Source organism: Podarcis tiliguerta (genome assembly GCF_965153285.1).
Source record: "Podarcis tiliguerta genome assembly, chromosome: 9".
Lineage (NCBI taxonomy): Eukaryota > Metazoa > Chordata > Lepidosauria > Squamata > Lacertidae > Podarcis > Podarcis tiliguerta.
Window position 1 is genome coordinate 76654062 of NC_139542.1, and position 140958 is coordinate 76795019.

The following is a 140958-nucleotide window of genomic DNA, read 5'->3' on the forward strand; positions in this document are numbered from 1 at the left end:
CCATGTCTTCGCCGACCTCGTTCTCCTCTGCTTCCATCTCCGTGCCGCCATGCTCGAACCCAACGTCCTCCCCCATCACGTCCATGTCCCTCTCACCCTCGTTCCCCTCTGGGTCCGTTGCCTGCCAAGGGCCCCTCAGCCACCTCTCCTCTCCTCGATTGTCCCACCAAAACGAGCGGTCTGAGGCAAACCCCGAGGGCGAGCCCTCCGGTGAACGTGTGTCTAATGGTGGTTCTTCGTCCGAGGTGAATCCCTGGAACGTGCTGGTAGAAAGCGTGGGTGTGAAAAGCCAGTCGTCGAAATACTCGGCTGGCATGGGCCTGTGTGGGAACAAGGCATGAAACTCCTCTTTGAGGAGAGGCTCGTCCAGGGCATAGTCCGGCACCCAACTGTTGGCGCTGGCCGGGGTACCTTCCCTTGCGAGAAAATATTCTACTCCCTCTTCCCCCCATCTCGAGTCCAAAATCTCTGTGACCTGGTTGATGGGTTCCCTTCTTGGCGACTCCCTCCTTGGGGGGATCTCCTTATACTGGTCTGGTGCCGTGCCCTGCGCCTGAAATCGGTGAGGTGCTTTGTAGGGCGTGAGCACCGACCTATGGAATACTGGGTGCATTCTGGATCCTTCCGGAAGTGTCAACCGGAAGGCCACCGGATTGATCTGTGCCTCAACTAGGTAAGGTCCTAGCTGCTTATGTCCGAGTTTCTTCTTAGCTAAGGATCTGGTCGGCACTGCGTGGGCCGCTAACCACACCCAGTCTCCCACCTGTATGTCTTCACCAACCCGTCTGTGCTTGTCAGCCTGCAGTTTGTATGCGTGCTTTGCCAGCTCTAACTGCCTCCTAAGCTGCTCGTGGACTTCCTGCAATTCCGCCGCCAAGACTTCCGCTGCCTGTGGCTCCCCCTCCCCCAGTCTCTCTAACCCCGGGAAGGTTCTGGGATGCCTCCCGTTGTTGGCGAAGAACGGCGTCACCCCTGTGGACACGTGCTTCGTGTTGTTGTAAGCGAACTCAGCGAGCGGCAGGTAGTCCACCCATGTCGTCGGTTGTTGATTTGCGTAGCATCTCAGGTACTGCTGCATGACGGCGTTGACGCGTTCCGCTTGTCCATTGGTCTGCGGGTGTCTCGCCGACGCTAGGTTGATCTTGACGTTCAGGAAACCCATCAGCTTCTGCCAGAAGCTCGAAATGAACTGGCGCCCCCTGTCGGACAAGATAGACCGTGGCAGTCCATGCACTCTGAAGACGTGGTCTATGAACAGTTTGGCGGTCTGTTCCGCCGTGGCGACCTTCGCGCACGGAATGAAGTGGGCCATTTTAGTGAACATGTCCACCACCACTAGCACTGCCGTTTTACCCCTTGAGCTGGGTAAATCCGTGACAAAGTCCAGGGCCACCCTCTCCCACGGTTCGCTCGGAGTCTGCAGCGGTTCGAGCAGTCCCGCCGGAGGTTTGTGGACTGACTTGGCCCTTTGGCAGGTGTCGCACCTCGAGACGTACTCCGCGACTTCCCCCCGCATCTTGGGCCACCAAAAATCTCTGGCAACGAGTTCTGCCGTCTTCTCCTTGCCAAAGTGCCCGGCGGTGGGTGCGTCGTGTAACTGCTGCAGTACTTTCGCCCGGAGGTCGTCTCCCGGTACGTAGAGGGCCCCTCTGCGGATGAGCAATCCGTCTCGTACTTGGAACTCGTCGTCCTTCACCGTGCCCTTGTGCACCTCCTCCATCTTGGCTTGTGCAAAGGGGTCCCTCTGCAGTGCTCGACGGACCGCCTCCAAGTCCACGGTTGCTGCAGCGCACGCCCACGCTTTCGGAGCGAAAATGTGCTTGGCCGCTGCTGGTGCCGCCTCTTCGAGGTATTGCGGCTTCCTGGACAGTGCATCCGCCATGATGTTGTTGTCGCCTGGGATGTATTCTATCCTGAAGTCGAAATCCGCGAAAAATTCCGCCCATCTGATGTGCCGCTGGTTTAGGAATCTTGCCGTGCGCCAGTACTCCAGGTTCTTATGATCCGTGCGGACCTGCACGGTGTGCTTGGCCCCGACGAGGAAGTGTCGCCACGCCTTGAATGCTGCATGAATGGCCAGCAACTCCCTGTCCCAGATGGTGTAGTTTTGCTCCGACTTGCTGAGCTTCCTAGAGTAGAAGGCACACGGTCTCCAGTCCCCATGCGGGTCCTCCTGCAACAGTACGGCGCCCACGGCTCTGTCTGAGGCGTCTGTTTCAACCCTCATCGGTTTGCTGGGATTCACATGCAGTAGCTGCCCTTCGGACGAGAAGAGACGCTTAAGGTTCTGAAAGGACTGCTCCGCTTGCTCCGTCCAGATGAACTTCTTCTTCTTAGAGCTGAGCGTGTCAGTAATGGCCGCCGTCTGCATCGCGAACCCCTTGATGAACTTGCGGTAAAAGTTGGCGAACCCCACAAACCGCTGGACCTCCTTCCGATTGCGCGGGCTCTTCCAGTCCAACACTGCGCGAACCTTGGCGCTGTCCATGGCAAGCCCCTTGTCCGACAGCTTGTAGCCCAGGAAATCCACCTCCGTCCTGTCGAACTGGCACTTCTCCAGCTTGGCATACAGCCGATGCTCCTGCAGTCTCTGCAGAACTTCCTTGACGTCACCTTCGTGGGCCTCCTCAGATTCTGAGAATATCAGGATGTCGTCCAAGAAGCAGACGCATGTCTTGTAGAGGAGACCCGCCAGGACGTGATGCATGAAAGCTTGAAAACAGTGGGCGCCATTTTGTAAACCGAAGGGCATAACTCTGTATTCATATGTGCCCAGGGGCGTGAACATGGCAGTCTTCCACTCGTCTCCTTCCCGTATGCGAATCAGGTTGTACGCCCCTCGCAGATCCAACTTTGTAAAAACGCGTCCTTTCCTCGCCGTCGCCAGCAGGTCATCTATCTTGGGCATGGGAAAGGCCGCGGGCTTGGTTCTGGAATTTAAAATTCTGAAGTCTACCACAAGTCTTTTTTGGGGCGTGTCCCTCTTCTTCACAAAGAATACAGGACTGCCCCCCGCTGCCTTCGACTCCCGGATGAAACCGCGCTTCAAGTTGAGGTCTATGAACTCCTTGAGCTCCTGCAGCTCATCCTCAGACATGGAATACAGTTTCCCGGCTGGCAGCGTCGCTCCTGGCAGGAGGTCAATCTTGCAGTCATAGGGCCTGTGGGGGGGCAGCTTGTCCGCTTCCTTCTCGCAGAAAACCTCCAAAAACGCTGCATACTTGCGAGGCACTGCTTGCAGCGTGCCTAATTGTAGCTGCGGGTCGTCCCCTCCGTCTTCCGGGCTAGGAAGGATGCAATGTTCCGCGCAATAGGAGGAGCCGAAGGTCAGTTGGCGTTGGTACCACGCCAATGCTGGGCTGTGCCTGTGCAGCCAACTCATGCCGAGGACTACAGGCGTGTCCGACAGGTGTGTGACATTAAAGCTGATGACTTCTCGGTGATTTCCAATCCGCATCACCATTGGTTGCGTTTGTTGCACCACCTGCCCCCCTAACAAGTCTCTGCCATCCACCGTGACAACGTTCAGGGGCAGCGTGGCTGGTAGCAGTGGTATATTGTGCTGCTGAATGAATTCCAGTCCTATAAAGTCAGCGTTGCTGCCGGAGTCAATGGTGATCGGCACCTCCAGAGTGCGTCCATTGGGCAGTTGGAGAGACGCTGTAAGCTGCACCACTGGTTTGGGTGGGAGGGGGTCTGTGGGTTGCAAAAGTGCTGGGGATTGTTTCATTGACTTGTCTGACTGGACCCCAGTGCCTCTTCCTCCAGCCAGACTCCGTCGTTTAACTGTTGCTGCGTTTTCAATTGAGCTGCTTCAGCGACTGTTGCGGAGGCTGTAGTGTGCTTGTGGAGCCTCTGGGGACACTCTTTCGCCATGTGTTGAGCACTGTCGCAGATGTAGCACTTCCTGTTCCCTCTAGGAGGCTTCGTTTTGGCTGCTCCCGGTGTTAGGGCTCTGTTAGCTGACTGAGCCCTGGCACCTCCTATCTCCATCGGCTCTTCTCCCCCTCCCTGCGAGGGTGTGGAGTGCGCACGCGCTGCTTCTCTGGGAAAGAAGGGAGGTGCTCTGGCTGGTGCCCTTCCCCAACGCCCTTCTTCCCTGTTGCAAGGACGTTCTTCCAGATGCACCCCGATCTCCAGAGCCCTCTGGACTACCTGCTGGGTGCTCCTTGGTCTCTCCCCTCTTCCAATCTCCGCTTTTACATCTGCATTCAACCCCTCCCAAAAGAGGTCTCTGACTGGCGCAGAATCTTTTTCCCACCCCAGGGCATGAACCAGTCCGAAAAATCGAGTATGGTACTGCCGCACGCTGGCTTTGCCTTGTTTAAGTCCATGTATGTCCCTCCTGGCAATATCGACGTCTACCTTTGATAAAAAGCATGAGTCCATTGCTTTAATAAAAGCCTTCGCATCTTGGAGCGCTGGATCATTGTCCCTCCATAGATTCCGCAGCCACGTTTTGGCTTCCCCATGCAAATGGGACAAGATAAATCCCACTCTCTCTCTCTCATCTCTAAAGTCTTTGTCAAGTAAATCCAGCGCAAACAGCAGGTCTGCTCTGAAGTTGGGGTACTGCTGCAAACTCCCGTCGAAATGCGATACAAGGCTTCCTCCCCTTCTCCCCAAACCTATGCCTTCTGCCTTGGCTCCCGTTTGCCCCTCTTTGGAAAGCACGTCCAACCTGGCCTGGAGATCCCGGCAGGAGGTAACCATCTCCTCCTCTCTCTTCCTGGATGCAATTACCTCAGTGCTGAGTTGTGTCACCGCTTCTTGCAGGGCTTTTATCTTCTCTTCCGTCGTCATCTTGCCTGAGTTTTGTGAGCTCTGTAAGCACCCCTCCTCTGTCCTCGCTGCGCCGACTCACGTGGCGAGGTTCTTGGTGCCAAAACTTTAAAATTAGGAGACAGAGCTTACTGTCAGGGCTGGCTCCGGGTCCCAGCTCACCAAGGACCAACGCTAGCCGATAGTACAGTATCAAAGTCTTTATTGAAGAATAGTCTCCATTTACAAGTCTCAGCGTCCCAGCCCTACGTCTGGACTTTAGACCGGCGAAGCTCTGTCTGGATCTCCACCCCCCGTGCACCAGTTCAAGACTCTAATCTTACTCCACCTCTTCCTTCTTTCTCTCTTCCTCTGGGTCTTACTACCCCCCGGGGTCTCATTCCTCCTGGACTCTTCCGACGCGGAGCTAGACCCCTCTGACTCCTCCCCCTCTCTTCGGCGGGCTTTAGGACCTGGCTCCTTACCCGGGCTGCCCACCTTGCCGCCCTCCTGTACATTTGAACTTGGCGCGCGCGCGCGTTTTACTTTCCGGATGACCGTTTCCTCGCTCCCTGACGAGGGTGTGGCCACTCCTGCCTCACGTTCTCCCTCTGCCTGCGCGCTCCCTGATCCCGATGCCTTAGACTCCTCCCCCCTACTGCACTCTGGGGGGGACGCTGGTCCGGATTTCCAGCTGCTACTCTCTGAGTCCCCTTCTTCCCGAGGTGTCCCCCTGGGCACTCCCCTTGCCCTGACCATGGGGGCCCCTTTCTGTGAATCCTCCGAGTCACTGGAGAGACTCAGAGATCTTGGACTACTGTCGCCGCTGACATTTCCTTCCGACTCCTCCCCCTCGCTCTCTGTTTCTTCCCTCTCCAGTGACTCTGCTCCTGAACCCCTGACAATAATAATTCCCAAATATTTTACTTTTTTCACCACTGTCAAACCTGTCTCATTCTGAAACCTTTCTTTCTCAATTTCTGTTAAATTTTTTGTCAAAACCTTAGTTTTTGTTTTGTTTAATTTAAAACCTGCCAATCGACCAAACTCTTGAATCAGTTCTAAAACTCTTTTCACACTAGATTCTGGCTCCTGTAATGTCAAAACCAAATCATCTGCAAATGCTCTTAATATTATATTGTATTACTTAGTTGGATACAACCCAAAAACCCATTCTCTACACTGACCATTCAGACTATTCACCCAGTCCCACTTTATTAAAAAAGCTCAGTGGTGTTAGACTTACCATAGCAGCATTTGGTCAATATGTGCTGTCCATCACTGAATTTGTTCTGTAACAGTGTGTGAAACTGACATATCCCTAAGCAACTTGGTCCCAAAGTACCTTGAGACCCCAAAGTACTTACTTTCCAACTTGACCACCAAGATCTGTTGATGGGGCACTTCTGTTGGTCTCCTCACCCCAATGAACCCTGAGGTTTAGCTGGACGTCATTAGGGATTGAGCCTTTGGTGTGGCAGCCACTGCCCTGTGGAACTCCCTGCCACCAAGAGCCATCCCTCCCTTCAGACATCTTTTGAAAACTTTAATGTTTAGAGAAGCCTTTGTAACATGAATCTTATTTCATAGTATTGTAGAGTTGGAAGGGACCCCTAGGGTCATCTAGTTCAATCTCCTGCAATGCAGGAATCTCAACTCTGTTAACTAATTAGTATTTATTGGCATTTTAATGATGTTTTCATGCTGATTTTATTCTCATATATAATAATACACTTATACAGTACATATATATGTGCAGGTTGTAAGAAAATAAATTAACAGCTCATATCAGAATAATCAAAAGCAGTCAATTATTTGGGCTGATTGTACAAAAAGGAAATGTCACTATTACATGGGGCAAACCAGCAGTGTACTATATAGTTACTTGTTATAGTTACTGTTTTGGAATAGTCTACAATAATACATTATGATCTTTCCTGTGGTTTAAAACTGTGGCTTTTATTTTAGCAGTATGAGTGATGGTATGTAGAACTCTGGCAGAAATTAATCAGGAACAGTTGAAAGCCACACTTACTTGCAATATGAGACCAATAATTCAAAGGATTCCTATGCAGGGAGATGGAGGTGGAAAGCAGGATATGGTGGCAAAAAGTTGAGCCTTTGTTTACTAGCAGGAAGAGATTGCATGCAGTGCCCTCATGTAGCTACCGTAGTCTGGCTGACAGATGTCATTGGATAGGCTGGATACCATTTCCTGAGTTCACCATTTCCTAACCATTGAAAAAGTCTTGATTTTTTTCCTCTACCAATTATATATTGAGCTGTTGCAGCTGCTGAGAAGTTGGTTGGTAGCGCCAAGTGCCAACAAGATTCTGTGCCATGGGAAGCCTCCCTCCAGTCAGTGCACCATGTCTGCAGTGGGGCCCTCATCAGCCAAGAATGGGTGTTGTCCTCAGCTCAGTGCAGCAGAAGGTGGGTATAAGCCTGCTTCACACCCTTTGCACACAATCTGTCTCCCACAGGGAATAAAGTCCATTCTCTGCTGTTGGCTGCTCTGTTCTCATTTGAAATAGGAGGGCAACTTGTGCATTTGACTGCCTGCCTACAAGAATCCTTGAGGGTGAGCAAGGAATCTTTCAACCCAGGCTGAGGCAGAAAAACTCTAGGGAGAACACTATTGACCCACCTGCTCTTCTTCCAGCAGCCCAGACCACATGGAGGTCTGGCTTGGCCTACAAGTCCCTGAGACTCCTCCTAAGGACAAGCAACAGGTCATTGCTGCTGCCAAGCTGGTCCCTCATAAGCAGTTCAACAACTACACACTGGACTATGACATCATGCTCATCAAGCTTGCACAACCAGCTGTCCTGGGTGAGCTAGTGCAGCCCATCAGTTTGCCCAGCCAATGTGCCATAGCTGGGACCCAGTGCCTGGCTTCAGAATGGATCAGCAGCAACTGTGAGTACAGAGTGGGTGGTGCTGAGAGACTAACCAGGACCAGCAACAACTGTGACAGACTGGAGCAGGGGGCTGCTGGAAGATGCCCCTCTTCGTGGCCGTGGGGGATTATGGTGGGGACACGCAATGGGGCACTGAAGTTCCTTAGTGATGCATGGGATAAATGACACTATGTAAAAAAGGGAGGGGTAGATGAACGGCAAATGGTGGGAGGGAGGCACCAACAATTCATTGTACTATGATAGATTCATGGCAGGTGGCAGTGCCCCCTTGAAGCAGAAAGAGCTCAAGGAGAGAGGGATGAGGCCTGAGCATAAGAGTCTCCCTCCTGCCTTGCCCCAGGCAGCTGCTCAGGATCAACATATTTTGGGCTTACAGCTGATGGAATAGACAACCTTCTGCAGTGCTCCTACCTTCCAGTCACATCTGATGCCACGTGCAACAATGTCTACCCAGGATGGTTCACTGACAGGATGCTTTGTGCTGGACAGCTGGACAGCAGCCAAGATGCCTGCAAGGTGAGGCATCACTGGGAAGTCCAGTGATGGGGGGGGGGGAGCAGACTAGCAGAGGCATACCTTGACTCCTTCTTTGGAGGTCTTTAAGCAGAGGCTTGACAACCATATGTCAGGAGTGCTCTGATGGTGTTTCCTGCTTGGCAGGGGGTTGGACTCGATGGCCCTTGTGGTCTCTTCCAACTCTATGATTCTATGATTCTATGATTCTATGATTCTATGATTCTATGACTCCCTTCTGATCTTGGCCAGAAGCTGTATCAGTACATCTGAAGCTGGGAGAGACCATGGACCAGAAACTTTAAAGGTTTGCTTTTTGTCACCTTTCATGCTCTGCCTGTGATTTCCTCCATGACCATCAGGACTGCTCTTCTTCCTCTCTCACTCCCTCTCTTCCTGCAGCTCTCACCTGCTGTCTCTATTTCTTCTATCCAAGCGCCACTTGGCGCTCCACTCACAGTTCCAATAGCACCACTGGCCAACCTGGGAGATGGTCCTGCAGGGCTGATGAGATGGGTGCCTAGAGGAGCCTGCATGCCTTGCCTGGCCTCCCAGATGGGCATGTGTGCTCCTAGCGACTTCAAGCCATGGGTGAGAGGTGTGGTTTTGGTGGCCCCCTGCGCCTACACTTTTTGGTGGGAGGTAAGGTCATATAGGTGTCCCTGATTTTGAGTTCAGTAACATGGTCTAATTATGTGCATCCACACACACCATAGATGAATGCTTCCCTTCAGACTAGAGCTGTCTCCAACCAATTCACTCACAAGCACAAGCATGCTCCGTAGGCAGGCTAGTAGCTACTGGCCAGACATTAACCAGAACTAAACAACAAAGCATAATACAGTGGTGCCCCGCAAGACGAATGCCTCGCAAGACGGAAAACCCGCTAGACGAAAGGGTTTTCCGTTTTGGAGGTGCTTCGCAAAACGAATTTGCTATGGGCTTGCTTCGCAAGACGAAAATGTCTTGCGATTCCTGGGGTTTTTTTCCCCTCCCCCCCTTTTCCCCAAGCCCCTAAGCCGCTTAACAGCTGTTCGCTAAGCCGCTTAACAGCTGATCTAAGCCGCTTATCAGCTGATCTAAAACGCTAATAGCCTTTTAGCAGCTAATCCGCTAATCCCTTAAGCCTTTAATAGCTGCTAATAGCCTTTTAGCAGCTAATCCGCTAATCCCTTAAGCTTTTAATAGCCTTTAATAGCCGCTAAACCGCTAATAGCGCTAATAGCTAGGCTATTCCTCCGCAGCTTTCTAAATGTGTTGCGTGTGGGGATGCTTGTTTTTCTTCTTTTTATTATGCATTTTGGGTTTTTTATATTGCAGTTTTAGGTGGTAAACCGCCCTGAGATTTGTGGATGAAGATAATAATAATAATGGGGAAAGATGAAAGCCAGGCATAGCTTGCTTCAGGAAGACTTCATCACAGGCCATAACAGAGAACAGCCTTTGTCAACCTGGTGCCCTCCAGATGTTTTGGACTATCCGTCCAAAGCCCATCAGTCTCAACCAGCACAACTGTATGGTGCGAGGAACAGTAGTCCTGCCCTATTCCATGACAGGGACTCAGAGAAATAAGAGGGGCTGAAGACCTATAGGGAGTGGGGAATGGGGCAATCCGTCGTCCAGGAATGGCCCTACTGCAGCTAGCGAACCAGACAAAGCTGGTAAAAGGCACTGCTAGCTCCCTGACACTTTCCATTAGCTCTTGCTAACATTGGATGAATTTGCAAGTCACAAGAAATAGTTGATGCAAATGAGCCACAGTTTCTCTCTGGCACGCATTCTTCCCCCACCTCCTTTCCTCCCCCGATTTTTCCTTCTGGTTTTCCCTTGGCAACCCTTTCCTGTTTTGTGGGGCCAGTGGGGCCTCTTGCAGTAGGACCCCCTCCTAAAGTGGCTCTCTGCTATCAGCCTAGCTTCCTTCCGGGCTTGGGACTCTCCACAGCCAGTTATTTCCTCCCAGCCTAACCTGCCTGCAGGGTCGTTGTGATGACAAAATGTGGGAGAAGTTAATGACGTGCCCCATCTTGGGCTCCTCAGAGCAAAGGTGGGATATCAATGTAATGAACAAAAATGCTCCAGGGCTACTTTTTTATTGCATTTTTATCCCACCTTTTCCTCCAAGGAGCCCAAGGTGGTTCTCTCCCTCCTCATTCAATCCCCACAACAGCCCTGTGAGATAGACCAGGCTGACAGGCACTGACTGACCCCCCACCCCATGGCCGTGGGGATTCAAACTCTGGTCTCCCAAGGGGCAAATTGTACAGGGAATGCGTACAATGGAATTTTATGAAAGCAAAACAGTACAGTTTAATAATTTTAAAAGGTGATCAAAATCCATATAAGAGACTGTCTGTCCTCAAAGAGTACTATTTACATGGACACCCTAAAAGCTGAGTAGAATCATAGAATCATAGAGTTGGAAGAGACCACAAGGGTCATCGAGTCCAACCCCCTGCCAAGCAGGAAACACCATCAGAGCACTCCTGACATATGGTTGTCAAGCCTCTGCTTAAAGACCTCCAAAGAAGGAGACTCCACCACACTCCTTGGCAGCAAATTCCACTGTCGAACAGCTCTTACTGTCAGGAAGTTCTTCCTAATGTTTAGGTGGAATCTTCTTTCTTGTAGTTTGTATCCATTGCTCCGTGTCCGCTTCTCTGGAGCAGCAGAAAACAACCTTTCTCCCTCCTCTATGTGACATCCTTTTATATATTTGAACATGGCTATCATATCACCCCTTAACCTCCTCTTCTCCAGGCTAAACATGCCCAGCTCCCTTAGCCGATCCTCATAAGGCATTGTTTCCAGGCCTTTGACCATTTTGGTTGCCCTCCTCTGTACACGTTCTAGTTTGTCAGTGTCCTTCTTGAACTGTGGTGCCCAGAACTGGACACAGTACTCCAGGTGAGGTCTGACCAGAGCAGAATACAGTGGCACTATAACTTCCCTTGATCTAGATGCTATACTCCTATTGATGCAGCCCAGAATTGCATTGGCTTTTTTAGCTGCCGCGTCACACTGTTGGCTCATGTTAAGTTTGTGGTCAACCAAGACTCCTAGATCCTTTTCACATGTACTGCTCTCAAGCCAGGTGTCACCCATCTTGTATTTGTGCCTCTCATTTTTTTTGCCCAAGTGCAATACTTTACATTTCTCCCTGTTAAAATTCATCTTGTTTGTTTTGGCCCAGTTCTCTAATCTGTCAAGGTCATTTTGAAGTGTGATCCTGTCTTCTGGGGTGTTAGCCACCCCTCCCAGTTTGGTGTCATCTGCAAATTTGATCAGGATGCCCTTGAGTCCATCATCCAAGTCGTTGATAAAGATGTTGAATAAGACCGGGATAAAGATGTTGAGAGTCTCTCTGAACAGAGGTCTGTTGTGTACCCCAATATTATCTATAAATATAGAAAAGTCTTGGAAAACTGCTTATAATGAGTACTATTTTAGGAAGACTAAGGACAGATCGTGAAGTTGAGGCTCCAAGACTATGGCCACCTCCTGAGAAGAGAAGACTCCCTGGAAAAGACCCTGATGTTGGGGAAGATGGAGGGCACAAGGAGAAGGGGACGACAGAGGACGAGATGGTGGGACAGTGTTCTTGAAGCTGCCAGCATGAGTTTGACCAAACTGCGGGATGCAGTGGAAGGCAGGAGTGCCTGGCGTGCTCTGGTCCAGGGGGTCACAAAGAGGCGGACACCACTAAACAACAACAACAGCAGCAAACTAGCAGCTGGAACCTTGTCAGGAGATAGGAGGCAGATATTACCTTGGAAGGCAAGAGCTTGCTAATGAAGGGGAGTTAAAATAGCTCAAGGAAGACACAGAGCAACAAGAGAATAAATGCCTTAAAAAGAAGCTTGTAAGATTTAAGATTGCTCGGAAGAGACCAAAAGGACAGAATGTACCCCCAAAGCTAATAGGGAGACGCCAACACTGAAAGAAGAGAACAGTAAGTGACTGCTCTTTAGGAAATCCTTGCGACCTAGGCAACATTCACCCAGGAAGCGAGAAAACTGGCCAACTCCGGAGAATGGAAAACCCTTTGAAGATAAGAAATTGGTGCTGTAGAATTCTATCCTGCATCATAAATGATGTCAGAGCAGCAGTTTCATTGCTCCTACGTCATGAGGGGCTTGCCTTTCGAAATGGGTCCAAGGTCTGGCCTGAAGTGCATACATCGCTTTAGTCTCTCGAGATTGGAGACTAGTTGCAACTAATCAAGGGCGACTTTCCCTCAAATCCTTGGTCATTTTGATTGGCTAAGAAGCTCTTGCTTCAATTCCATCTTCCCCTAGACCTCTGGGAGATTGGCAGCCGATGGAAGCTGTCGCGCAGTGGTTGTCGTGCAGCGGTGAATTAATCAAGGCAGAGTCTTCTTTAGAAACAGAATGAGACTTGACTTGAGAAAATAAACTTGCTCCTAAACAGCACAGCCAAAGAGCATACACAGAGTGCTCAGAGCGGCTCCTTACAGATTAACTGCGGTCCTGGAGCCACTCTGCCTTAGTTTACACAGCAGCAGCAGCAGCAGCACAATTCCACAGACTCCTCCTGGCTGAGACACCCTCAGGCCCACAGAGCACCTGGCGACTATTTCGAGGGATGTTTAAAACAGAAATTTGAATGTTGTTTTTCTCCTGTCCTTGTTTATCTCCTGTCTGGCAGGTTACTTGATTGGATTGCCTGAGGAGCCTGGCCAGTCTTTCGTAATGATAAATACTTAGTTCCCTATTCAAACGCAGACATACCCTTACAGACAGGATTTGTGAAGGAAAAGACAATGGGGAGGCTTTTCCATTTTCCTTTGCCTTGCAGAGAAAACATTTGGTCAGTTTGGGACAGTTTGGGAATCAAAATGGTTCCAGGTCAGTCTTCCTGTGCTGATCTATGTACGTGCTTGGTTGGTACACTTATGAACATTTAACATATATCTAATACCTCAAAATTCCTATCACAGGGAGGAGTCCCAGCATTTGACTGCTAACAGTTAGGCTGGAAAGATTTGTGCAGGCCTTGCCAGGCCTTCTAGGCCTTCCTGCTTCTACTGAGCAGAAGCTTGGTCTCAGGACAGGGGTGTCATGGACTGTCTGGATGCAGAGAATTGGGGGGAGGCCCAAGCTGAGGAACCCCCAGGGGAAGAAGGCTCTTTGAAACAAAGAAAAGCCCTCAACGACTAGGACCCAAGTGATTCCACCTCCCTCACGGAGAATCTCTGGTGGTTCCCAGCACCCCTGAGTTTCATCTAGTCTTCACTAGGGATGTACCCTTTAGTGTGACAAGCCAAGCCCTGTGGAACTCCCTGCTACTAGACGTTTGCGGGCACACGCGCTAAACCCTGTCTGTGGTGCCTACCCCTTTTCCCAAATGATAAGACAAGAGACCAGAGTATGGGTTCAAATTGGCCACAACTTGATTGAGCTTGAGAAGTGGGGAACTTGGCGCAGGCCTTGGCAGGCAACCCTCTCAGCCCACCTGGCTGAGGATATGCAGGCAGTTGAGACCGAGTGAGAGGGGACTGCAAAACGCAAACTTACACAGCATGCTGTGATAGGAATTTTATGATATTAGATATATGGTAATGTTCATAACTGCACATACATAGATTAACACAGGAAGACCAACCTGGAACCATTTTGATTCCTAAACTGACCAAATCCTTTCTCTGCAAGGTTAAACTGGAAAAGCCTCCCCATTGTCTCTTTCCTCACAAATCTTGTCTCAAGGATATGTCTGTTTGAATAAGGTGTGAGCCTGTGACCTGGCCCAGGAAATAAGTATTTTACCACTACAAAAGAATGGCCAGGCACCCCAGGCAATCCAATCAAGTAACTTGCCAGACAGGAGATAAACTGTGAGAGGAGAAAAACAACATTTAAATTTCTGTGATGTAGGTGGGATGTATCTGAGGGGTGGTCTTAGGTTACACCCCTTCTGTGATGTATGCATAATGTTTCTGGGGGTGGTCTTGATCTAGAGAATGGGAATTTCAAAAGTCTTTATAAGCCGTTGCACAGCAATTTTGGGGGTCCTCTTCCTCTCCTGCGTGTGAGGGGAGCACCCTGTTGCAACAGATCAATAAAAATCAAGCTTACTAGCTGCTTTGCTTCTCAATATTCTCTGGTTGGCCTCTGTTATTTTCTCCTACCAATAGGGAACCTATGTAAGGACTCTATATGGGCTCTTGGATACCCCATAAGGGAAAAGGGCATATTTTTATTTACAACAGATTACAACAATGCCCTTCCACTGACCTTGCCTGGGGAGTTTGACCTACATGCTGCCGCTCTAGGGCCAGGGACTCCCGGTTTTGCCCTTCAATGGGCCCTGCAAGCATGACTGCATCCCCCCCAACTTGATGTTAGACTAAAGGCTACCTTGCCAAGGCCTAGAACTGCCACTCAAGGCCCTAAGGGGCCTCACCGCCAAGTCCCACAACCGAGGACCAATCAAACCCCGCAATCTATCCAGTCCCCGAGGGCTCGTCACAAGTCGTGGAGCCAGAAGTCATTGCCCAGTGGGGTCAGGTGCACCCCGTCCCCCCGGAATAGGTCAACTCTATCTGCTGTGATGGTGCGATGTGGGATAGAGAACCCACCAATTTGGCGCATGGTGTTGGTCATGGCCCTGCTAATTTTACTCACCGCGTAATTGAGGCGAGAGGGATTGGAAGCCCCCCTCCAATGAAGACGGGGTAGGAGATTGGACCAGCCAATGGTCATTGATGGGTACAAGGCATGCAGGCTTTTTAAATCTGCCCTTGCAGCAAGGCAAGGGCAAGGGCAATGCCTTTTTGCTCCACTAGATCATTCTCCCCCGCATGTATAATCAAGACCATTGGAGGGCCATGGGTCACTGCGGCACTACGCAGCATGGGCATCAAGCTCCGCCAACGCATGCCCCGCTGGGCCATCCAACAAAAGCGTACCTTGGGGTGGATGTTAAGGTTATGGCCACGATTTTGAGACTGTGCATAATCCGCTGCCCAATGGACAATGCTGTGGCCTATAACCCAGACCTTCATGGTGGGCAAACCTGTAAGACAATTAAATTGCAAGTGATAAGGAGGAGGAGCCGGGACGAATGTGACTTTTGTAGGCTGTTGAGCGCCAGCGCCCCAGTGTCTTGATGTGTGTGGGGTCCCAACCCTGTATCGCCGCTGAAGTGTCAGCCCCGATACGGAACGAGTGCCCGGAATATTCCTGGGGACTAACACCGCAAGCAGATAAGGCTTTGCGTAAGAACAGCAAAAGAGGCTTGAGCCCAGGAGTCAGCCTCTTTTGGCCTTAGGCCTGCCGTCCATTGTCCTCCCTGGCCGAGGGCGGGTCAAAGGCCATCTCAAGCAGGTGGGTGGCACCCACCCAGGTGAGCCTTGCTCGGTGCCGCAAACCCTGCCCACCTGTGGGGAAGGGAGGGCGGATATTGTCAAGGAGCAGCCCTCCCTTCCTTCAGAGATCTTTGGAAAGCTTTGTTGGTTTGCTTAAACAGGCATCATGATTTTAACCAATGAGTATTGCTTGATAGGGGACGCGGGTGGCGCTGTGGGTAAAAGCCTCAGCGCCTAGGGCTTGCTGATCGAAAGGTCGGCGGTTTGAATCCCCGCGGCGGGGTGCGCTCCCGTTGTTCGGTCCCAGCGCTTGCCAACCTAGCAGTTCGAAAGCACTCCCGGGTGCAAGTAGATAAATAGGGACCGCTTACTAGCGGGAAGGTAAATGGCTTTTCCGTGTGCGGCTCTGGCTCGCCAGAGCAGCGATGTCACGCTGGCCACGTGACCCAGAAGTGTCTCCGGACAGCGCTGGCCCTTGGCCTCTTGAGTGAGATGGGCGCACAACCCTAGAGTCTGTCAAGACTGGCCCGTACGGGCAGGGGTACCTTTACCTTTTATTGCTTGATATTCATTGACATTTTCATGGATCTTTTGTTGATTCTCCCTTCTTCATTTTCCCACTTGCTATATTGCTACAAAGGGACGCGGGTGGCGCTGTGGGTTAAACCACAGAGCCTAGGACTTGCCGATCAGAAGGTCAGCTTCACCTGGATACCCTGATTCCCCTCCTCTGCTACCATTCTACATTAAGAACACAAGAAGAGGCTGCTGGATCAGGCCCATGGAAGATGCCCTCAGAATACTGCTGCCCTTCGATAGAGGGGATCTGGATTTCCAGGTGAAGCTTGGCAGAACTGAATGGAGCATTTCCTAAAACCTTGCCCCAGCCTTTTGCCTCGCAGCCATGCTCAGCTCCATGCCCCTCTGTCTATGGAGCGCAACCTTCTTCCACTTCAAGCAGGCCTTATGGTTGCTTAAGAACAGAAGAAAAGGCTGTGCTGGGTCAGGCCAATGGCCCATCTAGTCCAGCCTCCTGTTCTCACAGTGACCAACTGGATGGCTGTTGAAAACCAGCAAGCAGCACCTGAGCGCATGAGCCCTCTCCGCTCCTGAGGTTTCCAGCAACTGGGATTCAGAAGCATGGAGGCAGAGCAAAGCATTTCGCATGCGCAGAGGTATTTCTCTGCTTGCGCATGTGAGGAAACGCTTGTTTAGGGTGGTCCGCCAGAAACAAAAGGATCTCCTTGTGCTCAGGTCAGGAGCAAATGCAAGGAGCAGGTGTGGCAACAAGAGAGCACTCAACAAAATGTTGTTGTTGTTGTTGTTTAGTCGTGTCCGACTCTTCGTGACCCCATGGACCAGAGCACACCAGGCACTCCTGTCTTCCACTGTCTCCCGCAGTTTGGTCAGACTCATGTTTGTAGCTTCGAGAACACTATCCAACCATCTCGTCCTCTGTCGTCCCCTTCTCCTTGTGCCCTTCATCTTTCCCAACATCAGGGTCTTTTCCAGGGAGTCTTCTCTTCTCATGAGGTGGCCAAAGTCTTGGAGCCTCAGCTTCACAATATGTCCTTCCAGTGAGCACTCAGGGCTGATTTCCTTCAGAATGGAGAGGTTTGATCTTCTTGCAGTCCATGGGACTCTCAAGAGTCTCCTCCAGCACCATAATTCAAAAGCATCAATTCTTTGGCAATCCGCCTTCTTTATGGTCCAGCTCTCACTTCCATACATCACTACAGCGAAAACCATGGCTTTAACGATTCGGACCTTTGTTGGCAAGGTGATGTCTCTGCTTTTTACGATGCTGTCTAGGTTTGCCATCGCCTTTCTCCCAAGGAGCAGGCGTCTTTTAATTTCATGACTACTGTCACCATCTGCAGTGATCATGGAGCCCAAGAAAGTAAAATCTCTCACTGCCTCCATTTCTTTCCCTTCTATTTGCCAGGAGGTGATGGGCCCAGTGGCCATGATCTTCGTTTTTTTGATGTTGAGCTTCAGACCATATTTTGCACTCTCCTCTTTCACCCTCATTAAAAGGTTAATTCCGGCTTGGAATTCATCCAGCCCAGCCTTTCGCATGATGAATTCTGCATATAAGTTGAATAAGCAAGGAGACAATATACAGCCTTGCCGTACACCTTTCCCAATTTTGAACCAATCAGTTGTTCCATATCCAGTTCTAACTGTAGCTTCTTGTCCCACATAGAGATTTCTCAGGAGACAGATGAGGTGATCAGGCACTCACATTTCTTTAAGAACTTGTCATAGTTTGCTGTGGTCGACACAGTCAAAGGCTTTTGCATAGTCAATGAAGCAAAAGTAGATGCCTTTCTGGAACTCTCTAGCTTTCTCCATAATCCAGCGCATGTTTGCAATTTGGTCTCTGGTTCCTCTGCCTCTTCTAAATCCAGCTTGCACTTCTGGGAGTTCTCAGTCCATATACTGCTTGAGCCTTCCTTGTAGAATTTTAAGCATAACCTTGCTAGCGTGTGAAATGAGTGCAATTGTGCAGTAGTTAGAGCATTCTTTGGCACTGCCCTTCTTTGGGATTGGGATGTAGACTGATCTTCTCCAATCCTCTGGCCACTGCTGAGTTTTCCAAACTTGCTGGCATATTGAGTGTAGCACCTTAGCAGCAGCATCTTTTAAAATTTTAAGTAGTTCAGCTGGAATACCATCACTTCCACTGGCTTTGTTATTTGCAGTGCTTTCTAAGGCCCATTTGACTTCACTCTCCAGGATGTCTGGCTCAAGGTCAGCAACCACACTACCTGGGGTGTACGAGCCATCCATATCTTTCTGGTATAATTCCTCTGTGTATTCTTGCCACCTCTTCTTGATGTCTTCTGCTTCTGTTAGGTCCTTCCACTTTTGTCCTTTATTATGGTAATCTTTGTATGAAATGTCCCTTTCATATCTCCAATTTTCTTGAACAGATCTCTGGTTCTTCCTATTCTGTTGTTTTCCTCTATTTCTTTGCACTACTCATTTAAGAAGGCCTTCTTGTCTCTCCTTGCTATTTTTTGGAAATCTGCATTCAATTTCCTGTATCTTTCACTATCTCCCTTGCATTTTGCTTGCCTTCTCTCCTCCGCTATTTGTAAGGCCTCGTTGGACAGCCACTTTGCTTTCTTGCATTTCCTTTTCATTGGGATGGTTTTCGTTGCTGCCTCCTGTATAATGTTGCGAGCCTCCACCCATAGCTCTTCAGGCACTCTGTCCACCAAATCTAAATCCTTAAACCTGTTCCTCACTTCCACTGTGTATTCATAAGGGATTTGACTTAGATTGTATCTTACTGGCCCAGTGGTTTTTCCTACTTTCTTCAGTTTAAGCTTGAATTTTGCTATAAGAAGCTGATGATCTGAGCCACAGTCCGCTCCAGGTCTTGTTTTTGCTGACTGTATAGAGCTTCTCCATCTTTGGCTGCAGAGAATATAATCAATCTGATTTCAATGCTGCCCATCTGGTGATGTCCATTTTTGAGATTGCACCCCAATACAGCTTTTGCCACTCTTTTGTTGACTATGAGGGCCACTCCATTTCTTTTATGGGATTCTTCCCCACAGTAGTAGATAAGATGGTCATATGAACTGAATTCGCCCATTCCCGTCCATTTTAGTTCACTGATGCCCAGGATGTCAATATTTATTCTTGCCATCTCATTTTTGGCCACATCCAACTTACCCAGGTTCATGGTTCTTACATTCCAGGTTCCTATGCAATATTTTTCTTTACAGCATTGAACTTTCCTTTCACTTCCAGGCATATCCGCAACTGAGCGTCCTTTCGGCTATGGCCCAGCCGCTTCATCAGCTCTGGATCTACTTGTACTTGTCCTCCGCTCTTCCCCAGTAGCATGTTAGATGCCTTCCTACCTGAGGGGCTCATCTTCCAGCGTCATAACTTTTATATGCCTGTTGTCTTTGTCCATGGAGTGGCTTGCCGATTCCTCCTCCAGGTGGATCACGTTTGGTCAAAACTCTCCACTATGACCTGTCCATCTTGGGTGGCCCTGCACGGCATAGCTCATAGCTTCTCTGAGTTATTCAAACCCCTTCGCCACGGCAAGGCAGTGATCCATGAAGGGGACTCAAAAAATACCCCCCCCAGGGTAGACTTTGGTGATATGGCACCCTGAGCTAGGAAACAGCAGGGCTTGAGCTGACCTCTTTGAATTCTGAGGTGCCGGAAGAGAGCCCAGCTTCCATCTGCCGTAAGGCCTATTATGGGCTGGCATTGAAGTCACAGTGGCCTCTGCCAAAGCTGGCTTCTTCAAAGTACATTTACAAGCCATTCTGAGGCTACATACCCAGAAGCTCAAAAGTGGTTACAACTTCTTTTTTTTTACAGTTATATTTTATTGTTTCAAGATTTTAAAAATCATATACAGTCAAAGCACAATTTTGACTTTTCTCTTAATTTTTGCCGACTTCCCACCCTGTTTTCCATGGAGTTGTTGTTTCTCTCCTGCTGCACCCCGTCTTCTGTTTGTCAAATCATAACCCCAGTATTATAATCCAATTACTTACGTTGCTCATAGCTCAAATCCTGCTTACGAGTTCAGCGTACAATAATCCGAAAAAGGCCTATTTGTCCACAAAACTGCTAATTTTGCTAGTTCTGCATAGTCCATTATCTTACTTATCCCTTCTTTAGAGCTTCTTTTTCCTTCCATTTCTGCATATATAGAATCCTAGCTGCTGTTGTTACATATAGAAACAACTTTAACTAATTATATCGAATAGCAGGTCACCACAACCAAAAACTGCTCACCATTGCAATGATTCAAATCAAATCAAATTTTATTAAACGGTCACAGACCAGATTAACTCGTACAGCTAGTCAGCGAAACATAACACCAGAGAAAAGAAAGAACAGTTTCAATACAGATTAGGCCATAACAGCAATTTAAAATTAGGCAGCATGAGTAGAATTAAGTATTTGCCTGCATATTGACTTTGGAAAGCTTTTTGTTTCCTGCGCCTAATAGCGGCTACGCAAAATTTGGCAACATTTATGGTAATTTCAGGAACCTTATCTTCTACCAAGGCTCTCATACGTTGGAGTTCTGATTCATTTTTAAGCTTTTGTAGAACTGGGGCAATAAAGGTCAGGCGTAGATCCTCGTAGTAACTACAGTGCAGCAATACATGCAGACTTGTTTCCACTTCCGATGAGCCACATGGGCAAACACATGACTCATATGGTTTGCCCTCATATCTGCCTAGCAGCAGGGCAGAGGGCAGAACGTTAAATCTGGCCAGGGTAAAGGAGTGTCTGTACTTAGGTATTTGTAAATCAGCCAAATACTTTGCGGGTGAGAACCCTCTCCCAAAGTCTCTAATTGTGGCATGTTTATCCATTCTGCCATATGACATTGCAGCTCTATGTCCCTAATGCGTTGGAGCACTTGACTTCTGTCTCTCTCATATCCTGCCGCTATCAAGATCTGCCGGGAGAATCCCAAGCTTCTTATCTTTTTGAACAGGGAAGCTTTCCAGGTAGAATGAAAGGTGTCTAAGAGCCGGGAAAAAGATAAGTTTTAACCAGTAGTGTATCTTTAGAATCCACAACCGCACGTTAACGGGTGGTTGTCCAACTTCTAAGCGGACAGCTATATTAGATACACAGGGGGGGATCCCCAATAAACACCGATAGAATTTTGTTTGGAATGTCTCCATAGGCGCGAAATTTTTAAAACTGCAAACCTGGGATCCATAAGTGAGTTGTGGGGGTATTTTTGCAGCAAAAACCTGGGAGGCCGCCGGAACGTATTTACCCCCTTTCCCGTGAAAAAATCTTGTGAGGGCTTTATTGGCCATTCCTGCGTTGGCAATGGCATTTTTCATCTGTTGGTGCCACGAGACACTTTCCTGAAAAGTTATTCCCAGGTATTTGAAAGTTGCTACCTGGTCAATAGGTTGTCCATTAATTCTCCATTTGTGTTTCCTTCTTTTTTTTGAAAACACCATAATTTTAGATTTGCTGTAATTTATTAATAGTTGTTCCGCTTGACAATAGTCAGCGAGTGATCTCAAAAGCTTCCTCAAGCCAACGCAGGAAAAGGAGAGTAGAACTGCATCGTCCGCGTACAGAAGCACCGGAAGGGGCATACCTGCCAGTTTGGGAGGGTGGGCATTTTCTTTCACCATATTTACTGCTAGAGAGTTGATATAGAAATTAAATAGCGTTGGTGCGAGGACACATCCTTGTTTAACCCCGTAGTGCATTTGAATTTCTTTAGTTAAATGGCCTGATCGATCGCATCTTACCCTCACCCTGGTGTTTTCATATAGACCACGGATAAGGCGTAGTAAGCGTTTATCTATGTTTGTAGCGCCAAGCTTTTCCCAGAGTCTGTCCCTTGGTATTAGATCAAAAGCCGATTTAAAATCCACAAAAGCTGCATATAAAGACCCCCCTTTTCTAGAGTATTTATCTGCCAGATTTTGAAGAATAAGGGCCTGGTCTATAGTTGAACGCTTTGCTCTAAAACCAGCTTGAGCTTCTGATAGGATATGCTCTCTTTCCATCCACTCCACTAATTTATTACATAAATGAGCAGCGTACAGTTTGCTAATAATACTTAATAGACATTGGTCTGTAGTTAGCTGGCTCAGTTCTGTTTCCTTTCTTGTATACTGGAATGATGATGGCTAAACCCCAGTCCTCGGGGATAATAGCCGCTTGATTTATACTAGTGAACAAGGCGGCTAGCACAGGGGCCCACCATTCAACATTTGCCTTAAGAATTTCTGGTGGGATATTGTCAGCACCCGGGGCTTTCCCTGATTTAAGAGATTGAATAAGGCCAGTAATTTCTTCTGTGGTTACAGGGGGCCATTCCTTGCCAAATTCACTTAAAGTAGGAAGCAGAGCTGGGACCGGTTGATTTGATGAGTATAATGAGAGGAAATAGGCCTCCCATGCTCCCGTGGGTATAGAGTATTCGATTTCAATCGGGGAGTCTCTCCAGCTTTTTGCAATTATTTTCCAAAACGTGGCAGAATCTTTCCTTTGGGAGGCCTTCCACTAGCCACTGCCATTCCTCCCTTTGTGCCTGGAGCTTTTTCTTGTTAATCAAAGCTTTATAACTGCTGTCAGGGGTTCAGGAGCAGAGGCACAGGAGAGGGAGGAAATGGAGAGCGAAGGGGAGGAGTCCGAAGGAAATGTCAGCGATGACAGCGATCCGAGGTCTCTGAGTCTGTCCAGTGAATCAGAGGATTCACAAAAAGGGGCTCCCATGGTCAGGGCAAGGGGAGTACCCAGGGGGGCACTTCAGGGAGAAGGGGCCAGAGGGGACTCAGAGAGCAGCAGTTGGAAATCTGGACCAGCGTCCACACCAGAGGGAAGTAGGGGGGAGGAGTCCCAGGCATCGGGATCAGGCGGCGCGCTACCAGCGGGAGAACATGAGGCAGGATTGACCATGCCTCCGTCAGGGAGCGAGGAAACGGTTAAGAGGAAGGTTAAACGCGCGCGCGCGCGCCAAGTTCAAATGTACAGGAAGGCGGCACAGTTGGCAGCCCGGGTAGGGAGCCAAGTCCTAAAGCCCGCCGAAGAGAGCGGGAGGAGTCAGGAGGGTCAACGTCTGCGTCAGAGGAGTCCAGGAGGGAGGAGACCCCGGGGGGCAGCAGGACCCAGAGGAGAAAGGAGAGAAAGGAGAGGTGGAGTAAGATTAGAGTCTTAAACTGGTGTACAGGGGGCGGAGATTCAGACGGAGCTTCGCCGGTCTAGACTCTAGACGTAGAGCTGGGGCGCTGAGGCTTGGAAATGGAAACTATTCTTCAATAAAGACTTTGATACTTTACTACCGGCTAGCGTTGGTCCTTTGTGAGCTGGGACCAGGAGCCAGCTCTGACAACTGCATTTTAACTCAAACCAGTCTAATGGAAGCGAAGGTAAGTTCGCTGATCTATAGTTCCTGTACTTATCCAACAGAAGGCGTTTCATAGCCATGCATTCTTGGTCAAACCAAGGTTTGGATTTATTAGAGTGTAGAGATTGCCGTGGCATTTTTTTGTTGGTCAGATAAGGTTGTAAGGACGAAATCAGTTCCCGGAACGTGTCTAATCTAGCCTCAGGAGTTGGGGAATTAACGAGGTTCTCCTTTCTGGCAAGAAAAGTATCTGAGTGAAGTCTTTCCGATATTTCATTACTCAATTTGCTGGACCATTTAATATGTGAGTGTCTTAGCTCCATGTTTTCAAAACATGGGGCTACAAGTTTATCAGAACAAAATAAATCTTTTCTTACATCCAGTATTAAACAGAGCGGTAGATGGTCGCTGTCAACCCTCTCCACCACTTTACAATCCCGTGCTCTGCTCAAAAGGTTAGATGACACCAGGATGTAATCGATAGTGGAGGCTCCCATGTTAGATATAAATGTAAATTCCCCACTGGGTTCTCTGTCGACACGACCATTTAATACAGTCAGATCCAGATTGTTGGAAAAACGTAGAAGGCATAGGCCTGCGTAGTTGCAGTCCTTGTCTTTTGAGAGCCTTGGGGGAATAGAATGGAGTTCTTCGGAAATGGGAGGTACGTCATGGAAATGAGCATATAACGCTTCGTCTGATTGGCCAATTCTGGCATTTAAATCCCCAGCCAGCAGCACTGCCGCTGCAGGAGTTTGATTCATTAGCTCATCGACATATGATTCTAGCCTATGCCAGGTATTTTTGATAAGCTGCTTGCCTCTTTGGGGAGGGGCATATATATTAATCAATAGAAGTGTGCAATATCTGCATTTCATTGATAGTGCCATGGCCACACTGCTCAGAGGCTCCAGCTCAACGAAAGATGCTCTCAGCCTTGTGGATATTAGAATGCCTAGCCCACCCTTAACTCGTCCCCCTTTGTTGCTTGGTGAACCTGTGAGCGAAAATGAGGCAAAACCGTTTACATCTAAATCCCCTGTTAGCCATGTCTCTTGCAGGAAGACTATATCATGATCTTGAATAAAATTGATAAATATTTGGTCGGTCGCCTTGTTGAGCCAACCAGCAATGTTCCATGATAAGAATTTAAGATTGGCTTTTTCATAGTCGAGTCTTTGTCAATTATTAGTGTCAGAGCTGGCTCCTGGTCCCAGCTCACAGAGGACCAACGCTAGCCGGTAGTAATGTATCAAAGTCTTTATTGAAGTATAGTTTCCATTTCCAAGCCTCAGCGCCCCAGCTCTACGTCTAGGGTCTAGACCGGCGAAGCTCCGTCTGAATCTCCGCCCCCTGTACACCAGTTTAAGACTCTAGCCTTACTCCACCTCTTCCGTCTCTCCTTTCTCCTCTGGGTCCTGCTACCCCCCGGGGTTCCTTCCTTCCTGGACTCTTCCGACGCAGACGTTGACCCCCCTGAGTCCTCCCTCTCTCTTCGGCGGGCTTTAGGACCTGGCTCCCTATCCGGGCTGCCAACAGTGCCGCCCTCCTGTACATTTGAACTTGGCGCGCGCGCGCAGCCTTCAACCTTCCTCTTGACCGTTTCCTCGCTCCCCGACGGAGGCGTGGTCAATCCTCCCTCATGTTCTCCCGCTGGCAGCGCGCTGCCTGATCCCGATGCCTGGGACTCCTCCCCCCTACTGCGCTCTGGTGTGGACGCTGGTCCGGATTTCCAACTGCTGTTCTCTGAGTCCCCTCTGGCCCCTTCTTCCTGGGGTGTCCCCTAGGCACCCCCCTTGCCCTGACCATGGGAGCCCCTTTCTGTGAATCATCCGATTCACTGGAAAGACTCAGAGACCTCGGACCGTTGTCATCGCTGACATTTCCTTCAGACTCCTCCCCCTCGCTCTCCATTTCCTCTCTTCCCTGTGCCTCTGCTCCTGAACCCCTGACAATTAGCTAACGTACTTTTAGGGTTTGTCGCTTTGTGTATTGGTCGCCTAATGTCTTTGAGTGGCGGGCTATCCAGCCGCTCTATGATTTCAATAGGTGGATGCAAAGTGCTCACGTTTGTGCACACCAGATCTTTATTGTGCGCAAATTCCTTCTGTGGGTATTCTATTGCCGCCTGATTTTGGCCCAATTCTGATTCATCTAGGTATCTCATTTTATCCCATACGTCTGGTAGGGTCACCTTAGGGATATTTCTCCTTTGGGGGTATAGTTGAGTGCTCTCCTTGAAGGGTGGCACAATCTCTCTTGGTGGGAAGTTAATCTCCGCTTTAATCTGAAGATTACGTGTTGTGCTCTTTTTGTGGTCCCCTTAATAACCTCGTTGCCTGAAGCTCTCTCGGCCAGCTTATCTCTTAGCTTGTCTAGTCTTCCCAAGATGTCAGTTTGTATTAATGGTGGGAACATCCAGAATTGGTCAATTAGGATATTTTCTTCCATAGTAAAGAAATCCTCACCTTTGCTCACAAGGCATTGCGGATTCTGTTTGTCAGGCCAGAATTTTGGGAGTTATTTCCCCTTTCTAAGGTTTGCCTGCTTAGTTTTCAAGAGGGGGCTCAAAGGAGCCTTATTTTCAAAGAGCCTAAGTATTATTATCCGTGCTTTTAAAAAGGCAGGTCTTGACCTAAAAACGAACTTGGCCAGGTTCTGATCCCTAAAAGTGGTCAGTGCTCTCACTGAGTGACCATCATAATGTAGATATTCCACCGAGGTGATATCATTAAAATTAACCATTCCTGGCAGAATGTAATTTAGGCTAGATACAAAGTTCATTATTCGTTGTTTCCCTGTAAGGAAGCCCTTAGGCTTCGAGAAGTTCGTGATTACAAATTTTAGGGGATTTAGGATCAGATTCCAATCTCTTTCCTGTCTGGAGGCTTGCCAGGACTGAAGGGGGGTATCATCTATACTGCACGCTTCCTCTTCCCCGCTGTTCGATCTGCTGAGTGTTTTATTGCCTTCATAAGTAGAGGCCTCTACTTTCGCAGTATCGGGTTTGTTAAATAGTTGGTTGTCCAGGGACTGAGTTGTTACTTCTGCCTTCCCGCTTGCTACTGGAGTCGGCCTTGGCGACTCCTCCTTAGCCGGTTGCTGTGCAGCTATCTTTGTTTCTCTCTTTTTACCCTTCTTTTTACTGCCCCGTGTGGTTGATTTGTTTTTTTTTATATGATATTTTTTATTTTAACAATCACTAAACAGACAATACAAACAAATACAAAAAAGAAAGAAGAAAAAACAACACTTACAGACAGTATAAAATACAGTGTACAAGAAAAAATAAAAGAAAAAATTAAAAACAATAATTGTGTCTTTGCATTATTTAACATTAACCTGGGTCTGCGACTTCCCCAGTCCTTCTCACTCTGTATTCTATATCTTATATTCTGACAGTAAATTCTTTCCCTCTGTCATATCTTTAGTTCAAATTAATCTTGGTATCTTTACATAATTACATTTCCATATGTCTAAAACATTAGTCTTTCTTAATCATTAAGTTTTTATGCTAATATTTCTTTTAAATTCAATCTGATGTCCTCAAACATTCTTTATCATATGATGTTTCTGTAGATAGTCTTTAAACTTCCTCCAATCTTCCTCCACCGTCTCTTCTCCCTGGTCTCTGATTCTGCCAGTCATTTCTGCTTGTTCCATGTAGTCAATAACCTTCATTTGCCATTCTTCCAGCGTGGGTAGTTCTTGCGTCTTCCAATACTGTGTGATGAGCACTCTTGCTGCTGTTGTAGCATACATAAAAAATGTCCTGTCCTTCACCTGAACCTGTTGGTTGACCATACCCAGGAGAAAGGCTTCTGGGTTCTTTCTAAATGTGTATTTAAACACCTTTTTCAATTCATTGTATATCATCTCCCAGAAGGACTTAATCCTTGGGCATGTCCACCAAAGGTGGAAAAAGGTACCTTCAGATTCTTTACACTTCCAACATTTATTATCGGGCATATGGTAAATTTTTGCTAGCTTGACTGGTGTCATGTACCATCTGTAAATCATTTTCATTATGTTTTCTCTTAGGGCATTACATGCCGTAAACTTTATTCCAGTGGTCCATAACCGTTCCCAGTCAGCAAACATTATATTATGACCAACATCTTGTGCCCATTTAATCATTACTGATTTCACTTCCTCATCCTGTGTATTCCATTTCAGCAGCAAATTATACATTCTTGACAGTATCTTAGTTTTGGGTTCTAGCAATTCTGTTTCCAATTTTGATTTTTCCACCTGGAAGCCAATTTTTCTATCCATTTTAAATGCCTCCATTATTTGATGATAATGAAGCCAATCTCGGACTTTGCTTTTTAATTTATCAAAACTCTGTAATTTCAATTTATCTCCGTCTTGTTCTAAAATCTCCCAATATTTTGGCCAGTTGGCCTCCATATTGAGTTTCTTTAAAGCTTTTGCTTCCATTGGAGATAACCACCTTGGAGTTTTGTTTTCCAAAAGATCTTTATATCTAGTCCATACATTAAACAGTGCTTTCCTGACAATGTGAATTTTGAACATTCTGTGCACTTTAACCTTGTCATACCATAAATATGCATGCCAACCAAACACATTATTAAATCCTTCTAAATCCAGTACATCTGTATTCTCAAGAAGTAGCCATTCTTTCAGCCAGCAGAAAGCTGCTGCTTCATAATAAAGTTTTAAGTCCAGCAGGGCAAAGCCCCCTCTTTCCTTTGCATCTGTTAATATTTTAAATTTTATTCTTGGCTTTTTGCCCTGCCAGACAAATCTAGATATGTCTTTCTGCCACTTCTTGAAACAGTCTGTTTTGTCAATAATCTGCAATGTCCGGAATAAAAATAACATTCTTGGCAATACATTCATCTTTATCACAGCAATACATCCTAAAAGTGAGAGTTTCAAATTAGACCATATATCTAGATCCTTTTTTATCTCCGTCCAACATTTATCATAGTTATCCTTAAATAAGTTCCCGTTTTTAGCAGTCATGGTAATTCCCAAGTATTTTACTTTTTTCACCACTGTCAAGCCTGTCTCATTCTGAAACCTTTCATTTTCAATTTCTGTTAAATTTTTTGTCAAAACCTTAGTTTTTGTTTTATTTAATTTAAAACCTGCCAATTGGCCAAATTCTTGAATCAATTCTAAAACTTTTTTCACACTAGATTCTGGCTCCTGTAATGTCAAAACCAAGTCATCTGCAAAAGCTCTTAATTTATACTGTTTAGCTCCGACCTGTATCCCTTTGACCAATTGGTCCTTTCTAATCATATTCAGCAACACCTCCAGAACTGATATAAAGAGCAAAGGGGAGATAGGGCAACCTTGTCGTGTTCCTTTTTCTATTCTGAACTCCTCTGTCAAAACATTATTAACAATTAATTTGGCTTTTTGTTCAGAATAGATTGCTCCTATACCATTTTCAAATTCTTGGCCTACCCCCATGCCATGGAGATTCTTCTTCATAAAGCCCCAAGAAATGTTGTCAAAGGCTTTCTCCGCGTCCACAAATATCAAAGCCACTTTTGTGTTTATATTTTCCTGTAGAAGTTCCAAAATGTCAATTATATTCCTTACATTGTCTGATAGATGCCTTCCTGGGAGAAAGCCTGCTTGGTCCTTATGAATCTCCTCTATTAAAACTTTCTTCAGTCTTCTAGCCAAAATGTCTGCAAATATTTTGTAATCCACATTAAGCAGTGATATGGGCCGGTAGTTCTTAAGTTGGTGTTTTTCCAATTCTGTCTTTGGTATAAGAGTCACAAAAGCTTCTTTCCACGTTTCTGGAGCCCTTTTCCCCTGAAGTATTTCATTACATACTTCCTTTAGGGGTTGAATTAACCAGTCTTTCAATGATTTATAATATCTTGCAGTCAGCCCATCAGGTCCTGGAGATTTGCCTAACTGCATATTTTGAATGGCACTCTCGACCTCTTGTTCTGTTATCCTACATCTCAGTTTGGATTTATTTTCTTGAGATATTTTTGGTAGCCCATTTACTTTCAAGAATTCTTCTGTCTCTGTGTCTTTCTGTGGTTGTTGAGAATAAAGCTGTTTAAAATATTTTTGAAAAGCACTCCTGATCTCGGTAGGATGCTGTAAAGTTTTTCCTTCCACTTCCAAATTTGTAATAATATTCATTTTCTGCCTCTTCTTTATTTGCCATGCCAATAACTTTCCACATTTATTTGCCGATTCAAATGTTCTTTGTCTCATTTGTCTGATCTTCCATTCAATCTCTTGGTTTATCATTTGCATATACTGTACTTGGTACAGCTTTATCTCTCTTAATATTTCTTGTGACTTTGGTTTTGATCTCAATCTCTTTTCACCTTCCTTGATCTTTTCCAAGATCTTTTCTCTTTTTTCCTGTTGTAATCTTTTCTTAAGTGCGTTTTGTTGTATCAAAAATCCTCTCATAACGGCTTTGCTTGCGTCCCAAATGGTTCTTTTCTCCACCGTAGTATTCAAATTTATCTCGAAGTAATCTTTCAAAGTTTTCTGGGCCTTCTTAACAAATTCCTCATCTCTAAAAAGAGAGTCATTCATCCTCCATCTAAAGGAACCAGCTGGTTGTAAGTTCATTACCATCTTTACTGCATTATGGTCGGAGCAAGTCTTTGGGCAGATTTCCACTTTTTTTGTTTTCGGTGCCAGTCCTCTAGTGATCCATATTTGGTCAATTCTAGTCCAAGTCTTTTTGGCTTCAGAATAGAAGGTTCCCTCTCTTTCTAAGGGGTTCTTAGTTCTCCAGATGTCAATCAGGTCTAAATTGTCAGTCAGTTCAAAAAAGGTTTTCGGTAGTCTCCCATCATTGGTGACTACTTGTCTTTGTGCCTTTGTTGAAACTACTCCATTCATATCTCCCATCAAAATCACATTGTAATCCATATAGTCCAACAATGTCTCATGCAACCTTTTGAAGAACTCTGATTTTCCCTCATTAGGCGCATATACGCCCACTATCAAATATTTTTGTCCATGATGTTGGATTTCTATTGCCAAATATCTTCCTTGCTCGTCCTTTAGAACAAATTTTGGTGACAGGTTCTCCTTAGCATAAATTACAACTCCTCTTTTTTTAACTTTGTCTGATGAGATGAATTCTTGGCCCAATTTTTTTGTTAATTAAAATTTTTTGATGGAGCCTAGTCACATGAGTTTCTTGTAAGCAAATCAAATCTAATTGCTCTTTTTTTAATATATGAAATATAGATTTCCTCCTCTGACCCGAGTTCAAACCATTACAATTCCAGCTCAAAAGTTGCAAAGACATGTTGTATTTGTTACTGTTCTATTCCTCCAGATGCTTCTGATAACTTCTCCTCTTCCGATCCCGGTGGTGTCTTGTTGTCCAAGTTCAAATTCAATATTGCTTCCGCGGTCTTTTTCCTTCTTTCCTCTATCAGATCTACAGTTCCTTTCTGTAGGTCCTCCCCGTAGGCCTCCAAAAACTGTTTCTGTCTTCCACTGATTTTATTTTTATCTTTCTTCCTTTAAAGTTGAAAGAAAGTCATTCTGGAAATTCCCACCTGAAGATAATGTTGTTCCCCCTCAACTGGGCAACCAAATCTTTGTATCTGGCTCTGAGGTCAAGAAGATGCTTTGGGATATCCTTGAAAATTTCAGCTCTAGACTGGGAAATTCCTAAGGGTTTTTGAAAATGCAGTCCCAGGATCTTATCCCTTTCTTCTTTGGATCTTAACGTAACCAAACAGTCTCTGATTTTGATCCTTTTATTTGTTTTTCCCAGTCGAAAAGCACTTAATATTTTAAATTCTTCTTTTTCCGAGTCCAATTCCCAAAATTTTTCAAATTCTTGTGTCAGGAGGTCCCGTAGGCTCTCTTTCTCAATTTCTGGCACACCTCTGATCCTCAGATTAATCTGCTTGTCCTTCAATTCGATCATAGAAAACCTAGCTCTATAATCCTCAAGTTGCCTGTTCATAGGTGGTAGTTTCTCCTCTGTAGCAGCCACAGCCTCTCTAGCTTCCTCGACAATCTTTCTTGTTTTTACAGAGTCCTCCAATAATAATTTAATTGAATCCGTATTCTGTCTTATACTGATCGTATTCTGATCTATTTTAGAAGATGCTTCTGCAATCCCCTTGTTCGTTTCTGCCACTTGTTTTTTTGTTTCTGCCACCTCTTTTTTCGTTTCTGCCACCTCTTCTGTTAATTTATCAATAGCTCCTTGCAGTCTAGCAAAACCTGCGCTAATCAGCTCATCAGTCGATGACATTCCCTTTCCTTTCGGTTGTACAGTGGCACCTCCTGTTGGATCTAAGGATCCTCTTCTTCCTGGCAAGAAATATTTGCCTGCTCTTGTAGTCTTTTCCTGATAAAATTCTCCTTTTCCTTCTTTTTCTGCCATAAGATATACTTTCCCACAGTCAGGCTGCAGCTGCACTTGTTATCAGTTCCAAAACCCAAACAGTTAAGAAGTTACAGTGGGAAGTTACAGTGGAAAGTTACCAGGGAACTTTGTAACAATGTCCATGCCCACCAGGGGGACCCAGGAATCCCAAAGTCAGATGAAATAAAGTAACCTTTAACTTCCTCTTAGAGCAATATTGTATAAATGTTTTAAGATTAAAGTTCTAATTGTAGCAGTTCCAGCTCAGTTACAAGTATTTTCTCCTTTTAAAAGCAGTCCGCAATCCCTTCCTGAGGCTTGCGCTTCCAATTTTGACAGCTTAGGACCTGGGTGCCTGAGCGGTGGTTCCACTGCAGCAGCCTCTTTCCGTCCGAAAGCAAAAGTCTTTTTCAACTCTCCCCTCCTTCTCCTTGTCGGGGGGGGGATCTGATCCTTCCCAAGGCTTCAGATTAGTTATTCCAGTCCCTTCTTTTGAGATATTAGTAACACAGTTTTTACTTTTTACTATTTACAGAGCGGAAGGCTGACTTCCTGTTTAAACCTTTCCGCTTCAAATCAAATCTTTCCAAGTAAAATTTAAAGTCCCGATTTTCTTCCAATTTTCCGAATTTAATTCCTTTAAATTTGCTTTGTTTTACTCACGATTGTTCTGTTTTGTAATCCGAATTGTAACAAGAAGAGGTTGAGTGCTCTCCGATCCCGGCAATGCGACGTCACTCAAAGAAGGTAGCGATAGCCTCGCAGCACCGCGCTGGCCCCCCCTCCGAACTCCGGGGCTGTTTTCTCGTCCCGGAGACGTTCTGGAGCCGCGCTGTTGGTGCCCACCGAGTCCCACGGCCGCAGGCTTCCTCCGCCTACGGTTTGAAGGGGTTTCCGTGTTGCCGTAGCGGTAAAACCCCGTCCTTCTAAGAGCTCTTCCTCTGAGAGTCAGAGGAAGTCAGCCATGACCGATGGCGCTCAAACCCGGAAGTCCGTGTGGTTGATTTGTTTGGGGCCGAGGGAAGAAGTTTAAACAATTTCTGCCAATGTGTGCTTCGATTACTGCGGGTGTACTTGGCTTTCCTTGTTGTTTTGATATTTTTACTTTTCTTCACTTTTACCCTTGAGTTATATCTTTGCAGGTTCTTATTTATTGCTGGTTTGTTCGTCCCCACTAGCTCAACTGTTTTATGTTCTTGGGGCATATCATTTAATTTTATCTCTTTTGATTGAGATATAAAATTTTCTACTAACGTCAGCAGTAGCCCATTTGTTATTGTTAGATAATTTTTTATGTTGGCTAGATCAATATTTATTGCTAGGGAGTAATCCAAAGGGCGGCCGTCACTCAGTTCTGTTTGAGAGTATTTTGAGATAAGTAACTGGTTTTGATGGGTTGATGTAATTTCTTCTGTGGGCAGCTGTTCCTTAGTAATAGAGGTATTTCCCTCCTGAAATTCCTCGGCTACAGCTAGTTCCTGTGCTAGGCTGCATGGGGAGTTAATATTTCCAGTATCTTGATATATCTCTTTAAAATAAGGCGTCCAATCAAGAACAGTAAGAGAGGAGGGTATTACTTCATAAAGAATTGGTTCTTTTTGTGGACTCTTAGCCTCCTCCATCTTTGGAAAGTAATTTGTGATTTTGCTTTGTCTATTACCAGGACCCAGTGGGCTGGTTGCCGAGTCAGGGAGTATCCCCAACTCCTTATATGTTCTTCTAGTAAAAACCATGTTAAGAGTTGTCTTAATATAGAGAGAGGGCAGTTGACCCCGGATGCGACTGCCTTGAATTGGGGGGCAAGTGAGGATATCAATCTGTATTCCCACCTGCTCTCTGTAGCAGCTTTCTGATATGCTCCTCAACAACCTCAGTATATTTCTCTATTTTAGGTTCTCTGCTTTTAGATCTTGGCGATTGTCCTAAGCCTGTAGTTTTCACCTCAATCATGCGACCAGCGCTATTTCACAAATGCTGCAACCTAATCAAAATATAATAATAAAAACAATGCTGCCAGAAGGACAGCAATAATAGAACGACTAAAAACTACATTAAAATTAAAATTGCCTTATTTAGGCAATTTATGTGCCGCTGGAAGAGAATAATAGTGGAATTTGGCTATAGCACATGTACAGCTATGATAACCTTGTATTTCGGGCCCTAGCTTAGTCTTTAAAGGCCATCTCCCACCGCCCTATGCTGAACGAAGGATATCCAAGAGCTCCAGAGGGGAAACTTTCTGTGGGCTTTCTGTGGGCTGATTCACTGATTCCTTCTAAGCAGTCTTTCAGGGGCCTACCACATAAGGCGGGGCACAGAGCGATATCTTGCTGAAGCCGGTTTTCCAAACCTCCAGAGGGTCCTATCCAATACACTGTTATAGAGTTATTATGTAGATTAAAAACTTCCTGTAAAAATCTCAGGATGCCTTCACCAGGAGTCTCTGAAAGTATAAATGCTGGTCTCCTCAGAACAGTTTGTTAAAATGAAGAGTCTTTCCAGCTACTGCACTTCCTCTTCGGCTGTGAAGCAGGAATGTTGTCCCCAGCTAGTTCACACAGCCCCCCCAGCTGGGTGGGGGACAATCAGTTGAGTTAACCCCCGAATCTCCAAGCTTTATCTTTCTCTGTGTTCAACAGAGCTGGGTGTCTATGGGCCAGTCTCAAAGCAGGACTCACAGTCGTGACTCTCCTTACCCTCCTTCCCCAGGCACCGCTGGACGGATAGGCGGCTCGCAGTTCTGTCTTTAGGCCTCTTCTCTCTCTGCTCTCAGTTCAGGCAGTTCAGGCAACAGCGTTCTCTCCTCTCTGGCAACCTTCCCCCAGCAGCTGATAAGGAGGGAGGGAGGGAGCAGCTGAAGCTCACAGAGCCAAAAGGAATTATAACAGTGCTCAGAGTCTTTAAAAAGTTTTCCATTTGTTAAAAATTGGCATCCGGAGGGCAATTAAGATAAGGTTTTAAAAGAATAAAAATGAGCGCCGGAGAGCGTGCTTTGCCTCGGCGCCATCTTGGAGAGATCCTCCACATGCCAAACTCGAAAAATATAATTGAGAAAAGACATTTTAAGGAAAATTCATCAGAAACTATTCACTTTGGTTGTTGTTAGTGGCTGTGGACATGCCATAACATTACAGCACATGACTCCTTCCCCCCAGAGAATCATGGGAACTGTAGTTGACCTCTAAACACAGTGCTATAGGTCCCAGTGCAACACATGACTGGCTTATCCTAGAGATCACTGTGTGCAAAATTTGCGATGCCACTTGAGCCTAATATTTACCCTGCAATGCCAACCACCTTTGCCCAGGACAATGTACGACCCCCTGGACTCAGCTCTTCAAAAATTATTAGAATTTGGACTAAGAAACAGGAGCGCTCTGGAAAGAAGGATATTTTAAAAAGACCGGAAGATCAGAATTATGAAATTGGGGGGAAACTTGAAAAAATATTTTAAAAACTCTTCCAAAAATCCCTTTTAAAGAATCAAGTCTTTAAAAAAAAGTCCTAAAAAAGTCTTTAAAAGAATCCTTTCCAAAAAATTTAAAAATTGTACAGTAGCCCCTTAGAGGTAGCTAGTTGGTCTACCTACCTGAATCTGGGGGGAAACAAGAGAGAAGAACGCAGGAACAAGTGAAAGAAACTTTCTCCCGACAGCGAGAACATGGAAAGGCCTCCCCAAAGTTTTTAGTTTGGAATGTATAATTGGCTTTATTGTTTGTATTATGATGTGGCAAGATTTGATTTGATTTGATTTGTTATCAATTGGAATGTTACTAATGGAGAATTAATTTTAAAAATATTTAAATATATATATATATTCAATCCATTAATAAGTTCTTAGTTCATCTTCAGTGAAGGTTTGCTGGATCATAAATCAGCAAATAGAATGTAAATAGAAAAAGAGATGAGCAAGAGGTCTCCTTTCCACTGACATCATCATTCCATCATGTTGTCATAGTGCTGTGACCTCATGTCTCCAGGGGCTTGGGGGCCCTTAGCAACGCTGGTACACAGTGACCTCCATAGAGAGTGAGTGTGTTTTCTTTTTCTCCCCAAAGTCATGTGGTATATTTAGCTTTAATTTGGCATTTGTGTTCCCTTTTAATAAGAATAAGAATAAGAATGAGAATTTTTTTATTTGTATCCTGCCCTCCCCGGCTGAGGCCGGGCTCAGAGCGGCTAACATCATAAAAAAAACCCAGGAAGGACCTTTTAGGCAGAATTTTGTTCCAAAGCCGGAACCATTCAGCTCTTTCAGGGGCTGGCCAGGGTAAAATGTAGAAATTGGAGACAGAGGCCTGTTCAGAGCTACTTGTGGTGGTGTCATTACAACCCATGGAATTCCTTACTAATTAAATGTCTCCCTGATTTCACAAGAGGAATAACCATGCTCTATATAGCTCGTGTCTGGGAAAAGGTGGCATTTTCCCAAGGTCTTACCATGAGGGTGCAGTAAATGAGAATTGGCCCCTAACAGCTTGCTTGGTTCCCTCCCCTGTAAGTTTTAGGCTCACTCACCCTTTTTCTCTGGGATGCGGTGCAGGCCGTGATTTGGGCTGACTTCCCAGAGAGCCTCTGTTGTAAATAAAAATTGCCCTTTTTTCCCTTATGGGGTATCCAAGAGCCCATATAGAGTCCTTACATAGGTTCCCTATTGGTAGGAGAAAATAACAGAGGCCAACCAGAGAATATTGAGAAGCAAGGCAGCTAGTAAGCTTGATTTTTATTGATCTGTTGCAACAGGGTGCTCCCCTCACCCGCAGGAGAGACGAGGAACCCAGAACAATGGTGCGCAAGGCCTTATATGGACTCTTGAAATTGCCACCCTGTAGACCAAGACCACCCCCTGGAACACTACACATATATCACAGAAGGGGTGTAACCTAAGACCACCCCTCAGATACATCACACCTACATCACAGAAAAGGTGGTCTAAACAGAAATTTAATGTTGTTTTTGTCCTTGTTTATCTCCTGTCTGGCAGGTTACTTGATTGGATTGCCTGGGGAGCCTGGCCAGTCTTTTGTAATGATAAATACTTAGTTCCTGGGCCAGGTCACAGGCTCACACCCTATTCAAACACAGACATACCCTTAAGACAGGATTTGTGAAGGAAAAGACAATGGGGAGGCTTTTCTAGTTTGACCTTGCAGAGAAAACATTTGCTCAGTTTAGGAATCAAAATGGCTTCAGGTCGGTCTTCCTGTGCTGATCTATGTACGTGCACCTATCACACCATCACATGAGCGGTGTGAGTTCTTAAACCACATTTTAAATGACACACAGCATTACCAAACCAATAAACAGAATATCCAGTCAATCTTCAGTACCTATAAAAGAACTTCAGGGATAGGACCAGAAGCATTGGCCTCATCCTTAGGATCAGAAGCTGAGGCTCCCACAGATGAGTTGTTGTTTTCAACACAACAAAGCCACTTCCGAACCTGGCGAGGAGTTGGGGTTGCGGGCTTCACGCCCACTCCATGTGCGTAGGGGCTGGTTCCAGCCCCCGCGAGACCGAGGGAATCCCGACCGCGTAGTCAACCCAGCCAGCCAATCGGGTGGCTGGGGGGTGTAGCCTGCCCTATTTAGGGCCGGCGCGGCCGGGGCTCGCCCTCTTTTCACCTTGCCAGCCATCCCGCTTTGGTTTGTATTAAGGTTCTTTTGTCTCTTGCTTACCTTTTCTTTAGGCTGTGTATCTCAATTCCTTTGGGCCTTCTGTGATCGATTTTCACTTGGAGTTACCTGCGCATCGGTGTTGTGCCTCCCATCGGATTGTCTGCCTCAAGCCCGCCCGTGCCCCAGGCAGCCGCTTCGGCAGCCAGAGCCATTTAGCTCCGGAACAGCAGGGCTGAAAACGCGCCGGAAAACCCCATCGGCCGGGTGTTCCCTTCTCTCTGGGTGGCTTCTCTGCAGCGGAGCTTTGCGGAACGCGGTTTCTACGTTCAGTGCCAGCCCATCGCCATTTAGTCCTTTTTCTTGGAAGCGCACAGCTCGCCCGACGGAACAGGTTTGGCTGGGGGTTCTTATTTCTAGCCGCATTCGCAGGGTGGTGGGGCACCTTTAACGTTTGTGGGGGGCTTGGTGGAGCAAAAGGAGGGAGGCTTAAAAGGACACGTCTTTGTCACTACCCCTTTGCATTTGGTACTGGCCGCGTTGCCTTTGCGTTCCAACGGTTGCTTCTTCACCATTATACCTTTCCAGACTTCCAGATCGGATTTTACCTCTTTAGATAGGCGAACCCTGTGATGGGGTGACCGCAAGCCTGCTGACAACCTCGCGAGGCGGCCGCAAAATGGGCGGCCAGGGGAAACCACTCGGCAAGCAAAGTTCAAATGGCCTAACAACGACTGAATCTGCCTGAGTGTAACTTTTCTTAGAGGGAGAGGTGCTGAATGAGGTCCCTAAGCGCAACCAATTTTTCACTAGGAAGTTTTGAGGTTTGGGCGACTGTGTCCAACTCAATGCCTAGGTATACCATAGTTGTAGCTGGGCCCTCCATTTTATCTTTTTTATCCATTTCAAGTCTCCAGGGCCAGATGAACTGCATCCAAGAGTATTAAAAGAACTGGCAGATGTGATCTCAGAACCACTGGCAATCATCTTTGAGAATTCCTGGAGAACAGGCGAAGTCCCAGCAGACTGGAGGAGGGCAAATGTTGTCCCTATTTTCAAAAAGGGGAAAAGAGAGGACCCAAATAATTACCGCCCAGTCAGTCTGACATCAATACCAGGGAAGATTCTGGAGCAGATCATTAAGCAAACAATCTGTGAGCACCTAGAAAGGAATGCTGTGATCACCAATAGTCAGCATGGATTTCTGAAAAATAAGTCATGTCAGACGAACCTGATCTCATTTTTTGACAGAATTACAAGCCTGGTAGATGAAGGGAACGCAGTGGATGTAGCCTACCTTGATTTCAGCAAGGCATTTGACAAGGTGCCCCATGATATTCTTGTAAAGAAGCTGGTAAAATGTGGTCTTGACTATGCTACCACTCAGTGGATTTGTAACTGGCTGACTGACCGGACCCAAAGGGTGCTCATCAATGGTTCCTCTTCATCCTGGAGAAGAGTGACTAGTGGGGTGCCACAGGGTTCTGTCTTGGTCCCGGTCTTATTCAACATCTTTATCAACGACTTGGATGATGGTCTCAAGGGCATCCTGATCAAATTTGCAGATGACACCAAACTGGGAGGGGTGGCTAACACCCCAGAAGACAGGATGACACTTCAAAACGACCTTGACAGATTAGAGAACTGGGCCAAAACAAACAAGATGAATTTTAACAGGGAGAAATGTAAAGTATTGCACTTGGGCAAAAAAAATGAGAGGCACAAATACAAGATGGGTGACACCTGGCTGGAGAGCAGTACATGTGAAAAGGATCTAGGAGTCTTGGTTGACCACAAACTTGACATGAGCCAACAGTGCGACGTGGCAGCTAAAAAAAGCCAATGCAATTCTGGGCTGCATCAATAGGAGTATAGCATATAGATCAAGGGAAGTTATAGTGCCACTGTATTCTGCTCTGGTCAGACCTCACCTGGAGTACTGTGTCCAGTTCTGGGCACCACAGTTCAAGAAGGACACTGACAAACTGGAACGTGTCCAGAGGAGGGCAACCAAAATGGTCAAAGGCCTGGAAACGATGCCTTATGAGGAACGGCTAAGGGAGCTGGGCATGTTTAGCCTGGAGAAGAGGAGGTTCAGGGGTGATATGATAGCCATGTTCAAATATATAAAAGGATGTCACATAGAGGAGGGAGAAAGGTTGTTTTCTGCTGCTCCAGAGAAGCGGACACGGAGCAATGGATCCAAACTACAAGAAAGAAGATTCCACCTAAACATTAGGAAGAACTTCCTGACAGTAAGAGCTGTTCGACAGTGGAATTTGCTGCCAAGGAGTGTGGTGGAGTCTCCTTCTTTGGAGGTCTTTAAGCAGAGGCTTGACAACCATATGTCAGGAGTGCTCTGATGGTGTTTCCTGCTTGGCAGGGGGTTGGACTCGATGGCCCTTGTGGTCTCTTCCAACTCTATGATTCTATGATTCTATGATTCTATGATTCTATGATCTGCAGCCAAAGGTACTCCCAGCTCTCCTGCTAAAGATGTGAAGGCTTCGAGAAGGGCCAAGCACTTATGCCTACTATCAGCTACGAGAATAAAGTCATCCAAGTAGTGCGACACACCCTCAGAGCCTGTTCTAAAACGAAGCGCCCAGTCCAAAAAGGTACTAAATGCCTCAAAGGCTGCACAGGCCACTGAGTAACCCATAGGCATTGCTTTGTCTACAAAGTATTCCCCCTCAAATTTAAAACCCAGCCACCGGAAATCTTCCGGGTGGACTGGCAGGAGTCGGAAAGCAGACTCTATGTCACATTTCGCCAGCAACACGCCTTTTCCAAATTTGCGAATAAGTTTAACCACTTGGTCAAAGGAGGCATACCTCACAGAGCAAAGTTCCTGAGGTATCACATCATTGACGGACCCTCCCTTTGGGTACGATAGGTTGTGAATCATGCGAAACTTACTGGGTGCCTTTTTGGGGACGATGCCTAATGGGGATATATGCAAACCCTCTACCCTCCCTGCCCTAATTTCTTTAAGTATTTTCTTGCGCGCCACTTCGGGCATCTCTCTAACTGATTTCTGATTTGGTGGATCACCTGAATTGGGGGGGGGGGGAAGCAACTGGGATCCTCAAACCTAAACTAAAACCTTTCCAGAGAAATAATGCAGCTGTTCTGTTGGGATAGAGATCCAAAAGGGTTTTTAAGGCTCACGTACCCTTTTTCTCTGGGATGCGGTGCAGGCCGTGATTGGGGCTGACTTCCCAGAGAGCCATCACATGAGCGGTGTGAGTTGTTCAACCACATTTTAAATGACATACAGCATTACCAAACCAATAAACAGAATATCCAATCAATCTTCAGTACCTATAAAAGAACTTCAGGGATAGGACCAGAAGCATTAGCTTCATCCTTAGGATCAGAAGCTGAGGCTCCCACAGATGAGTTGTTGTTTTCAACACAACAAAAGGGATGGCGTTTCACTCCTGCATCTGCTGGAGACCCCCCCCCTTTCCAACTAACTGAAAGTACAACCTGGGAATATACACAGAAGCCCAAATGATTATTTGGAGGCGGAACAGGTACTGCTCGCAGCTGATGGGGTGCGGCTCTTCCCATGCGCCAGCTTCTTTAGAGTGGATCGGTGTCCTGAAGTGACTGTCTGTTGTCCATGCCTTCCCCTTTCTCTGGGGGGGGGGGAGGAGCCAGGGAGTGAAGGAGGTGAGGACAGGTGACCCCACCTAGGCCCGAAGTCACCTCAGGCCTCAAAAAACCAAATTTCCCCTTTCTCTCGTCTAAAACAGCTTTTCTCTGCTCTTCTCTGCTTTCTCACAAGATGCTGCTGCATAAGCAAAAGGTTATTTTTTATCAGTACAAGAAGGCTTCAAAAAGCTAATGAATAGGCTCTGTCACTGCCAGGAAAAAGCAGGTCTGGGAACTAAGTCTTATCTCATCCAGTTGCAACACATCTTGGACACGCTGAATGCAAGGCTTCTCAGTCCCCTTGGCTTCTCATCCCCCTTTCCTGGGAAGGGCGCCAAGAGTCCCAAGAGTCCCAGGACAGGAGCTTTCTGTTCATGCTCAGGGAAACTCATGAGGCAGGACTCCTGAGGAGGGGGAGAAGGGGGAGGGAACTGGAGGGGAATTATGCTCTGTGCAAATGGCTGTGCACTAGCTCCTTCTACCAATCCCGGATGGTAGAAATAAAGCTTTTTCTCTGAAATTATCCCTTGAGTGCCTGTTTGACTCCCATTTCCGTCTCCCGGGTGCAATGCTCTTCCCACCTGAGGGCAAAGCCTGAAAAGGCTACAGGAGTTGTGGCGTCCTCAGGCACAGAGGTTTTCCAGGTAGCTAGTCCCAGTGTCAATTTCTGCAGGCAGCGCGCCTCCACCTGCACACAAGACAAGCCACCTGCAGGAGTCGACTCCTGCAAAGTGGCACAGCAATGGGAGATCCTTCCAGCAAGGTTTCAGGGCAGACCTTCAGCCAGACCTAGTCTGGCCTGGGATACACCCATAATGAGAAAACGAAAACAAAACTATTCACACAAAAGGCAGGCCTTACATCCAGGCTTTTACTGACCGTATATTAAAGACCTTTTCACAAGAGATAATCAAACACAGCACCCAGAATTAGGAAGAGATAACCAGGCTGGAATAGTAGATCATGTCAGATCATTTTCCTCCACAAATTTTACAATATTCTTCCGCGGTATCCACTTCCTCCCCCCTTTGATCTACATGAGCTTGCTATTTCCAGGTCTGTATCCTTCTCACTCTGAGTAAAAAGACTTCTTCATTTCAATGTTTACAGATAAAAATACCATACCAAATACTTTGAATCATTCCCAGATTCTGTCAATATCCAGGATAATATTTCCCAATTGCTAAATTTCCAGCAATCAAAACTGGAATATCTTATTCCAGTCTTAATAGATTACCTAAAAATAACAATTTCTTATCCAGAGATTCTATTTATTTTTTTAAAATAATTTTTTATTAATTTTTCCATAGATTCTAATTCTAACACAATATCTTTAACAATTTTTCATATTTCGACCCTCCTCCCCTGGACTTCCCTCATACTCACATTTTTTTTTATTTCCCTATTGTTCACCTTGCATATTTGATGTTTCCCCAAAATTTCCTCAATACATATTGTCTTATTTTTTGTTGTAGACAGTTGTGATTGTTCACTCAAACCCTGCCAATGAGTCCATTTTTTATGTTGCCTCTTCATATATGTTGTAAATGGTTCCCATTCTCTTTTAAAGTCTTTGTTGTCCTTTTCATGTAATTTTTCTGTTAGTTTTGCCGGTTCTGCATATTCCATAAATTTCCCTTGCCATTGTCCTTGTTGGTATTTCTTCTGTCTTCCAAGTTTGTGCTAATAAAATTCTTGCTGCTGTTGTTGCATACATAAATAATTTCCAATTTTCTTTTTTTACATCTTGGTCTAAAATTCCTAGAAGGAATGCTTCTGGTTTTAACAAAAGTCTTTTTAAACAGTTTTTTCAATTCATTATATATCATTTTCCAATAATTCCTAATCTTTTTGCATCTTGCAGGATGGCTTCTTTTCTAAAACGAAAGAAGAAAAACAGAATCTACCCCTCATATGAGGACGAGGCCCCTGTCCTACTGCCGGCATTGGCAAAGCCTTCAACATCAGCTGCAGAGGGCAGGAGGAAAACGCAGGCTGTACCCCTAGTCTTGCCAGGGCTGGTGCAGCCCCAGACCAGCACTTTTCAGCAGGCAAGCAGGCAAGACAGCAGGCAAGACAGCAGGCAAGACCCAAGCAGGGAAGACCTAAGACAGCAGCGGCCCTTGTCCCTGCCCAAAAAGAAGAGCCTTGCGGACTCTGGGCCAGCGTTCCCAGGTGAGTAGGCAGAACCAGATCCCTTTTGGGTTCCCCTTGGCCTTAGACTTGGTGTTTACCTCTACGGATGTTGGTGATCTGACACTAACTAAATGCGAAACAAAAGAAGTGCCATGGTTAGATCACTTCCTGGTGCAACTGGACTTCTCCGCGACCCTTCCCCTCGGCAGGGAGGTGGGACCAATTCGGATGGTCCGCCCCCGCTACTTAATAGATCCAACTGGTTTCCAGAGAGTGGTAGGGGATGTTTTATCCCAAGTTGATGGCCTCTCGGCTGATTCCCTGGTGGCCCATTGGAATGCGGAGTTAACCAGGGCTATTGACTGCCTGGCTCCGAAGCGCCCTCTCCGATTGCATGGAGCCTGGACAGCCCCGTGGTTTTCCCTGGAGCTAAGGGCGATGAAACAATCGTTGAGACGGCTAGAGCGCCGGTGGCGGAAAATTCACTCCGAATCAGACCGGACACGGGCTAGAGCTCAACGTCGAGCCTACCAAGTGGCAATGGCGACGGCATCTGCAGAAAACAGCAGCAGGAGACTTTTTCAGGTGGTTCGCAATCTATCAGAACCACTTGCACCACCGGGGCCTGGTAGGGACCCCAAGATCTCCTGTAATGCTTTTGCAAAGTTTTTTTGCAGATAAAGTCGCTCAGATTCAGAAGGAGGTAGACTCCACCGTGGGAGCAGGGCCAGGGCGGGAGAGTGCTAGAGTTCTGTCTAGTCCTGTTACATGGGATCAATTCCAATCTGTTACCTTCGAGGATGTGGACAGGCTGCTTGGACAAGTGAGCCCATCCTGGCTGATCAAAGCGAGCCAGGAAGGGCTGGGCGATGGGCTCTGCGGGGTGGTGAATGCTTCTCTCTGTGAGGGAGCCTTCCCAGTTCTGCTGAAAAAGGCGATCATTAAACCGCTTCTTTAAAAAACATCTTTAGACCCAGCCAGTTTGGCCAACTATCGCCCAGTCTCAAATTTACCATTCTTGAGCAAGGTGATTGAGCGGGTGGTTGCCAAACAACTCCAAGCACGCCTGGAGGATGCGGACCATTTGGATCCCTTCGAATCGGGATTCAGGCCTCACCATGGGACTGAAACTGCCTTGGTCGCGCTGGTCGATGATCTCCGGCGGGCTAGGGACAAAGGTGAGAGCTGTTTCCTAGTTCTGCTGGATCTCTCAGCGGCCTATAACACCATCAACCATAACATCCTTCTGGACCATCTAGAGGGGCTGGGAGCTGGGGGCACTGTGATACAGTCGTTCCGCTACTTCCTCCTGGGCTGTGTTCAGAAAGTGGTGGGGGGGGGGATGAGTGTTCAGACCCCTGGGCTCTCACGTGTGGTGCTTCAGGGTTCCGTCCTCTCCCCCATGCTTTTTAATATCTATATGAAGCCGCTGGGAGAGATCATCAGGGGGTTTGGGCTGGGTGTTCATCCGTATGCAGATGACACCCAGCTCTACCTCTCCTTTAAATCAGAACCAGTGAAGGCGGTGAAGGCCCTGTGTGAGTGCCTGGAGGCGGTTGGAGGATGGATGGTGGCTAACAGATTGAGGTTGAATTCTGACAAGACAGAAGTACTGTTTTTTGGGGACAGGGGGCGGGTGGGTGTGGGGGATTCCCTGGTCCTGAATGGGGTAACTGTGCCCCTGAAGGACCAGGTGCGCAGCCTGGGAGTCACTTTGGACTCACAGCTGTCCATGGAGGCGCAGGTTAATTCTGTATCCAGGGCAGCTGTCTACCAACTCCACCTGGTATGCAGGCTGAGACCCTACCTGCCCGCGGACTGTCTCACCAGAGTGGTGCATGCTCTAGTTATCTCCCGCTTGGACTACTGCAACACGCTCTATGTGGGGCTACGTTTGACGGTGACCCAGAAACTGCTATTAATCCAGAATGCGGCAGCTAGGCTGGTGACTGGGAGCGGCCGCCGGGACCACATAACACCGGTTCTGAGGGATCTGCATTGGATCTGGGCACAATTCAAAGTGTTAAAGCCCTAAACGGCCCCGGTCCAGTATACATGAAGGAGCGTCTCCACCCCCATCGTTCAGCCTGGACACTGAGATCCAGCGCCGAGGGCCTTCTGGTGATTCCATCATTGCGAGAAGTAAGGTTACAGGGAACCAGACAGAGGGCCTTCTCGGTAGTGGCGCCCACCCTGTGGAACACCCTCCCTTCAGATGTGAAGGAAATAAGTAGCTATCCTATCTTTAAAAGACATCTGAAGGCAGCCCTGTTTAGGGAAGTTTTTAACATTTAACGCTGTATTGTTTTTAATACTTGATTGGGAGCTGCCCAGAGTGGCTGGGGAAACTCAGCCAGATGGGCGGGGTATAAATAAGAATTATATAATAATTAATAATTATATAATAATTAATTAATTATTATTATTATACAAGGCCGGGGTCTCTCCTGGTTTCCTTGATGTCTGGGTGCAAGCCCCCCCCCCCCTTGTTAAGAGGCTTGTAACATGGAGCAGGGACTTCTGGGTGGCTGCTCCTGTTCTGCATTGCTGGGGGTTGGACTAGGTGACCCTGCAGGTCCCTTCAGACGCTACAGTTCTATGATCCCTGTTCAATTATGGCATACACCCGCTCATTGCAACTGGCGAGAAGCCCCCTGAGAAAGAACTTGCCGTCTTTTCTCGTGTATAAGACGAGGTTTTTTACCCCCCAAATCAAGTGTCAAATTGGGGCTCCTCTTCTACATAGGTAGTGCTGAGGGGGGACGGTGTGACGTTAACATATATGAGAGAGTGATGGAGGGGAAATAGTTAAATAGGTTGCACAGACAGGACCCAGGGGGATGGAGTCAGTGGGTCTATAACACTAGTTCTGGGAGGAGTTTTGAGAGGAGTTCGTTGGGAGTTGTGGGTGGGTAGTTGGTTGGATTTCATGGGTTGGCTGGTTGGGAAAGGCAGTTGGTAATAGAGAGACAGTTAGGGCAGTTGGTCCTTGAGTGTGGGGAGGTAGCAGAGATAGAGAGAGGAGCATAAGACTAAGAAAGGAAAGAGGAACACCGTTTGGAATGCTGCAAAAGTTTTGTTTTATCTCTGAAATAAAATACACTCTTCTTTATTGGTAATTGAAAAGCTGACTGAGACTGAAGTGATTTTACCAGGGAGGACCTGGTTGGTGGCAGCGGATTAATGGTGTATGGGTCAATAATCCGTGAGACAACTGGGTGCTCTGTACGAACGCCACAGACGGGCGCTTGGTTGTAGCCGCCAGGAGGAGATTCCTAGCCATGATTTCTTTGCTGTGGAAAGGGCTGTTGTCGACTGGCAGGCGATAGGTGACTTGGTGGTTGATGCCTGCAATTGTGCAATTTGATTAATGCCCCCCCCCAAAAAAAAGCTCAACAAATCTGGGCAACCCCTCCCCAAAAAAGCTTAACAAGTCTTGGCAATCTGCCCCCGTTTTCTAAATTTTGAGTGCCCAAAAATAGGGGGCATCTTATACATGGGGGGCGTGTTATACATGGAAAAATACGATACCTTTCCCTCTCATCCGCCTCATTTACTCACCTCTCTCTCCTCTCTCTCTTTCTTTCTGAAGAACTCTCTGATGAAAACTTCGAGTACTTGTGGATGGGTACGAAGATCCTGGGAGGAAGAACCGTCAGAGAAGCCTTGGAGATGATGGATGAAAGGGAGATTTTGGACACCATCCTCCAACACCTCCAGCCACCTCCCCAGGTGTGTGTGATGCAGGGTGGATTTGATTGAAATCAAATCGATTTAAAACATATTTTTACATTCTTGCTTGTATAATCTTAATATTTACAACCAGATGAAGGTTTCATTTTGGGAATAATAAATTTCCAGAGTAGTTTTTACTACTGATTTGGTTATACTGTTAGGAATGCATAGACAGATAATTATTGTGGGGTATAATAAGTTAACTGTGTACAGACGCTTCAGGTTACATACGCTTCAGGTTACAGACTCCGCTAACCCAGAAATAGTACCTTGGGTTAAGAACTGCCATCGGCTCAGGGGTGAGAGGGGAAAAGCCGGGTGGATTACAGAGAGCCCCCAAAGATCGTGGGAAGCAGCACTTCCTCAGCGGAGGAAGGAGAGGAGATGCAGGGGTCGGAGGAGGCAAGGCGGTGCCAGGACACCTTGCCTGAGCAAAGCGGGGAGGAGGGGGGTCCCCCATTACCCAAGCCTTCCTTGCGCAGTAGGCTTCCGCGCAGAGAGGGGAGGCGCAGACTGGCGCCAAGAAATTACTCTGCTGGGGAAGGTTGAAGGGCCGCTCACTCTCAGATTCTGCCCATGAATGAGCAAGACACGGAATAGAGGCGCTCTGCATTCTAAAGGTTTTGATCATTAAGAAGAAAGCTTGAAAACAGACTCTTGAGCCATATTGCCTGATTGCTCTCAAGCAACCAACCGATACCTCTAACAGTGGTGCTTCAGGTTAAGAACAGTTTCAGGTTAAGAACGGACCTCCGGAACGAATTAAGTTCTTAACCTGAGGTACCACTGTATATTTGGACAACTTTTCTGCTGTACCTTATTGGAAGGAGAAAAATAATCATTTCCTTAATAAGAATTTAAACAATTTATTTAACAAAAACAATAACATAATAGCATATATATCCATGTTTGTTAACTGATGTGGTTAAACATTTTTTTAAAAAAAATTCTTAGACTGAATTTTAGCATATATGAAAAACTTAAAACAGAGTCTTACTTCCCAGTGAACAGCCGTTGGACTATAATGCAACTTAAAAAGAAAAATATATTTCGAATTTTTTTTCCTCCAAAAGCATTTTATTTTAGAAATCCAATTTAATTTTTTTAAAATGTGATTTAAATCAAAGAAATCCATTTAAAAATAATAATAAAAAATTGGGTCATTGATTTTTATCCACCCTGGTCTGATGTTGCGCAGCGTGAACCAGGATTTCCCAACCTGGTGCCCTCTAAATGTTCTGGACCATATGCTGCCTGGGGCTGGTGGGAGCATGTAGAAGGGTTCAAGTTGAGGGGAACTGCCATGAACTATCACAGGCAAAGGCAAACTCGGCCCTCCAGCTGTTTTGGGACTACAGCTCCCATCATCCCTAGCTAATAGGACCAGCGGGTCAGGGGTGATGGGCATTGGAGTCCCCAAACAGCTGGAGGGCCGTGTTTGCCTAGGCCTGAACTATTGGGAGCCCAGCTTGGAGGAAGGTCCTATTTGCACATTCAAGAGACGACTTTCCCCTGGTGAGAAGGAGTGGTGACCGCCAGTCTGGGGGGGCTTGAAAAGAGGACCAGGCAAACTTGGGGAAGCAGAGAAGGTGATCAGTGCAGGATCTGTAGACCGGAAGAAGAACCAATCCATGAACTAGATTTGGTGGGGTGACTTGGACCCCAGGAAATGTTGCATTTTTTTTCTTTAACTTTTGCAACTGATCGTTCCCGATATCTGGGAACGTTTCAGAACCCGATATTGTGCAGTAAAAGTTTTGTGACTGTATTGTGCCAAATATGGCCAATATTTCCTCTTCGCTCTCAAGAGCAGTTAATTTGCCAGGCCTGGGCATTTGGCAGAGCAGGCAAGCAAATACTTTATGCAACAGAAAATTTAATAAATAATCATACTGGGAGTGGTATTGTCTGTTTGTTATTATGGTATGTATTTTTTAGTTTTTATATTGTAAACCGCCCTGTGATCTTCGGATGAAGGGCAGTACAGAAATTTAATAAATAATAGTAATAGCCACAATGCCTAGATTCTGTTTGTTCATGGCAGGAAACAAAGTGCTTTAAATGAATGGTGTGTCTCCCAGTCCGGAGGATTTATTTAATCTTCTTTGGAGTGTTACTTTAAAAAAGAAGAATAATTGATTGCAATAGATTTTACTCCAAATGATTTTTGCAAGAAGTCTATTTCTAGGCATGTGGGGGTTTTTTTAGAGAAGACAAGTGGCAGATAGATGGCAACTGCTCTCTAGACAAAAAACATTCACTTTTCTTCATTTTATTCCCAGCAGAAGACATCCAAGCCAGGACACAACAAGGTAAGTCCTTGTCGCGAATTCCTCACGGTGCTTTTAGTAGAATGCTCAGAGTCCCAGGTTCTTTAGTGCAGTATTCATTATTGTGAGCTCAATATATATACAAATATCTACAGAAGCAGTTCATCTAATCAGACAGAGTACCTGCACCTTGAGGCAAAAGAAGACTCCACACTCATCTACACCACTCCACCACTATTGGACAGGCTTCCCTTTTAAACCGGTGACAGCCAATCACATTACTGCTGCATCATTCTGACCCAGCACTTCCACAGAGGGTATTGGATCTGTAGCCTTATTGGAGTTCACTGATTGGGTCTGCATTGCTCCGGGACAGGAGGAAGGAAGCCAAATGACACCGAGGTTGATTCAAAGAAGAAAGAGTTTATTCTGCTCTCCGGATAGCAGAAGGTACTTGCGTGATCAAGTCCACAGCAAGTCCAAAGAAATGACAAGTTTCATGCAGTATATATATCCTCCAGGCACCCTCTCCCTCCTTCCAACCACATCAACCTATGTACGCAGGTTGACATCACATATGTTCTTGCTCTGGTATTCTTAACCATAAAAGGGTGTTCCTTCCTGTACTTCTGACCATAAAAGGATCTTCCTCTTCCTACTCTTATCTGGGAGGAATAGGTCATAATCTCCGGGAACACGCTCTGGTGCTGTTCCCAGATTGGGTCTGTGCGTCTTTTGTGGTCAGCACAGATAAGGCACACACACATCATCCCTGCTCTACTGGAACTTGGCAACATTGCCGCCACAGACTGATAAGGGAGAGAGCTTCGAGCACAGCCGGGTTTTTGTTTATACATTGACTCAGAGCTCGTTAATGGATTTTAGCTAAGGAAAAATAGGGATTTTGGTGCAGTTTTCAAACTGCCTTCACAGTCAGTTTTGGGTTTGGGAAACCCATTCCTTCACATCAGCCTGTTGCAAACTGAAGCCTGCAGACTTACTTGCACAGCATCCTGTGAATCCCAACACTCAAAGGCTTGAGACCTAATAATTCTCTTAGGTCTCGAAATTTAGGAGCATCCAAACATTTTGTATACAAATCTGCCACATTACATTTTGTGTTACAGTGCTGTACCTTGAACACATTTCTTTCCAAAGCATTTTTCACATTTCCATATCTTATAGCAATATGTTTGCTCTTGCTCTTAAAGTTCTGTTGGTTAGCAAGCTGTTGTGCAGCCATGTTGTCATTGAGCACAGAGATTGGCATTTCAGAAGGTATTCCAAGCTCTTTTGTTAGGCAAGCAAACCACTCTACTTGTGACACACATTCGCTTATGGCTGAGTACTCTGCTTCACAAGTACTTGTGGCAACAAATGTTTGTTTCTGGGATTTCCACTGAACCAGGGCATTTCCAATATATATGGCATAGCCAGTGGTAGACTTTCCATTTTCTCTGTCTCCCCAGCTGGCATCAGTATGTGCATACACTTGCTGATCATATCCTGTATCCAGCACCAGTTTGTAATCTTTTGTGCCTTTCAGATACCTTAGGATTCTTTTAAGTGCTACTCAATCTCTCTGAGCCAGGTCTGCACTTCTTTGGCTTAACATGTGCACTGCCAATGTTATGTCGGGTTTCGTCCAGCAACTTAAATATAACAGAAAACCTAACAAAGAATGAAACACAGTTGCATTCTCACATTTTTGTCCTTCTGGTTCATTTTTGTACTGTTTAGTTATGGGAGTGTCAACCTCATTTGCCCTCTCTATTCCATATGTCTTCAGTAACTTTTCGATTTTTTCCTTCTGACTCAGAGAGTAGACACCCTCTTCATTTCTCTGAACCTCTACTCCTAAGTAATTCTGAATCTATCCCAAATACTTCAGTTTGTGGCTCCAACCTGGTGGAACGCTCTGTCACAAGAGACTAGGGCCCTGCAAGACTTGACATCTTTCCGCAGGGCCTGCAAGACCGAGCTGTTCCACCAGGCCTTTGGTCAGGGTGCAGCCTGACTCCCTCCTTTGGCAATCTTTACAAAACTTTAGTTTATGGTTGCCATCAACTTTGAATTTGATCTTAATTAATTTTTTATAATGTTTTATAATGTTGCACTATTTTAGTGTTGTTAGCCGCCCTGAGCCCGGCTTCGGCTGGGGAGGGCGGGATATAAATAAAATTTATTATTATTATTATTATTATTATTATTATTATTATTATTATTATGTATTTGTTACCTAGGCTGTTTATAAACCAAGACCCTTGCTTTAGTACAGTTGTTATTAGACAGATATCATCAACATACAAAGTAAATAACAAACGCTTCCTTGCACCATTGCTGAATATAAACAGGAATCAGCCATGCTTTGTTTGAATCCCATCTTTTTCAAAGTTGTGTCTATGCATTCATGCCATAGACGTGCACTTTGGTGTAAACCATATAGTGCCCTTTGCAGCTTTAACACCATGCTGTCTTTTTCCAGCTCATAACCTGGTATTTGCTGTAACTACACCTCGGCGTCAATAGCAGCATTTAGATATGCTGAGGCAACATCAAAATGATTAACTTTTAACCCCCTCAGACTTGCCATTGCTAAAACTGATTTTACTGTTTCAGCCTTTGCTCTTGGGGCAAACACTTCATCATAATGTATCATTTTCCTTTGTGTAAAGCCCCTTGCAACCAGCCTGGCTTTCCTCTGACAACTACCACCAGCCAGCTTTTTCACTTTAAAAACCCACTTACAGCTTATGGGCTTTTTACCTTCAGGCAATTCTGTAGGTGTCAGCATCGCCCTTGAGCCAGTGTCACCAACTGGACTCATCCACTTCAGCCCCAACTGGGCTAGGCGAGCTGGATAGCACTTCCAGAGACCACCTTCTGCACAGGAAGAGGTCAAAGTGCTGTGGACTCACAGCTTAGAGTTGTGAGCACCAGATTCACTTCCACAAGAAGACAGTCATCGCACAGCAGAGTATAGCAGAGTACAGCAGAGCATAAATGACTCAGAGAACAGCTCTGTAAAATATCTTCTTTATTCTAGCTACAACTATAATACACAACTATATACAGAGCTAAATGAGGTCTAAACGAAAATGAATGCTGAACTGCACTGAGTGTCTGCAGCTGCTCTTAGCAGCAACCTTATCTATACACACGATCTCTCTCTAACACTCAGTCTCTCTCTCCGACGCTTTGATGTGAGGCTGGAGCGGAATAAGTAGAGAGCAAAAACCGCCCCCTCCTCTCTGGAGAATCAGCAGAGAACATCAGCAGATTCTTGGATATGGGAGGGGTGAAATCTCCTCAGTAGGTACAAACACATTGTTATTTAGCAGAGAGTTATACTCTACCTGCATTGCCTTTAACCACACCTCTTTCTCTAGAGTAGGTAACTCCTGCACTTCTTCAAAGTTTGCTGGCTCAGTTATACAAACCTGGTTTATGGTGGCTGGGAACCCATAACGGGCTGGAGGTTGGCCTTTATTACTTCTTTCAGACCTCCTTGGTTCATTAATCTCACCCCCTGGGCTACCTTTAGGACTGCTTTTGGGGTGGATTGACTCTGGAGATTTACCTCCTTCTGTCCCTGTTGCACTTTCTCCCCACCCCCTGCTCCATGCTAGCAGCTGGAGAAAAATGCTCAGTCTTTACCTCCTCCCTTTCAATTTCTCTGGGAGAGCTGCCAATTCTTAGCTTTCTTTCAACGGCCTTATCAGGTACGCTTGGCAGTAAAACGTTTTCTGGCAGCAGGTTTGCATGTATCTTGGGCCAATTTCTTTGCTCATTAAAGCTGGCTGACCGACTATAACTCAAAAGATTTTTATCATCTTCAAACCTGTAGGCTTTCGTACCGCTTTCATACCCAAGAAATAGCAACTGCGGTGCCCTTTCCCCACCTTTTCTTCGGGGTTTTTACAGGTATGCCAACCCATGCCTTTGTACTGCTCCGGTGGGAAGGTAAACGGCATTTCCATGTGCTGCTCTGGTTTCGCCAGAAGCAGCTTAGTCATGCTGGCCACATGACCTGGAGAAACTGTCTGCGGAAGCGGACAAATGCCGGCTCCCTCGGCCTTAAAGCGAGATGAGCTTTAAGCCCAGAGTCGTTTGCGACTGGACTTAATTGTCAGGGGTCCCTTTACCTTTACCTTTAAAGAGTTGTAACATGACTTGGGAATTCAGAAGATGTGTAAAATTGCATGCAAATCATTAAAACAATTGCCTAGTACTTGCAATCTATTATTATTTAGTATTACCCGACATTTTCAGATGGTAAAATTGAAATTCTTTGGTTTTCCAAAAGCAGTTGATGTAGCTGGTGCGGTCTCCTCCCTGTAACTCACCCAAACCTTCCCCAACCCTTAGAACGCCCTCTATAGATACTATGGACTCAAGCTGCGGGATTCCAGGAGCGCAGAGACAGTCCACCAGTACCTGCACTTACTCCTGAGGTTGCCTCTCGAAGAGGAAGCAGACAGAGAGGTGAGTGAATGTGTGGGATGTCAGGGGGGAGGAGAGCCAGCGGGACTGGGACTGTGCTCACATGGAGACTCTCCACCTCCAGCCGTGTCCTGGAAGAGCCTTCTCCTTCTGAACCCTCATGCTTCAAGCGCCTCCCCAGGCTGCTCCCCAGTGTCCCACCACCACAATCCAGGGTCCCCCACTCTTACTCATCCTGCCAGTCCCTGACATTACCCCACAGACCCCACCAGCCCTCTGTCCTGATTTCCGGATTGGTCTCTGCTCGTGACCTTCGTTCCTCCAAGGATTTTGTGCCCACCCAGTCACCCCCTCAAAGCCCCTTACAGGAGGAACCGCTTTTCAGCATTCAACATATCTGGGGCAGATTTGTTTAGTTTTGGGTTAGATCAGAGCAGCCAACAAGTGGCCCTCAATGCCTTTCTTGGCAGCCCTCAGCAACCTTGGAGGCACCCCTACACACCTGTAGGCCTTGCACCGCCTTCCCAAAGCTGGGTAAGGAGGTGCTGGGCTTGGGGAAGGAGGCAGGTGTGATCTGTCAGGGTCCTAGAGTCCTCAGTTAGCTCTTTCCCATCTTTGGCAAGAAGGTGGGAAGGCGCTAGGTCCCACCAGAGCCTCGTGCCTCCTTCCCAAAACCCAGCGCCTCACCTGTCTACCTTTGGGAAGGCAGCATGCGGGCCGGGGCGTGTGTGTCAAATTTTGGCCTTGCTCCCCTCTCCCACATGACAAGTCAGTGTGCGGCCCACAGTTCTGTGCTGAACTACTCTTGTGGCCCACTTGGTATGAGAAATTGGAGCACCCTGGTTTAGATGGTGCATATTCCTGCTCTGGCGCCCTTGGGTGAGGGGTGGATTACAAATACTTCCAGGGAATAAATGATGCATTTTAATGTAGTTGGGTGTTTAATGAAGCCAAGAACTGTATCACAAGATTCGAAAATGTCAGAATGCAAGGTATCCTTGCATTGCAAGCTGCACATGAGTCTGGGAGGTGTGGTCTGGTCAGTTCACATCAGAATCCACAGAAATATCGTTCTTCAAACCACCCCTATTATTATCCGGGATGAAAGGATCTGTTCAAATTGGTTCTCTAAGTGTCTCATTTTTCCACTCTTAAATTTGGTTCCCCACATTTTGCAGCAATCTGCTTACAGAATCACATTTATTCTCCATCCCCCATGATCAGCTTAGCTTAATGGTTGCCCTCAATTTCATTTTAATTGATTTTAATTAATTTTTATAATGAAATGTTTTTAGAATGTTGTACTATTTTATTGTTGTTAGCTGCCCTGAGCCCGGCTTTGGCTGGGGAGGGCGGGTGTCAGAGCTGGCTCCGGGTCCCAGCTCACCAAGGACCAACGCTAGCCGGTAGTACAGTATCAAAGTCTTTATTGAAGAATAGTCTCCATTTCCAAGTCTCAGCGTCCCAGCTCTACGTCTGGACTTTAGACCGGCGAAGCTCTGTCTGAGTCCCCACCCCCTGTGCACCGGTTTAAGACTCTAATCTTACTCCACCTCTTCCTTCTCTCTCTCTTCCTCTGGGTCTTACTACCCCCCGGGGTCTCTTCTCTCCGGGACTCTTCTGACGCAGACGTTGACCCGTCTGACTCCTCCCCCTCTCTTCGGCGGGCTTTAGGACCTGGCTCCCTACCCGGGCTGCCCACCTTGCCGCCCTCCTGTACATTTGAACTTGGCGCGCGCGCGCGTTTAACTTTCCTGATGACCGTTTCCTCGCTCCCTGACGAGGGTGTGGTCACTCCTGCCTCACGTTCTCCCTCTGCCTGCGCGCTCCCTGATCCCGATGCCTTGGACTCCTCCCCCCTACTGCCCTCTGGGGGGGACGCTGGTCCGGATTTCCAGCTGCTACTCTCTGAGTCCCCTCTGGCCCCTTCTTCCCGAGGTGTCCCCCTGGGCACTCCCCTTGCCCTGACCATGGGGGCCCCTTTCTGTGAATCCTCCGAGTCACTGGAGAGACTCAGAGACCTCGGACTACTGTCGTCGCTGACATTTCCTTCAGACTCCTCCCCCTCGCTCTCCGTTTCCTCCCTCTCCTGTGACTCTTCTCCTGAACCCCTGACATCCATCCCCCCCTCGAAGCCCCCCCTTCCCCCCTCCCCTTCCTCCGGCGGGGGTGCTGGGTGCTCCGTCGTTGTGGGGGTGAATGGTGGATACAGTTCGTCCCCCGTGGCGTGCATCCAGTGAGATAAATCCGGCTCGTCCTCCGTGTCTCCGCCTACCTCGTTCTCCTCTGCTTCCATCTCCGTGCCGCCATGCTCGAACCCAACGTCCTCCCCCATCACGTCCATGTCCCTCTCACCCTCGTTCCCCTCTGGGTCCGTTGCCTGCCAAGGGCCCCTCAGCCACCTCTCCTCTCCTCGATTGTCCCACCAAAACGAGCGGTCTGAGGCAAACCCCGAGGGCGAACCCTCCGGTGAACGTGTTTCTAATGCTGGTTCTTCGTCCGAGGTGAATCCCTGGAATGTGCTGGTAGAAAGCGTGGGTGTGAAAAGCCAGTCGTCGAAATACTCGGCTGGCATGGGCCTGTGTGGGAACAAGGCATGAAACTCCTCTTTGAGAAGAGGCTCGTCCAGGGCATAGTCCGGCACCCAACTGTTGGCGCTGGCCGGGGTACCTTCCCTTGCGAGAAAATATTCTACTCCCTCTTCCCCCCATCTCGAGTCCAAAATCTCTGTGACCTGGTTGATGGGTTCCCTTCTTGGCGACTCCCTCCTCGGGGGGGTCTCCCTATACGGGTCTGGTGCCGTGCCCTGCGCCTGAAATCGGTGAGGTGCTTTGTAGGGCGTGAGCACCGACCTATGGAATACTGGGTGCATTCTGGATCCCTCCGGAAGTGTCAACCGGAAGGCCACCGGATTGATCTGTGCCTCAACTAGGTAAGGTCCTAGCTGCTTATGTCCGAGTTTCTTCTTAGCTAAGGATCTGGTCGGCACTGCGTGGGCCGCTAACCACACCCAGTCTCCCACCTGTATGTCTTCCCCAACCCTCCTGTGCTTGTCAGCCTGCAGTTTGTATGCGTGCTTTGCAAGCTCTAACTGCCTCCTAAGCTGCTCGTGAACTTCCTGCAATTCTGCCGCCAAGACTTCCGCTGTCTGTGGTTCCCCCTCCCCCAGTCTCTCTAACCCCGGGAAGGTTCTGGGATGCCTCCCGTTGTTGGCGAAGAACGGCGTCACCCCTGTGGACACGTGCTTCGTGTTGTTGTAAGCGAACTCAGCGAGCGGCAGGTAGTCCACCCATGTCGTCGGCTGTTGATTTGCATAGCATCTCAGGTACTGCTGCATGATGGCGTTGACGCGCTCCGCTTGTCCGTTGGTCTGCGGGTGTCTCGCTGACGCTAGGTTGATCTTGACGTTCAGGAAACCCATCAGCTTCTGCCAGAAGCTCGAAATGAACTGGCGCCCCCTGTCGGACAAGATAGACCGTGGCAGCCCGTGCACCCTGAAGACGTGGTCTATGAACATTTTGGCGGTCTGTTCTGCCGTGGCGACCTTCGCGCACGGAATGAAGTGGGCCATTTTAGTGAACATGTCCACCACCACTAGCACTGCCGTTTTACCCCTTGAGCTGGGTAAATCCGTGACAAAGTCCAGGGCCACCCTCTCCCACGGTTCGCTCGGGGTCTGTAGCGGTTCGAGCAGTCCTGCCGGAGGTTTGTGCACTGACTTGGCCCTTTGGCAGGTGTCGCACCTCGAGACGTACTCCGCGACTTCCCCCCTCATCTTGGGCCACCAGAAATCTCTGGCAACGAGTTCTGCCGTCTTCTCCTTGCCAAAGTGCCCGGCGGTTGGCGCGTCGTGCAACTGCTGCAGTACTTTCGCACGGAGTTCGTCTCCCGGTACATAGAGTGCTCCTCTGCGGATGAGCAATCCGTCCCGTATTTGGAACTCGTTGTCTTTCACCGTGCCCTTGCGCACCTCCTCCATCTTGGCTAGTGCGAAGGAGTCCTCCTGCAGTGCTCGACAGACCGCCTCCAGGTCCACGGTTGCGGAAGCGCACGCCCACGCTTTCGGTGCGAAAATGTGCTTGGCTGCTGCTGGTGCCGCTTCTTCGAGGTATTGCGGCTTTCTGGACAGTGCATCTGCCATGATGTTGTTGTCGCCCGGGATGTATTCTATCCTGAAGTCGAAATCTGCAAAGAACTCCGCCCATCTGATGTGCCGCTGGTTCAGGAACCTTGCCGTGCGCCAGTACTCTAGGTTCTTATGATCCGTGCGAACCTGCACTGTGTGTTTGGCCCCGATGAGGAAGTGCCGCCACGCCTTGAATGCTGCATGAATGGCCAGCAACTCCCTGTCCCAGATGGTGTAGTTCTGCTCTGACTTGCTGAGCTTCCTAGAGTAGAAGGCACACGGTCTCCAGTCCCCATGCGGGTCCTCCTGCAACAGTACGGCGCCCACGGCTCTGTCTGAGGCGTCCGTCTCAACTCTCAGCGGTTTGCTGGGATTCACATGCAATAGCTGCCCTTCGGACGAGAAGAGACGCTTAAGGTTCTGGAAGGACTGCTCCGCTTGCTCCGTCCAGATGAACTTCTTCTTCTTGGAGCTGAGCGTGTCGGTAATGGCCGCTGTCTGCATTGCGAACCCCTTGATGAACTTGCGGTAAAAGTTGGCAAACCCCACAAACCGCTGGACCTCCTTCCGATTGCGCGGGCTCTTCCAGTCCAACACTGCGCGAACCTTGGCGCTGTCCATGGCGAGCCCCTTGTCCGACAGCTTGTAGCCCAGGAAATCCACCTCCTTCCTGTCGAACTGGCACTTCTCCAGCTTGGCGTATAGCCGATGCTCCTGCAGTCGCTGTAGAACCTCCTTGACGTCCCCCTCGTGGGTCTCCTCAGATTCCGAGAATATCAGGATGTCGTCCAAGAAGCAGACGCATTTCTTGTAGAGGAGACCCGCCAGGACGTGATGCATGAAGGCTTGAAAACAGTGGGCGCCATTTTGTAAACCGAAGGGCATAACTCTGTATTCATATGTGCCCAGGGGCGTGAACATGGCAGTCTTCCACTCGTCCCCCTCCCGTATGCGAATCAGGTTGTACGCCCCTCGCAGATCCAACTTTGTAAAAACGCGTCCTTTCCTCACCGTTGCAAGCAGGTCATCTATTTTGGGCATAGGAAAGGCTGTGGGCTTGGTCTTTGAATTTAAGAGCCTGAAATCCACTACAAGCCTCTTTTGGGGCGTGTCCTTTTTCTTCACAAAGAATACAGGACTGCCCCCTGCTGCTTTCGACTCCCGGATGAAACCGCGCTTCAAGTTGAGGTCTATGAACTCCTTGAGCTCCTGCAGCTCGTCTTCAGACATGGAATACAATTTTTCCCGGCTGGCAGCGTCGCCCCTGGCAGGAGGTCAATCTGGCAGTCATAGGGCCTGTGGGGAGGCAGCTTGTCTGCTTCCTTCTCGCAGAAAACCTCCAAAAACGCTGCGTACTTGCGTGGCACTGCTTGCAGCGTGCTTAATTGTAGCTGCGTGTCTTCCCCTCCTTCTTCCGGGCTAGGAAGAATGCAATGTTCTGCGCAATAGGAGGAACCGAAGGTCAGTTGGCGCTGGTACCACGCCAATGCTGGACTGTGCCTGTGCAGCCAACTCATGCCCAAGACCACCGGCGTGCCCGACAGTTTGGTGACGTTGAAGCTGATGACCTCTTGGTGATTTCCAATCCGCATCACCAGTGGCTGCGTTTGTTGCACCACCAGCCCCCCTAACAAGTCTCTGCCATCCACCGTGACAACCTTCAGGGGCAGCGTGGCTGGTAGCAGTGGTATATTGTGCTGCTGAATAAAATCCAGTCCTATAAAGTCGGCGTTGCTGCCGGAGTCAATGGTGATCGGCACTTCCAGAGTGCTTCCGTTGGGCAGTTGGAGAGATGCTGTAAGCTGCACCACTGGTTTGGGTGGGAGGGGGTCTGTGGGCTGCAAAAGTGCTGGGGATTGCTTCATTGACTTGTCTGACTGGACCCCAGTGCCTCTTCCTCCAGCCAGACTCTGTCGTTTAACTGTTGCTGTGTTCTCAGTTGAGGTGCTTCTTTGACTGTTGCCGAGGCTGCAGTGTGCTTGTGGAGCCTCTGGGGACACTCTTTCGCCATGTGTTGAGCACTGTCGCAGATGTAGCACTTCCTGTTCCCTCTAGGAGGCTTCGTTTTGACTGCTCCCGGCGTTAGGGCTCTGGTAGCTGACTGAGCCCTGGCACCTCCGATCTCCATCGGTTCCTCTCCCCCTCCCTGCGAGGGTGTGGATTGCGCACGCGCTGCTTCTTTGGGATAGAAGGGAGGTGCTCTGGCTGGTGCCCTTCCCCAACGTCCTTCTTCTCTGCTGCAAGGACGTTCCTCCAGATGCACCCCGATCTCCAGAGCCCTCTGGACTACTTCCTGGGTGCTCCTTGGCCTCTCCCCCCTTCCAATCTCTGCTTTTACCTCTGTATTCAAGCCCTCCCAAAAGAGGTCTCTGACTGGCGCAGAAGCTTTGTCCCATCCCAGTGCATGGACCAGTCCGAAAAAGCGTGTATGGTACTGCCGCACGCTGGCTTTGCCCTGTTTAAGCCCATGTATGTCTCTCCTGGCAATATCGATGTCTATCTTTGATAAAAAACACGAATCCATTGCTTTAATGAAAGCCTTCGCATCTTGGAGCGCCGGATCATTATCCCTCCATAAATTTCTCAGCCACGTTTTGGCTTCCCCATGCAAATGGGATAGGATAAACCCCACTTTCTCTCTTTCATCTCTAAAGTCTTTGTCAAGCAGATCCAGCGCAAACAGCAGGTCTGCTCTGAAGTTGGGGTACTGCTGTAAACTCCCGTCAAAATGAGATACGAGGCTGCCTCCCCTCTTTCCCAAGCCAATGCCCTCTGCTTTGGATCCAGGTGGCCCCTGTTTAGAAAGCACGTCCAACCTTACTTGGAGATCCCGGCAGGCGTTACTCATTTCCTCCTCTCTTTTTCTGGATGCAATTACCTCCGTGCTGAGTTGCGTCACAGCTGCTTGCAGGGCTGATATCTGCTCTTCCGTCGTCATCTTTCCTGAGTTTTGTGAGCTCTGGAAGCACCCTTCCTCTGCCCTCCCTGCGTCGACTCACGTGGCGAGGTTCTTGGTGCCAAAACTTTTAAAAGGAGACAGAGCTTACTGTCAGAGCTGGCTCCGGGTCCCAGCTCACCAAGGACCAACGCTAGCCGGTAGTACAGTATCAAAGTCTTTATTGAAGAATAGTCTCCATTTCCAAGTCTCAGCGTCCCAGCTCTACGTCTGGACTTTAGACCGGCGAAGCTCTGTCTGAGTCCCCACCCCCTGTGCACCGGTTTAAGACTCTAATCTTACTCCACCTCTTCCTTCTCTCTCTCTTCCTCTGGGTCTTACTACCCCCCGGGGTCTCTTCTCTCCGGGACTCTTCTGACGCAGACGTTGACCCGTCTGACTCCTCCCCCTCTCTTCGGCGGGCTTTAGGACCTGGCTCCCTACCCGGGCTGCCCACCTTGCCGCCCTCCTGTACATTTGAACTTGGCGCGCGCGCGCGTTTAACTTTCCTGATGACCGTTTCCTCGCTCCCTGACGAGGGTGTGGTCACTCCTGCCTCACGTTCTCCCTCTGCCTGCGCGCTCCCTGATCCCGATGCCTTGGACTCCTCCCCCCTACTGCACTCTGGGGGGGACGCTGGTCCGGATTTCCAGCTGCTACTCTCTGAGTCCCCTCTGGCCCCTTCTTCCCGAGGTGTCCCCCTGGGCACTCCCCTTGCCCTGACCATGGGGGCCCCTTTCTGTGAATCCTCCGAGTCACTGGAGAGACTCAGAGACCTCGGACTACTGTCGTCGCTGACATTTCCTTCAGACTCCTCCCCCTCGCTCTCCGTTTCCTCCCTCTCCTGTGACTCTTCTCCTGAACCCCTGACAGCGGGATATAAATAAAATTTATTATTATTATTATCACTAATTGCAATCAAGAAAATGACATATTTGACGTGCCTCATTCTCCCTAGGGAATTTCTGAGGCTATCGGTGTGGCTTCAAGCACCCATATTTCCCAGGTGCTGATGGCAGTGCGGGATTTTGGCCGTGCAGCCATTGCAAGGAAGACTGAGACGTCTGAGGTAAGGGTGTGAAGTGAGGAAAGAGCGCAGCAAGAGTGTAGGTCAGCCACCCCCAGCCTGGTGCCCCTTCCCCATCCGTGTGTTTTGAATTGGAACTCCCGTCAGCCCCTGACAGCATGGCCAATGGTTAGACAAAGGTCCTGGCAAATTGGATCCTTAGCGGCTATTTACATCCACACCAAAGCATGTGAAGCAGCCTCTGGGTTCCTCTGATCTAGTAAAAAAGAGCTGTGTTGGAAAAGAACGAATCCTGCCCCATTTCCAAATACAGTGGTGCCCCACAAGACGAATGCCTCGCAAGACGGAAAACCCGCTAGACGAAAGGGTTTTCCGTTTTTCAATGCGCTTCGCAAGACGAATTTCCCTATGGGCTTGCTTCGCAAGACGAAAATGTCTTGCGATTCTTGCAATTTTTTTTCGCTCCCCACCCCCTTTTTCTAAGGCACTAAGCTGCTAATAGCCTTTTAGCAGGTAATCCGCTAATCCCTTAAGCCTTTAATAGCTGCTAATAGCCGCTAAACCGCTAATAGCGCTAATCCGCTAACAGGGTTGCTTCGCAAGACGAAAAAACTGCTAGACGAAGAGACTCGCGGAACGGATTCTTTTCGTCTTGCGAGGCACCACTGTATGCTCTTTTTCAAGGGATGGGATCCTTACCATTCCAAAAAGGCAATTGGATCTGCTCATCCTCTCAGTATGGAAGCCAGACAGCTTCCTCTGTGGGTATGTCTCAGTCATCCTTCTGTAGTGGGCTCCAGCAGTCCTGTCTCTGTGGCTCCAGATCCTAGATCTGATCTGATCCCTTGGCTCAGTCAGTCAGTCAAACAGATTCGTTAGAAACCATTGGTCATCCCCCAAAGTACACTGACCCCTGTTGGTTGGTTGTCAGATGGTTGGTTGGCATTTCTTCAATAGTGGAAGCTAATGGGGGACCCCCAAGGGTCATCTAGTCCAACCCCCTCCGATGCAGGAATCTCAGCTCAAGCATCCCTGAGAGATGGCCATCCAATGTCCAACGAAGGAGAGTCCACAACCTCCCAAGGGAGAGTGTTCTGCTGTCAGAAAGCTTTGAATGAAAACCGTCTTAGAGTTTGGAAGAGGGGACACCTCTCCAACTGAGGGGAGGGAGCAGAACCCAAGAGAGAAGGCAGTCGGCAGGCTGGGAGAGGCAGAGAGAAAGAGGGGAGAGGTTTCAGCTGCATCCCGGGGCAGGGCAGCTGCCAAATTTGCTCTCGTTGAAGGGTTCTTCTGCCTTACGGGAGTGCCTGCTGGCCCCATTCAGCTATGTTTTAGAGTAGACCCATTGAATTTAATGAACATGACTAAGTTAGGCCCATTCACTTCGACAGGTCTACTTGAAGCAAAGCATAGTTGAGTGTCACTCTCTGTGTATATATATTTGTCAATTAAGCGAATTATTACAAAGGCTTAGTAACTGCATGCGGATCTAACAGTTCCATAACTTGAGGGGGCCTTGGGGTCATGTGCCCCGACTCTCCAATTCTCCAACCCAGAACCTTTTCCTTCCACTTTCAGTTAACTTCCCTCAAGCTTCTGGTCTCCGTTTTGCAACTGTGCTAGAGGAGAAGGGAGCAGGAGCCGATGAGTCCAAGGCTCATTCACACAATAAACCATAGTTTATTACAGAGGTAACCAAAATGGGGCCCTTCAGATGCTACAGACTGCAACTCCCATCCCTCCTGACCACTGGCCATGCTGGCTGAGGCTGATGGGAGCTAGAGGCCAACCTATGTTGATGCCCTCTGGTTTATTGTTACATCTGAACGCAGCCCTGAACTCTCTTGTGCTCTGCCATCCAAGAGAAATGAAACCCAGGAGTGTAGTACCCCTGGATTTTTGCTGTGAGTTGGGAAATGAGCAAGGAAATTTCCCAACCCTCACTATGGAGAAGATGAACAGATCCACCCGGTTCATTTTAATTTTAAAAAAGAAGCTCCCATGGAAAAGAGCACCAGTGGTCAGTCTACCCTACACTGTCCTGCACTTTCTCCCTCGTTGACTGACCAAACCCAAAGAGAACACCTTGATGGTTCCTCGTCATCCTCGGGGAAAAGTGACCAGTGGGGTGTCACAGGGTTCTGTCCTGGGCCCGTTGTTGTTCCACGTTTTTTTTAAAATAAATGACTTGGATGAAGGAATTGAGGGGATGCTCATCAAATTTCAGATGACACCAAACTGGGAAGGGTAGCCAATGCCACAGAATACAGAATCGGGATTCAATATAACCTTAACAGATTGGAGAACTGGGCCCAAACTAACAAAATGAAATTCAATAGGGTCAAATGTCAGGCTCTACATTTAGGCAGGAAGAACCTGATGCACATATATAGGGTGGGGGAGCCCTGGCTTGCCAGCAGTTTGAGTTTCCTGGAGAAAAAAAGAATACAAAATTTGTAAGTTTTTGTTGCTTAGTCGTTTAGTCGTGTCCGACTCTTCATGACCCCCTGGACCAGAGCACGCCAGGCACTCCTGTCTTCCACTGCCTCCCACAGCTTGGTCAAACTCATGCTGGTAGCTTCGAGGACACTGTCCAGCCATCTCGTCCTCTGTTGTCCCCTTCTCCTTGTGCCCTCCACCTTTCGCACAACAACTTACTGACTACTAATATTTTCCCAGCTGCTAAAAGGTCCCTACTAAATGGTGATTTGTCTCCAATTGCACTTAAGGTTCCCAAACTCACTTTCCCCATCCTTTCCCTCCAGAATACTAGCAAGACGAATGCCAGTATCACCGTCATCCTTTGCTGCGGGCAAATGTCATTCGGGGCACGGCAGGATGACCTCCCTTTTTTTATAGACCAGATCACAGAGGAGCTCCTCTTCCAATTCCAGAACAGCAGGAAGGTATGGCTCTGATTATCACACACACTCCTGTTGTTTGATCTCTCAGCTATACCATACTTTTCCGTGTATAAGACGAGGTGTTTTTTATTATTATTAAAAAATGATGTTTAAAAATAAGGGTCATCTTATACACAGATAGTGCATAGGGGGGAGGGGGGATTGGTTGCCGCTGTAAGCCGGAGATAGTCAGTGGCTATTGTGCGTGTTATTGGTGGCTGCGGCAAGGGGTGGTGTTGACTGGCTGTCGCTGCGGAAATTGGGAAGGCGATTGGCGGTTTCTGCCGGCGAGGGACAGACAATAAGTAGGTTTTGCGACGTGTGTGAGTGGCAGCATAGGTCCAGCGGGTGAGCAATTTTTGGAATCCCCTCCCCCAAATAGCTGAACAACTGTGGGTAATCCTCCTCCCCAAAAGCTCAGCAACTCTGGGCAATCCTTCCCCCATTTTCTTAATTTGGAGTCCCCCAAAATAGGGGGTGTCTTATACACGAAAAAATACGGTATATCCTGCCTTTCTCCTGTCATACGACTCCATTTCCCCCGTGGTCACCATCCAGGCACTGAGCAGACCTCCTGAGCTCTGTCAAGGTTCTGTGTCCAGTTCTGGGCACCACAGTTCAAGAAGGACACTGACAAACTGGAACGTGTCCAGAGGAGGGCAACCAAAATGGTCAAAGGCCTGGAGACGATGCCTTATGAGGAACGGCTAAGGGAGCTGGGCATGTTTAGCCTGGAGAAGAGGAGGTTAAGGGGTGATATGATAGCCATGTTCAAATATATAAAAGGATGTCACATAGAGGAGGGAGAAAGGTTGTTTTCTGCTGCTCCAGAGAAGCGGACACGGAGCAATGGATCCAAACTACAAGAAAGAAGATTCCACCTAAACATTAGGAAGAACTTCCTGACAGTAAGAGCTGTTCGACAGTGGAATTTGCTGCCAAGGAGTGTGGTGGAGTCTCCTTCTTTGGAGGTCTTTAAGCAGAGGCTTGACAACCATATGTCAGGAGTGCTCTGATGGTGTTTCCTGCTTGACAACCATATGTCAGGAGTGCTCTGATGGTGTTTCCTGCTTGGCAGGGGGTTGGACTCGATGGCCCTTGTGGTCTCTTCCAACTCTATGATTCTATGATTCTAAGGTCCTTGCACCACATGCCTTCAGACTGTGCCCTAGGGCAGGGTCTTTGGCTTCATCCACCAAAGGGTTGTAGACTGGGATGTATACTGACTCCACCCTTAGGACCAGATGGGGCATTACAGTGGTACCTTGGTTCTCAAACTTAATCCATTCTGAAACCAAAGCGTTCCAAACCAAGGCACGCTTTCCCATAGAAAGTAATGCAAAATGGATTAATTATTTCCAGACTTTTTTTAAAGAAACCCTAAAACAGCAATTTAACATGAATTTAACTATCTAACAAGACCATTTCTGGGTTAGGGTTAATTTTTGGATTGGGTTAGTGTTAGGGTAAGGATTAGAATTAGGGTTAGGGTCAGTGTGGCTTTATGTTTCCTTGTGATTTTGATTCAAATTCAATTTTACAAAATCCCTTCTCCTTTCAGAACGAGGCTTTGAAGAAGAGCTTTATGAAGGCAGCAACTCTAACAACCAAGGCGCTTGTGCAATCGAATGTGGGGTATGTCACCTTCCCCCACAAAGACGAGCTCACCTTCTGCATCATAGTGAGTAAAAAGAAAAAGAAAAAAAGAGGGGGAATCTCCTGGGGTTTCTTTTCAGAGCGTTTTTTCTTAAAAATAGCCGCATAGGTCTAGCTCTGGGTTCATGTTCTGACCATCTGGCCCCAAACCATTTCTGGGTGGTTACGTTCTGCTCCAGCTCAAGTTTCCAAACCCTCTTGAAAGGCAGCCCTGCATTGTGGCAACCTCAGCAGGCTGTCACCAGCGCCTAAGTAAAAGAGGCTAGGTTCTCCCAGGAGGAGAGGGCTGTCGATGGCTCCCAGCCATGATTGCTATGTTCTACCTCCACAGAGGAAGGAAGCAATGTTTCTGAATATAGTTGCTGGAAGCCACAGGCGGGGAGAGGGCTCTTGGGCTCATGGTCTGCTCCCTGGTTTCTCACAGACGTCTGGTTGGCCACTGTGAGAATGCTGTGAGGATGCTGGACTAGATGGGCCCTTGGCCTGGTCCAGAAGGCTGATCTTATGCTGTTCTTATGCAGTAGAGCTCTGCCCAGGAGAAAAAGGGATCTTATTCCCAGATCCAGGAAGCCCACTCTTCTCCTCTAGGAGGACCCACTTGCCAATTGCAAAGAAGTTGTCAAGTGGGCTGGATAGAGAGCACAACTCAGGGCTTGGTGTGGTGGTGGCAGGGATGGCGCCTCCAGTTCCCCGACATGCTGTGTGCTTCCCCACCACAGGAGGTTATCAAAGAGGAGCCGATGGCATCGCTCACCATTCTACATGAAGCAATGGAAACCATCATTCGCATGACGTAAGTACGGCCAGACACAGTACATATTTCTTCACCAGGTTTATGGACTGCTGGGTGCTGATCCTTTCCTCTCCCCTTCTTTCTCTTTTCAGTGCCTTGAGACCACGCATGGACCCCCTGCTCCGGTCTCAGCTGCTACAGAAAACCATCAGAAAGGTCTTCCAATTGCCATCATTGCAGGTTACGAAGGTCAAAGCCGGGAGCTCTGTGCCAGCAACACAGAGCCAGGTGACTGGACCTTCTGCTTCTGGAGGAAAATGGGGTTGCCAGGTTAAAGGATTTGAGGGCAAAGAGTCTGAGCCGTGTAAGCTGCAAAGAATGCTGCCCGAGACACTTGACCCATCACAATGATGTAACAACCAGAGACTTTGGGTGTATATTTTTGATTTTAATCATGTTTCCATATTTATTGCATTTCACCTTTGGCTAGAATGCATCCACAAATGATTCCTGCATGCCTGAATTTTGTGACTCTCATGCCTCCCTCCTACGCTGCATTTAATTTTATTTGTTTGCTTGTTTGTTTATATGCTGCCCATCTGACTGGGTTACTCTAGCCACTCTGGGCGGCTTCCAACAAATTAAAACACAGCCAGACATCAAATATTTAAAACTTCCCTGAAGGGCTGCCTTCAGATGTCTTCAGACGGAAGTATAATGATGTATCTCTCTGACATCTGATAGGAGGGTGTTCCACGGGGTGGGCCCCACCACCAAGGCAGCCCTCTGCCTTGGAACACCCCAAGGAAGTTGAGCCCAGTGTGGAGTCCTGTATCTTTATTTTTTTTTAAATAATATTTATTAGATATTTTATAATTATAAAAAGAAAAACAATACATGGGTTCAACAAACAATACATCAACAATAAAAAAACAATACAACAATACAACATAAAAAAACAAAAACACACATCCAAATTTTATATCTATATCTTTCATTAGCTTATTTCCTCGACTTCCTCGCACCTCCTTTTTTTGTATTCTATTCAAATTAACTGGTTCAACAAATCCTTTCCCTCTTCTTCAATTTTTGTTCTATAATTTATCCTAACACAATTTAACTTTAAATTTTCCACATTAACACTTAATATTCATATAATTCTTAATAACACTTCTGCTAAAACCATATAGCTTTATTCCAATATTCTTCTAACATTCATTAATTTTGCAATATTTCTGTAAATATACTTTAATTTTTTTCCAATCTTCTTCCATCGACTCTTCTCCCTGGTCTCGGATTCTGCCGGTCATTTCCGCCATTTCCATGTAGTCGGAATCCTGTGTCTTTATATCGCATGACCTGTAACCTTACATACATCAAGAAACGTTTGATGTTTATGACTCTTTGTGTGCCGTTCTTGAACCCCTGCATAAGCTTTGTTACGAATTTGGACTAGAAGGCTCCAGAGCATATGGGATTTCCAAGGGGGTCTTCAGCTTCTAAGTGCTTTTGCTTCTCTCCTTCCAGGACTGGTATCAAGAGACCATCTACATCTGGCTCAACATGCTCACCAGCTTGCTGTCGGAGGCCCCCTCTCTGGAGACGCTGCAGGAGATATTAGTGGTAAGGGAGCCCCCAAGGTGTCAGAGCAGGGGGAAGCAGCAGCTCCCATACCGGAGGACAGACCCTCTTGAAATGATTGCACGGGGGGCATCTGTGGCCAACTCGCTGGTTGTGGGTGCTGATGGTCAAGTGGGCCTCTGTTCTGCTAGCAATGCTTGTGCAAGGCACACAAGATATGTCCTCTGCTGATGGCGTATGGGGAAGGGCTGTGGCTCGGGGCAGAGCATCTGTCTTGCATGGCCAAGGTCCCCGGTTCAGTCCTCAGCATCTCCAGGTGGGGCTGGGAAAAGGCTCTCTGTCTGAAAGCCCAAAGGGCCAACTGCCAGTCCTCAGCACCTGTGGATCAATGGCTGGGCTTGGTCTAAGGATGCTTCCTGCATTCCATTGCTATGGCTGTGGTGAGGTGTATGTTGTATTGTTGTAATTATCACACACACAAACACACAAATGACAGATTGCAGGGCGGTTCACAACATAAAAATACAAAATTAGAACAGAAAATGCATAATAAAACAAAAGCAACCCAAGAGCCAATTAATATCTAATTCTACTAATGCTTTTTTTTTAATGGCTTCTTTTTTCTGTGTCTTTAGTTGTTCTTGTTTTGTTTGTAAGCTGCCTCGAGTCCCTGTCTGGGAAAAAGGTGGGGTATTATTAATAATAATAATAATAATAATAATAAACAAATTGCAGCAAACTTCCTCCTTTACAAAACAACCCCTTTTTGCAATTTGTCCCCTCTATGAAGCTTTGCGAATTTGCAAACCTGGATTAAGGGTTGTCCTTCCATGTGATGACAATTATTTCTCTCTCGCAGCACACAAATGGCTGGATTGACGCCACAAAAATCAGTGAGAGGCAAAGAGCAGTCAAGACCACCAACGTACTCATGAAATATGTCTCCGAGCATTTGGACTTTGATGTGAGTGACCAATGCTTAACGCTGCAATTTCATAATCGTATTGCGTTGGAAAGTTCAGGTGTGAACTAGATGAAAGCTGTATGGCATGGCCATCCCAGGGGAAGGTGCCAGCCAGTGCTATTTTTCTAGAAAAAGAGGTGCCAGGACTCACCATGAACTCACCTCCCTCATTCTCTTATCATGGCAATAGCGCCCACCTGAGAGGTGCCAGTGTTAGCTATTTGCAGTATAGTAGCACTGCAGAGAGCTTGCTGGGGAGACCATGCATTAAAAAGGGACTCAAAAATAACTAAACAAGGTTTTAATAACAAAAGCAAAAACTCCTTATACACTAAATACACCAACAACAAACCAGACCCAACCACCAACCCATCCCCCAGGGTAACGGGAGAGCTAGGTGCTGCTCATATACTACACGCAAATGCTGACACAGCCATTCAACATTCAACCATTCAACATTCAACCATTCAACAGCCAGAACTGAGTTCCAGTGAATTCTGGCTGGGGAGAAAGCCCTGGGGCAAGCCTAGGGTGGGCCACCTAAGCACAGCTCTCTTGCCCTGCGCCCCTCTGTCACCTTTGTCAACTGAAAGCATGCCAGACGGTTTTCTCTTGCTGGGCTCTGTGGGACAAGGGCTGACTGTGCATCTCTCTCTCCACCTCCTAGGTATCCCAGGATTTCCCCCTTCTTGGACAGCTGGTGGCGCTCTTGTCCCTTCACCTCGCAGACAATGTGAAGGAGATTGGCCTGCAGTCAGCGGAGGCCTTGTACCATCTCCATTACATCATGATAGCCAAAATGGGTGAGGGTGATGCTGGGAAATGGCTTGTTTCTTGTAAGCCGCAGGGTGGGAGATCTGTAGCCCTCCAGAGGCTGCTCCAACTCCCATCATCCCTGAGTGTTGCCCATGCTGGCTGCTGCTAGGGTTGATCAGGGAGTTCAGGAGGGCCAGAATTCGTGCCAGCACTGGCCTAACGCCAACACCCTGTTGGCCAGAGACGAGAGGGCAGTCTTGGGGGAGGGATTCACTGCTGAAGAACATCAGAAAAGCCTTCTGGACCTGACCAGTGTCCCAGCCCAGTCCAGCATCCTGTTCCTACAGGGGTTGACCAGATGCCTGTGGGAATCCATTCAAGCGCTTTCTACTCCTGTACTTTGCTGCCTCTGACCATGGAGGCAAAGCATAGCCATCCTGGCTAATAGCCATGGGTAGCCTTCTCTTCCATGAATTTGCCTCATCTTCTTTGAAAGCCATCTTGGTCCGTGGCCATCAGTGCCTCCTGTGGCAGGGAGTTCCAGAGTTTAGCTGTGCACTGCAAGAAGAAGGACCATCCTGAAACTTCAGTTTCATTGGAGGTCCAGTTGTTCTCATGTTCTCTCTCCACTTTCTCCATGCCATACATTGTGTCTCCTCTTCCTCGCCGTTTTTCTAAACGGACCCCCCCCCCCCCAAATGCTGCAACCAGCTCCATAAGCACCCCAGTCCTTTTGGTTGCCCCCTTCTGAACCTTTTTCCCAGTTCTGAATTATAATTTTTGAGGTGAAATCGATAATTGTTTTTGTTGGTCCCAGTGGGAAAACTGGAGGTTTTGAGCAGGGAGCACTAATGCTGGGTTCTTTTGCATGCATATTCCAAAACCCGACCCTGCTTAGGTAAGGAACTGGAGAAGAGGAGGAATAAAAATAAGAAAGGCAACATGGTCAGATGGGTCCGAGAAGACTTCTTCATCCCTGGGCCCTCCCTCTTCTACTACAACATCGCAAAAGTGGCCAAGGTAGGGGTGGCTTTTTGTACTCTTTATTGCTATGACCGCAGCCACTCCCAGTTAGCAAAGATTTGCTCATTCGGGCCAATGGGGCCCTGCCCCACCAACTTCAGCCTGCCCTCAGGCAGCCCACGCTCAGAACAGTTCACACTGGAAGCCAAAAGCTATCAAAACGAGGCTTTCAGAATCAATAGGAGAACTGAAACACAACCCGCCTTTGAAATTCACATGTCCTTGAATTTCGCAATGCCAAACAGTGTGTAAAAAAAAACATGCGTGAGCTATTAGTGTAAATAACTTTCAGAAATGCATTGTATTAGAATAAATTGCTCAAAGACAAGTGCCTGCTAGCCTAAACTGCATGCAGAATTCTACTTATTGAAATTCTACCAGGTGCTGGGAGACCTAGGGTTCAGATCCCCACTCAGCCCTGAAACTCACGAGTCAGTCACAGTCTCTCAGTCTAACCTACCTCATGAGACTAAAACGGGGAGGAGAGAGAACCATGCATTGCCACCTTGGGCTCCTCAGAGTGGAAAAGGGATAGGAAAAGTTGACTTATTCGGTGCATCTTTCATGAGGCACTGCCAAGCCAATGAACTATGCCAACATTGTGGTGGGTGTTTTTGTTGTATATTAAGAACTAAACACACAGCCGGCAGGTTCCCACCCAGTCTGTTTGGCATTGGTTATATAACGGATAGCCACTATTACTCACCCTCTCTGTTCCTGCGAGAATTTTTTTTTTTTAATTTTCTAGTCTGATTTTAGATTGAAACTTTTCATGTTCCAATGTCATAACCAATTTAAGATGTGGATCGAAAATAGCAAGGCGTCACCTGACTTTTATTTTTCATAGAATCATAGAATCATAGAGTTGGAAGAGACCACAAGGGTCATCGAGTCCAACCCCCTGCCAAGCAGGAAACACCATCAGAGCACTCCTGACATATGGTTGTCAAGCCTCTGCTTAAAGACCTCCAAAGAAGGAGACTCCACCACACTCCTTGGCAGCAAATTCCACTGTCGAACAGCTCTTACTGTCAGGAAGTTCTTCCTAATGTTTAGGTGGAATCTTCTTTCTTGTAGTTTGGATCCATTGCTCCGTGTCCGCTTCTCTGGAGCAGCAGAAAACAACCTTTCTCCCTCCTCTATGTGACATCCTTTTATATATTTGAACATGGCTATCATATCACCCCTTAACCTCCTCTTCTCCAGGCTAAACATGCCCAGCTCCCTTAGCCGATCCTCATAAGGCATTGTTTCCAGGCCTTTGACCATTTTGGTTGCCCTCCTCTGTACACGTTCTAGTTTGTCAGTGTCCTTCTTGAACTGTGGTGCCCAGAACTGGACACAGTACTCCAGGTGAGGTCTGACCAGAGCAGAATACAGTGGCACTATAACTTCCCTTGATCTAGATGCTATACTCCTATTGATGCAGCCCAGAATTGCATTGGCTTTTTTAGCTGCCACGTCACACTGTTGGCTCATGTTAAGTTTGTGGTCAACCAAGACTCCTAGATCCTTTTCACATGTACTGCTCTCAAGCCAGGTGTCACCCATCTTGTATTTGTGCCTCTCATTTTTTTTGCCCAAGTGCAATACTTTACATTTCTCCCTGTTAAAATTCATCTTGTTTGTTTTGGCCCAGTTCTCTAATCTGTCAAGGTCGTTTTGAAGTGTGATCCTGTCTTCTGGGGTGTTAGTCACCCCTCCCAGTTTGGTGTCATCTGCAAATTTGATCAGGATGCCCTTGAGTCCATCATCCAAGTCGTTGATAAAGATGTTGAATAAGACCGGGCCCAAGACAGAACCCTGTGGCACCCCACTAGTCACTCTTCTCCAGGATGAAGAGGAACCATTGATGAGCACCCTTTGGGTCCGGTCAGTCAGCCAGTTACAAATCCACTGAGTGGTAGCATAGTCAAGACCGCATTTTACCAGCTTCTTTACAAGAATATCATGGGGCACCTTGTCAAATGCCTTGCTGAAATCAAGGTAGACTACATCCACTGCGTTCCCTTCATCTACCAGGTTTGTAATTCTGTCAAAAAATGAGATCAGGTTAGTCTGACATGACTTATTTTTCAGAAATCCATGCTGACTATTGGTGATCACAGCATTCCTTTCTAGGTGCTCACAGATTGTTTGCTTAATGATCTGCTCCAGAATCTTCCCTGGTATTGATGTTAGACTGACTGGGCGGTAATTATTTGGGTCCTCTCTTTTCCCCTTTTTGAAAATAGGGACAACATTTGCCCTCCTCCAGTCTGCCGGGACTTCGCCTGTTCTCCAGGAATTCTCAAAGATGACTGCCAGTGGTTCTGAGATCACATCTGCCAGTTCTTTTAATACTCTTGGATGCAGTTCATCTGGCCCTGGAGACTTGAATACATCTAAACTAGCCAAGTATTCTTGTACTATCTCCTTAGTTATTCTGGGCTGTGTTTCCTCTGCTGAATCATTTCCTCCAAATTCTTCAGGTCGGGCATTGTTTTCTTTATCGGAGAAGACTGAGGCAAAGAAGGCATTGAGGAGTTCAGCCCTTTCTGTGTCCCCTGTTTGCATTTCACCATCTTCTCCTCTGAGTGACCCCACTGTTTCTTTGTTCTTCCTTTTGCTACGAACATACCCATAGAAGCCTTTTTTGTTGCTTTTAACCTCTCTAGCAAGCCTGAGTTCATTCTGTGCTTTAGCTTTTCTGACTTTGTGTCTACACGTGCTGGCTATTTGTTTGAATTCCTCTTTGGTGGTTTCCCCCCTTTTCCATTTTTTGTACACATCCTTTTTTAATCTTAACTCAGTTAAAAGTTCTTTAGATAGCCACCCTGGCTTCTTTAGGCACCTTCCATGTTTCCGTCTCATTGGTATTGCCTGAAGTTGTGCTTTTACTATCTCCCTCTTAACAAACTCCCAGCCATCATGAACTCCCTTTCCTTTTAGTATTACTGTCCATGGGATCTCACCCAGCACTTCCCTAAGTTTTATGAAGTCGGCTTTCTTAAAGTCAAGAAATTGAGTCCTAGTATGCTTGCTGCTCCTTTCCGTTGTATAGTAAACTTCAGAAGAGCATGATCACTTGCGCCTAATGATCCTTCCACTTCTACCCCATTAACCAGGTCATCGACATTGGTTAGGACCAGATCTAAAATGGCTGTTCCTCTTGTTGCTTCTCCCACTTTCTGGACAATGAAGTTGTCTGCAAGGCCAGTGAGGAATCTGTTTGACCTTATGCTCTTGGCTGAGTTTGACATCCAACAAATATCTGGGTAATTGAAGTCCCCCATTACTACTATCTCCCTTCCTTTTGCATGCTTGGCCATCTGTTCCAGGAAGGCATCATCTATGTCCTCCGTTTGGCTTGGGGATCTATAGTAAACTCCCACAATGAGGTCACTATTATTCTTCTCTCCCTTAATTTTGACCCAAATGCTCTCACTTTGGCTTTGAGGTTCTAAATCTTGGATCTCTTCACAGGTATACACATCCCTGACATATAACGCCACTCCTCCTCCTTTCTTGTCTGGTCTGTTTCTCTGAAATAGATTGTATCCCTCCATTTTTACATTCCAATCGTGGGACTTATCCCACCATGTTTCAGTGATGCCTATTATGTCATATTTAGTTTGCTGTACCAAGAGCTCAAGCTCATCTTGTTTATTTCCCATGCTTTGTGCATTAGTGTACAGACATTGAAGTCCATTAGTCATTCCCCCGTGTCTCTTATTTAAGGATTTTTTCCTCCCACCACTAGGTCTGCTTGCTGTTTGCTCCATTTGGTCTATGACATTTGGATGATCATCTTCATCAATTAATAGACTCCTACCTTCAGGAGCACTGTCTCCCTCCCCCACATTAGTCAGTTTAAAGCCCTCCTGATGAGGTTTCTTAGTTTTTTGGCAAAAACATTCCTCCCAACCGTTGTGAGGTGCAGCCCATCGCTTGCCAGAAGTCCATCCTCAAGAAACTGCAGTCCGTGATCTAAGAATCCAAACCGTTCCTGTTTACACCATTTGCGAAGCCAGCTGTTTACTTCCACTATTTTCCACTCTCTCCCTGGGCCACGTCGTTCAACTGGGAGGACAGATGAGATGACGATTTGTGCATTTAATTGCTTCAATTTCCTGCCCAGAGCCTCGTAGTCTCTTTTGATCTTCTGGAGGCTATTGCTTGCAGTGTCATTGGTTCCCACATGAACCAAGAGGAAGGGGTATTTGTCAGTGGGTTTTATGATTCCTTGCAGTCGTTCAGTTACATCTTGGATCTTAGCCCCGGGGAGACAGCACACTTCCCGAGACATCTTGTCAGGCCCACAGATCACTGCTTCTGTTCCCCTCAGTAGGGAATCCCCTATCACCACTACACGCCTTCTCTTAGGTTTGGTCAGGGTTCTTCCGTGAGCGGTCCGTTCCAAGGTCGCCTGCACATTCCCTGAGGACTGACTTTGCTGCTCATCTTCATATACGTGATTGACTGTAATGAGGGAGAGATCCTCAAATGGAGTCTGCTCTTCGTCTTCCATGCTAGGGGAGAGGACCTCAAAGCGATTGTGTATTTCTAGACAATCAGAGCGAACCCTGGGCCTCCTACTTCTTTGAGTCATGTTTCTCCACATATCGTGCTCCTGTGTTGGTGAACTAGCCTCCTTCTCAGGGGAGTCCCTTGTCTCCTCCTTGGTGGAGACGGTGTGCTCTGTTGCTTCCAAGAAGAGCTCCAGCTCTCTAATTCTTTGGAGCGTAGCTACACGTTCCTCCAGTTGCTGGACTTTGTCTTTTAGGAGGGCAATCAACATGCAATTGCTGCACGTAAAGCTGCCTGCAACCTTTGGCAAGATGGCAAACATTCCGCAGGAACCGCAGGCGACTGCAGCTGTTCCCTCCCCCTCCATCTTGAGAATGTGTCGTTGGGCTTGAGACTAGCTCCCCTAAATCTAAAAGATGGTTCAAACTGCGCGCGCAGCCGCTGCCCTGCAAACACTGATAAGCTCCTCCCACAGCTAATCACCTGCCTCAACAGAAACCCTGCCCCCTCTGACCTTTGACCAGGGAAAGCAGCTAATCAGCCACAAGAATCACACACACAAGAAACCCCTTTTGGCTCCTTCTTCAGCCGCTGCCCTGCAAACACTGATAAGCTCCTCCCACAGCTAATCACCTGCCTCAACAGAAACCCTGCCCCCTCTGACCTTTGACCAGGGAAAGCAGCTAATCAGCCACAAGAATCACACACACAAGAAACCCCTTTTGGCTCCTTCTTCAGCCGCTGCCCTGCAAACACTGATAAGCTCCTCCCACAGCTAATCACCTGCCTCAACAGAAACCCTGCCCCCTCTGACCTTTGACCAGGGAAAGCAGCTAATCAGCCACAAGAATCACACACACAAGAAACCCCTTTTGGCTCCTTCTTCAGCCGCTGCCCTGCAAACACTGTTTTGTTTGTTGTAAAATCTTTCAGCTACTTAAATAAACACATAAATAGAATCACCGAATTGTAGAGTTGGAAGGGACGCGGGGGTCACTTAGTTCAACCCTCTCAAGGCAGAGTGGAGATACATTTCACTTGGTTTGTGAAGGCACCCTCGGACTACTGAAACGTGGTCAGAGTGTGGAGCAGAAGAAAACTCCCACTTCTTTCTTCTTTGTGCCAGGCTTTTGGGGAGCACCTCACGCCCAGCCAGATCAACGAAGTCGTGTTGAAGGCGATTGACAACCTGACAGTGGAAGACAGAGCTGTCTCTCAGGCTGCAGGAAAGCTCCTGAGGTCCTTCCTTGAGGAATGCGGGATGGAAATGGAAAACGTAAGGCTCAAAATGGAGGCAGGGGGAGCAGGTTTCCTCTAAATTAAACATTCTCTTTGGACTTAGAATTAGCTTCTTTCTGGGAAGTAAGAAGGCATTGTGTGGGAAGTAAGAAGAGCCAGTGTGGTGTAGTGGTTAAGAGCGGTAGTCTCGTAATCTGGGGAACTGGGTTTGTGTCTCCGCTCCTCCACATGCAGCTGCTGGGCCAGTCACACTTCTTTGAAGTCTCTCAGCCCCACTCACCTCATAGAGTGTTTGTTGTGGGGGAGGAAGGGAAAGGAGAATGTTAGCCGCTTTGAGACTCCTTCGGGTAGTGATAAAGCGGGATATCAAATCCAAACTCGAAGGGGGCGAAGGGGATCGAGATATGGATATGCTCGTACCCCTTCCAATCTGCGCCTCATCCCGAGGGACGAGGGTAGGGTGAGCAAGGATTACTCACCTCCGTCACTGGTGTTGTGCAATGCCAGGTCTATAGGCAACAAAACCGCCACCCTGCGAGATTTCTTTATCTCGCAGGGGGTCGACCTGGCTTGTGTGACGGAGACCTGGGTGCGCGAAGGGGCAACAGTTACCTTGCGAGAGATGGCGCCCCCGGGTTTCTCCGTCCTCCACCAGTCGCGGACTGTGGGCCGGGGGGGAGGGGTGGCATTATTAATCCGGGAAGATTGTCCTTTCAGGGCTCTACCATCGCCATCGATCCCCGGCATTGAATGTGTTGGCCTAGTGTGGGGCTCCAAGGAGAGCTTGGCTGTCTGGCTGGTGTACCGGCCACCTAGCGCACCAGCAGCCACCCTGTCAGGCCTATTGGAGGCGGTGGCCGGCTGGGCCTTGGAGTTCCCTAACCTATTGGTATTGGGGGACTTCAACATCCATGCTGATGCCACTCCCTCCTCACAGGCTCTGGACCTGGTGTCTTCCATGGCGACACTAGGGCTCTCCCAGTTTGTTTCGGGCCCCACACATCAAGCAGGCCACACGCTGGATTTGATCTTTGGCGTAGGTATAGATGTGATCATGCCTCCTTCGATGTAGGTACCATGGTCTGATCACTACGCTCTGAAAGCCAGGATTGACTTTCCACCCCCACCCTGCTTAGGTGGCGAGCCGATTTGGGCTCGCCCGCAGAGGCTGATGGACCCTGATAGATTCCGCCAAGCCTTGCGGGACCTTGCTCCCCCTGGCGACTCATTGACTGAGCTTGTTGAGGGCTGGAATATCCAGCTCCTGGCAGCCATCGATGAGATCGCACCTAAGCGCCCTCTGCGACCCCGCAGAAACCGGGCTCCCTGGTTTACCGAGGAGCTCCGGAAAATGAAGCGGGACCTCAGACGGCTAGAGCGAGTATGGCGGGGTGCCCGTGACGGAGCCTCAAGAACATCTTATAGGGCTTTTATGAAAACCTACGAGATGGCAGTGAAGGCTGCTAAGAAGTCTTACTTCTCGGCCTCCATTGCATCCGCTAGCTCTCGCCCGGCGCAATTATTTAGTATAATCAGGTCTTTAACGTCCCTTGAGGGACAGCCAAATTTAAATAACAATTTGACACACAGCTGTGAGGCATTTGCGAGCTTTTTTGTGGAGAAGGTCTTGTTGCTCCGCCATGACCTCCCTGCCAATTTGGATACAATAAAGGAACTGGAGGCCCCTCGACTGTCCTCGGGTCCAGTATTGGACCACTTCAACCGGATATCCCCAGCCGATGTGGACAGACTCCTCCGAGCTGGAAAGCCCACCACCTGTCCTCTCGACCCGTGCCCGTCTTGGCTGATTAGAGCGTGTCCAGACGAGGTGCGGGCCCTCCTGGGGGATATCATCAATTTGTCCCTTGGCACGGGGACATTCCCAGGAGAATTGAAGGAGGCAGTGGTGCGCCCGCTCTTAAAGAAAACATCATTAGATCCTTTAGATCTATCCAATTACCGCCCGGTTTCGAATCTTCCGTTCCTGGGTAAGGTGATTGAGAGAGCGGTTGCTGAACAGCTTGGTGGGTTTCTGGATGAAACATCGGCTCTCGACCCATTCCAGTCCGGCTTCCGCGCTGGTCATGGGACCGAGACGGCTCTGGTTGCCCTAACAGATGATCTTCGTAGACAGCTGGATCGAGGTGGGTCGGGGCTTCTGATTCTTCTAGATCTGTCAGCAGCTTTTGACATGGTCGATCACGAACTTCTGGACCACCGCCTTGCCGACGTGGGGATCCAGGGCACAGCCCTTCAATGGCTGCGCTCGTTTCTCTCTGGTCGGGGACAGAGGGTGGCGCTTAGGGGGGAATTGTCATCGCGCCACTCCTTGGTGTGTGGAGTACCTCAGGGTGCGATACTCTCCCCGATGCTTTTTAACATCTTTATGCGCCCCCTCGCCCAGCTTGTCCGGAGTTTTGGGCTGGGTTGCCATCAGAATGCTGATGACACCCAACTCTATCTGTTGATGGATGGCCATCCTGACTCGGCCCCAGACACACTGACCAGATGTTTGGAAGCTGTGGCTGGATGGTTACGTGGGAGCTGGTTGAAGTTAAATCCTTCGAAGACAGAGGTCCTGTGGCTGGGACGGGACGATATGGGATTGGGGGGACAACTCCCATCTCTTGCGGGGGCGCAATTAGTGCCAGCACCGTCCGTTAAGAGTTTGGGTGTAATCTTCGACACCTCCCTTTCCATGGAGGCGCAGATTGCAGCTACAACAAAGGCGGCATTTTTCCATCTCCGCCAAGCTAAGCAGTTGGCTCCCTACCTCTCTCGCCCTGACCTAGCCACTGTGATCCACGCGACGGTCACCTCCAGACTGGATTATTGTAACTCGCTCTACGTGGGGCTGCCCTTGAGACTGACCCAGAAACTCCAGCGGGTGCAGAATGCTGCAGCGAGACTCCTTACGGGGTCTTCGCTGCGAGATCACATTCACCCGGTGCTATACCAGCTGCACTGGCTCCCGGTGGAGTACAGGATCAGGTTTAAGGTGCTGGTTTTAACCTTTAAAGCCCTATACGGCCTAGGACCCTCGTACCTACGGGACCGCCTCTCCTGGTATGCCCCACAGAGAAACTTACGGTCTTCAAATAAAAACATCTTGAAGGTCCCAGGCCACAGAGAAGTTAGGCTGGCCTCAACTAGAGCCAGGGCTTTTTCGGCCGTGGCTCCGATCTGGTGGAACACTCTGTCACAAGAGACCAGGGCCCTGCGGGACTTGACATCTTTCCGCAGGGCCTGCAAGACAGAACTGTTCCACCAGGCCTTTGGCCAGGGCACAGCCTGACTCCCTCCATCGGCAATCTTCGCAGAGCTCTGGCCCAATGGTTGCCAGTGGCTTGAATTAATTAATTTTATAATGAATGATTTTAGAGTGTTGTTTGTACTGTTTTATTGTTGTTAGCCGCCCTGAGCCCGGCTTCGGCTGGGGAGGGCGAGATATAAATAAAATTTCTTCTTCTTCTTCTTCTTCTTCTTCTTCTTCTTCTTCTTCTTCTTCTTCTTCTTCAATTTCCGTGTCTGTGGCTCGCGCCTCTGTTTCCATCCTGCTGCAGTTCGGCTTCCAAAAATCAACCACCCTGTTTTTCATCTCGCTGTCTGCTTTGGCAGTATTTTAATTACATTATTCCACCCTGTTCATTTCAGTGCAAAGGAAACACAATATGGGCAACACTGAGGTCAATTAATAAAACTTTGCTATGATCAAAATGATCACCCTCCCAAACTTAACCTACCTATTCCAAACCCTCCCAATCTGGATTCCCCCAACACAACTCCGCAGAGAAAACGACACTCTCTTATCTTCTCACATAAGAAACCAAAAATAAGCCCCAAATACCTGCACCTCCCCACCTTAGAAGGAGGATGGGGAATCCCCAACATAGAAGCATATTACATTGCCAGCCAAATACTCCATATAATCCCATATATACTAGAAGATGAGACAAAACAATGGGTACACCTAGAGAGGGACATAATTGAAAATACCAACCCCATCCCTACTAATCCCCCTGCCGTACCACCCATTATTCCACCATGCAGCACAAAACCTCCAGATAAAAACGTGGCAAACCAAAGGCTTATATCGTCTAATAGACTTCTGTAAAAATAACAAACCTTTGTCAACACAAACTAGAAGACACCCAAATGCCCTGGTTAACACAACACCAATTACATGCCCTCTTAAACAATCCAGTAAAATCAGCAACTAGGCCCCTGATAACCTTTGAAAACCTTCTCCTAACAACAAAGGGAAACGGTAAAGGGATGGTATCCGCAATATACAAAATACTACTCCAAAATCCCACAAACCCCCTAGACGTAATCAAAAAACAATGGGAGAATGACATAGGCTATGAGATTAACCCCACTCAATGGATCAGAATGTGGTCTAAACCCCCCTTTAAATCCATATCAACGAAAAGAACTCACTCTGAAACTCACCTACAGGTGGTACCTAAGACCAAGAAAACTAGCGCTAATACGCCCAGGAACCTCACCAAAATGCTGGAGAGGGTGCACCTCCACAGGCACATACCTCCACATGTGGTGGGAGTGCCCCAAAGTCCAACTATTCTGGACAACAGCCATACGAGAAATATGTAAAATAACTTAGCAAGTATTAGACATCACCCCAGAACTGGCCCTACTAAACATCTTACAAGACAACAATGCCTACTTACACCACAAATAACTCATAAACCACCTACTTTCAGCAGCCAGAAACACCATAACCAGACACTGGGGAGACCTGTCAGGAGTAAGCATGGACCAATGGTACCAAATAGTATGTGAAACAGCCCTACTAGAAAAATTAACCAATAAACTGAAACTGACACAGGGACAAACAGAAGACGCCTTCACCCTGGTATGGCTCCCCTTTACCACGTACACAGCCCAACAAGACAATGAAAATAATCCACCAACAGCATACAAATCAGTATGGCTAACCTGATCCAAAACACCCACCCCACTCTCACACGAAAACAAAGATCACCACAGCCAATCACAAACAAACAACCACACCCTAGGCCAACCCCAACCTCTCTCACCACCAAAGGAACACAAGTGGAGAAACAATTTACATATTTTTCTGAATCGAACCAGTAAATGTCAAGAATAGATCAAATATGCGTTTCGAATGAACTGACTCCAAGAATACTACAAATTGAAATACAATCAAAAGTAATCTTAGATCATAATCCAATAAAATTGGCACTAAAAAGCTTTGAAGAAAGAACATTTAGATGGAAAATTAAGGATTATCTTTTGGACAACCAGAAAATTGTAGGAAAAGCACAAAAGAAACTAACTGAATACTTTGTTGATAATTGCAACAAGGGTACAAAGATGAGCGTAGTATGGGACGCAAGCAAGGCTGTGATGCAAGGTTTTTTTATCCAGCAGAATTCATTGAAGAATAAAAACAGAGAAAAGGGGGGAAAGGAAATTTTAAAGCAGATAATGGACTGTAATGGTTCTAGGGGTTGCTCGTGCGTAAGTTGCCTTTACTCCTGGCTAGGTTGCATGGTTGAACCCTTTCTGTCAGGACAGCCTCAAGATCCGTGGCTGCCTCAGTCGCTGGCAGAATCCGTCAGTGGACGTTTCTTAAACCGCTTCCAGCATAGAAGCTGTTTGACGCCCAGTCTCCTCCCCCGTTGCCTGCGCGAAAGTTTTCTGCACAAGGTGGGTGTTAGCAACGGAGCGCTAGTGCCCTCTCCGCTGGTCTCCTGCGAAGAGTCCGGGAGCCACCTCTCCGATTCCTCTATCTCCTCCCCTTCTCCACTGGTGTTGCACTGATTACCTTCCCCAGCGGATGGGCTATCCCTCCTCCTACTAGGACCTTCTCCACCATCGTCCGGGAGCTTCCTCTCCGCCTCCCGCTCCGATGGCAGTTCCCTGACATGGACAATGAACAAAAATTAATTAAAAAACCAAATAACTCCAAAATAAAACAAGAAATTGCAATCACAATTTGCAATGATAATAAACAAAGAAGTGGAATGGAATATTAAAAAGTTAAGACAGAGAAACTTTGAATTCGCTAACAAATCAGGCAAATGGCTTGCGTGGCAAATCAAAAAAAGAAAGGAGCAGAACACAATTAACGGAATCATTGTGAATGGCGAAGAGATAGATAATCCGAAAGAAATTAGAAAAGGATTCTTGGACTTTTACAGACAACTATATAAAAATAAAGAAAGGAATAATATGAGGAAAATTGAGAGATTTTTAAAAGGGAAAAAGGTGCAAAAGATCCCGGCAGATAAAAAAAGACCAACTGAATGCCCTAATAGAAACAGATGAGATAAAAGAGGTTATAAAGGAATTGAAGAGGGGAAAGGCCCCAGGACCAGATGGATTTACATCAGGTTATTATAAAGAGTTAAAAGATGTTCTGATGATACCTTTAAAAGAAGTTATGAATAATATTTTAAAGGAAAGAGACATCCCGGAAACGTGGAAAGAAGCATTCATTACACTTATCCCAAAACAGGACTCGGATTTAACCCAAGTTAAAAACTATAGGCCTATTTCATTGTTGAATACAGACTACAAAATTTTTGCAGGGATCTTAGCAAGAAGAATGAAAAAGATATTATTAGAAACTATTTATAAACATCAAGCAGGTTTCCTTCCAGGTAGACAGATGAAGGATAATGTAAGGAACATAATTAATATTTTGGAATATCTGGCTGCCAGGAATGAGAAACAAGCTATACTTATGTTTGTGGATGCAGAAAAGGCCTTTGACAACATAGCATGGGACTTTATGTTGAAAAATCTGGAGTATATGGAGGTGGGAAAAGAGTTTTTCAGTGGGATAAAGGCAATATATACAGAACAGAGAGCTAAGTTGATTGTAAATAATGTGACTACGGAAGATATTAAAATATCCAAAGGAACTAGGCAGGGATGTCTGCTTTCGCCATTTCTGTTTATAATGGTCCTGGAGGTATTTTTTAATGCGATTAGACAAAATAAATTAATAAAAGAGATAACAGTTGGCCAGAATGAATATAAAGTTAAAGCCTTTGCAGACGATCTGGTAATAACGATTGAAGAACCTATAGAAAGTGTAAAAGAACTATTAGAGGAGATTGAACAATTTGGGAAAGTGGTAGGGTTCAAATTAAATAAGAAGAAAACTAAAATAATTGCAAAAAATATGGAGCAAAGTATGATAGAAATAATGCAACAACAAACAGAGATAGAGGTGGTGAAAAAGGTAAAATATTTAGGAATTTGGTAACTCCTAAAAACATTGATTTGTATCAGAACAATTACATACCGGTTTGGAACGGAATAAGGAAAGATCTGGAGGTGTGGGGTAGAATGAAACTATTTTTGGGGGGCAGAATTTCTACGATAAAGATGAGTGTCCTTCCAAAGATGTTATTTTTGTTTCAGACTATCCCCATAATAAAGGGGGTAATGATTTTTAAAGAGTGGCAAAGAGTGATCTCAAGGTATATCTGGCAGAGCAAAAAGCTGAGAATTAAATTTAAGCCACTAACAGATGCGAAAGAAAGAGGAGGCTTTGCCCTGCCAGACCTGAAGTTATATTATGAAGCAGCATGTCTTTGCTGGTTGAAAGAATGGATAAAATTAGAAAACAAAGAGTTACTGGACTTAGAAGGCTTTGATAACAGAGTTGGATGGCACGCGTACTTATGGTGTGGGAAGAAGAAAAATAACAAAGGCTTTGGGAACCACATCTTCCGGAGTGCGTTAATAGAAATATGGGATAGGTATAAAAACCTATTAGAACCAAGAGTTCCACACTGGTTATCTCCATTAGAAGTTCTGAGTCTAAAGAAAATTAATATGAGAGGTAAATGGATTACATATGGTGAACTGATAATTAAAGAAGGAGGAAAATGGAAATTAAAACCATATGAACAAGTAATAATAATAATAATAATAATAATAATAATAATAATTTTATTGTCATTGCCCCCTTCGGGGACAACGAAATTACTTGGCTGCTCCATAAAAACACTAATTAAACAATATAGTAAAATACAGCAAGGGAGATTAGATGACTTTCAAAGTCCGGGCTTCCCATTCAGGGCTGAGATCGCTCTGGAGAAGAAGCTGTTCTTAAGATGGCTCGTTCTTGTCTTCATCGTCCTGTATCTCCGTCCCGACGGCAAGAGCTCAAAGAGACAGTGACCAGGATGTGATGGATCTTTTACTATGTCCAGTGCCTTCCTATGGCACCTTGTGGCATAAATCTGCTCTAAGGTGGAGAGTGGGCAGCCAACAATGCTCTCTGCTGCCTTAACAACCCTGCGCAACCCCATCCTGTCCTGGGTAGTACAGCTTCCGTACCACACACATAAGCCATAACTGAGCACGCTCTCAATGGCACAGTGATAGAAGGCAAGCAGCAGTTTCTGCGGAAGATGGTTTTTCCTTAGTATTCTCAAAAAATACAGTCTCTGCTGCGCCTTCTTCACAAGCCCCCTTGTGTTGACACTCCAGGACAGATCCTCTTGTAATTCAATGCCCAAAAATCTGAACGTTGTTACCCTCTCCACACAGACCCCATCAATCAAAAGTGGCTGGACATTGCTCTTCTGTCTCCTGAAGTCCACCACAAGTTCCTTTGTCTTCCTTGTATTTATGAGCAGATTGTTAGCTCTGCACCACTCTGTCAGCCGCTCCACCTCATCTCTATAATCCATTTCACCCTCCCTTTCAGAGATGAGCCCAATCACGGTTGTGTCATCTGCAAATTTGACAACCCTATTACTAGGGTGAGTAGCGACACAATCGTACGTGTAAATATGTCATAAATATGTTTATGATTGGTTGCATTATTTTCAGGTGAATGAAATGTTTAAAAAAGATTTTAAAGAAAGCGGTTATGCAGAAAAAGATTCTAAGTTTCAAATCGACATAATAAACAATGATTGTAAAATTCTGTCAAAAATGTATAAGATATTGTTGGAATGGCATACGAAAGATGAAGAAGTGAAATCGGTAATGATACAATGGGCCAGAGATTTCAGTTATAATATACAATTTGATGATTGGGAAAAACTATGGAAAGAAAACTTAAAATTTACTGCATGCACGGCATTAAAGGAAAATGTGATGAAAATGTTTTATAGATGGTATATCTGTGTTGTAAATCAATAATTTTTTTTATAAAAAAACACACAAGTGAACAGCAGAGAACCGGCACGAGTAACGCTGACACCAAACCCTACATACATTAAGCAAAATAGAAACAGGTTCACCACACTTTCTCATCCTGGTCTTCTTTTATCTTCTTCCAGCTGCCTATGGTTGTGAAGGAGATTTACCACCATCTCCACCGGATCCCCGACACCCGCACTAAGGAAGAGACGCTTTCGGCTATTGTCAGCCTGGCCACCAAGCGCCTGCAGCCGGTCGTAGACAGCCTGTTGGACTGCTCAAAGGAGTGTGATGAGTAAGTTTTTGTGATGTGAAAATGGGGAGGGCTAGATTTAAGGGGTTTCTTAATTTATATTTATTTATATTTGTCAGAGCTGGCTCCTGGTCCCAGCTCATCAAGGACCAACGCTAGCCGGTAGTAAAGTATCAAAGTCTTTATTGAAGAATAGTCTCCATTTCCAAGCCTCAGCGTCCCAGCTCTACGTCTGGACTCTAGACCGGCGAAGCTCCGTCTGAGTCTCCGCCCCCTGTGCACCAGTTTAAGATTCTAATCTTACTCCACCTCTTCCTTCTCTCTCTCTTCCTCTGGGTCCTACTACCCCCCGGGGTCTCCTCCCTCCTGGACTCTTCTGACGCAGACGTTGACCCCTCTGACTCCTCCCCCTCTCTTCGGCGGGCTTTAGGACCTGGCTCCCTACCCGGGCTGCCCACCTTGCCGCCCTCCTGTACATTTGAACTTGGCGCGCGCACGTGTTTAACTTTCCTGATGACCGTTTCCTCGCTCCCTGACGAGGGTGTGGTCACTCCTGCCTCACGTTCTCCCTCTGCCCGCGCGCCACCTGATCCCGATGCCTGGGACTCCTCCCCCCTACTGCACTCTGGGGGGGACGCTGGTCCGGATTTCCAGCTGCTACTCTCTGAGTCCCCTCTGGCCCCTTCTTCCCGAGGTGTCCCCCTGGGCACTCCCCTTGCCCTGACTATGGGGGCCCCTTTCTGTGAATCCTCCGAGTCACTGGAGAGACTCAGAGACCTCGGACTGCTGTCACCGCTGACATTTCCTTCGGACTCCTCCCCCTCGCTCTCCATTTCCTCCCTCTCCTGTGACTCTGCTCCTGAACCCCTGACATCCATCCCCCCCTCGAAGCCCCCCCTTCCCCCCTCCCCCTCCTCCGGCGGGGGTGCTGGGTGCTCCGTCGTTGTGGGGGTGAATGGTGGATACAGGTCGTCCCCCGTGGCGTGCATCCAGCCGGATAAGTCCGGCTCGTCCTCCTTGTCTTCGCCGACCTCGATCTCCTCTGCTTCCATCTCCATGCCGCCATGCTCGAACCCAACGTTCTCCCCCAGCACGTCCATGTCCATCTCACCCTCGGTCCCCTCTGGGTCCGTTGCCTGCCAAGGACCCCCCAGCCACCTCCTGCTCCACCGCTCCTCTCCTCGATCGTCCCACCAAAACGAGCGGTCTGAGGCAAACCCCGAGGGCGAGCCCTCCGGGGAACGTGTTCCTATTGCCGGTTCCTCGTCCGAGGTGAACCCCTGGAATGTGCTGGTTGAAAGCGTGGGTGTGAAAAGCCAGTCGTCGAAATACTCGGCTGGCATGGGCCTGTGTGGGAACAAGGCATGAAACTCCTCCTTGAGGAGAGGCTCGTCCAGAGCATAGTCCGGCACCCAACGGTTGGCGCTGGCCGGGGTACCTTCACTTGCGAGAAAATATTCTACTCCCTCTTCCCCCCATCTCGAGTCTAAAATCTCTGTGACCTGGTTGATGGGCTCCCTTCTTGGCGACTCCCTCCTTGGGGGGGTCTCCCTATACTGGTCTGGTGCCGTGCCCTGCGCCTGAAATCGGTGAGGTGCTTTCTAGGGCGTGAGCACCGACCTATGGAATACTGGGTGCATTCTGGATCCCTCCGGAAGTGTCAACCGGAAGGCCACCGGATTGATCTGTGCCTCAACTTGGTAAGGTCCTAGCTGCTTATGTCCGAGTTTCTTCTTAGCTAATGATCTGGTCGGCACTGCGTGGGCCGCTAACCACACCCAGTCTCCCACCTGTATGTCCTCCCCAACCCTTCTGTGCTTGTCAGCCTGCAGTTTGTATGCGTGCTTTGCAAGCTCTAACTGCCTCCTAAGCTGTTCGTGAACCTCCTGCAATTCTGCCGCCAAGACTTCCGCTGCCTGTGGCTCCCCCTCCCCCAGTCTCTCTAATCCCGGGAAGGTTCTGGGATGCCTCCCGTTGTTGGCGAAGAACGGTGTCACCCCCGTGGACACGTGCTTCGTGTTGTTGTAGGCGAACTCAGCGAGCGGCAGGTAGTCCACCCATGTTGTCGGCTGCTGATTTGCATAGCATCTCAGGTACTGCTGCATGATGGCGTTGACGCGCTCCGCTTGTCCGTTGGTCTGCGGGTGTCTCGCCGACGCTAGGTTGATCTTGACGTTCAGGAAACCCATCAGCTTCTGCCAGAAGTTCGAAATGAACTGGCGCCCCCTGTCGGACAAGATAGACCGTGGCAGACCGTGCACCCTGAAGACGTGGTCTATGAACAGTTTGGCGGTCTGTTCTGCCGTGGCCACCTTCGCGCATGGAATGAAGTGGGCCATTTTAGTGAACATGTCCACCACCACTAGCACTGCCGTTTTACCCCTTGAGCTGGGTAAATCCGTGACAAAGTCCAGGGCCACCCTCTCCCACGGTTCGCTCGGGGTCTGCAGCGGTTCGAGCAGTCCCGCCGGAGGTTTGTGCACTGACTTGGCCCTTTGGCAGGTGTCACACCTCGAGACGTACTCCGCGACTTCCCCCCTCATCTTGGGCCACCAAAAATCTCTGGCAACTAGTTCTGCCGTCTTCTCCTTGCCAAAGCGCCCGGCGGTGGGTGCGTCGTGCAACTGCTGCAGTACTTTCGCACGGAGGTCGTCTCCCGGTACATAGAGTGCTCCTCTGCGGATGAGCAATCCGTCCCGTATTTGGAACTCGTCGTCCTTCACCGTGCCCTTGCGCACCTCCTCCATCTTGGCTTGTGCGAAGGGGTCCTCCTGCAGTGCTCGATGGACCGCCTCCAGGTCCACGGTTGCTGAAGCGCACGCCCACGCTTTCGGTGCGAAAATGTGCTTGGCCGCTGCTGGCGCCGCTTCTTCGAGGTATTGCGGCTTTCTGGACAGTGCATCTGCCATGATGTTGTTGTCGCCTGGGATGTATTCTATCCTGAAGTCGAAATCCGCAAAGAACTCCGCCCATCTGATGTGCCGCTGGTTCAGGAACCTTGCCGTGCGCCAGTACTCCAGGTTCTTATGATCCGTGCGAACCTGCACTGTGTGTTTGGCCCCGATGAGGAAGTGCCGCCACGCCTTGAATGCTGCATGAATGGCCAGCAACTCCCTGTCCCAGATGGTGTAGTTCTGCTCCGACTTGCTGAGCTTCCTAGAGTAGAAGGCACACGGTCTCCAGTCCCCATGCGGGTCCTTCTGCAACAGTACGGCGCCCACGGCTCTGTCTGAGGCGTCCGTTTCAACTCTCATCGGTCTGCTGGGATTCACATGCAGTAGCTGCCCTTCGGACGAGAAGAGACGCTTAAGGTTCTGAAAGGACTGCTCCGCTTGCTCCGTCCAGATGAACTTCTTCGTCTTGGAGCTGAGCGTGTCGGTAATGGCCGCTGTCTGCATCGCGAACCCCTTGATGAACTTGCGGTAAAAGTTGGCAAACCCCACAAACCGCTGGACCTCCTTCCGATTGCGCGGGCTCTTCCAGTCCAACACTGCGCGAACCTTGGCGCTGTCCATGGCGAGCCCCTTGTCCGACAGCTTGTAGCCCAGGAAATCCACCTCCTTCCTGTCGAACTGGCACTTCTCCAGCTTGGCGTATAGCCGATGCTCCTGCAGTCTCTGCAGAACCTCCTTGAAGCAGACGCATTTCTTGTAGAGGAGACCCGCCAGGACGTGATGCATGAAGGCTTGAAAACAGTGGGCGCCATTTTGTAAACCGAAGGGCATAACTCTGTATTCATATGTGCCCAGGGGTGTGAACATGGCAGTCTTCCACTCGTCTCCCTCCTGTATGCGAATCAGGTTGTACGCCCCTCGCAGATCCAACTTTGTAAAAACGCGTCCTTTCCTGGGGGCCCCTTTCTGTGAATCCTCCGAGTCACTGGAGAGACTCAGAGACCTCGGACTGCTGTCACCGCTGACATTTCCTTCGGATTCCTCCCCCTCGCTCTCCATTTCCTCCCTCTCCTGTGACTCTGCTCCTGAACCCCTGACAATATTGAATTTTGTACTTGCAAAAAATTGTGCTCCAAGTTGTGGTTTCTTTCTTTGCTAATGTATGTGCAATATAAAGAAAATATGAAAGGCCTGACTTATTTTAAGAAAAGGAAAAATGAAAAATTCTGTTTTGAAAAATTGCAGAAGTGCTGCAGCAATCTGGAAGGCGTTGGTCGCCGATTCATATTCCAGTGTCAAGCTGCTGAGACCCCTCCTGAAAAGGCTGCAGGATGAAGACCCCAAAGCGGAAGTCACTTCCAGGCGACGCAGCACTTCTCAAATGCCAATGGCGGTACGAAACCACTCAGTTTCTCTCTCCTGGATTGTTTTGAATGGGAGCTGGATGGGGCTGGGGGCTTCTTGCTGGGAGGGGGGGTGCATCTTAATAAGTGGTCCATCCTGTGAGCACCTGCTTTGTATGCAGAAGGGCGCCAGCATCTCCATGTCGGGGAGTCCCTCGCCTGAAACCCTGGACAGCCACTGCTAGTCAGTGTAGACAACACTGAGTAAGATGGACCGGGGCTCTGAGTCGCGTCTGAGTCTGAGATCTTGATCTGACGATGACCTCTGCTGAATGCCGTTCTCCTCTCCTTGTCCCTCCAGGCTACCAATGCTCTGTGTCATATCCTGTCGTTCCCTGAGGCTGCAGGTATCCTGAAGAGCAAGTTCCACCACCTGCTGTTTGCACTTAGCACTCAGATCTGTTTTGTCCATGAGGCAAGAAGAAGAGGTTCGAGGGCGACAAGTCTAATCCCGGAGCCCTCTTCACATCTCGATCCGCTGACGTAAGGGACCTGCTAATGCATTTGGGGGGGGGCTCCCTTCTCTCTCTGACCCATAGCAGTGATGGCTCAGCCCTCCCCCGAGAGATAGACTTCATTTGGACATGGAGGTTCTGCTTAGGTTAGCTAGGAGACCCAGGCTTCCCCAACCCCTGTGCTCTTCAGTCGCTTTGGACCACAACTTCCACCAGCCCCAGCCAGCACAACTGGGCTGAAGATGGGAGTTGTAGCCCAAAACATCTGAAGGACACTAGGATGGGAGAGGATGTTGGAGACTCTCCCGCACGATGGGCTGATTTGGGTGTGGTGGGACTCACGTGTCATGAAACCTTAAGTCTCCATCACAGCCAAAAGGTTGCCGCTTGTGCTGGAAACATGGGGGAGGCTGCAGGGGGTGATGGTTGGGGTTGGACTGCAAGATGTCAAGGACCTAAAACTCCCCAGATGAACCTACCCAGACCTTGTGCTCATCATCGGAAGCCCCTCTTCACGTGCCTCCTCCACACAAGAAGGGGCCTTTTCTGTGGTGGCTCCCCATTAGTGGGTTGCTCTCCCCAGGGAGGCTTGCCTGGTGCCTTTAGATGCCAGGCAAAAATGGTCCTCTTCAATCAGGCCATTGGCTGATTAACCTCTTATGCCCTTTCAACTGTTTTTGTTGGAGGGAGAGGAGTTATTGGTTTGCTTTGGTTCTTGTTTTTATTCTGTATTTTGTGCTTTTTAACTTGCATGTTGTGAACTGCCCGGAGATCTACGGGTGAAGGGCAGTATACAAATTTTAAAAATATAATATTCTTAATTCCTTCACTTGCCTCAGGACTGCTGTGCAGGCCCTGAAACAACTGATTGGGCGTGTTGGATACCTTGACGATTTTGAGGTTTTGGGGTTGCAAAGCTGCTGGGATATGCTGTCAAGTCCAGAAAGCTTTTTCGAAGGCATTCGTCTTCTGGCAAGGTAAGAAGGTGAAAAGGACTGGCAGGTGAGGCATGAAGAGCAAGGCCTGCTTTCTGGGGAAATGGGGATAAACTTCTTATTTATTTCAGAAAATGTACCATATTGTTCACTCTATAAGACGCAATTTCCCCCTCCTAAAAAGTAAGGGGAAATGTGTGTGCGTCTTATGGAGCGAATGCAGGTGGGAGGCTCTGCTCAGCGTTCAAGTAACCTGGTGGTGGTTGTTGTTGTGCAGGAACGCTGAGCAGTTCTTCCTGCCAGCTTCAGGCTTGTGAATCCTTTGTTTCTTACTCTTATGTTTCAGGACCTTATTCGCCTCCTCGCCAGAACAGTACAAGAGGATTGCCCGATTGGCACGAGAATATATGTGCTGTCCGAACAATAAGAAGAGAGCCATTGGCATGGCGTTTTACTTGGAGGTAGGAACTGGAAACAGGGAATGCCTGTTCTAATGTTTCTAGTGGTTTCTTTATTCCTCGCAATTTAACTGTCAAATGTTCTTTAGCATTTACACATTTTTTATTTAACTGTACAACTTCAGCTGCATTCACTGCTATCATGTCTAATATATATTGACAATGTTTTTTTGATAGAAGATGAATGTATACATAATAAAAGATGCACTTACAGTGGCTTTGCTCCAACTTAGGGGATGTCCGACTCGGATACAGACACTTCCATGACCTAGCGCGCAAGTTATTGCAGGCAGCAATCATACAGGTATTCCGTTAATGGATGGACAAGTCTTCACCTTTGGAACGCTAAGATTTTTCTTAAAATTACATTTTTATATGTCCTATTGGAAACACCTTAAAGCTGGTATAAGTTCATATGTATTTATTTTTGCCTGCTTTAAAGATTGATTTTTGTGTGTCTGCTGGTTTATTACATATCTTTTTTTCTCTTTGTTCCGCTATGTATCAGGGTGGGGAGACTAAATCATCATCATCATCATCATCATCATCCTTTGCTCATCCAAATAAGCTTTTTTCATTTATTTATTGAGGCCACTAAGTCTTTGAACGGAAGAGATTTCTCCAGTTTCAAGCCTCATCTCATGCTCTTTATGAGCCAAGTCCAAACCCTCCTGCAGTTCAGACCCAGCTTAGGATGTGTTTGGTTCAGCATGATTCCAACCAGCTTATGCGGCAGCTAAAAAAGCCAATGCAATTCTGGGCTGCATCAATAGGAGTATAGCATCTAGATCAAGGGAAGTAATAGTGCCACTGTATTCTGCTCTGGTCAGACCTCACCTGGAGTACTGTGTCCAGTTCTGGGCACCACAGTTCAAGAAGGACACTGACAAACTGGAACGTGTCCAGAGGAGGGCAACCAAAATGGTCAAAGGCCTGGAAATGATGCCTTATGAGGAACGGCTAAGGGAGCTGGGCATGTTTAGCCTGGAGAAGAGGAGGTTAAGGGGTGATATGATAGCCATGTTCAAATATATAAAAGGATGTCACATAGAGGAGGGAGAAAGGTTGTTTTCTGCTGCTCCAGAGAAGCGGACACAGAGCAATGGATCCAAACTACAAGAAAGAAGATTCCACCTAAACATTAGGAAGAACTTCCTGACAGTAAGAGCTGTTCGACAGTGGAATTTGCTGCCAAGGAGTGTGGTGGAGTCTCCTTCTTTGGAGGTCTTTAAGCAGAGGCTTGACAACCATATGTCAGGAGTGCTCTGATGGTGTTTCCTGCTTGGCAGGGGGTTGGACTCGATGACCCTTGTGGTCTCTTCCAACTCTATGATTCTATGATTCTATGATTCTATACTCCTTCCGTCCCTTTCCCACCAACCTGACTGTGAGAGCAGAGGCGATTTAGATTGGGAGGGCCATGCCCAGCCCTAGAGGTTGGAATGTGGGGTCCAGGCCCACCAGAAACCAGCGGAGAACTCCATAGTTCCAAATGGAAGCACCAGCCTAGCTTCTGCTGCGGCCAGATTGGGATGAGAAGCGGCATGAGGGGTCATGCGTGGCTGGGTGCTTCTTGCTGGAGACCAATTAACTGAAGTGAGCTCCTTTGGGGGCCAACCTGAATCAATCCCAAAATAACCCATTCAAGAGGTGCTTTTTAGAAACTGAGCTCACAGTCCAACTGTAAAACCATGACATTATATGCTTATGAAATACGTGATATTTGTTGTCTGATAAGGGGGGGGGGGGCAGCTCTATACCTTCCATAGCTCAGAACAAGCCTGGGGGTCAAAAGAAGGCACCACCTTCTCAGGTGAATATCAGGCTTGAGTCCATAAATGTTGCTCGACTTTACCTGCTGTCACTTAGGCTCTGCCGGTGAGACCTTTGCTGCTGCCGCTGCCCCTTCTGTCTGTCAAAGCTTCAACGACATGCGGTGCTGCAACTGCCTCTTCTGGCTGACAAAGCCTCAGCGACCTGTGCTGCTACCGCTGCCTCTTCTGGCTGTCAAAGACTCAATAACCTGCACTGCTGCCACTGACTTTTCTGGCTGTCAAAGCCTTGACGACCTGCTATACTGCCACTGCCCCTTCTGGCTGTCAAAGCCTTGATGACCTGTTCTGTTGCCGCTGCCTCTTCTGGCTGTCAAAGCCTCGATGACCTGTGCTGCTGCCGCTGCCTCTTCTGGCTGTCAAAACCTCGATGACCTGTTCTGCTGCCACTGCCCCTTCTGGCTGTCAAAGCCTCAACGACCTGCGCTGCTGCCACTGCCTCTTCTGGCTGTCAAAGCCTCAACAACCTGCGCCGATGCCACTGCCTATTCTGCCTGTCAAAGCCTCGATGACCTGCTCTGCTGCCGGAGCCCATTCTGGCTGTCAAAGCCTCAATGACCTGCGCTGCTGCCGCTGCCTCTTCTGGCTGTCAAAGCCTTGACGACCTGCTCTGCTGCCGCAGCCCCTTCTGGCTGTCAAAGCCTCAACGACCTGCGCTGATGCCACTGCCACTTCTGGCTGTCAAAGCCATGATGACCTGTTCTGCTGCCGCTGCCTCTTCTAGCTGTCAAAGCCTTGATGACCTGTTCTGTTGCCGCTGCCTCTTTTGGCTGTCAAAGCCTTGATGACCTGTTCTGCTGCTGCTGCCTCTTCTGGCTGTCAAAGCCTCGATGACCTGTGCTGCTGCCACTGCATCTTCTGGCTGTCAAAGCCTCGATGACCTGTGCCTCTGCCTCTGCCTCTGGCTCTTCTGGCTGTCAAAGCCTCAACGGCCTGCACTGCTGCCACTGCCTTTTCTGGCTGTCAAAGCCTCGATGACCTGCTCTACTGCCGCTGCCTCTTCTGGCTGTCAAAGCCTTGATGACCTGTTCTGTTGCCGCTGCCTCTTTTGGCTGTCAAAGCCTTGATGACCTGTTCTGCTGCTGCTGCCTCTTCTGGCTGTCAAAGCCTCGATGACCTGTGCTGCTCCCACTGCATCTTCTGGCTCTCAAAGCCTCGATGACCTGTGCCTCTGCCTCTGCCTCTTCTGGCTGTCAAAGCCTCAACGGCCTGCACTGCTGCCACTGCCTTTTCTGGCTGTCAAAGCCTCGATGACCTGCTCTGCTGCCGCTGCCTCTTCTGGCTGTCAAAGCCTCGATGACCTGTGCTACTGCCGCTGCCTCTTCTGGCTGACAAAGCCTCGACGACCTGCTCTCCTGCCGCAGCCCCTTCTGGCTGCCCAAGCCTCGATAACCTGCACTGCTGCTGCAGCACCTTCTAGCTGTCAAAGCATCAATGACCTGTGCTGCTGCCACTGCCACTTCTTGCTGTCAAAGCCTCAACAACGTGCTCTGATGCCGCAGCTCCTTCTGGCCGTCAAAGCCTCAACGACCTGCAGTGCTGCCACTGCCTCTTCTGCTGTCATAGCTTCAATGACCTGCACTGCTGCCACTGCCTTTTCTGGCTGTAAAAGCCTTGACGACCTGCTATACTGCCACTGCCCCTTCTGGCTGTCAAAGCCTCGACGACCTGTTCTGCTGCCGCAGCCCCTTCTGGCTGTCAAAGCCTCAACGACCTGCGCTGCTGCCACTGCCTCTTCTGGCTGTCAAAGCCTCAACAACCTGCGCCGATGCCACTGCCTATTCTGCCTGTCAAAGCCTCGATGACCTGCTCTGCTGCCGGAGCCCATTCTGGCTGTCAAAGCCTCAATGACCTGCGCTGCTGCCGCTGCCTCTTCTGGCTGTCAAAGCCTTGACGACCTGCTCTGCTGCCGCAGCCCCTTCTGGCTGTCAAAGCCTCAACGACCTGCGCTGATGCCACTGCCACTTCTGGCTGTCAAAGCCTTGATGACCTGTGCTGCTGCCGCTGCATCTTCTGGCTGTCAAATCCTCGATGACCTGCGTTGCTGCCGCAGCCCCTTCTGGCTGTCAAAGCCATGATGACCTGTTCTGCTGCCGCTGCCTCTTCTAGCTGTCAAAGCCTTGATGACCTGTTCTGTTGCCGCTGCCTCTTTTGGCTGTCAAAGCCTTGATGACCTGTTCTGCTGCTGCTGCCTCTTCTGGCTGTCAAAGCCTCGATGACCTGTGCTGCTGCCACTGCATCTTCTGGCTGTCAAAGCCTCGATGACCTGTGCCTCTGCCTCTGCCTCTGGCTCTTCTGGCTGTCAAAGCCTCAACGGCCTGCACTGCTGCCACTGCCTTTTCTGGCTGTCAAAGCCTCGATGACCTGCTCTACTGCCGCTGCCTCTTCTGGCTGTCAAAGCCTTGATGACCTGTTCTGTTGCCGCTGCCTCTTTTGGCTGTCAAAGCCTTGATGACCTGTTCTGCTGCTGCTGCCTCTTCTGGCTGTCAAAGCCTCGATGACCTGTGCTGCTCCCACTGCATCTTCTGGCTGTCAAAGCCTCGATGACCTGTGCCTCTGCCTCTGCCTCTTCTGGCTGTCAAAGCCTCAACGGCCTGCACTGCTGCCACTGCCTTTTCTGGCTGTCAAAGCCTCGATGACCTGCTCTGCTGCCGCTGCCTCTTCTGGCTGTCAAAGCCTTGATGACCTGTGCTGCTGCCGCTGCCTCTTCTGGCTGACAAAGCCTCGACGACCTGCTCTCCTGCCGCAGCCCCTTCTGGCTGCCCAAGCCTCGATAACCTGCACTGCTGCTGCAGCACCTTCTAGCTGTCAAAGCATCAATGACCTGTGCTGCTGCCACTGCCACTTCTTGCTGTCAAAGCCTCAACAACGTGCTCTGATGCCGCAGCCCCTTCTGGCCGTCAAAGCCTCAGCGACCTGCAGTGCTGCCACTGCCTCTTCTGCTGTCATAGCCTCAATGACCTGCACTGCTGCCACTGCCTTTTCTGGCTGTAAAAGCCTTGACGACCTGCTATACTGCCACTGCCCCTTCTGGCTGTCAAAGCCTCGACGACCTGTTCTGCTGCCGCAGCCCCTTCTGGCTGTCAAAGCCTCAACGACCTGCGCTGATGCCACTGCCTCTTCTGGCTGTCAAAGCCTATGACCTGCTGCCGCTACCGCAGGCCCTTCTGGCTGTCAGGCTCAATGACCTGTGCTGCTGCCGCAGCCTCCTCTGGCTGTCAGCCTCAATGACCTGTGCTGCTGCCGCTGCCTCTTCTGGCTGTCAAAGCCTTGATGACCTGTTCTGCTGCCGCTGCCTCTTCTGTCTGTCAAAGCCTCGATGACCTGTGCTGCTGCCGCTGCATCTTCTGGCTGTCAAATCCTCGATGACCTGCGTTGCTGCCGCTGCCTCTTCTGGCTGACAAAGCCTCGACGACCTGCTCTCCTGCCGCAGCCCCTTCTGGCTGCCCAAGCCTCGATAACCTGCACTGCTGCTGCAGCACCTTCTAGCTGTCAAAGCATCAATGACCTGTGCTGCTGCCACTGCCACTTCTTGCTGTCAAAGCCTCAACAACGTGCTCTGATGCCGCAGCCCCTTCTGGCCGTCAAAGCCTCAGCGACCTGCAGTGCTGCCACTGCCTCTTCTGCTGTCATAGCCTCAATGACCTGCACTGCTGCCACTGCCTTTTCTGGCTGTAAAAGCCTCGACGACCTGTTCTGCTGCCGCAGCCCCTTCTGGCTGTCAAAGCCTCAACGACCTGCGCTGATGCCACTGCCTCTTCTGGCTGTCAAAGCCTATGACCTGCTGCCGCTACCGCAGGCCCTTCTGGCTGTCAGGCTCAATGACCTGTGCTGCTGCCGCAGCCTTCTCTGGCTGTCAGCCTCAATGACCTGTGCTGCTGCCGCTGCCTCTTCTGGCTGTCAAAGCCTTGATGACCTGTTCTGCTGCCGCTGCCTCTTCTGTCTGTCAAAGCCTCGATGACCTGTGCTGCTGCCGCTGCATCTTCTGGCTGTCAAATCCTCGATGACCTGCGTTGCTGCTGCAGCCCCTTCTGGCTGTCAAAGCCATGATGACCTGTACTGCTGCCGCTGCCTCTTCTGGCTGTCAAAGCCTTGATGACCTCTTCTGCTGCCGCTGCCTCTTCTCGCTGTCAAACCCTCGATGACCTGTGCTGCTGCCACTGCATCTTCTCGCTGTCAAAGCCACGACGACCTATTCTGCTGTCGCTGCCTCTTCTTGCTGTCAAAGCCTCAACGACCTGCTCTGCTGCCGCTGCCTCTTCTGGCTTTCAAAGCTTCGATGACCTGTGCCTCTGCCTCTGCCTCTTCTGGCTGTCAAAGCCTCAACGACCTGCACTGCTGCCACTGCCTTTTCTGGCTGTCAAAGCCTCGATGACCTGCTCTGCTGCCGCTGCCTCTTCTGGCTGTCAAAGCCTCGATGACCTGTGCTGCTGCCGCTGCCTCTTCTGGCTGTCAAAGCCTCGACGACCTGCTCTGCTGCCGCAGCCCCTTCTGGCTGCCCAAGCCTCGATAACCTGCGCTGTTGCTGCAGCACCTTCTAGCTGTCACAGCATCAATGACCTGTGCTGCTGCCACTGCCACTTCTTGCTGTCAAAGCCTCAACAACCTGTTCTGATGCCGCAGCCCCTTCTGGCCGTCAAAGCCTCAACGACCTGCAGTGCTGCCACTGCCTCTTCTGGCTGTCAAAGCCTCAATGACCTGCACTGCTGCCACTGCCTTTTATGGCTGTCAAAGCCTCGACGACCTGTGCTGCTGCCGCTGCATCTTCTGGCTGTCAAAGCCTTGATGACCTGTTCTGTTGCCGCTGCCTCTTCTGGCTATCAAAGCCTTGATGACCTGTTCTGCTGCCGCTGCCTCTTCTGGCTGTCAAATCCTCGATGACCTGCGTTGCTGCCGCAGCCCCTTCTGGCTGTCAAAGCCATGATGACCTGTTCTGCTGCTACTGCCTCTTCTGGCTGTCAAAGCCTTGATGACCTGTTCTGCTGCCGCTGCCTCTTCTGTCTGTCAAAGCCTCGATGACCTGCTGCCGCTACCGTACGCCCTTCTGGCTGTCCAAACATCAATGACCTGTGCTGTTGCCTCTGAGTCTTCTGTCTGTCAAAGCCTCGATGACCTGCTGCCGCTACCGCAGGCCCTTCTGACTGTCCAAACATCAATGACCTGTGCCTCTGCCTCTGCTTCTTCTGGCTGTCAAAGCCTCAACGACATGCACTGCTGTCACTGCCTTTTCTGGCTGTCAAAGCCTTGATGACCTGTTCTGCTGCCGCTGCCTTTTCTGGCTGTCAAAGCCTCGATGACCTGTGCTGCTGCCGCTGCCTCTTCTGGCTGTCAAAGCCTTGATGACCTGTTCTGCTGCCGCTGCATCTTCTGGCTGTCAAAGCCTGGATGACCTGTGCCTCTGCCTCTGCCTCTGCTGGCTGTCAAAGCCTCAACAACCTGCACTGCTGCCACTGCCTTTTCTGGCTGTCAAAGCCTCGATGACCTGTGCCTCTGCCTCTGCCACTTCTTGCTGTCAAAGCCTCAACAACCTGCTCTGATGCCGCAGCCCCTTCTGGCCGTCAAAGCCTCAACGACCTGCAGTGCTGTCAGTGCCTCTTCTGGCTGTGAAAGCCTCGATGACCTGCTCTGATGCCGCAGCCCCTTCTGGCCGTCAAAGCCTCAACGACCTGCAGTGCTGCCACTGCCTCTGCTGGCTGTCAAAGCCTCAACGACCTGCTCTGCTGCCGCTGCCTCTTCTGGCTGTCAAAGCTTCGATGACCTGTGCCTCTGCCTCTGCCTCTTCTGGCTGTCAAAGCCTCAACGACCTGCACTGCTGCCACTGCCTTTTCTGGCTGTCAAAGCCTCGATGACCTGCTCTGCTGCCGCTGCCTCTTCTGGCTGTCAAAGCCTCAACAACCTGCTCTGATGCCGCAACCCCTTCTGGCCGTCAAAGCCTCAACGACCTGCAGTGCTGCCACTGCCTCTTCTGGCTGTCAAAGCCTCGATGACCTGTGCTGCTGCCGCTGCCTCTTCTGGCTGTCAAAACCTCGATGACCTGTTCTGCTGCCACTGCCCCTTCTGGCTATCAAAGCCTCAACGACCTGCGCTGATGCCACTGCCTCTTCTGGCTGTCAAAGCCTCGACCACCTGAGCTGCTACCGCTGACTCTTCTGGCTGTCAAAGCCTCGACGACCTGCTCTCCTGCCGCAGTCCCTTCTGGCTGTGAAAACATCAATGACCTATGCTGCTGCTGCTGCCTCTTCTAGCTGTCAAAGCCTTGGTGACCTGTTCTGCTGTCGCTGCCTCTTCTGGCTGTCAAAGCCTCAATGACCTGCGTTGCTGCCGCAGCCCCTTCTGACTGTCAAAGCCTTGATGACCTGTTCTGCTGCCGCTGCCTCTTCTGGTTGTCAAAGCCTCGATGACCTGTTCTGTTGCCGCTGCCTCTTCTGGCTGTCAAAGCCTCGATGACCTGTGCTGCTGCCACTGCATCTTCTGGCTGTCAAAGCCTCGATGGACTGCGTTGCTACCGCAACCCCTTCTGGCTGTCAAAGCCACGACGACCTGCTCTGATGCCGCAGCCCCTTCTGGCCGTCAAAGCCTCAAAGACCTGCACGGCTGCCACTGCCTTTTCTGGCTGTCAAAGCCTCGATGACCTGTTCTGCTGCCGCTGCCTCTTCTGGCTGTCAAAGCCTCGATGACCTGTGCTGATGCCGCAGCCCTTTTTGGGTGTCAGAGCCTCAACGACCTGCTCTGCCGCCGTAGCCCCTTCTGGCTGTCAAAGCCTCGATGACCTCCGCTGCTGCCACTGCCTCTTCTGGCTGTCAAAGCCTCAACGACCTGCTCTGCTGCCGCAGCCCCTTCTGGCCATCAAAGCCTCAATGACCTGCAGTGCTCCCACTGCCCCTTCTGGCTGTCAAAGCCTCAACAACCTGCACTGCTGCCACTGCCTTTTCTGGCTCTCAAAGCCTCAATGACCTGTGCTGCTGCCGCTGCCTCTTCTGTCTGTCAAAGCCTCGATGACCTGTGCCTCTGCCTCTGACTCTTCTGGCTGTCAAAGCCTCGACGACCTGCTCTGCTGCCGCAGCCCCTTCTGACTGTCCAAGCCTCGATAACCTGCGCTGCTGCCGCAGCACCTTATAGCTGTCAAAGTCTCGATGACCTGTGCTGCTGCCACTGCCTCTTCTGGCTGTCAAAGCCTCAACGACCTTTGCTGCTACCGCAGCCCCTTCTGGCTGTCAGAACCTCGACGACCTGCTCTGCTGCCCTAACCCTTCTGGCTGTCAAAGCCTCGATGACCTGCGCTGCTGCCACTGCCTCTTCTCGCTGTCAAAGCCTCAACGGCCTTCGCTGCTGCCACTGCCTCTTCTGGCTGTCAAAGCCTCAACGACCTTCGCTGCTGCCACTACCTCTTCTGGTTGTCAAAGCCTCAACAACCTGCTCTGCTGCCACTGCCCCTTCTGTCTGTCAAAGCCTCGATGACCTGTGCTGCTGCCACTGCCTCTTATGGCTGTCAAAGCCTCAATGACCTGCGCTGCTACCTCTGCCTCTTCAGGCTGTCAAAGCCTCAACGACCTGCGCTGCTGCCTCCGTCTCTTCTGGCTGTCAAAGCCTCAACGACCTGCTCTCCTGCCGCAGCCCCTTCTGGCTGTCAAAGCCTCAATGACCTGCGCTACTGCCGCTGCCTCTTCTGGATGTCAAAGCCTCGATGACCTGTTCTGCTGCTGCAGCCCCTTCTGGCTGTCAAAGCCTCTACGACCTGTGCTGATGCCACTGCCTCTTCTGGCTGTCAAACCTCGATGACCTTTGCTGCTGCCACAGCCCCTTCTGGCTGTCAGACCCTCAACGACCTGCTCTGCTGCCGCAGCCCCTTCTGGCTGTCAAAGCCTCGATGACCTGCGCTGCTGCCACTGCCTCTTCTGGCTGTCAAAGCCTCAACGACTTGCTCTGCTGCCGCTGCCCCTTCTGGCCGTCAAAGCCTCAATGACCTGCACTGCTGCCACTGCCTTTTCTCGCTGTCAAAGCCTCAATGACCTGCACTGCTGCCACTGCCTTTTCTCGCTGTCAAAGCCTCAATGACCTGTGCTGCTGCCGCTGCCTCTTCTGGCTGTCAAAGCCTTGACGACCTGCTCTGCTGCCACTGACCCTTCTGGCTGTCAAAGCCTCGATGACCTACACTGCTGCCGCTGCCCCTTCTGGCTGTCAAAGTCTCAACGACCTGCTCTGCTGCCGCAGCCCCTTCTGGCTGTCAAAGCCTCGATGACCTGTGCTGCTGCCGCTGCCTCTTCTGGCTGTCAAAGCCTCGATGACCTGTGCCTCTGCCTCTGACTCTTCTGGCTGTCAAAGCCTCGACGACCTGCTCTGCTGCCGCAGCCCCTTCTGACTGTCCAAGCCTCGATAACCTGCGCTGCTGCCGCAGCACCTTATAGCTGTCAAAGTCTCGATGACCTGTGCTGCTGCCACTGCCTCTTCTGGCTGTCAAAGCCTCAACGACCTTTGCTGCTGCCGCAGCCCCTTCTGGCTGTCAGAACCTCGACGACCTGCTCTGCTGCCCTAACCCTTCTGGCTGTCAAAGCCTCGATGACCTGCGCTGCTGCCACTGCCTCTTCTCGCTGTCAAAGCCTCAACGACCTTCGCTGCTGCCACTGCCTCTTCTGGCTGTCAAAGCCTCAACGACCTTCGCTGCTGCCACTACCTCTTCTGGTTGTCAAAGCCTCAACAACCTGCTCTGCTGCCACTGCCCCTTCTGTCTGTCAAAGCCTCGATGACCTGTGCTGCTGCCACTGCCTCTTATGGCTGTCAAAGCCTCAATGACCTGCGCTGCTACCTCTGCCTCTTCAGGCTGTCAAAGCCTCAACGACCTGCGCTGCTGCCACTGCATCTTCTGGCTGTCAAAGCCTCGATGGACTGCGTTGCTACCGCAACCCCTTCTGGCTGTCAAAGCCACGACGACCTGCTCTGATGCCGCAGCCCCTTCTGGCCGTCAAAGCCTCAAAGACCTGCACGGCTGCCACTGCCTTTTCTGGCTGTCAAAGCCTCGATGACCTGTTCTGCTGCCGCTGCCTCTTCTGGCTGTCAAAGCCTCGATGACCTGTGCTGATGCCGCAGCCCTTTTTGGGTGTCAGAGCCTCAACGACCTGCTCTGCCGCCGTAGCCCCTTCTGGCTGTCAAAGCCTCGATGACCTCCGCTGCTGCCACTGCCTCTTCTGGCTGTCAAAGCCTCAACGACCTGCTCTGCTGCCGCAGCCCCTTCTGGCCATCAAAGCCTCAACGACCTGCAGTGCTCCCACTGCCCCTTCTGGCTGTCAAAGCCTCAACAACCTGCACTGCTGCCACTGCCTTTTCTGGCTCTCAAAGCCTCAATGACCTGTGCTGCTGCCGCTGCCTCTTCTGTCTGTCAAAGCCTCGATGACCTGTGCCTCTGCCTCTGACTCTTCTGGCTGTCAAAGCCTCGACGACCTGCTCTGCTGCCGCAGCCCCTTCTGACTGTCCAAGCCTCGATAACCTGCGCTGCTGCCGCAGCACCTTATAGCTGTCAAAGTCTCGATGACCTGTGCTGCTGCCACTGCCTCTTCTGGCTGTCAAAGCCTCAACGACCTTTGCTGCTACCGCAGCCCCTTCTGGCTGTCAGAACCTCGACGACCTGCTCTGCTGCCCTAACCCTTCTGGCTGTCAAAGCCTCGATGACCTGCGCTGCTGCCACTGCCTCTTCTCGCTGTCAAAGCCTCAACGGCCTTCGCTGCTGCCACTGCCTCTTCTGGCTGTCAAAGCCTCAACGACCTTCGCTGCTGCCACTACCTCTTCTGGTTGTCAAAGCCTCAACAACCTGCTCTGCTGCCACTGCCCCTTCTGTCTGTCAAAGCCTCGATGACCTGTGCTGCTGCCACTGCCTCTTATGGCTGTCAAAGCCTCAATGACCTGCGCTGCTACCTCTGCCTCTTCAGGCTGTCAAAGCCTCAACGACCTGCGCTGCTGCCTCCGTCTCTTCTGGCTGTCAAAGCCTCAACGACCTGCTCTCCTGCCGCAGCCCCTTCTGGCTGTCAAAGCCTCAATGACCTGCGCTACTGCCGCTGCCTCTTCTGGATGTCAAAGCCTCGATGACCTGTTCTGCTGCTGCAGCCCCTTCTGGCTGTCAAAGCCTCTACGACCTGTGCTGATGCCACTGCCTCTTCTGGCTGTCAAACCTCGATGACCTTTGCTGCTGCCACAGCCCCTTCTGGCTGTCAGACCCTCAACGACCTGCTCTGCTGCCGCAGCCCCTTCTGGCTGTCAAAGCCTCGATGACCTGCGCTGCTGCCACTGCCTCTTCTGGCTGTCAAAGCCTCAACGACTTGCTCTGCTGCCGCTGCCCCTTCTGGCCGTCAAAGCCTCAATGACCTGCACTGCTGCCACTGCCTTTTCTCGCTGTCAAAGCCTCAATGACCTGCACTGCTGCCACTGCCTTTTCTCGCTGTCAAAGCCTCAATGACCTGTGCTGCTGCCGCTGCCTCTTCTGGCTGTCAAAGCCTTGACGACCTGCTCTGCTGCCACTGACCCTTCTGGCTGTCAAAGCCTCGATGACCTACACTGCTGCCGCTGCCCCTTCTGGCTGTCAAAGTCTCAACGACCTGCTCTGCTGCCGCAGCCCCTTCTGGCTGTCAAAGCCTCGATGACCTGTGCTGCTGCCGCTGCCTCTTCTGGCTGTCAAAGCCTCGATGACCTGTGCCTCTGCCTCTGACTCTTCTGGCTGTCAAAGCCTCGACGACCTGCTCTGCTGCCGCAGCCCCTTCTGACTGTCCAAGCCTCGATAACCTGCGCTGCTGCCGCAGCACCTTATAGCTGTCAAAGTCTCGATGACCTGTGCTGCTGCCACTGCCTCTTCTGGCTGTCAAAGCCTCAACGACCTTTGCTGCTGCCGCAGCCCCTTCTGGCTGTCAGAACCTCGACGACCTGCTCTGCTGCCCTAACCCTTCTGGCTGTCAAAGCCTCGATGACCTGCGCTGCTGCCACTGCCTCTTCTCGCTGTCAAAGCCTCAACGACCTTCGCTGCTGCCACTGCCTCTTCTGGCTGTCAAAGCCTCAACGACCTTCGCTGCTGCCACTACCTCTTCTGGTTGTCAAAGCCTCAACAACCTGCTCTGCTGCCACTGCCCCTTCTGTCTGTCAAAGCCTCGATGACCTGTGCTGCTGCCACTGCCTCTTATGGCTGTCAAAGCCTCAATGACCTGCGCTGCTACCTCTGCCTCTTCAGGCTGTCAAAGCCTCAACGACCTGCGCTGCTGCCTCCGTCTCTTCTGGCTGTCAAAGCCTCAACGACCTGCTCTCCTGCCGCAGCCCCTTCTGGCTGTCAAAGCCTCAATGACCTGCGCTACTGCCGCTGCCTCTTCTGGATGTCAAAGCCTCGATGACCTGTTCTGCTGCTGCAGCCCCTTCTGGCTGTCAAAGCCTCTACGACCTGTGCTGATGCCACTGCCTCTTCTGGCTGTCAAAGCCTCGATGACCTCTGCTACTGCCACTGCCTCTTCTGGCTGTCAAAGCCTCAACGACCTTTGCTGCTGCCACAGCCCCTTCTGGCTGTCAGACCCTCAACGACCTGCTCTGCTGCCGCAGCCCCTTCTGGCTGTCAAAGCCTCGATGACCTGCGCTGCTGCCACTGCCTCTTCTGGCTGTCAAAGCCTCAACGACCTGCTCTGCTGCCGCTGCCCCTTCTTGCCGTCAAAGCCTCAATGACCTGCACTGCTGCCACTGCCTTTTCTCGCTGTCAAAGCCTCAATGACCTGCACTGCTGCCACTGCCTTTTCTCGCTGTCAAAGCCTCAATGACCTGTGCTGCTGCCGCTGCCTCTTCTGGCTGTCAAAGCCTTGACGACCTGCTCTGCTGCCACTGATCCTTCTGGCTGTCAAAGCCTCGATGACCTACACTGCTGCCGCAGCCCCTTCTGGCTATCAAAGCCTTGACGACCTGCTCTGCTGCCACTGATCCTTCTGGCTGTCAAAGCCTCGATGACCTACACTGCTGCCGCTGCCTCTTCTGGCTGTCAAAGCCTTGACGACCTGCTCTGCTGCCACTGATCCTTCTGGCTGTCAAAGTCTCAACGACCTGCTCTGCTGCCGCAGCCCCTTCTGGCTATCAAAGCCTCGATGACCTGTGCTGATGCCACTGCCACTTCTGGCTGTCAAAGCCTCAATGACCTGTGCTGCTGCCACTGCCTCTTCTGGCTGTCAAAGCCTCAACGACAATTGTTGCTGCCGCAGCCCCTTCTGGCTGTCAGAGCCTCAACTACCTGCTCTGCTGCCGCAGCCCCTTCTAGCTGCCAAAGCCTTGATGACCTGCGCTGCTGCCGCACCCCCTTCTGGCCGTCAAAGCCTCAACGACCTGCGCTGCTGCGACTGCCTCTTCTGGCTGTCAAAGCCTCAACGACCTGCTCTGCTGCCGCAGCCCCTTCTAGCCGTCAAAGCCTCAACGACCTGCAGTGCTGTCACTTCCTCTTCTGGCTGTCAAAGCCTCAACGACCTTCGCTGCTGCCACTGCCTCTTCTGGCTGTCAAAGCCTCAACGACCTGCTCTGCTGCCGCTGCCCCTTCTGGCCGTCAAAGCCTCAATGACCTGCACTGCTGCCACTGCCTTTTCTCGCTGTCAAAGCCTCAATGACCTGCACTGCTGCCACTGCCTTTTCTCGCTGTCAAAGCCTCAATGACCTGTGCTGCTGCCGCTGCCTCTTCTGGCTGTCAAAGCCTTGACGACCTGCTCTGCTGCCACTGACCCTTCTGGCTGTCAAAGCCTCGATGACCTACACTGCTGCCGCTGCCCCTTCTGGCTGTCAAAGTCTCAACGACCTGCTCTGCTGCCGCAGCCCCTTCTGGCTGTCAAAGCCTCGATGACCTGTGCTGCTGCCACTGCCTCTTCTGGCTGTCAAAGCCTCGATGACCTGTTCTGCTGCCGCAGCCCCTTCTGGCTGTCAAAGCCTCGATGACCTGTGCTGATGCCACTGCCACTTCTGCCTGTCAAAGCCTCAATGACCTGTGCTGCTGCCACTGCCTCTTCTGGCTGTCAAAGCCTCAACGACCTTTGTTGCTGCCGCAGCCCCTTCTGGCTGTCAGAGCCTCAACTACCTGCTCTGCTGCCGCAGCCCCTTCTAGCTGCCAAAGCCTCGATGACCTGCGCTGCTGCCGCACCCCCTTCTGGCCGTCAAAGCCTCAACGACCTGCGCTGCTGCGACTGCCTCTTCTGGCTGTCAAAGCCTCAACGACCTGCTCTGCTGCCGCAGCCCCTTCTAGCCGTCAAAGCCTCAACGACCTGCAGTGCTGTCACTTCCTCTTCTGGCTGTCAAAGCCTCAACGACCTTCGCTGCTGCCACTGCCTCTTCTGGCTGTCAAAGTCTCAACGACCTGCTTTGCTGCCGCAGCCCCTTCTGGCTGTCAAAGCCTCGATGACCTGCGCTGCTGCCACTGCCCCTTCTGGCTGTCAAAGCCTCGATGACCTGCGCTGCTGCCACTGCCTCTTCTGGCTGTCAAAGCCTCAACGACCTGCACTGCTGCCACTGCCTCTTCTGGCTGTCAAAGAATCGATGACCTGCGCTGCTGCCTCTGCCTCTTCTGGCTGTCAAAGCCTCGATGACCTGTGCTGCTGCTGCTGCCTCTTCTGGCTGTCAAAGCCTCGATGACCTGTGCTGCTGCCGCTTCCTCTTCTGGCTGTCAAAGTCTCGATGACCTGTGCCTCTGACTCTGACTCTTCTGGCTGTCAAAGCCTCGACGACCTGCTTTGCTGCCGCAGCCCCTTCTGGCTGTCAGAGCCTCAACGACCTGCTCTGCTGCCAGAGCCCCTTCTGGCTGTCAAAGCCTCGATGACCTGCGCTGCTGCCACTGCCTCTTCTGGCTGTCAAAGCCTCAACGACCTGCTCTGCTGCCGCAGCCCCTTCTGGCCGTCAAAGCCTCAACGACCTGCAGTGCTGCCACTGCCTCTTCTGGCTGTCAAAGCCTCAACGACCTTCGCTGCTGCCACTGTCTCTTCATGCTGTAAAAGCCTCAACGACCTTCGCTGCTGCCACTGCCTCTTCTGGCTGTCAAAGCCTCAACGACCTCCGCTGCTGCCGCTGCCTCTTCTGGCTGTCAAAGCCTCAACGACCTGCTCTGCTGCCGCAGCCCCTTCTGGCCGTCAAAGCCTCAACGACCTGCAGTGCTGCCACTGCCTCTTCTGGCTGTCAAAGCCTCAACGACCTTCGCTGCTGCCGCTGCCTCTTCTGGCTGTCAAAGCCTCGATGACCTGCGCTGCTGCCACTGCCACTTCTGGCTGTCAAAGCCTCAACGACCTGCTCTGCTGCCGCAGCCCCTTCTGGCCGTCAAAGCCTCAATGACCTGCACTGCTGCCACTGCCTTTTCTGGCTGTCAAAGCCTCAACGACCTGCGAAGCTGCCGCTGCATCTCCTGGCTGTCAAAGCCACGGTGACCTGTGCTGCTGCCGCTGCCTCTTCTGGCTGTCAAAGCCTCGACGACCTGTGCTGCTGCCGCTGCCTCTTCTAGATGTCAAAGCCTTGACGACCTGCTCTGCTGCCGCAGCCCCTTCTAGCTGTCCAAGCCTCGATAACCTGCGCTGCTGCCTCAGCACCTTCTAGCTGTCAAAGCCTCGATGACCTGTGCTGCTGCCACTGCCTCTTCTGGCTGTCAAAGCCTTGACGACCTGCTCTGCTGCCACTGACCCTTCTGGCTGTCAAAGCCTCGATGATCTGCACTGCTGCCGCTGCCCCTTCTGGCTGTCAAAGTCTCAACGACCTGCTCTGCTGCCGCAGCCCCTTCTGGCTGTCAAAGCCTCGATGACCTATTCTGCTGCCGCAGCCCCTTCTGGCTGTCAAAGCCTCCACGACCTGTGCTGATGCGACTTCCTCTTTTGGCTGTCAAAGCCTCGATGATCTGTGCTGCTGCCACTGCCTCTTCTGGCTGTCAAAGCCTCAACGACCTTCGCTGCTGCCACTGTCTCTTCTGGCTGTCAAAGCCTCAACGACCTTCGCTGCTGCCACTGCCTCTTCTGGCTGTCAAAGCCTCAACGACCTACGCTGCTGCCGCTGCCTCTTCTGGCTGTCAAAGCCTCAACAACTTGCTCTGCTGCCGCAGCCCCTTCTGGCCGTCAAAGCCTCAATGGCCTGCAGTGCTGCCACTGCCTCTTCTGGCTGTCAAAGCCTCAACGACCTGCGAAGCTGCCGCTGCCTCTCCTGGCTGTCAAAGCCTCGATGACCTGTGCTGCTGCCACTGCCTCTTCTGGCTGTCAAAGCCTCAACGACCTGTGAAGCTGCCGCTGCCTCTCCTGTCTGTCAAAGCCTCGATGACCTCTGCTGCTGCCGCTGCCTCTTCTGGCTGTCAAAGCCTTGATGACCTGTTCTGCTGCCGCAGCCTCTTCTGGCTGTCAAAGCCTCTACGACCTGTGCTGATGCCACTGCCTCTTCTGGCTGTCAAAGCCTCGATAACCTGTTCTGCTGCCGCAGCCCCTTCTGGCTGTCAAAGCCTCTGCGACCTGGGCTGATGCCACTGCCTGTTCTGGCTGTCAAAACCTCAACGACTTGCACTGCTGCCGCTGCCTCTTCTGGCTGTCAAAGCATCGATGACCTGTGCCTCTGCCTCTGACTCTTCTGGCTGTCCAAGCCTCGATAACCTGCTCTGCTGCCGCAGCCCCTTCTAGCTGTCCAAGCCTCGATAACCTGCGCTGCTGCCTCAGCACCTTCTAGCTGTCAAAGCCTCGATGACCTGTGCTGCTGCCACTGCCTCTTCTGGCTGTCAAAGCCTTGACGACCTGCTCTGCTGCCACTGACCCTTCTGGCTGTCAAAGCCTCGATGATCTGCACTGCTGCCGCTGCCCCTTCTGGCTGTCAAAGTCTCAACGACCTGCTCTGCTGCCGCAGCCCCTTCTGGCTGTCAAAGCCTCGATGACCTATTCTGCTGCCGCAGCCCCTTCTGGCTGTCAAAGCCTCCACGACCTGTGCTGATGCGACTTCCTCTTTTGGCTGTAAAAGCCTCGATGATCTGTGCTGCTGCCACTGCCTCTTCTGGCTGTCAAAGCCTCAACGACCTTCGCTGCTGCCACTGTCTCTTCTGGCTGTCAAAGCCTCAACGACCTTCGCTGCTGCCACTGCCTCTTCTGGCTGTCAAAGCCTCAACGACCTACGCTGCTGCCGCTGCCTCTTCTGGCTGTCAAAGCCTCAACAACTTGCTCTGCTGCCGCAGCCCCTTCTGGCCGTCAAAGCCTCAATGGCCTGCAGTGCTGCCACTGCCTCTTCTGGCTGTCAAAGCCTCAACGACCTGCGAAGCTGCCGCTGCCTCTCCTGGCTGTCAAAGCCTCGATGACCTGTGCTGCTGCCACTGCCTCTTCTGGCTGTCAAAGCCTCAACGACCTGTGAAGCTGCCGCTGCCTCTCCTGTCTGTCAAAGCCTCGATGACCTCTGCTGCTGCCGCTGCCTCTTCTGGCTGTCAAAGCCTTGATGACCTGTTCTGCTGCCGCAGCCTCTTCTGGCTGTCAAAGCCTCTACGACCTGTGCTGATGCCACTGCCTCTTCTGGCTGTCAAAGCCTCGATAACCTGTTCTGCTGCCGCAGCCCCTTCTGGCTGTCAAAGCCTCTGCGACCTGGGCTGATGCCACTGCCTGTTCTGGCTGTCAAAACCTCAACGACTTGCACTGCTGCCGCTGCCTCTTCTGGGTGTCAAAGCATCGATGACCTGTGCCTCTGCCTCTGACTCTTCTGGCTGTCCAAGCCTCGATAACCTGCGCTGCTGCCGCAGCCCCTTCTAGCTGTCAAAGCCTCGATGACCTGTGCTGCTGCCACTGCCTCTTCTGGCTGTCAACGTCTTAACGACCTGCTCTGCTGCCGTAGCCCCTTCTGGGTGTCAAAGCCTCGATGACGTGTGCTGCTGCGGCTAACTCTTCTGGCTGTCAGAGCCTCAACGACCTGCTGTGCTGCCACTGCCCCTTCTGGCTGTCAAAGTCTCAACAACCTGCTCTGCTGCCGCAGCCCCTTCTGGCTGTCAGAGCCTCGATGACCTGCGCTGCTGCCGCAGCCCCTTCTGGCCGTCAAAGCCTCAACGACGTGCAGTGCTGCCACTGCCTCTTCTGGCTGTCAAAGCCTCAACGACCTTCGCTGCTACCACTGCCTCTTCTGGCTGTCAAAGCGTTGACGACCAGCTTTGCTGCCGCAGCCCCTTCTGGCTGTCAAAGCCTCGATGACCTGCACTGCTGCCGCTGCCCCTTCTGGCTGTCAAAGTCTCAACGACCTGCTCTGCTGCCGCAGCCCCTTCTGGCTGTGAAAGCCTCGATGACCTATTCTGCTGCCGCAGCCCCTTCTGGCTGTCAAAGCCTCCACTACCTGTGCTGATGCGACTTCCTCTTCTGGCTGTCAAAGCCTCAATGACCTGTGCTGCTGCCACTGCCTGTTCTGGCTGTCAAAGCCTCAACGACCTTTGCTGCTGCCGCAGCCCCTTCTGGCTGTCAGAGCCTCAACGACCTGCTCTGCTGCCAGAGCCCCTTCTGGCTGTCAAAGCCTCGATGACCTGCGCTGCTGCCACTGCCTCTTCTGGCTGTCAAAGCCTCAACGACCTGCAGTGCTGCCACTGCCTCTTCTGGCTGTCAAAGCCTCAACGACCTTCGCTGCTGCCACTGTCTCTTCTGGCTGTCAAAGCCTCAACGACCTTCGCTGCTGCCACTGCCTCTTCTGGCTGTCAAAGCCTCAACGACCTACGCTGCTGCCGCTGCCTCTTCTGGCTGTCAAAGCCTCAACAACTTGCTCTGCTGCCGCAGCCCCTTCTGGCCGTCAAAGCCTCAATGGCCTGCAGTGCTGCCACTGCCTCTTCTGGCTGTCAAAGCCTCAACGACCTGCAAAGCTGCCGCTGCCTCTCCTGGCTGTCAAAGCCTCGATGACCTGTGCTGCTGCCACTGCCTCTTCTGGCTGTCAAAGCCTCAACGACCTGTGAAGCTGCCGCTGCCTCTCCTGGCTGTCAAAGCCTCGATGACCTCTGCTTCTGCCGCTGCCTCTTCTGGCTGTCAAAGCCTCGATGACCTGTTCTGCTGCCGCAGCCTCTTCTGGCTGTCAAAGCCTCTATGACCTGTGCTGATGCCACTGCCTCTTCTGGCTGTCAAAGCCTCGATAACCTGTTCTGCTGCCGCAGCCCCTTCTGGCTGTCAAAGCCTCTGCGACCTGTGCTGATGCCACTGCCTCTTCTGGCTGTCAAAGCCTCGATGACCTGTGCTGCTGCCGCAGCCCCTTCTGGCCGTGAAAGCCTCAACGACCTGCAGTGCTGCCACTGCCTCTTCTGGCTGTCAAAGCCTCCACGACATGTGCTGATGCCACTGCCCCTTCTGGCTGTCAAAGCCTCAACGACCTTTGCTGCTGCCGCAGCCCCTTCTGGCTGTCAGAGCCTCAACGACCTGCTCTGCTGCCACAGCCCCTTCTGGCTCTCAAAGCCTCGATGACCTGCGCTGCTCCCACTGCCTGTTCTGGCTGTCAAAACCTCAACGACTTGCACTGCTGCCGCTGCCTCTTCTGGCTGTCAAAGCATCGATGACCTGTGCCTGTGCCTCTGCCTCTGACTCTTCTGGCTGTCCAAGCCTCGATAACCTGCGCTGCTGCCGCAGCCCCTTCTAGCTGTCAAAGCCTTGATGACCTGTGCTGCTGCCACTGCCTCTTCTGGCTGTCAACGTCTTAACGACCTGCTCTGCTGCCGTAGCCCCTTCTGGGTGTCAAAGCCTCGATGACGTGTGCTGCTGCGGCTAACTCTTCTGGCTGTCAGAGCCTCAACGACCTGCTGTGCTGCCGCAGCCCCTTCTGGCTGTCAAAACCTCAACGACCTGCACTGCTGCCTCTGACTCTTCTGGCTGTCCAAGCCTCAATAACCTGCTGTGCTGCCGCAGCCCCTTCTAGCTGTCAAAGCCTCGATGACCTGTGCAGCTGCCAGTGCCTCTTCTGGCTGCCAAAGCCTTGACGACCTGCTCTGCTGCCACTGACCCTTCTGGCTGTCAAAGCCTCGATGACCTGCACTGCTGCCGCTGCCCCTTCTGGCTGTCAAAGTCTCAACGACCTGCTCTGCTGCCGCAGCCCCTTCTGGCTCTCAGAGCCTCGATGACGTGTGCTGCTGCCGCTGACTCTTCTGGCTGTCAAAGCCTCGATGACCTGTTCTGCTGCCGCAGCCCCTTCTGGCTGTCAAAGCCTCCACGACCTGTGCTGATGCCACTGCCACTTCTGGCTGTCAAAGCCTCAATGACCTGTGCTGCTGCCACTGCCTCTTCTGGCTGTCAAAGCCTCAACGACCTTTGCTGCTGCCGCAGCCCCTTCTGGCTGTCAGAGCCTCAACGACCTGCTCTGCTGCCAGAGCCCCTTCTGGCTGTCAAAGCCTCGATGACCTGCGCTGCTGCCACTGCCTCTTCTGGCTGTCAAAGCCTCAACGACCTGCAGTGCTGCCACTGCCTCTTCTGGCTGTCAAAGCCTCAACGACCTTCGCTGCTGCCACTGTCTCTTCTGGCTGTCAAAGCCTCAACGACCTTCGCTGCTGCCACTGCCTCTTCTGGCTGTCAAAGCCTCAACGACCTACGCTGCTGCCGCTGCCTCTTCTGGCTGTCAAAGCCTCAACAACTTGCTCTGCTGCCGCAGCCCCTTCTGGCCGTCAAAGCCTCAATGGCCTGCAGTGCTGCCACTGCCTCTTCTGGCTGTCAAAGCCTCAACGACCTGCAAAGCTGCCGCTGCCTCTCCTGGCTGTCAAAGCCTCGATGACCTGTGCTGCTGCCACTGCCTCTTCTGGCTGTCAAAGCCTCAACGACCTGTGAAGCTGCCGCTGCCTCTCCTGGCTGTCAAAGCCTCGATGACCTCTGCTTCTGCCGCTGCCTCTTCTGGCTGTCAAAGCCTCGATGACCTGTTCTGCTGCCGCAGCCTCTTCTGGCTGTCAAAGCCTCTATGACCTGTGCTGATGCCACTGCCTCTTCTGGCTGTCAAAGCCTCGATAACCTGTTCTGCTGCCGCAGCCCCTTCTGGCTGTCAAAGCCTCTGCGACCTGTGCTGATGCCACTGCCTCTTCTGGCTGTCAAAGCCTCGATGACCTGTGCTGCTGCCGCAGCCCCTTCTGGCCGTGAAAGCCTCAACGACCTGCAGTGCTGCCACTGCCTCTTCTGGCTGTCAAAGCCTCCACGACATGTGCTGATGCCACTGCCCCTTCTGGCTGTCAAAGCCTCAACGACCTTTGCTGCTGCCGCAGCCCCTTCTGGCTGTCAGAGCCTCAACGACCTGCTCTGCTGCCACAGCCCCTTCTGGCTCTCAAAGCCTCGATGACCTGCGCTGCTCCCACTGCCTGTTCTGGCTGTCAAAACCTCAACGACTTGCACTGCTGCCGCTGCCTCTTCTGGCTGTCAAAGCATCGATGACCTGTGCCTGTGCCTCTGCCTCTGACTCTTCTGGCTGTCCAAGCCTCGATAACCTGCGCTGCTGCCGCAGCCCCTTCTAGCTGTCAAAGCCTTGATGACCTGTGCTGCTGCCACTGCCTCTTCTGGCTGTCAACGTCTTAACGACCTGCTCTGCTGCCGTAGCCCCTTCTGGGTGTCAAAGCCTCGATGACGTGTGCTGCTGCGGCTAACTCTTCTGGCTGTCAGAGCCTCAACGACCTGCTGTGCTGCCGCAGCCCCTTCTGGCTGTCAAAACCTCAACGACCTGCACTGCTGCCTCTGACTCTTCTGGCTGTCCAAGCCTCAATAACCTGCTGTGCTGCCGCAGCCCCTTCTAGCTGTCAAAGCCTCGATGACCTGTGCAGCTGCCAGTGCCTCTTCTGGCTGCCAAAGCCTTGACGACCTGCTCTGCTGCCACTGACCCTTCTGGCTGTCAAAGCCTCGATGACCTGCACTGCTGCCGCTGCCCCTTCTGGCTGTCAAAGTCTCAACGACCTGCTCTGCTGCCGCAGCCCCTTCTGGCTCTCAGAGCCTCGATGACGTGTGCTGCTGCCGCTGACTCTTCTGGCTGTCAAAGCCTCGATGACCTGTTCTGCTGCCGCAGCCCCTTCTGGCTGTCAAAGCCTCCACGACCTGTGCTGATGCCACTGCCACTTCTGGCTGTCAAAGCCTCAATGACCTGTGCTGCTGCCACTGCCTCTTCTGGCTGTCAAAGCCTCAACGACCTTTGTTGCTGCCGCAGCCCCTTCTGGCTGTCAGAGCCTCAACGACCTGCTCTGCTGCCGCAGCCCCTTCTGGCTGTCAAAGCCTCGATGACCTGCGCTGCTGCCACTGCCTTTTCTGGCTGTCAAAGCCTCAACGACCTGCTCTGCTGCCGCAGCCCCTTCTGGCTGTCAAAGCCTCCACGACCTGTGCTGATGCCACTGCCACTTCTGGCTGTCAAAGCCTCAATGACCTGTGCTGCTGCCACTGCCTCTTCTGGCTGTCAAAGCCTCAACGACCTTTGTTGCTGCCGCTGCCTCTCCTGGCAGTCAAAGCCTCGATGACCTGTGCTGCTGCCGCTGCCTCTTCTGGCTGTCAAAGCCTCGATGACCTGTGCTGCTGCCGCTGCCTCTTCTGGCTGTCAAAGCCTTGACGACCTGCTCTGCTGCCGCAGCCCCTTCTAGCTGTCCAAGCCTCGATAACATGCGCTGCTGCCGCAGCACCTTCTATCTGTCAAACCCTCGATGACCTGTGCTGCTGCCACTGCCTCTTCTGGCTGTCAAAGCCTCGATGACCTGCACTGCTGCCGCTGCCCCTTCTGGCTGCCAAAGTCTCAACGACCTGCTCTGCTGCTGCAGCCACTTCTGGCTGTCCAAGCCTCGATGACCTATTCTGCTGCCGCAGCCCATTCTGGCTGTCAAAGCCTCCACGACCTGTGCTGCTGCGACTTCCTCTTCTGGCTGTCAAAGCCTCGACGACCTGCTCTGCTGCCACTGCCTCTTCTGGCTGTCAAAGCCTCAACGACCTTTGCTGCTGCCGCAGCCCCTTCTGGCTGTCAGAGCCTCAACGACCTGCTCTGCTGCCAGAGCCCGTTCTGGCTGTCAAAGCCTCGATGACCTGCGCTGCTGCCACTGCTCTTCTGGCTGTCAAAGCCTCAACGACCTGCTCTGCTGCCGCAGCCCCTTCTGGCCGTCAAAGCCTCAACGACCTGCAGTGCTGCCACTGCCTCTTCTGGCTGTCAAAGCCTCAACGACCTTCGCTGCTGCCACTGTCTCTTCTGGCTGTCAAAGCCTCAACGACCTTCGCTGCTGCCACTGCCTCTTCTGGCTGTCAAAGCCTCAACGACCTGCGCTGCTGCCGCTGCCTCTTCTGGCTGTCAAAGCCTCAACAACCTGCTCTGCTGCCACTGCGCCTACTGGATGTCAAAGCCTCAATGACCTGCAGTGCTGCCACTGCCTCTTCTGGCTGTCAAAGCCTCAACGACCTGTGAAGCTGCTGCTGCCTCTCCTGGCTGTCAAAGCCTCGATGACCTGTGCTGCTGCCACTGCCTCTTCTGGCTGTCGAAGCCTCAACGACCTGCGAAGCTGCCGCTGCCTCTTCTGGCTGTCAAAGCCTCGATGACCTGTTCTGCTGCCGCTGCCTCTTCTGGCTGTCAAAGCCTCGATGACCTGCGCTGCTGCCGCAGCCCCTCCTGGCTGTCAAAGCCTCGATGACCTATTCTGCTGCCGCAGCCCCTTCTGGCTGTCAAAGCCTCGACGACCTGCTCTGCTGCCGCAGCCTCTTCTAGCTGTCCAAGCCTCGACAACATGCGCTGCTGCCGCAGCACCTTCTAGCTGTCAAAGCCTCGATGACCTGTGCTGCTGCCACTGCCTCTTCTGGCTGTCAAAGCCTCGATGACCTGCACTGCTGCCGCTGCCCCTTCTGGCTGTCGAAGTCTCAACAACCTGCTCTGCTGCCGCAGCCCCTTCTGGCTGTCAAAGCCTCGATGACCTGTGCTTCTGCCGCTGCCTCTTCTGGCTGTCAAAGCCTCGATGACCTGCGCTGCTGCCACTGCCTCTTCTGGCTGTCAAAGCCTCAACGACCTGCTCTGCTGCCGCAGCCCCTTCTGGCCGTCAAAGCCTCAATGACCTGCACTGCTGCCACTGCCTTTTCTGGCTGTCAAAGCCTCAACGACCTGCGAAGCTGCCGCTGCCTCTCCTGGCTGTCAAAGACTCGCATCCCTGTGCTGCTGCCGCAGCCCCTTCTGGCTGTCAAAGCCTCTAGGACCTGTGCTGCTGCCGCTGCCTCTTCTGGCTGTCAAAGCCTCGATGACCTGAGCCTCTGCCTCTGACTCTTCTGGTTGTCCAAGCTTCGATAACCTGCGCTGCTGCCGCAGCCCCTTCTGGCTGTCAAAGCCTCGATGACGTGTGCTGCTGCCGCTGCCTCTCCTGGCTGTCAAAGCCTCGATGACCTGTGCTGCTGCCGCTGCCTCTTCTGGCTGTCAAAGCCTCGATGACCTGCGCTGCTGCCGCTGCCTCTTCTGGCTGTCAAAGCCTCGATGACCTGCGCTGCTGCCACTGCCTCTTCTGGCTGTCAAAGCCTCAACGACCTGCTCTGCTGCCGCAGCCCCTTCTGGCCGTCAAAGCCTCAATGACCTGCAGTTCTGCCACTGCCTCTTCTGGCTGTCAAAGCCTCAACGACCTTCGCTGCTGCCACTGTCTCTTCTGGCTGTCAAAGCCTCAACGACCTTCGCTGCTGCCACTGCCTTTTCTGGCTGTCAAAGCCTCAACGACCTGCGCTGCTGCCGCTGCCTCTTCTGGCTGTCAAAGCCTCAACAACCTGCTCTGCTGCCACTGCGCCTTCTGGCTGTCAAAGCCTCGATGACCTGTACTGCTGCCTCCGTCTCTTCTGGCAGGTATATGAAGGTATATCTCTTCGATCAGGTATATGAAGTATAGCAGCAAAGTCAGTCCTCAGGGAATGTTCAGGCGACCTTGGAACGGACCGCTCACGGAAGAACCCCGACCAAACCTAAGAGGAGGCGTGTAGTGGTGATAGGGGATTCACTACTGAGGGGAACAGAAGCAGTTATCTGTGGGCCTGACAAGATGTCTCGGGAAGTGTGCTGTCTCCCCGGGGCTAAGATCCAAGATGTAACTGAACGACTGCCAGGAATCATAAAACCCACTGACAAATACCCCTTCCTCTTGGTTCATGTGGGAACCAATGACACTGCAAGCAATAGCCTACAGAAGATCAAAAGAGACTACGAGGCTCTGGGCAGGAAATTGAAGCAATTAAATGCACAAATCGTCATCTCATCTGTCCTCCCAGTTGAACGACGTGGCCCAGGGAGAGAGGGGAAAATAGTGGAAGTAAACAGGTGGCTTCGCAAATGGTGTAAACAGGAACGGTTTGGATTCTTAGATCACGGACTGCAGTTTCTTGAAGATGGACTTCTGGCAAGCGATGGGCTGCACCTCACAACGGTTGGGAGGAATGTTTTTGCCAAAAAACTCAGAAACCTCATCAGGAGGGCTTTAAACTGACAAATGTGGGGGAGGGAGACAGTGCTCCTGAAGGTAGGAGTCTATCAATTGATGAAGATGATCATCCAAATGTCATAGACCAAATGGAGCAAACAGCAAGCAGACCTAGTGGTGGGAGGAAAAAATCCTTAAATAAGAGACACGGGGGAATGACTAATGGACTTCAATGTCTGTACACTAATGCACAAAGCATGGGAAATAAACAAGATGAGCTTGAGCTCTTGGTACAGCAAACTAAATATGACATAATAGGCATCACTGAAACCTGGTGGGATAAGTCCCACGATTGGAATGTAAAAATGGAGGGATACAATCTATTTCAGAGAAACAGACCAGACAAGAAAGGAGGAGGAGTGGCGTTATATGTCAGGGATGTGTATACCTGTGAAGAGATCCAAGATTTAGAACCTCAAAGCCAAAGTGAGAACATTTGGGTCAAAATTAAGGGAGAGAAGAATAACAGTGACCTCATTGTGGGAGTTTACTATAGATCCCCAAGCCAAACGGAGGACATAGATGATGCCTTCCTGGAACAGATGGCCAAGCATGCAAAAGGAAGGGAGATAGTGGTAATGGGGGACTTCAATTACCCGGATATTTGTTGGATGTCAAACTCAGCCAAGAGCACAAGGTCAAACAGATTCCTCACTGGCCTTGCAGACAACTTCATTGTCCAGAAAGTGGGAGAAGCAACAAGAGGAACAGCCATTTTAGATCTGGTCCTAACCAATGTCGATGACCTGGTTAATGGGGTAGAAGTGGAAGGATCATTAGGCGCAAGTGATCATGCTCTTCTGAAGTTTACTATACAACGGAAAGGAGCAGCCAAGCATACTAGGACTCAATTTCTTGACTTTAAGAAAGCCGACTTCATAAAACTTAGGGAAGTGCTGGGTGAGATCCCATGGACAGTAATACTAAAAGGAAAGGGAGTTCATGATGGCTGGGAGTTTGTTAAGAGGGAGATAGTAAAAGCACAACTTCAGGCAATACCAATGAGACGGAAACATGGAAGGTGCCTAAAGAAGCCAGGGTGGCTATCTAAAGAACTTTTAACTGAGTTAAGATTAAAAAAGGATGTGTACAAAAAATGGAAAAGGGGGGAAACCACCAAAGAGGAATTCAAACAAATAGCCAGCACGTGTAGACACAAAGTCAGAAAAGCTAAAGCACAGAATGAACTCAGGCTTGCTAGAGAGGTTAAAAGCAACAAAAAAGGCTTCTATGGGTATGTTCGTAGCAAAAGGAAGAACAAAGAAACAGTGGGGTCACTCAGAGGAGAAGATGGTGAAATGCAAACAGGGGACACAGAAAGGGCTGAACTCCTCAATGCCTTCTTTGCCTCAGTCTTCTCCGATAAAGAAAACAATGCCCGACCTGAAGAATTTGGAACAAATGATTCAGCAGAGAAAACACAGCCCAGAATAACTAAGGAGATAGTACAAGAATACTTGGCTAGTTTAGATGTATTCAAGTCTCCAGGGCCAGATGAACTGCATCCAAGAGTATTAAAAGAACTGGCAGATGTGATCTCAGAACCACTGGCAATCATCTTTGAGAATTCCTGGAGAACAGGCGAAGTCCCAGCAGACTGGAGGAGGGCAAATGTTGTCCCTATTTTCAAAAAGGGGAAAAGAGAGGACCCAAATAACTTCCGGGTCTGAGCGCGATCGGAAAATGGCTGCTTTCCTCTGATGTCTCAGAGGGAGAGCTCCGAGAGGGACGGGGTTTTACTGCTTCGACGACGCGGAAACCCCATAAAACCGCAGGCGGGGAAAGCCTACGGCCGTGGGACTCAGCGGGCACCGAAAGCGCAGCTCCAGATCGTCTCCGGGTCGTAAATAGCCCCGGGGAATGGAGGGGGGGCCGGCGTGGTGCTGTGAGGCTATCGCTACCTTCTCAGAGCGACGTCGCATTGCCAAACCGGAGAGCGCTCGACCTCTTCTTGTTACAATTTGGATTACAAAACAGAATAATCGTGAGTAAACTACAGTAAATTTGAAGGACTTTAATCTGGAAAATTTGAATTGGAAAAGAATCGGGACTTTAAATTTCTTTAAGAATGATCGGAACAGAGGCGGGAAGGTCTAAACAGGAAGTCAGCCTTCCGCTTTGTATATAGTAGAAAGTAAAGACTATGCTTTTAACATTCTAAAATAAGAGATTGAAAAATCTACTCTGAAGCCACAGAAAGGATTGTAACCCCCCTCCCAAGAACTGGAAAGGAGGGGGAGTATTCTGGGAAAGTCTAAATCCCCCGGAGTAAGAGGCTGCCGTAATAGAAGCACCGCTCTGACTCCCAGGTCCTGCGCTGTCAAACTTGAAAATACTAGCCTCAGAAAGGGGACAGTGGACGGCGCTTGCTAAATGAGAGTTAAAACTGCTATAAAACTGTTATAAAGGTGTTAGAACTATAAAACTGTCGCCAAAAGGATTGATGATACAATACGGTCTTGATTGTAAACCAAAGGACATTTTGTTTCTTCTGATTGTGGAACCTAGTGGGCACAGACATTGTTACAAAGTCTACTGGTAACTTTCCACTGTAACATTTTATTGCAACTTCTTATCGGACTGTCTGTTAGTGCCACAAGCCCAGCTGCAGCTGCAGCCTGACCGTGGGAAAGTTTATCTTATGGCTGAGAAAGAGAGTTATCAGGAAAAGACGACAAGATCAGGCAAATCCTTTCTCCCAGGAAGAAGAGGATCTTTAGACCCTACAGGAGGTACCGCCTCACAACAGAAGGGGAAAGGAATGTCGAGTACAGATGAACTGATAAGTTCTGGCTTTGCAAGGCTACAAGGGGCCATCGATAAACTTACAGCGGAGGTGTCAGGGACGAAAAAGGAGATTTTAGAAATTAAAAATCAGGTGGTAGAAACGAACAAAGGGATTGCAGAAGCATCTTCTAAAATAGATCAGAATACACTGAGCATCCGGCAAAATACAGCCGCAATTCAGAAATTATTGGACGACTCTGACAAAACGCGAAAGATTGCGGAAGAAGCTCGACAGGCTGCAGCAGCTACGGAGGAGAAACTACCATCTATGACCAGACAGTTGGAGGACTATAAGGCTAAGTTTTCCCTAATTGACTTGAAAGAACGAGAGGCAAATCTTAGGATCAGAGGCTTGCCTGAAATTGAGAAGGAGAGCCTGCGGGACTACCTGACACAAGAATTTGTGAAATTTTGGGAATTAGATCCGGAAAAGGAAGAAATAAAAATTTTGAGTGCCTTTCGACTGGGAAGAGCAAGTAAAAAGATCAAAACCAGAGATTGTCTGATCGCATTAAGATCCAAGGAGGAAAGGGATAAGATCCTAGGACTGCATTTTCACAAACCTTTGGAAGTTTCCCAATCGAGAGCTGAAATTTTTAAAGACATCCCCAAACATTTGCTCGATCTCAGAGCCAGATACAAAGACCTGGTGACTTTGTTGAGGAGAAATAGTATCATCTTCAGGTGGGAATTCCCAGAAGCACTCTCCTTTAATTTCAAAGGATGAAAGATTAAAATAAAGTCAGTGGAAGACAGAGACAGCTTTTTGGAGGCCTGCGGGGAGGACCTACAGAAAGGGACAGTAGACCTACTAGAGGAAAGAAGAAAGAAGACAGCAGAGGCAATATCGAATTTAAATTTGGATGGAAAGGCTCCACCGGGAGCAGAAGAAGACAAGTTATCAGAAGCAACGGGAGGAACAGAATAACAATAATACAACATGTCTCTGCAACTTTTGAGCTAGAATTGTAATGGTTTGAACATTTGTCAGAGGAGGAAATCCATTTTTCACATATTAAAAAAAGAACAAGTGGATTTGATTTGCCTGCAAGAAACACATGTGACCAGGCTTCATAGAAAAATTTTAATTAATAAAAAGTTGGGACAAGAATTTATTTCATCGGACAAAGTTAAAAAAAGAGGAGTTGTAATCTATGCTAAAGAAAGCCTGGCACCAAAGTTTATCTTTAAAGACGAGCAGGGAAGATATTTGGCTATTGAAATACAGTACCATGGACAGAAATATTTGATGGTGGGCATATATGTGCCTAATGAAGGGAAATCAGAATTCTTTAAAAGACTGCATGAGACATTGCTGGATTATATGGAGTACAATGTGATTTTAATGGGAGATATGAACGGAGTAGTCTCGACAAATATGGATAAGGCACAAAGACAGGTAGTTACTAAAGATGGGAGACTACCGAAAACCTTTTTTGAAATGACTGATAATCTGGACTTGATTGACATTTGGAGAACAAAGCATCCCCTGGAAAGAGAGGGAACCTTCTTTTCTGAAGCCCAAAAGACCTGGACCAGAATTGACCAAATTTGGACCACTAGAGAACTGGCTCCAAAGATAAAAAAGGTTGAAATCTGCCCAAAGACTTGCTCCGACCACAACGCTGTTAAGATGGTAATGAACTTACAACCAACTGGATCCTTTAGATGGAGGATGAATGACTCTCTTTTTAGAGATGAGGAATTTGTAAAGAAAGCCCAGAAAACTCTGAAAGATTATTTTGAAATAAATTTGAACACTACGGTGGAGAAAAGAATTATATGGGACGCAAGTAAGGTGGTTATGAGAGGTTTTTTGATCCAACAAAATGCACTCAAGAGAAGATCACAACAGGAAAAAAGAGAAAAGATCTTGGACAAAATTAAGGAAGGTGAAAAGAGACTGAGAACAAATCCAAAATCACAGGAAATTTTAAGAGAGATAAAGCTGCATCAAGTACAGTACATGCAATTGATAAACCAAGAGATTGAATAGAAAATCAGACAGATGAGACAAAGAACATTCGAATCGGCAAATAAGTCTGGAAAGTTATTGGCATGGCAAATAAAGAAGAGGCAAAAAATGAACACTATTACAAATCTGGAAATTGAAGGAAGAATGCTGCAACACCCTAATGAGATTAGGAGTGCTTTTCAAAAATACTTTAAAAAGCTTTACTCTCAACAACCACAGAAAGAAACAGAGATAGAAGAATTCCTGAAAGTGAATGGGCTGCCAAAAATATCGCAGGAAAGTAAACTGAAACTGAGCTGTAGGATAACAGAACAAGAGGTAGAGAGCGCCATCCAAAACATGCAATTGGGCAAAGCTCCGGGACCTGATGGGCTGACTGCAAGATATTACAAATCATTGAAAGACTGGCTAACTCAACCCTTAAAGGAAATATGTAATGAAATACTTCAGGGAAAAAAGGCCCCAGAATCGTGGAAAGAAGCTTTCGTGACTCTTATTCCAAAGACAGACACTGAAAAACATCAACTTAGGAACTATCGGCCTATATCATTGTTAAATGTGGATTACAAAATATTTGCAGATATCTTGGCGAGAAGACTGAAGAAGGTATTAACAGAGGAGATTCATAAAGATCAAGCAGGCTTTCTCCCAGGCAGACACTTATCAGAGAATGTAAGAAATATAATTGACATTTTGGAACTGTTACAGGAAAATATAAATACAAAAGCGGCGTTGATATTTGTGGACGCCGAGAAAGCCTTTGACAATATCTCTTGGAGTTTTATGAAGAAGAATCTCCAAGGCATGGGGGTAGGCCAAGAATTTGAAAATGGTATAGGGGCAATCTACTCTGAACAAAAAGCTAAATTAATTGTAAACAATGTTTTGACAGAAGAGTTCAGAATAGAAAAAGGAACACGACAAGGGTGCCCAATTTCCCCTTTACTTTTTATATCGGTCCTGGAGGTGTTGCTGAATATGATTAGAAAGGACCAATTGGTTAAAGGGATACAGGTCGGAGCTAAACAATATAAATTAAGAGCATTTGCAGATGACCTGGTTTTGACGTTGCAGGAACCAGAATCTAGTGGGAAAAAAGCTTTAGAACTGATTCAAGAATTTGGCCAATTGGCAGGTTTTAAATTAAATAAGACAAAAACTAAGGTTTTGACAAAAAATTTGACAGAAATTGAAAACGAAAGGTTTCAGAAAGAAACAGGTTTAACAGTGGTGAAGAAAGTAAAATATTTGGGAATAACTATGACAGCAAAAAACGGGAACCTATTCTGGGCACCACAGTTCAAGAAGGACACTGACAAACTGGAACGTGTCCAGAGGAGGGCAACCAAAATGGTCAAAGGCCTGGAAACGATGCCTTATGAGGAACGGCTAAGGGAGCTGGGCATGTTTAGCCTGGAGAAGAGGAGGTTAAGGGGTGATATGATAGCCATGTTCAAATATATAAAAGGATGTCACATAGAGGAGGGAGAAAGGTTGTTTTCTGCTGCTCCAGAGAAGCGGACACGGAGCAATGGATCCAAACTACAAGAAAGAAGATTCCACCTAAACATTAGGAAGAACTTCCTGACAGTAATAGCTGTTCGACAGTGGAATTTGCTGCCAAGGAGTGTGGTGGAGTCTCCTTCTTTGGAGGTCTTTAAGCAGAGGCTTGACAACCATATGTCAGGAGTGCTCTGATGGTGTTTCCTGCTTGGCAGGGTGTTGGACTTGATGGCCCCTGTGGTCTCTTCCAACTCTATGATTCTATGATTCTATGATTCTATGGCTGTCAAAGCCTCAACGAGCTGCTCTCCTGCCGCAGCCCCTTCTGGCTGTCAAAGCCTCATTGCCCTGCGCTGCTGCCGCTGCCCCTTCAGGCTGTCAAAGCCTCAACAACCTGAGCTGCTGCCACTGCCTCTTCTGGCTGTCAAAGCCTCTATCACTTGCGCTGCTGTCACTGCCTTTCTGGCTGTCAAAGCCTCAATCACCTGCGCTCCTGCCACTGCCCCTTCTGGCTGTCAAAGCCTCGATGACCTGCACTGCTGCCGCTCCCCCTTCTGACTGTCAAAGACTCGAAGACCTGTGCTGCTGCCGCTTTCTCTTCTGTCTGTCAAAGCCTCGATGACCTGTTCTGCTGCCGCAGCCCCTTCTGGCTGTCAAAGCCTCTACGACCTGTGCTGATGCCACTGCCTCTTCTGGTTGTCAAAGCCTCGATGACCTGTGCTGCTGCCGATGCCTCTTCTGGCTGTCAAAGCCTCAACGACCTTTGCTGCTGCCACAGCCCCTTCTACCTGTCAGAGCCTCAACGACCTGCTCTGCTGCCGCAGCCCGTTCTGGCTGTCAAAGCGTTGATGACCTGTGCTGCTGCCACTGCCTCTTCTGGCTGTCAAAGCCTCAACGACCTTTGCTGCTGCCGCAGCCCCTTCTAGCTGTCAGAGCCTCAACGACCTGCTCTGCTGCCGCAGCCCCTTCTGGCTGTCAAAGCCTCGATGACCTGCGTTGCTGCCGCAGCCCCTTCTGGCCGTCAAAGCCTCAACGACCTGCAGTGCTGCCACTGACTCTTCAAGCTGTCAAAGCCTCAACGACCTGCTTTGCTGCCGCAGCTCCTTCTGGCTGTCAAAGCCTCGATGACCTGCGCCGCTGCCACTGCCTCTTCTGGCTGTCAAAGCCTCAATGACCTGCGCTGCTGCCGCTCCCTCTTATGGCTGTCAAAGCATCGTTGACCTTTACTGCTGCCACTGTCTCTTCTGGCTGTCAAAGCCTCAATGACCTGCGCTGCTGCCTCCATCTCTTCTGGTTGTCAAAACCTCAATGACCTGCTCTCCTGCCGCAGCCCCTTCTGGCTGTCAAAGCCTCGATAACCTGCGCTGCTGCAACAGCCCCTTCTGGCTGTCAAAGCATCGATGACCTTTACTGGTGCCACTGCCTCTTCTGGCTGTCAAAGCCTTGACGACCTGCTCTGCTGCCACTGCCCCTTCTGGCTGTCAAAGCCTCGATGACCTGCACTGCTGCCGCTGCCCCTTCTGGCTGTCAAAGCCTCAACGACCTGCTCTGCTGCCACTGCCCCTTCTGGCTGTCAAAGCCTCAATGACATGCGCTGCTGCCGCAGCCCCTTCTGACTGTCAAAGCCTCGATGACCTGCGCTGCTGCCACTGCCCCTTCTGGCTGTCAAAGCCTCAATGACCGGCTTTGCTTCCGCAGCCCCTTCTGGCTGTCAAAGCCTCTACGACATGCACTGCTGCCACTGCCCCTTCTGGCTGTCAAAGCCTCAACGGCCTTTGCTGCTGCCGCAGCCCCTTCTAGCTGTCAGAGCCTCAACGACCTGCTCTGCTGCCGCAGCCCCTTCTGGCTGTCAAAGCCTCGATGACCTGCGTTGCTGCCGCAGCTCCTTCTGTCCGTCAAAGCCTCAACGACCTGCAGTGCTGCCACTGCCTCTTCAAGGTGTCAAAGCCTCAACGACCTGCTTTGCTGCCGCAGCTCCTTCTGGCTGTCAAAGCCTCGATGTCCTGTGCTGATGCCACTGCCTCTTCTGGCTCTCAAAGCCTCAACGACCTGCACCGCTGCCACTGCCTCTTCTGGCTGTCAAAGCCTCAATGACCTGCGCTGCTGCCGCTCCCTCTTCTGGCTGTCAAAGCATCGATGACCTTTACCGCTGCCACTGCCTCTTCTAGCTGTCAAAGCCTCAACGACCTGCGCTGCTGCCTCCATCTCTTCTGGTTGTCAAAACCTCAATGACCTGCTCTCCTGCCGCAGCCCCTTCTAACTGTCAAAGCCTCGATGACCTGCGCTACTGCCGCTGCCTCTTCTGGCTGTCAAAGCCTCGATAACCTGCGCTGCTGCTACAGCCCTTTCTGGCTGTCAAAGCATCGATGACCTTTACTGCTGCCACTGCCTCTTCTGGCTGTCAAAGCCTCAATGACATGCGCTGCTGCCGCAGCCCCTTCTGCCTGTCAAAGCCTCAATGACCTGCGCTGCTGCCACTGCCTCTTCTGGCTGTCAAAGCCTCAACAACCTCCGCTGCTGCCAGTTCCTCTTCTGTCAGTCAAAGCCTCAACGACCTGTTCTGCTGCTGCTGCCTCTTCTGGCTGTCAAAGCCTTGATGACCTCTTCTGCTGCCGCTGCCTCTTCTGGCTGTCAAAGCCTCGACGACCTGCGCTACTGCCGCTGCCTCTTCTGGCTGTCAAAGCCTCGATGACCTGCGCTGCTGACGCAGCCCCTTCTGGCTGTCAAAGCCTCGACGACCTGTGCTGCTGCCGCTGCCTCTTCTGACTGTCAAAGCCTCGATTACCTGCGCTGCTACCGCAGCCTCTTCTGGCTGTCAAAGCCTCAATGACCTGCCCTGCTGCCTCTCCCCCTTCTGACTGTCAAAGACTCGAAGACCTGTGCTGCTGCCGCTTTCTCTTCTGGCTGTCAAAGCCTCGATGACTTGTTCTGCTGCAGCAGCCCCTTCTGGCTTTCAAAGCCTCTACGACCTGTGCTGATAACACTGCCTCTTCTGGCCGTCAATGCCTCAACGACCTGTGCTGCTGCCACTGCCTCTTCTGGCTGTCAAAGCCTCAATGACCTGTTCTGCTGCCGCAGCCTCTTCTGGCTGTCAAAGCCTCTACGACCTGTGCTGATGCTACTGCCTCTTCTGGCTGTCAAAGCCTCGATGACCTATTCTGCTGCCGCAGCCCCTTCTGGCTGTCAAAGCCTCTACGACCTGTGCTGATGCCACTGCCTCTTCTGACTGTCAAAGCCTCAACGACCTGCTTTGCTGCCGCAGCCCCTTCTGGCTGTCAAAGCCTCGATTACCTGCGCTGCTGCCACTGCCTCTTCTGGCTGTCAAAGGCTCAACGATCTGCTCTGCTGCTGTAGCCTCTTCTGGCCATCAAAGCCTCAATGACCTGCACTGCTGCCACTGCCTCTTCTGGCTGTCAAAGCCTCAACGACCTGCACTGCTGCCACTGCCTTTTCTGGCTGTCAAAGCCTCGATGACCTGTGCTACTGCCGCTGCCTCTTCTGGCTGTCAAAGCCTTGACGACCTGCTCTGCTGCTACTGACCCTTCTGGCTGTCAAACCCCCGATGACCTGCACTGCTGCCGCTGCCCCTTCTGGCTGTCAAAGTCTCAATGACCTGCTCTCCTGCCCCAGCCCCTTCTAACTGTCAAAGCCTCGATGACGTGCGCTACTGCCGCTGCCTCTTCTGGCTGTCAAAGCCTCGATAACCTGCGCTGCTGCTACAGCCCCTTCTGGCTGTCAAAGCATCGATGACCTTTACTGCTGCCACTGCCTCTTCTGGCTGTCAAAGCCTCAATGACATGCGCTGCTGCCACTGCCTCTTCTGGCTGTCAAAGCCTCAATGACCTGTGCTGCTGCCACTGCCTCTTCTGGCCGTCAAAGCCTCAACGACCTGTGCAGCTGCCGCTGCCTCTTCTGTCTGTCAAAGCCTCGGTGACCTGTGCTGCTGCCGCTGCCTCTTCTGGCTGTCAAAGCCTCAACAACCTCCGCTGCTGCCAGTTCCTCTTCTGTCAGTCATAGCCTCAACGACCTGTTCTGCTGCTGCTGCCTCTTCTGGGTGTCAAAGCCTTGATGACCTCTTCTGCTGCCGCTGCCTCTTCTGGCTGTCAAAGCCTCGATGACCTGCGCTGCTGACGCAGCCCCTTCTGGCTGTCAAAGCCTCGATGACCTGTGCTGCTGCCGCTGCCTCTTCTGACTGTCAAAGCCTCGATTACCTGCGCTGCTACCGCAGCCTCTTCAGGCTGTCAAAGCCTCAACAACCTGCGCTGCTGCCACTGCCTCTTCTGGCTGTCAAAGCCTCTATCACTTGCGCTGCTGCCACTGCCTCTTCTGGCTGTCAAAGCCTCAATGACCTGCCCTGCTGCCTCTCCCCCTTCTGACTGTCAAAGACTCGAAGACCTGTGCTGCTGCCGCTTTCTCTTCTGGCTGTCAAAGCCTCGATGACTTGTTCTACTGCCGCAGCCCCTTCTGGCTTTCAAAGCCTCCACGACCTGTGCTGATAACACTGCCTCTTCTGGCCGTCAATGCCTCAACGACCTGCGCAGCTGCCTCTGCCTCTTCTGTCTGTCAAAGCCTCGGTGACCTGTGCTGCTGCCGCTGCCTCTTCTCGCTGTCAAAGCCTCGATGACCTGAGCTGCTGCCACTGCCTCTTCTGGCTGTCAAAGCCTCAATGACCTGTTCTGCTGCCGCAGCCTCTTCTGGCTGTCAAAGCCTCTACGACCTGTGCTGATGCCACTGCCTCTTCTGGCTGTCAAAGCCTCGATGACCTATTCTGCTGCCGCAGCCCCTTCTGGCTGTCAAAGCCTCTACGACCTGTGCTGATGCCACTGCCTCTTCTGGCTGTCAAAGCCTCAATGACCTGTGCTGCTGCCACTGCCTCTTCTGGCTGTCAAAGCCTCAACGACCTTTGCTGCTGCCACTTCCTCTTCTGGCTGTCAATTCTCAACGATCTGCTCTGCTGCTGCAGCCGCTTCTGGCCATCAAAGCCTCAATGACCTGCACTGCTGCCACTGCCTCTTCTGGCTGTCAAAGCCTCAACGACCTGCACTGCTGCCACTGCCTTTTCTGGCTGTCAAAGCCTCGATGACCTGTGCTACTGCCGCTGCCTCTTCTGGCTGTCAAACCCTCGATGACCTGCACTGCTGCCGCTGCCCCTTCTGGCTGTCAAAGTCTCAACGACCTGCTCTCCTGCCTCAGCCCATTCTAACTGTCAAAGCCACGATGACCTGCGCTACTGCCGCTGCCTCTTCTTGCTGTCAAATCCTCGATAACCTGCTCTGCTGCTACAGCCCCTTCTGGCTGTCAAAGCATCGATGACCTTTACTGCTGCCACTGCCTCTTCTGGCTGTCAAAGCCTCAATGACATGCGCTGCTGCCGCAGCCCCTTCTGCCTGTCAAAGCCTCAATGACCTGCGCTGCTGCCACTGCCTCTTCTGGCTGTCAAAGCCTTGATGACCTCTTCTGCTGCCGCTGCCTCTTCTGGCTGTCAAAGCCTCGACGAACTGCGCTGCTGCCGCTGCCTCTTCTGGCTCTCAAAGCCTCGATGACCTGCGCTGCTGACGCAGCCCCTTCTGGCTGTCAAAGCCTCGACGACCTGTGCTGCTGCCGCTGCCTCTTCTGGCTGTCAAAGCCTCAACGACCTTTGCTGCTGCCGCAGCCCCTTCTGGCTGTCAGAGCCTCAATGACCTGCTTTGCTGCCGCAGCCCCTTCTGGCTGTCAAAGCCTCGATGACCTGCGCTGCTGCCACTGCCTCTTCTGGCTGTCAAAGCCTCAACGACCTGCTCTGCTGCCACTGCCCCTTCTGGCTGTCAAAGCCTCAATGACCTGCTTTGCTGCCGCAGCCCCTTCTGGCTGTCAAAGCCTTGATGACCTGCGCTGCTGCCACTGCCCCGTCTGGCTGTCAAAGCCTCGATGACCTGCACTGCTGCCTCTCCCCCTTCTGACTGTCACGACTTGAAGACCTGTGCTGCTGCCGCTTTCTCTTCTGGCTGTCAAAGCCTCGATGACTTGTTCTGCTGCCTCAGCCCCTTCTGGCTTTCAAAGCCTCAACGACCTGTTCTGCTGCCACTGCCCCTTCTGGCCGACAAAGCCTCGATGACCTGTGCTGCTGCCGCTGCCCCTTCTGGCTGTCAAAGTCTCAATGACCTGCTCTCCTGCCCCAGCCCCTTCTAACTGTCAAAGCCTCGATGACGTGCGCTACTGCCGCTGCCTCTTCTGGCTGTCAAAGCCTCGATAACCTGCGCTGCTGCTACAGCCCCTTCTGGCTGTCAAAGCATCAATGACCTTTACTGCTGCCACTGCCTCTTCTGGCTGTCAAAGCCTCAATGACATGCGCTGCTGCCACTGCCTCTTCTGGCTGTCAAAGCCTCAATGACCTGTGCTGCTGCCACTGCCTCTTCTGGCCGTCAAAGCCTCAACGACCTGTGCAGCTGCCGCTGCCTCTTCTGTCTGTCAAAGCCTCGGTGACCTGTGCTGCTGCCGCTGCCTCTTCTGGCTGTCAAAGCCTCAACAACCTCCGCTGCTGCCAGTTCCTCTTCTGTCAGTCATAGCCTCAACGACCTGTTCTGCTGCTGCTGCCTCTTCTGGGTGTCAAAGCCTTGATGACCTCTTCTGCTGCCGCTGCCTCTTCTGGCTGTCAAAGCCTCGACGACCTGCGCTACTTCCGCTGCCTCTTCTGGCTGTCAAAGCCTCGATGACCTGCGCTGCTGACGCAGCCCCTTCTGGCTGTCAAAGCCTCGATGACCTGTGCTGCTGCCGCTGCCTCTTCTGACTGTCAAAGCCTCGATTACCTGCGCTGCTACCGCAGCCTCTTCAGGCTGTCAAAGCCTCAACAACCTGCGCTGCTGCCACTGCCTCTTCTGGCTGTCAAAGCCTCTATCACTTGCGCTGCTGCCACTGCCTCTTTTGGCTGTCAAAGCCTCAATGACCTGCCCTGCTGCCTCTCCCCCTTCTGACTGTCAAAGACTCGAAGACCTGTGCTGCTGCCGCTTTCTCTTCTGGCTGTCAAAGCCTCGATGACTTGTTCTGCTGCCGCAGCCCCTTCTGGCTTTCAAAGCCTCCACGACCTGTGCTGATAACACTGCCTCTTCTGGCCGTCAATGCCTCAACGACCTGCGCAGCTGCCTCTGCCTCTTCTGTCTGTCAAAGCCTCGGTGACCTGTGCTGCTGCCGCTGCCTCTTCTCGCTGTCAAAGCCTCGATGACCTGTGCTGCTGCCACTGCCTCTTCTGGCTGTCAAAGCCTCAATGACCTGTTCTGCTGCCGCAGCCTCTTCTGGCTGTCAAAGCCTCTACGACCTGTGCTGATGCCACTGCCTCTTCTGGCTGTCAAAGCCTCGATGACCTATTCTGCTGCCGCAGCCCCTTCTGGCTGTCAAAGCCTCTACGACCTGTGCTGATGCCACTGCCTCTTCTGGCTCTCAAAGCCTCAATGACCTGTGCTGCTGCCACTGCCTCTTCTGGCTGTCAAAGCCTCAACGACCTTTGCTGCTGCCACTTCCTCTTCTGGCTGTCAATTCTCAACGATCTGCTCTGCTGCTGCAGCCGCTTCTGGCCATCAAAGCCTCAATGACCTGCACTGCTGCCACTGCCTCTTCTGGCTGTCAAAGCCTCAACGACCTGCACTGCTGCCACTGCCTTTTCTGGCTGTCAAAGCCTCGATGACCTGTGCTACTGCCGCTGCCTCTTCTGGCTGTCAAAGCCTTGACGACCTGCTCTGCTGCTACTGACCCTTCTGGCTGTCAAACCCTCGATGACCTGCACTGCTGCCGCTGCCCCTTCTGGCTGTCAAAGTCTCAACGACCTGCTCTCCTGCCTCAGCCCCTTCTAACTGTCAAAGCCACGATGACCTGCGCTACTGCCGCTGCCTCTTCTTGCTGTCAAATCCTCGATAACCTGCTCTGCTGCTACAGCCCCTTCTGGCTGTCAAAGCATCGATGACCTTTACTGCTGCCACTGCCTCTTCTGGCTGTCAAAGCCTCAATGACATGCGCTGCTGCCGCAGCCCCTTCTGCCTGTCAAAGCCTCAATGACCTGCGCTGCTGCCACTGCCTCTTCTGGCTGTCAAAGCCTTGATGACCTCTTCTGCTGCCGCTGCCTCTTCTGGCTGTCAAAGCCTCGACGAACTGCGCTGCTGCCGCTGCCTCTTCTGGCTCTCAAAGCCTCGATGACCTGCGCTGCTGACGCAGCCCCTTCTGGCTGTCAAAGCCTCGACGACCTGTGCTGCTGCCGCTGCCTCTTCTGGCTGTCAAAGCCTCAACGACCTTTGCTGCTGCCGCAGCCCCTTCTGGCTGTCAGAGCCTCAATGACCTGCTTTGCTGCCGCAGCCCCTTCTGGCTGTCAAAGCCTCGATGACCTGCGCTGCTGCCACTGCCTCTTCTGGCTGTCAAAGCCTCAACGACCTGCTCTGCTGCCACTGCCCCTTCTGGCTGTCAAAGCCTCAATGACCTGCTTTGCTGCCGCAGCCCCTTCTGGCTGTCAAAGCCTTGATGACCTGCGCTGCTGCCACTGCCCCGTCTGGCTGTCAAAGCCTCGATGACCTGCACTGCTGCCTCTCCCCCTTCTGACTGTCACGACTTGAAGACCTGTGCTGCTGCCGCTTTCTCTTCTGGCTGTCAAAGCCTCGATGACTTGTTCTGCTGCCTCAGCCCCTTCTGGCTTTCAAAGCCTCAACGACCTGTTCTGCTGCCACTGCCCCTTCTGGCTGTCAAAGCCTCGATGACTTGTTCTGCTGCCGCAGCCTCTTCTGGCTGACAAAGCCTCGATGACCTGTGCTGCTGCCGCTGCCTCTTCTGTCTGTCAAAGCCTCGATGACCTGTGCTACTGCCGCTGCCTCTTCTCGCTGTCAAAGCCTCGATGACCTGTGCTGCTTTGAAAGCCAGAAGAGGCAGTGCAATCAGCACAGGTCGTAGAGGCGTTGACAGCCAGAAGGGGCTGCGGCAGCAGAACAGGTCATCGAGGCTTTGACAGCCAGAAGAGGCAGTGGCAGCAGAACAGGTCATCGAGGCTTTGACAGCCCGAAGAGGCAGTGGCATCAGCACAGGTTGTAGAGGCTTTGACAGCCAGAAGAGGCTGCGGCAGCAGAACAGGTCATTGAGGCTTTGACAGCCAGAAGAGGCAGTGGCAGCAGCACAGGTCATCGAGGCTTTGACAGCGAGAAAAGGCAGCGGCAGCAGCACAGGTCACCGAGGCTTTGACAGACAGAAGAGGCAGTGGCAGCTGCCCAGGTCGTTGAGGCTTTGACGGCCAGAAGAGGCAGTGGCAGCAGCTCAGGTCATCGAGACTTTGCCAGCCAGAAGAGGCAATGGCAGCACTGCAGATCACTGAGGTTTTGACGGCCAGAAGGGGCTGCGGCAGCAGAGCAGGTCGTTGAGACTTTGACAGCCAGAAGAGGCAGCAGCAGTAGCGCAAGTCATCGAGGCTTTGACAGCCAGAAAAGGCAGTGGCAGCAGTGCAGGTCGTTGAGGCTTTGACAGCGAGAAGAGGCAGTGGCAGCAGCGCAGGTCATCGAGGCTTTGACAGCCAGAAGGGGCTGCGGCAGCAAAGCAGGTCATTGAGGCTCTGACAGCCAGAAGGGGCTGTGGCAGCAGCAAAGGTCGTTGAGGCTTTGACAGCCAGAAGAGGCAGTGGCAGCAGCACAGGTCATTGAGGCTTTGACAGCCAGAAGAGGCAGTGGCATCAGCACAGGTCGTAGAGGTTTTGACAGCCAGTAGGGGCTGCGGCAGCAGAACAGGTCATCGAGGCTTTGACAGCCAGAAGAGGCAGTGTCATCAGCACAGGTCGTAGAGGCTTTGACAGCCAGAAGAGGCTGCGGCAGCAGAACAGGTCATTGAGGCTTTGACAGCCAGAAGAGGCAGTGGCAGCAGCACAGGTCATCGAGGCTTTGACAGCGAGAAGAGGCAGCGGCAGCTGCACAGGTCACCGAGGCTTTGACAGACAGAAGAGGCAGCGGCAGCTGCCCAGGTCGTTGAGGCTTTGACGGCCAGAAGAGGCAGTGGCAGCAGCACAGGTCATTGAGGCTTTGACAGCCAGAAGAGGCAGTGTTACCAGCACAGGTCGTAGAGGCTTTGAAAGCTAGAAGGGGCTGCGGCAGCAGAACAAGTCATCGAGGCTTTGATAGCCAGAAGTGAAAGCGGCAGCAGCACAGGTCTTCGATTCTTTGACAGTCAGAAGGGGGAGAGGCAGCAGTGCAGGTCATTGAGGCTTTGACAGCCAGACGGGGCAGTGGCAGCAGCGCAGGTTGTTGAGGCTTTGACAGAAGGTGCTGCGGCAACAAAGCAGGTCGTAGAGGCTTTGACAGCCAGAAGAGGCTGCGGCAGCAGAACAGGTCATTGAGGCTTTGACAGCTAGAAGAGGCAGTGGCAGCAGCACAGGTCATCGAGGCTTTGACAGCGAGAAGAGGCAGAGGCAGCAGCACAGGTCACCGGGGCTTTGACAGCCAGAAGGGGCTGCGGCAGCAAAGCAGGTCATTGAGGCTCTGACAGCCAGAAGGGGCTGTGGCAGCAGCAAAGGTCCTAGAGGCTTTGACAGAAGGTTGTTGAGGCTTTGACAGCCTAAGGAGGCATAGGTAGCAGAGCAGGTAATCGAGGCTTTGACAGTCAGAAGAGGCAGCGGCAGCAGCACAGGTCGTCGAGGCTTTGACAGCCAGAAGGGGCTGCGGCAGCAGCGCAGGTCACCGAGGCTTTGACAGCCAGAAGAGGCAGCGGCAGCACCACAGGTCGTCGAGGCTTTGACAGCTAGAAGTGGCTGCGGAAGCAGAACAAGTCATCGAGGCTTTGACAGCCAGAAGAGAAAGCGGCAGCAGCACAGGTCTTCGAGTCTTTGACAGTCAGAAGGGGGAGAGGCAGCAGCGCAGGTCGTCGAGGCTTTGACAGTCAGAAGGGGCTGCGGCAGCAAAGCAGGTCATTGAGGCTCTGACAGCCAGAAGGGGCTGTGGCAGCAGCAAAGGTCGTTGAGGCTTTGACAGCCAGAAGAGGCAGTGGCAGCAGCACAGGTCATTGAGGCTTTGACAGCCAGAAGAGGCAGTGGCATCAGCACAGGTCGTAGAGGCTTTGACAGAAGGTTGTTGAGGCTTTGACAGCCTAAAGAGGCAGAGGTAGCAGCGCAGGTAATCGAGGCTTTGACAGTCAGAAGAGGCAGCGGCAGCAGCACAGGTCGTCGAGGCTTTACAGCCAGAAGGGGCTGCGGCAGCAGCGCAGGTCATCGAGGCTTTGACAGCCAGAAGAGGCAGCGGCAGCAGCGCAGGTCGTCGAGGCTTTGACAGCTAGAAGTGGCAGTGGCAGCAGAAGAGGTCATCAAGGCTTTGACAGCCAGAAGAGGCAGCAGCAGCAGAAAAGGTCGTTGAGGCTTTGACTGACAGAAAAGGAACTGGCAGCAGCGGAGGTTGTTGAGGCTTTGACAACCAGAAGAGGCAGTGGCAGCAGCGCAGGTCATCGAGGCTTTGATAGCCAGAAGGGGCTGCGGCAGCAGCGCATGTCATTGTGGCTTTGACAGCCAGAAGGGGCAGTGGCAGCAGAGCAGGTCATTGAGGCTTTGACAGCCAGAAGGGGCTGCGGCAGCAGCGCATGTCATTGAGGCTTTGACAGCCAGAAGGGGCAGTGGCAGCAGAGCAGGTCGTTGAGGCTTTGACAGCCAGAAGGGGCAGCTGCAGCAGTGCAGGTCATCGAGGCTTTGACAGCCAGAAGGGGCAGTGGCAGCAGATCAGGTCGTCAAGGCTTTGAGAGCCAGAAGAGGCAGTGGCAGCAGTAAAGGTCATCGATGCTTTGACAGCCAGAAGGGGCTGCAGCAGCAGCGCAGGTCATTGAGGCTTTGATGGTTAGAAGGGGCTGCGGCAGCAGCACAGGTCATTGAGGCTTTGACAGCCAGAAGAGGCAGTGGCATCAGCACAGGTCGTAGAGGCTTTGAAAGCCAGAAGAGGCACTGGCAGCAGTAAAGGTCATCGATGCTTTGACAGCCAGAAGGGGCTGCAGCAGCTGCACAGGTTATCGAGGCTTTCACAGCCAGAAGAGGCAGCGGCAGTAGCGCAGGTCATCGAGGCTTTGACAGCCAGAAGAGGCAGTGGCGGAACTGCAGGTCATTGAGGCTTTGACGGCCAGAAGGGGCTGCGGCAGCAGAGCAGGTCGTTGAGACTTTGACAGCCAGAAGGGGCAGCGGCAGCAGTGCAGGTCATCGAGGGTTTGACAGCCAGAAGGGTCAGTGGCAGCAGAGCAGGTCGTCAAGGCTTTGACAGCCAGAAGAGGCAGCGGCAGTAGCACAGGTCATCGAGGCTTTGACAGCCAGAAAAGGCAGTGGCAGCCGTGCAGGTCGTTGAGGCTTTGACAGCCAGAAGAGGCAGTGGCAGCAGTGCAAGTCATTGCGGCTTTGATGGCCAGAAGGGGCTGCGGCAGCAGAGCAGATCGTTGAGCCTTTGACAGCCAGAAGAGGCAGTGGCAATAGCGCAGGTAATCGAGGCTTTGACAGCCAGAAGGGGCAGTGGCAGCAGCGCAGGTTGTTGAGGCTTTGACAGAAGGTGCTGCGGCAGCAAAGCAGGTCGTAGAGGCTTTGACAGCCAGAAGAGGCTGCGGCAGCAGAACAGGTCATTGAGGCTTTGACAGCTAGAAGAGGCAGTGGCAGCAGGACAGGTCATCGAGGCTTTGACAGCGAGAAGAGGCAGAGGCAGCAGCACAGGTCACCGAGGCTTTGACAGCCAGAAGGGGCTGCGGCAGCAGCGCAGGTCACCGAGGCTTTGACAGCCAGAAGAGGCAGCGGCAGCACCACAGGTCGTCGAGGCTTTGACAGCTAGAAGTGGCTGCGGAAGCAGAACAAGTCATAGAGGCTTTGACAGCCAGAATAGAAAGCGGCAGCAGCACAGGTCTTCGAGTCTTTGACAGTCAGAAGGGGGAGAGGCAGCAGCGCAGGTCGTCGAGGCTTTGAGAGTCAGAAGGGGCTGCGGCAGCAAAGCAGGTCATTGAGACTCTGACAGCCAGAAGGGGCTGTGGCAGCAGCAAAGGTCGTTGAGGCTTTGACAGCCAGAAGAGGCAGTGGCAGCAGCACAGGTCATTGAGGCTTTGACAGCCAGAAGAGGCAGTGGCATCAGCACAGGTCGTAGAGGCTTTGACAGAAGGTTGTTGAGGCTTTGACAGCCTAAAGAGGCAGAGGTAGCAGCGCAGGTAATCGAGGCTTTGACAGTCAGAAGAGGCAGCGGCAGCAGCACAGGTCGTCGAGGCTTTACAGCCAGAAGGGGCTGCGGCAGCAGCGCAGGTCATCGAGGCTTTGACAGCCAGAAGAGGCAGCGGCAGCAGCGCAGGTCGTCGAGGCTTTGACAGCTAGAAGTGGCAGTGGCAGCAGAAGAGGTCATCAAGGCTTTGACAGCCAGAAGAGGCAGCAGCAGCAGAAAAGGTCGTTGAGGCTTTGACTGACAGAAGAGGAACTGGCAGCAGCGGAGGTTGTTGAGGCTTTGACAGCCAGAAGAGGCAGTGGCAGCAGCGCATGTCATTGTGGCTTTGACAGCCAGAAGGGGCAGTGGCAGCAGAGCAGGTCATTGAGGCTTTGACAGCCAGAAGGGGCTGCGGCAGCAGCGCATGTTATTGAGGCTTTGACAGCCAGAAGGGGCAGTGGCAGAGGAGGTCGTTGAGGCTTTGACAGCCAGAAGGGGCAGCTGCAGCAGTGCAGGTCATCGAGGCTTTGACAGCCAGAAGGGGCAGTGGCAGCAGATCAGGTCGTCAAGGCTTTGAGAGCCAGAAGGGGCTGCAGCAGCAGCGCAGGTCATTGAGGCTTTGATGGTTAGAAGGGGCTGCGGCAGCAGCACAGGTCATTGAGGCTTTGACAGCCAGAAGAGGCAGTGGCATCAGCACAGGTCGTAGAGGCTTTGACAGCCAGAAGAGGCACTGGCAGCAGTAAAGGTCATCGATGCTTTGACAGCCAGAAGGGGCTGCAGCAGCAGCACAGGTTATCGAGGCTTTCACAGCCAGAAGAGGCAGCGGCAGTAGCGCAGGTCATCGAGGCTTTGACAGCCAGAAGAGGCAGTGGCGGAACTGCAGGTCATTGAGGCTTTGACGGCCAGAAGGGGCTGCGGCAGCAGAGCAGGTCGTTGAGACTCTGACAGCCAGAAGGGGCAGCGGCAGCAGTGCAGGTCATCGAGGGTTTGACAGCCAGAAGGGTCAGTGGCAGCAGAGCAGGTCGTCAAGGCTTTGACAGCCAGAAGAGGCAGCGGCAGTAGCACAGGTCATCGAGGCTTTGACAGCCAGAAAAGGCAGTGGCAGCCGTGCAGGTCGTTGAGGCTTTGACAGCCAGAAGAGGCAGTGGCAGCAGCGCAGGTCATCGAGGCTTTGATAGCCAGAAGGGGCTGCGGCAGCAGCGCATGTCATTGTGGCTTTGACAGCCAGAAGGGGCAGTGGCAGCAGAGCAGGTCATTGAGGCTTTGACAGCCAGAAGGGGCTGCGGCAGCAGCGCATGTCATTGAGGCTTTGACAGCCAGAAGGGGCAGTGGCAGCAGAGCAGGTCGTTGAGGCTTTGACAGCCAGAAGGGGCAGCTGCAGCAGTGCAGGTCATCGAGGCTTTGACAGCCAGAAGGGGCAGTGGCAGCAGATCAGGTCGTCAAGGCTTTGAGAGCCAGAAGAGGCAGTGGCAGCAGTAAAGGTCATCGATGCTTTGACAGCCAGAAGGGGCTGCAGCAGCAGCGCAGGTCATTGAGGCTTTGATGGTTAGAAGGGGCTGCGGCAGCAGCACAGGTCATTGAGGCTTTGACAGCCAGAAGAGGCAGTGGCATCAGCACAGGTCGTAGAGGCTTTGAAAGCCAGAAGAGGCACTGGCAGCAGTAAAGGTCATCGATGCTTTGACAGCCAGAAGGGGCTGCAGCAGCTGCACAGGTTATCGAGGCTTTCACAGCCAGAAGAGGCAGCGGCAGTAGCGCAGGTCATCGAGGCTTTGACAGCCAGAAGAGGCAGTGGCGGAACTGCAGGTCATTGAGGCTTTGACGGCCAGAAGGGGCTGCGGCAGCAGAGCAGGTCGTTGAGACTTTGACAGCCAGAAGGGGCAGCGGCAGCAGTGCAGGTCATCGAGGGTTTGACAGCCAGAAGGGTCAGTGGCAGCAGAGCAGGTCGTCAAGGCTTTGACAGCCAGAAGAGGCAGCGGCAGTAGCACAGGTCATCGAGGCTTTGACAGCCAGAAAAGGCAGTGGCAGCCGTGCAGGTCGTTGAGGCTTTGACAGCCAGAAGAGGCAGTGGCAGCAGTGCAAGTCATTGCGGCTTTGATGGCCAGAAGGGGCTGCGGCAGCAGCGCAGATCGTTGAGCCTTTGACAGCCAGAAGAGGCAGTGGCAATAGCGCAGGTAATCGAGGCTTTGACAGCCAGAAGGGGCAGTGGCAGCAGCGCAGGTTGTTGAGGCTTTGACAGAAGGTGCTGCGGCAGCAAAGCAGGTCGTAGAGGCTTTGACAGCCAGAAGAGGCTGCGGCAGCAGAACAGGTCATTGAGGCTTTGACAGCTAGAAGAGGCAGTGGCAGCAGGACAGGTCATCGAGGCTTTGACAGCGAGAAGAGGCAGAGGCAGCAGCACAGGTCACCGAGGCTTTGACAGCCAGAAGGGGCTGCGGCAGCAGCGCAGGTCACCGAGGCTTTGACAGCCAGAAGAGGCAGCGGCAGCACCACAGGTCGTCGAGGCTTTGACAGCAAGAAGTGGCTGCGGAAGCAGAACAAGTCATAGAGGCTTTGACAGCCAGAAGAGAAAGCGGCAGCAGCACAGGTCTTCGAGTCTTTGACAGTCAGAAGGGGGAGAGGCAGCAGCGCAGGTCGTCGAGGCTTTGAGAGTCAGAAGGGGCTGCGGCAGCAAAGCAGGTCATTGAGACTCTGACAGCCAGAAGGGGCTGTGGCAGCAGCAAAGGTCGTTGAGGCTTTGACAGCCAGAAGAGGCAGTG

The 140958-nt window shown here is 50.4% G+C and overlaps 2 protein-coding genes across 3 annotated transcripts; both read left to right on the top strand.

Annotated features, from left to right (window-relative positions):
- Nucleotides 1–7050: 7050 nt before the first annotated feature.
- LOC310657917 (trypsin-like) lies at nucleotides 7051–37621 on the top strand. Of its 2 annotated transcripts, none has more exons than XM_083399181.1 (3): nucleotides 7051–7680; nucleotides 8023–8198; nucleotides 37445–37621. In XM_083399181.1, exons 1-3 carry the CDS (start codon nucleotides 7437–7439, stop codon nucleotides 37607–37609), a joined length of 585 nt encoding a protein of 194 aa, XP_083255307.1. In that variant the 5' UTR covers nucleotides 7051–7436; the 3' UTR covers nucleotides 37610–37621. The 2 variants fall into 2 exon arrangements, with proteins under 2 accessions (XP_083255307.1, XP_083255308.1); XM_083399182.1 differs by having other exon boundaries at nucleotides 7055–7680; nucleotides 8059–8198.
- LOC310657870 (maestro heat-like repeat family member 5) lies at nucleotides 37621–92056 on the top strand. The gene is made up of 18 exons (XM_083399023.1): nucleotides 37621–37764; nucleotides 42895–43205; nucleotides 46759–46898; nucleotides 49184–49213; nucleotides 53540–53656; nucleotides 61634–61744; nucleotides 64468–64608; nucleotides 66167–66286; nucleotides 66981–67054; nucleotides 67147–67282; nucleotides 68522–68617; nucleotides 69435–69539; nucleotides 70207–70342; nucleotides 71260–71315; nucleotides 76954–77103; nucleotides 86363–86517; nucleotides 90615–90762; nucleotides 91074–92056. The coding sequence occupies exons 2-18, from the start codon at nucleotides 42896–42898 to the stop codon at nucleotides 91257–91259; spliced, it is 2211 nt and encodes a 736-aa protein (XP_083255149.1). The 5' UTR covers nucleotides 37621–37764; nucleotide 42895; the 3' UTR covers nucleotides 91260–92056.
- Nucleotides 92057–140958: the final 48902 nt, after the last annotated feature.

What these genes read in the sequence shown, in the direction of transcription:
- LOC310657917 (XM_083399181.1), top strand. Translation starts at nt 7,437, where the DNA reads ATGGAGGTCTGGCTTGGCCTACAAGTCCCTGAGACTCCTCCTAAGGAC. An exon ending in AGAATGGATCAGCAGCAACT is followed by an intron (nt 7,681 to 8,022) that starts GTGAGTACAGAG and finishes GCCTTGCCCCAG; the next exon opens with GCAGCTGCTCAGGATCAACA. An exon ending in GCAGCCAAGATGCCTGCAAG is followed by an intron (nt 8,199 to 37,444) that starts GTGAGGCATCAC and finishes CCTTTTCTTTAG; the next exon opens with GCTGTGTATCTCAATTCCTT.
- LOC310657870 (XM_083399023.1), top strand. Translation starts at nt 42,896, where the DNA reads ATGGCTTCTTTTCTAAAACGAAAGAAGAAAAACAGAATCTACCCCTCA. An exon ending in AGCTCACCTTCTGCATCATA is followed by an intron (nt 66,287 to 66,980) that starts GTGAGTAAAAAG and finishes TCCCCACCACAG; the next exon opens with GAGGTTATCAAAGAGGAGCC. An exon ending in TGCCAGCAACACAGAGCCAG is followed by an intron (nt 67,283 to 68,521) that starts GTGACTGGACCT and finishes CTCTCCTTCCAG; the next exon opens with GACTGGTATCAAGAGACCAT.